Source organism: Parus major, chromosome 12 (assembly GCF_001522545.3).
Source record: "Parus major isolate Abel chromosome 12, Parus_major1.1, whole genome shotgun sequence".
NCBI classification, from domain to species: Eukaryota; Metazoa; Chordata; class Aves; order Passeriformes; family Paridae; genus Parus; species Parus major.
Window position 1 is genome coordinate 11,839,192 of NC_031781.1, and position 144,179 is coordinate 11,983,370.

At 40.4% G+C, this 144,179-nt stretch overlaps 3 protein-coding genes across 6 annotated transcripts in view; all 3 read right to left on the reverse strand.

Annotated features, from left to right (window-relative positions):
- Positions 1 to 22,606, reverse strand: part of FAM107A (family with sequence similarity 107 member A) — a 28,354-nt gene extending 5,748 nt beyond the window's left edge. Inside the window, exons 1-3 of one of the 2 annotated variants that reach the window (XM_015641335.2) lie at positions 22,412 to 22,606; positions 11,484 to 11,547; positions 1,928 to 2,102 (exon numbers count right to left, since the gene is read on the reverse strand). In XM_015641335.2, the coding sequence (XP_015496821.1) occupies positions 1,928 to 2,102; positions 11,484 to 11,547; positions 22,412 to 22,435 (263 nt within the window). In that variant the 5' untranslated portion in view covers positions 22,436 to 22,606. Of the gene's footprint in view, positions 1 to 1,927; positions 2,103 to 10,135; positions 10,700 to 11,483; positions 11,548 to 22,411 lie in introns of those variants that run through there. The other variant, XM_015641336.1, reaches the window with a different exon arrangement.
- Positions 22,607 to 26,126: 3,520 nt separating this feature from the next.
- FAM3D (FAM3 metabolism regulating signaling molecule D) lies at positions 26,127 to 34,605 on the reverse strand. Of its 3 annotated transcripts, none has more exons than XM_015641331.3 (11): positions 34,352 to 34,604; positions 31,314 to 31,371; positions 30,546 to 30,608; positions 29,682 to 29,789; positions 29,358 to 29,378; positions 28,757 to 28,880; positions 28,446 to 28,504; positions 28,125 to 28,175; positions 27,030 to 27,114; positions 26,761 to 26,887; positions 26,127 to 26,559 (listed from the first exon to the last, which is right to left on the reverse strand). In XM_015641331.3, the coding sequence occupies exons 3-11, from the start codon at positions 30,556 to 30,558 to the stop codon at positions 26,470 to 26,472; spliced, it is 678 nt and encodes a 225-aa protein (XP_015496817.1). In that variant the 5' UTR covers positions 30,559 to 30,608; positions 31,314 to 31,371; positions 34,352 to 34,604; the 3' UTR covers positions 26,127 to 26,469. The 3 variants fall into 3 exon arrangements, with proteins under 3 accessions (XP_015496817.1, XP_015496818.1, XP_015496819.1); XM_015641332.2 differs by having other exon boundaries at positions 31,314 to 31,402; XM_015641333.2 differs by lacking the exon at positions 31,314 to 31,371 and having other exon boundaries at positions 34,352 to 34,605.
- Positions 34,606 to 52,711: 18,106 nt separating this feature from the next.
- CFAP20DC (CFAP20 domain containing) lies at positions 52,712 to 103,140 on the reverse strand. Its single transcript, XM_033517542.1, has 13 exons — positions 103,026 to 103,140; positions 101,025 to 101,178; positions 97,333 to 97,491; positions 91,803 to 91,939; positions 90,399 to 90,573; positions 89,722 to 89,868; positions 84,251 to 84,582; positions 82,095 to 82,508; positions 76,582 to 76,785; positions 70,916 to 70,977; positions 58,091 to 58,164; positions 56,627 to 56,645; positions 52,712 to 52,856 (listed from the first exon to the last, which is right to left on the reverse strand). The coding sequence occupies exons 1-13, from the start codon at positions 103,041 to 103,043 to the stop codon at positions 52,712 to 52,714; spliced, it is 2,040 nt and encodes a 679-aa protein (XP_033373433.1). The 5' UTR covers positions 103,044 to 103,140.
- Positions 103,141 to 144,179: the final 41,039 nt, after the last annotated feature.

A 144,179-nucleotide genomic window follows, 5' to 3' on the forward strand; every position in this document is an offset into this window, starting at 1 on the left:
TGCCACTTTTAATGATACTTCCTATTCTAATTTTTTTGCTTATTGACAGGACAGAGTTCGCAGCAACATCAGTGAAGGCACCCATAGCCTTGGTGCCAGAGCTTTCATCATGGTTTTTGAAGCAGGAACAACTTGGATGCTGCAAAATTGCTTTTCCCAAGGCTTGAGAGAAGAAAAACCTGCCTTGGCTTGCTGGAGACACAGCTTGCAATGTTGCCTGTGGATTTGTTACTATTCTTTGATTTAATCAGCCTGTGTTGTTAGTGCCCAGAGGTGTTGAGTAAGATAAGAATTTTGTTACACAAGCTGCTGATTTCAGTTGCTTCTCCCTGCTGCTTGAGGGGGAAAAAACAACCAAAGTAGAGACAGGAGCAAGTCCTAATTCCTTCTCTCTCCCCTTCTCCTCTCTCTTTCTCTGTGGTAATATTTAGCAGGAAGCAAAACTGATCCAGCAAACTGGACAAGAAACCAGCAAGAATGGATTGCTTTTTGCAGCAGGGTTTGTTTCACATATTTTCTGAAAAATACTTGGGAGGTCAGAGCCAAAATAGGTTTAAACTGATGCTTGAGAGGGGCCACATGAGTATGTGGTGCAGGATGTCTGTGGTGGAGCTGCCTCCTGCCAGTGCCTGGTGGCACACATGGATGTGACACAGTGGCAGGCACAGAACTGGAGCACAAAAAGATGTACTTTGTGTTTGCCAGTGTGAAGTGCAGCTCTGGTGCCACAGGGTCTGCACCTCCTTCACTGCCATTCCCCTCTGCTGCTTCCATTGCAGGGGTTTCTTGTTCCTTTATTCCATCATGGTTAGACTGGAATAATGTTTTGTGAGATTCAAGACAGTGCTAGTGGGTGACCCTTTAAACTGAGCTGTATCACTACAGAAGAGATGGCCACTCTCAAGCCAGAGACTTTTAAAAATATCTGGCTGGTATAGTGGCATCTGCCTTGATGCCAGAGAAAGGTCCCTGTAATTCTTCTGATTCTGGGAAAATCAAATCAAACCCAAGCCCAGCCAGTGCCAGTATTGATTAATGCACCCTGCTGGCAGGCTTGATTGTTCACTGAATTAATATACGTGTCTGGTTCTTATGATGACTGCAGTCCTGTAGAACAGAGGCTGTGCTCCTTTTAATTAGGCAGCCAAAGAGCTATTGTGTCGGGGTATTTCAGGGTGTTCAGAAAATGTCAATATAAAGCCAGCAGATTTCTTGCTGTGCTTAAAAGCTTCTGAGCCTCTGAGAAGATGACTTCATTGCACTGATGTTCAGACAGTTGCCACAATGGAATGATGTAGCTGTAGGTTCTTGATCATTGGTATGGTTTTCCTGATTTTGTATCTGTACCCCCAAAAGAGCTAAATTGGGGTGGTGGGATAGGAAGTCAGGAATATGAACTCTAGCCTGTCTTTACCCATTTGATATTTAGGGAGCTGGTGAGTAGCCTTGTACAGATGATCTGACCCCACTGCTACCTCAGCTTTTAATGACTGCATCCAACCTGCACCTCTTCCTGCCTCTGGATTGACCTTCAAGTGCACAGGAATGCTGTACATTGCTAGGGACTTGGCAGATCAGTGATGGAGACAGAAAAACCAGAAAACCTCAAAGGGACACCAAAAAGGGGCTGTAGGCATGCCTTCCATCTTCCAGTGCTTGTGACTAAAAAGTGTCAGCCAATCCTTTGGGATGGCAGTGCAGAGGCTTTCTGTTCTGCTTTATTTTTTTAAAAGAAATGGTCATATCAGAGCAAAGAGGAAAGGATACAGCAAAAGAAGACAGGATACTGTGTTTGTTTGCAAGTGAGGGGATTTATCATGCCATTCCAGTTTGCAGTCTGTCTCTGGCACCTGTGCCTCAGCTGCTGAGCTCTGACAGCTCAGCACCACTTGGACTGCTCCAGTGGCAGGCTGTGACCTCTTCTTACCTTTTGTGGTTCATCAGCAGCTCCCTGTGCAGCTCTTGATGGCTCTTCGAGGCTTTCACAGGATTTAGGAGCTTTTTAGGTTTGATGAGGTCTGGGTTTCCATCTATGTAGTCTGGGTGAGTCAGGATATTCCCACCATCTGGTCGGTCCCGCTGTATTTCCGTATACATTGAGGCTGGAAGAAAAAATGAGGTGTTTGCATGAGAAGTCTCACCCTGCTTGGTGTGAGAACCCTGGGCAAGACAGAGGAGAGAAGCTGGTGTTTGTCCTGGCTGCTCGACACCCATGTCAGTGTCGCAGTGCACTTGCCTTCATGTGCTGGTGTGGGATTTTTAGAGGTTTTAAAAAATACTCCCTTTGCGTTGTTGATGAGACACATATTAATTAGATCACTTAAACTACTTGCCAGCCACTTGCTTCAGTGGCTTCAGAATTTAGTGCCAAGGATTAATTAATGCAAGATAGGTTTAACTAAAACTGGAAGCAGCCATGGATGAAGCTGTTGTTGATATGTCCTATCCCATAGCACAAGGGGATGCTGTGGGATTTAAGGGGCTTCTGAAACACTGGCCTGAGGAAGTCTTGCTGTATCTGAAACCTCTTGTCAAAGAAAGATTTTGCTGATATCCTTCTGACCTATTCATCAGGATTGAGTCCAGTGCCAAGAAAAACATCCTTCGCCCATGCAGTCTGTGATCATGCTGCAATAATTTGTATGTTCTGGATGTAAAAACAAGAGCCCACTGTTTTGGAAGGGATGGCAGCTTGGATTTCAGGCAAACCACAGGGCATGCTCACTGCTGGTGTTTTCCAATTCCTTTACATTTTCTCTTTACAAAAAACTCCTATACAAAGTGAGTGCAAAGCACAAGTTATAAGACAAACTGCATGTGGTGGGCTGTGTCTTTAAATGAGGAACACAGGAGGTCTGCTTCCAATTATTCAGTGTATGGTTTAATCAGGGGCTCAGAAAGAGCAATTTATTCCTGACTATTCACTTGAACAATTTGGAAGTTTACCAGTAAGAACGAAAAAAGTCCCAGGAAAAGGGTGTAGGCAGCTTCATGTCTTTAAGTGTCTCATTATTACAGTATTTTTGAGGCCTACTGTGAAGTTATATGGGTTGATGGACCTGAAGAAAAACAGTTGTTCAGTAATGTTGCCGCTTTCTCTTATTTCAATCTCATGTATAAAAGGAATAAAACCTTTTAAAAAGAGAAATCAATAAAAAAAGCCAAGAGAAAGCAGGCTGGGTCATTCTTTCACAGTCAGTAAGCACTTAAAAATGTGAAGTGGGTTGCAATCAAACAAAATTGTGTAAGGAATAATACTGCTGAAGAAAAGATTCAATATCAAACAACTTCTCATTGAATGTTAATGTGGCCAGTGCCCTACTGCTTTGGGAACAAAGGAAAACAAATCAGAGCCCATTACAGGAGTGTAATTGGGGTGAATAGTTCGGTATGTATTTAAAGGGTGCTTGGAAGCTGGAACCAGTGATTTTTTTGTATTACATTATTTTCCTCTAGGATCACACATCACTGCTGGCAGAAGGGAAGGTGGTGTGGTTTGATGTTTGGTGGCAAGTGCCAGGCTGACTCAGACCCTTGCAGGGCTGGACTGCCCAGGCTGAAACTGGGAGCTCAGCCTTGCCTTCCAGAGAGATGCAGGGACTGAAGAACAGCCAAGGGTTAAGGCAGTGCAATTTCATGGCTAATTTTTGTTAGATGAAAGCCAGGTTTTGAACAATGAGAAAACATATCAGATTTTCACTGGGACAAAATTGCTTTGCTTTTTTCTTGTACTTATTTTGTTTTTTTTTCTTCACAGAAGAGGCAGAGAAAAGACAAGGAAGGAAGGAAGGTACAAAAGCAAAGGTTTGTTTTAGCATGAATGAAATGGTTGAACTCCTATTTCAAATGGAAAAGCTTCATTTTCAAACAAGAAGGTCTCTCCATGAAGTAACTTCAATAAAATGGCAGGTGTTTTTCACAGAAACACTGTTTTTGGAAGCTGTGTTAATAGACTAGGCTCAATGTCACTGTGTCATCCCACTGCCCTTTCCCACTGTTCCTGTTTAGTCCAGAGCTGCCTTCAGTGACACAGATGCCCACACTTGTTTGTGTGTTGGTACCAAATCCTGATGCATGTCAGGAGAAGGACTGGGACATGTCCATCTTGGATTTGTCTATCTTAAATCCACTTGATGTGCTCTGCTATGGGATAATGCAGTGAGTAGTGAGCATGGAAGGATTATGCAGCTAACCAAGGCTGAAGGACCAACCTGAGTGTGTAAGTGGCTGAAACTCAAGTGACTCTGGCATTTTTCTCTGGACCAATTAGCTCTTGGGTCCTGTTGCTAAGCTGTGATAGCTCTTGGGGCACTGGTGCAGCACAGTTATTTATTATATACTGTTTTCCCCTGCCTCCATGATTTATGGTTTTCCTTTTGCAACTCAGGAGTGGGAGTCCCTTCTTCCAAGACCCAGATCCTGGGAGATTTGGTTGGCCAGGCTTTCCGCACATCCACATAGGTCTTACACCCAGCAATGCACACCCATGGAATGGTGTCATCCAGTCCCTCAGTCTGGGCTTGTGGTGTTTCCTCAGACACCCAGGATGATCAGGAAAGGGCCCCCCTTCTGTCTTATGTGGCATTTTGAGGGGCACTGGGGTAAGCTTAGAGGTTTTAGGTGGGCTAATGTGGTTATTTCCAGACTGCAGCAATCTAATGCTGCATGACTGAGGCTTGCAAAGAAACAGCAATTTATCAACCTATTTACTGAAGGCATATGGGGAACTTTTCCCTTAAAGTAGTACAAATTAAGACAAAAACTGGGAGGGAAGGAGTAGGAGGAACTGAAATGGACTGGAAGCTTTTCTGGCCCAGTTCTGTTAAAGCAGCATGTGAAAGCCCTCATGAGGAGTGCAATTTGCCTCAATACACTGAGGGGGCCAGGACACAGCAGGTACCTCTGTGCTTGGTTTTCAGGGCACTTGATGTGCCCAGGGGTGTGCAGAAACCCACTTCGAGGGTTTGGCTTCCTGTGGGTGTCTGTACTGCTGCCCTGGGGACAAAGTGAAAGCCTTGACTGGGGCTGGAAGGAGCCTTGAACCTCTGTACAAGAATAGCACTTTAAACCTTCAGAAGCCTGGAACAATTCAAGGAAAAGTCTTCATTAGCACTGAGCAGAAAAAGAAAAATGGTAATATAAAAATACTGGTGTATCTGCAGCACAGCTTGGGATTATGCTGGGGGTAAGGACGGGACATCTCCTGCAGGCTGGCAAACAGGACCCAGTGCAAAATGTTTGTCGGGGAGTAGATCTATCATCTCCAAGACCTGAGGTAATGCATGTCCATGTACCAGAGACAGAGTGTTATCAGGCTGCTTTTTGTCATTATTTATGGTGCTGGAGGTGTAAATCAAGCCAGGTCTCTGCAGTGGATTTACAGTAGGATGCCTGTTTTTGCATGACTCAGCTGCAGATCAATGAACAAGGCTCTGCTCTGGTACCTCCCTGGCCACCATCATAAATCAGTAAAAGGTGTTGGACATTTTAATTTTGTTCTTTGCAAGACACAAACAAAAAAATACATGTGGATGTTAAATACTGTCTGCTGTACTGAGGAAGACAGTGTGACCTTTTAAATAGGTCTGCTTTGGACTGTTGCTTATAAAAAGTTGTTTGCTTCAACACACTCAGGCTTTTGCTTGCTTTTAGGTATTTTCCCTTTTCTCATTTCTAGAAGCTCGAGGCTTTCTAGGGAATGTGTGTTTCCAGCTGCTTTTCTGTTAGTAAAAAGCAAGACTGCCTGGATAAGGATGCCAGGGCCCATGGCAGGTACTTGGACATCACACATGGAGTTATCTCCTCTCTCAACCATACGGTGAAATGAGCCTCCAGTAGAGCTCTATTAGTTTTCTGGGAGACCACACAGGGAATTTTCAACATCTTGGAGGTGGCCCAGATACCAGACACCCCCTGCTTCAGGGTATGGGACTGACTGGAGGAGAAAAGTGACATTTTAATAACTTGTTCTGTTCTGACCTAAAGCAAAGCCCAAATTCCTGCACAGACCACCTGGAAATACTTATAAATCCCCCAGTTCCTGAGAGAGTTGCAATAAAATCATCACTCTGCAATCCTGGGACAAATCGTTTCCACTTCTGATTATGCTCAGCCACAATCTTTTTGGGAAACAGGTTATCAGACAGTTTAGGTGAAGCACTAAATGATTTTGAAAGCATGAATGCTGCAAATATACATTAAATATGCTCTACTAGGAGTGTAAAACAGGGTGTGCTGCTTGGGGTGCTGAGTGGCTTTTGTGCAGTCCCCCAGAACAAGAAGAAAGGTTTTAGCCTGCTCCTGGAGAGGAGGAGGAAGAGGAGGAGGGGGAGGACTGTCTTACACTCAAGGATATGAGGGTTTGGCTGCAGCTGGAGCCGGGCTATGCTTCCTTTGGCTGCTGCTGCTTTTTGGTTTTCCCTCACACAGAGGAGATGCCCTTCACAGAACATTTATTTAGGATTAAGCAACTTGTCTCCTGGTGGTGATTGCCATGTGAGCCCCTCTGCGTCAGGACTGTGCACTGCTGCTGGCAGCCTGTGCTACCGTCCTGTCGGGATGGAATTAATCCCCAGGAATGTTACAGGGATTAACAGGCCTGGAAAGGGCAGGTAACCTGAGGGATGCATCTCTGCTGACGGCTGCCTACATGGCTACAGCTGTTCTTTACAAGGGAAAAATTAAACAGGTTGGAAATGGAGTTAATCCATAGCTGTTGGATTTAGAAAGCTGTAGAGTGGGGGTCTGGGGTCCTGCCCAGCACCTCTCAACCTGCACCTGTACAGGAGAATGGAGGGAGCAGCAGGACAGCAGCTGCTTTTTGCAGATTTTTATGTGAAATGCCCGACTTGTGTTTTTCCAAGGTCTCCTTGACATCCTTCCCTCTGTGACATCTCATTTTCCCCCTGCACATCCCTCAGCCCTTTCCCATGCTACCTGCATCCTTAAACTGCAAAGCTGTCAATACTGCCTTATGAAGCACAGGTCAGTGTTCAACTTTAGCTGAAATCTAGAAAGCAAATGTAGTTCACAGTGTTTTATTTCTACTGTCTGTGTAATTTGAGAACTGAACTAGAGTATCTCAGAAGAGTTTTGTCAATAGGGCCAGATGATGACCAAACTGCTTTTGTTAAAAATATTTTATTGGCATACATTTTTTGGTCTTTGTGAAATGCCACCCATGTAAAAATAGTCAGAGAGCATTTTTTTGGGAATGGGATCTGTACTCAGATGACACTGCTGTCTGTAACCTTGAGAGACCCTGTTACTTGGTAGAAGGGATAAGACTGGGCAAAACCCTCAGGATGTCCAGCATCAGAGACCTGGATCTGGCTTTGTAAAACCATTGATCCAAGAGACCACTTCCTGAGCAGAAATGATCACTTAAAATTGTGGTAACAGGGGAGAACCTCTGGTTTTCTGGATGCCCTGGATTTATTCATTAATGCATCTTTTTTAAAGAACAAAGAGATTAATGAAGGGCTGCTGACAGAAGCTGGTCATACATGTCCTGCAAGTCAGGCAGCTGCAAAACCAACCAAAGTGTGGGCCAGCAGAGAGAGTTTAAAGCTATTTACACAAGTAACCTGAGCCTGGGGGGTAATGTGGGTTTCTGACAATTTAACTGCAATTGTGGGGGGAAACCATCCCTTTTCGGGCCTTAGACCCCAACAAGATCCAGTCCCTGGGGAGCCCTCATTTCCTCAGGGTGAGAGTACTGTCCCTCACCCTTCTTTGGAAGGCTGAGAGGAGCAGGGCCTGTCCTCAATCCCCACAAGAGTTTGTATGTGCAGGTGGAGATTTTTTGGGATCTTAAAACTGGCTTCTGTTACTTTCAAGCACTTTCATGCTTCTCTCTGTTAACCAGAATGTAACTTTTTTTCCTTTTAGAGGATGAACTTTCTGTCAATGCATTTCCAGTGTCTGAAGTGCAGCTGGAGTTTGACTCTACAGCTTTTCTTGTGAGAGAATAATAGCAGAAAAGGTCATGCTGTATGTTAAGTCCTACAAAGAATGAAGCTGAAAGTTTGTCATTGATGATGTCTTCAATTGATGGCACTTGCTAATTTGCATAGTTTTTCTACAGTTAATTAACTGTATTTTAGAAATACAGAATAGCTGGGGTCGGCAAAATGTGGAAGAATTCCATGTCAGTCTCTGAAAGCCCCAAAGCTTTGTCTGATGACAGCAGCTTTCAGGTGTGCAGCTGCAGGGCAGAGGATCATCTGCTAGTAGGACAGGAGGTTTTGACCTCAAAGTTAGGCCCTTGCTTTAGGAAGCCCCTTTCTGCATGGTGAGGGTTCAGGACAGCCGGAGGAGGCACCCAGCTGTGGGTGCTGCTTGATGGGGAGGCTGGCAGTGTCTGGACACCCTTTGGTGGGTGAGTCCTCACAGCTCAGCCCACAAATTGTGCTTTATCACCCCAGTAATCTGTGTGCTGCTGTTACAACAGCCTGGAACAAAATACCTGTAATTCACATTAGCCTAATGCTGCTGCTGTGGCTTACTGCCCTGGTGATGGATGATGATGACGTTAATAATAATAATCATAATAATAATGTGAGCCCAAAGATTGGCAGATGCTAAACATCACCCTCCCTGGGTGAGATGGCACCAGCTTCCATCCTCACCGTGATTTTCCTCTCCTCTGGATCCAGCTGTGCCAGCAGCTCGGGAGCACCTCATACCGACGGGCCTGGCACGCTCCCCTGTGCTTGTCACCAGGCGACCGTACCTCTGATAAATGATATGTGTGCTCTGGTAAGGAGTCAAAGAGCCTTTGTCTGCTTTTAATCTATAGTTTTAAATAATTAAGCAAGGCTAATTCTGGTATTTATAATGCAATAGGGTGAGTGTAACTCGATGTGGCTGCTGTGGGAAGCAGTTCCCAGCTATCAAGTGGCTGCCTCAGGGCAGCAGGCACTCACAGCCCAGGTCCTCTTGCCTTCACTCAGCCCTGACGGTCAGAAATAAACCCCACGGGGTCACAAGGGCAGAAAGGCAGAGGAAACCCAAATGGAAATGTAAAACAGGGCTGGGGGACATATGTCTGCAGCTCCCAGCACTGCTGCCACGTGTCACCACTGGTCCTGTCACTGTGTCTGCTGAGCACATGCTGGGGATGGGCCTCCCCTCCAGTACAGCCAGTGCTCTCCCACTGGTATAGCCAGTGTCCCCAGTTTGTCCCCAGTCCTGCTCACCCTTGCTGAGCCCCGTGCCAGCAGCTCAGTCCCCAGGGCTGGGACCCCCATTTGCACCAGCACTGCACCTGCCTAGGGGAGCACAAAGCAGGTGCTGGGCTCAGCCTGAGCCATCACCCCAAAGGTAAAGGACTCTGCATGTCCCCATGGCCACCTGCTGGACTTTGCATTCATGGACATGGATTTAGAAGAGAGAAATCCCACCAGGTTTGAGGCTTGCTGAGCTGTCTGGGGTGTAGAAGTCACCAGCTGGAAATGCTTGTATCGTCAGACAGCAGCAAGTGCCTCTCTGCTGGCAGGCAGGACTGGGTGTGCTGGTTAATAATTTCATTTTATTACCTTGGACTGTGATAAGCAAAGATAGCAAGGCTGGGATCTTAGTCTGTTAACAATCACCAAGATGTCCCATGCCTTTTACAGGCAGCATGTGGAGCACTGGTTTAGTTTTGTTAGACAGTAGCAGATGCTTAGCAGTCCTTCTTGACAATCATAAACTTAGTTTTAATATCTCACCAAATATTTGTTCTGCACATTTGCCTGCCAATGACAGAGATGCACATCAATCAGTAATGATTAAAGTTAGTTCAAAGGTATTTTGTTAAATATAGAAAATGTCCTCCCATGTTGGTTTGTAGGGATTGCATTAGCCCCCTATCCAGCCCAGCGCCTCTCCAAGAAGGTCTGAATTGCAGGATGGATATTCTAAGGGAATTTCTTGTGGGATATGGAAAGGCAGAAACAGAAGGGAAGCTTTTCAACCAGCTACTGAAGTATTAAAGTAACACAATATCTCAAATAAAATTAAAACCGGGTCCCAAGTCACCTGTGTATACAGTGCAGAGCAATCCCGCGGGATGAAGGAGCCCGTCCCCGCAAAGGGAGCACCAGAGAGAGCAGCGGGGATCCCCGGGGCAGTGTGGGGACCCTGGGCTTACCTGATTTCCGCAGCGAGGCTCTGGGGAGCCCGGGGGGCAGCTGCTGCCCTGTGCCCCACGACATGGGGCTGTGGGGCTGAGGCTGCCCGCCTGCACTCGCGCCTCGCTGACTTTTGGCCGGTCCAGCGAGGCCGCCCGGCTCCTGCCAGGTCTCCGCGGTGGCAGCAGGGACGGAAGGTCACGGGGAGGTGGCTGCTGCAGCCTCCCTGCTGCTCCTGTCACCCCGCAAGGACCTCGCTGAGGCTGGAGCTCAGCTGGCAGCAACCTTGCCCGCTCTTCAGTGCTGGTCCCTCTGCCGCCCTGAAAACTTCTTCTCTTTGCTCTTTGCTGCCTGATGATGTTTTCCCAGGAGAGATGAGGAAGCTAATGGCTTTTCCTCCCCAGAGCAAACAGCTCTGTGCGTGCCCAGGCACCCGAGCTGCCTGCTCGGCACAGTCACTGCTGCTGGTGGAGAGGTCGTGTCCCTGCTCCACGGAGGACGATTTCTCCTCAACGTGCCTTAACCATGCTCCTGGAGAAATCAGATCGCCCCAGAGGAAGCCGCACGCCCACTCTCTTTAGCAACCACTGCAACAGCCAAGCCGGCACCAGGGCAACCGCTCGAGCTATCGTGATTATTCCCTGGCGTGTTGCAACACCCTGTCATCAACCTACTGCTGCACCCCAGGGTAAGGGCTGCCAGAGGGAGATGCAGCCCCTACACGGGGCCGCGGGTGTCCTGGTGGCATCCAGGGATGCCACAGCATTGCTGACCCAGGTCTTCTGCTGCTGGGATGCAGCCCCTGCCCGAGCTGGGCTTTTTGTCCCCATCATCAGTGTGGCTGGAAGGTGCCGTGTTGGCTGTCCCTGACTTGCCACAGCCTGGGAAACCAAAGGCTGCAAAGGTGGGGGAGACTCCACCAACTCCTTTTGGCTCTTCAGTGGGCTCTAAGGTCCAGTTCTGCCCAGGCTGCCCAGTGTCAGCCTGCAGGTGCTCACTGTCTCAGTCCCAGGAGGGTCAGGGATGAAGCAAAACCATTTCCACACAGAGGAACGCGATAGGGAAAGCTGTGGGGCTTCACACTCTGTGGTACCCAAGGGTGCATGGTCCAGGCCGTGTCCTGGCCTGACACTCCTGGCCCTCTGAAGGCCTGGAGAAAGAAGCCAGGTTGTCATGGACAGAGGGGTGCTCTTTCACTTACTTTCACCTTTCCACAGTTTTCACCTCTCCACATTCCAGCATTTTCCTCCATCCCGACCATGTTTCCCAGCCAAGGCCTCAGCAGCACCAGGCGTGAGCAGAGGCCCCAGTCCCTCCCAGTTTGCCTCCAAAGCTCTTTGAGGGTCAGCATGGGCTGCTGGCACTCACCTGGACTGCCACTCCCTGGCTTCTTGCTTCCATTCGGACCCTTGGACTGAAGGGAATATTCTTTCTGGAAGAAAAGACAAGAGAAATGAGAAAAGACTGTACAGATATTGCTCTATCACAGGAGATGAAACAAAGGAGAAGTTGCCTGTCCTTTGCTACCAGAGACTAAAAAAATTATTGTTATTTTTAACCTGACCAGGAGCTGTTCAGTTTGATTGACATGGGGCCTCAGATGCAGGAGAGGAGAGGCAGGCTGGTCCTTATTCCGATGTGTGTGGTGTGTGTCCGTGTACTTGTGAGTGTGGTCAGCCCGACCTGTCCAGCTGTGGATTTCTCACAGGCAGGGTTTGGAAGACCCTGTACAGCTTTTGCACCTAAACCAAGGCTGTGGCAAAGGAGAGGCTGTTAAGGTTGTGCAGTTTTTCTGCTCAAGCTGTGACCTCACAGCCCATGTGTGCCCCACAAGATTCTTGTGGCCCAGCAGACTCCCCTCACATCATGCATTTTCCCATGGCCTGGCTGCTCATTGTGCACTCCAGAAACACCATTTGGTTCAAGTTGAATGGGAAAGGAAATGGACACACATCTGTGCTATTCCCCTTGGGCCACTGTTGAAAAAGTTTCAGGTCTGTGAGTTCACTGGAGATGTGTCAAAGGGGGAAAAGAGCATCGATCTAAACCTGTTTTGAGCTCCAGGGAAGTGTGGTTATGGCAGGTGGATGTAGGAATGGAAAAGGGCTGTGATCCAATAGCTCCTGCTTTTGACTGAGTAAAATCAGAAAAAGGCCAGCTAAATTTTCTTGATATATTTCTGATGCGTCCTGGTGCCTGACCAGCTGCACATCTGGGCTCCTCTCCTGCAGAGAGGAGGAGGAAGTGGGTTTGTGGGGTCCTGAACCAAGGGATTTTTCATGGCAAAGCTCTTTTACTGGGAGCTCCTTGCAGAACAGTTCTCTTTGCTATCTAAATTAAAAAGCAATCTCCCCCTGTGCTCCTGCGTCTTTGAGATTAACAAAAAGCCTTTGTGTTGCCCCTGTAGCTCCCTGAAGGTTACTTTGTGAGGGAGGTTGATTGCTGGGTGAGATTTATCTGGAGTGGCTCCTGCAGACAAGGAGTTGCGTCATCCCAGCTGCCCTGTGTGTTTTGGGAAGTGGCTTCGTGTCCTAGGAGAGGGTGACATGGGGAGCTCAGTCCAGCATCACCCTTTGCACCTCCTGTACACTGTATGGCCCCATGTTGCCTGGGAATGCTGCAGGGCTTCGCAGTGGGGTCTTCTTTGGAGGTATCACCCCAGAGGAATGAGCCCAGGGTGTCCCTGAGTCAGCAACTGGCAGAAGACCCAGGCAGTTCTGGCATAGCTCTGGGATAGCTGTGGAACAGCTCTGGTACAGCTCTGTGACATGTGTGGCACAGAGGGCTCATCCCTTGGGACTTGGGCTCTGCTGTGATGGGGGAATGATGGTTTTCTCATTCAATGTGCATGTAAAGAGAATATAATGCTTTACTGAATGTGCACCTGGAGTGTCCCTGGCGCGTGCCTGTGTGGTTATTAATGAGTACTGGGAACGGGAAAATAGTTCTGGAGGAGTCCACAGCCAGGTTCTTGTTACCAGAGCTGTTCATTAGATGGATTTTTAGCTACTGAGTTACTGTGTTAGGCTGCTGGCTGTCATCTCTTTAGCCAATTGCTGTGTCACCAAAAGCTTTCTGGTATGGACATGTTTCCTGTGTTCTAAATAACCCCAGATGTGTTAAGTGAGTTCCCAACAGCAACACTGTCTCTGGATGTGCAATGCTGCCCACTGACACAAGTGCAGTGACAGTGAGATAACTCTGTGTGCCCGCCGAGGAACCTGGGTGCAGCTGTGAGTGACAGAGCAGACAGCTCTCCCTGGATCTTTATTAAATCTCCACTCTCAGCACAGGGCTGGGACAGCAGCATCACTGCCAGTCATGCCAGGCTCCCAATCTGCAGGCAAAACTTTGCTGAAGTCACCTGGGGCTGCACTCGAAGGCAGAGGGCGTTTCAGCTCCTGCTGCAGGGCGGTCCTGGAGGCTGGTTAAACATTTGCTCTGCTGAGTTAATGCTTGATGTGGGCTTGTGGTGCTGCTTGTGGTGGTAGGGACTGGTTGTGCAGCCCAGCCTTCCCTCCCACCTGGTGGCACCAGCTTCCAGCACAAACTCTGTGCAATCCCAGTACAACTTCAGAAGTTGTTCTGGTTGCACTGTGGTGGTGACCTTGGTGGTGGTGACCTTGGTGGTGGCAAAGCTGAAGGCAGGGGACATGTAGGCTGGTCAGACCATGCCAGGTCCCTGGTACCGTGTCGCCTCTTGGCACAGGGCAGTTGGTAACACTCCTGCTAATCTCCACTCGAGCCATTAGTGTATTTGCAGAGCAGGACAGCTTCTCCTTGCACCTCCCCAGCTCACTGGGGCAGTTAATGATTGCCCAGGTGATGGAGACTTTTGCCTGCTCCCTGTGGGACAATGCAGGGTCTGGCACTCTGTCTCCAGCCAGCTGAGGGACAGGTATTATAGAAGTCAGAGGGCTTAATTTGTCACAGTGAGGGCTCAGATGGTGCGTTTGTGCTGCAGTAAATGGGCAGAAAATGCCTGCTATTTCCCAAATCCTTCTATTTCCATGTGAAAAGCACTTCTGTATGCAGTGTGACTGCATCTTGCCAGGAGTAAGAAGCAGTAATAAAATCTAGTATCAGATGGTAACACAGTGTCCCTCTGCAGCTGAGCAGGACAGCCCTGGAGACACCGCTGATGGGGGCAGGTGCCACTTCTAACCTGCAGGCAAGCTCCTCCTGCCTGGGATCCCCATCCTGCCTTGACCGTATCAGTGAGGACACCCACTGCTTCAGCAGGAATTAGCCTGGTGATTAAGTGGGTTAAATCCCACAGAGCAACACAAGGCATAAATAACAAGTAGTTCCATGCCTTACGTGCACTGCTCTGCATTACTCCCGAATGTCCTGGGCATCACTATGTTCTGGCAGGACTGTTCCTGGCTGTGACTTGGATGCACAGCAAAGAGCTCCTGCAGCCAATGTCTGGAGGCAGTATCACAGGCATGAACCACCAGCTCTAACCATCCTCCTCCCTGGCTCCCCACTGGGGGGGTGCAATGCTCCTACTGGAGCTTAAAGCCAGCCACCTTGTATAAACCATTAATCAGTGTTATTTGTCCCACATGTGGGTGCTGTAATGTTTATTTGTAGCACAACTGGCAGTAATTTTGGACACTGTGCTCTGAGGAAAGCAGGGAAAAGAGCCATTGGCATGGTCAGAGTATGAGCCATGGAAAAGGTGATGAGAATGGCTTCAGGCAGGTTCAGATCAATACAGGTGCCATTAAGGTGCAGTATCAGAGAGCATCGTGTTGCACTGTAGCCAAAGTCTGAGCTAATGAATTAGGTAAGAAATTGCTGCAATCATATCACGGTGATAAAGAGGTATAAAAGTAGGTAAAATGCCACTCAGGCTCATGTGACACTCCCACAGGTCTGGTTTGGGAGGAGGTGCCATTAGCAGGGTTAGATGTTGCTCAACCTATTGAGGAGTAGATGGACTCAGAAAAAGGTACTTTGTCCCTAAGGTGCTGTAGCAGCTCCTGACATCGTTGTTCAACAAATGACCACATCCATTGATTAAAATAGTCTATTGCTGATCCTAGAGACTTTGAAAGGAGTTGTCATGACCTGGAACAAGGTTCACTGATGGCTGGGATATCAAAGCCAGCATTTCTGTGTGTGATGAAGACACAAAATGTGATTTACAGGTTAACTAAACTGTTCTCTACCATTACTTTTGATTAGCCCCAAAAACCTTTTTCTGTTCTCAGTGCTCTGTATGAAAACATCTTGTATATGCCCCTGGAATATGAGATGCCATCTGAGTTGTTGCCCAAATCTCCTTATTGTTGCTGAATTTTGGTCTATCTGTGCTCATTTGCAGCAGCTGGGACTGATCCAGAGACACCAATGAAATCATCCACTGGAAGGAACTTTGGGGGATTAGTAAGACTTTTTCCCATCTGTGATGTCAATACACAAAAATCTGTCAGCTTGATTGTTTTGCTGCAAAGTCCTGCCATGTGAGGTGTTGAGGCTTATTAGATTCAGCAAGCTGGGGCACATGCTTGCTGGGATGACACTGTGTTTTTGGTAAGGAGAAACACAGAAAAAATCAGCAGCACAACCAAATGCCTCATCCTGCTGCTAATTCCCTGAAGGCATTGGCCAAAGGAAGTGCTGCAGTTTGGATGAATTTCCAAAATTTCTTGAGGGCTAGGAAAGGCAGAGTAACACCCTGCTCCCTCTGGAGCTTACTGGGCTCTGCCTTCCTGGTGGTGGTCATGATGAAGCTGCTCTCATGATTGTTGTGAGAAATTCCATGTTCCTGTCTCTTGTAGAGGCAGAGCAGTGCCGGGTTTGGGAGGGTTACTCCTTGGCAGGGAGCTTGACTGTGCACATTCCTGTGCTCCCAGCTCATTATGGGACACTGCTATATTGGCAGGTTTTGCAATCGGGACTGGCAGGCACCCAGGAGTCGGTGTCCAGGCACATCCCAGCATTCCTGGGCCAGCAACTATAAAATCTGCTGCCACGACACTGCCTTTGTCATGGGAAGGGGTCTTGGAGCCACCACAGCATCCAGTGTGTGCCTCAGCCCAGCCCCAATGCTCCCTGTCCTGTGCTCCAGCTGCTCGGATGCCCGTGTCCAGCCCTCCGTGCACACCTGCCCGGAGGGAGCTGGGCTTTCAAACGGAGCTGAGCTTGTATTACTCCTGGTCCCTGGCCACAACCATAGCTGATTTCACTATCATATTGCAAACGACTCTAAGAAATATCAAGTTATTGGTGTAGGATTTCATTACTGGTCTTTTGACCTCTACAAGTCTGCACCCTTTCTTGGGTTGAAGTGAGCTGAGGGCAGATGCATGAGACCAGCCAGCAGCCTCAAGGATATTTCAACCACAGGATTTTGTAAATTTAGGCTTAAAGAAGGGGAGCAGGCTCTTGGTCTGCCTATGGGGTCAGGCTGACACTCCAGCTCCTGTGCCAGTCTCTGGGAGCACCAGCCAGGTGGCCACTTTGCTGCCTAGTTGAGTAGAAAATTATAAATGCTTCAAATAGTGCTTGGTGTTATTTTATTCATAAAGAACACACAATTTGACACAGATGAATGCTGTTCTGACTCCTGCCTGCCTTTTTCACCAATGTCATTCCCCCTCCCAAATCCCTGTGGCCCCAGAAGGCAAGCACAGCCCTCCTGTGGTGTGAAAGCTGGCAAATCGAGTCTGATTTCACTGTCTGTCAACAAAAAAGGACAAAAACTCCAACTAAAGCAGGGAGGCAGTGGCATGGGGATGGAGGCTTGCTGAAGCTGCCAGCCCTGGAGCAAGGAGCCCTGTGGAACTTCCCACCATGGCTGAGCAAATGCTGCTCCCTGACTGCTCCTGGCACATGGCTGAGAAGGTGGAATGTGACACACCAGACCTCAACAGAAAATTTCCTGCAGATTAATGAGAGCAATCAGTGGCAGGGCTCAGCCCCCCAGCAGCCAGTGCACAAGGCTCATTTGTCAGCATTCAAGCTGACTGTGAAGCCTGACATCCCACTGAGAAGGGCACGAAGAGGCTCTTGGCACAAAGCAGGGCAGCTCACACAGCGATAGACCTGCTGTTCTGCCTTGGCCCCTAAGGAAATCCTCTCTTGCAGTTCAGTGCTTTTTAATCTGGTCCCTTGCAAAGTGCACAGCACACACCATGCCTGGCATACCAGGGCAAAGCCAAATTGTAGCCCTGTTCACTGTTTGAAATACCTGAATCGCCCACCTCAGTGTTGTCAGCAGCAATTAAGTTGTTGCTACAATGGATAAACCAGTTTTTACCTGTCTCAGGAGCTTATTCTTGTCCTGTGCTGGAGATGTGATGCCACTGCTGATATGAAAAGTGCTCCACTATTTCTGGGGATGCTGCTGATTGCACAGGAAGAACATCAGTCACTGGCACAAAAGGGCTCCAACAGCTTTGGAGTGAATTGTTGTCATGCTGCAGCGAGACCATTAAGACACTCTAAAGTGTCTTGAAGAATGTTGTTTTGTGAAAAGTGAGGCTTATGCCACATGATTTATAGGGACAGTGTTTATTTCTGGGACAGTGTCATGCTGTCCTAGAGCTGCCAGGCTGCAGTGGCATCATCACTCCATTTCACAACTAGGAACCATATGTTAGGGGCCAAGGGTAGGGCTGCCATCAGAAATTTGATCTTATGACACCACCTTGTCGGGCTCTTTACCTGCCCAGGGCCACTTGAATTGGTCCTTACCTTGGAAAAATGGAGTTTGTGAGAAGCAAGGGCAGAAATGCCCCAGCAGCCCCAGGCACTGCTGGTAACAAATGGTCAAAGCAGAACGGGGTGGTCTGATCCCTGCACAGCTGGGTCCTGTGCAGAGGAGACCTCAAAGGATGGGGTGAAAGGGAGGAAGTTTGGCTGTTGGCTGGGATGAGATGCCACCTGACAGGCTTCAAATACCACCATGGGCTGCAAATGGAGGAGGCAGTGAAGGGAGACATGAAACATCCCTGTTAATGCAGGGTTCAGGAGGAGGCAGCAGATGCCACTTAAGCCCCCTCAGGAGCAGAGTGAACCAGCGAAGCCTTTAATTACTTTAATCGATTTTTATTTGAGGACTGCTGAGCCATCCCAGAGGCAGCAGCTGCAGCATTTCCCATGCATTGTTGTTCTTGGTCTCTCCATGAGCACATCGTGCACCTCCCTTCAGTCTGAGCCATCTCCATGACTCCCTTGTAACCCCAGTGCTGCAGGCAGCATTAGCCAGTGCTGGATAACCTCTGCCCTTGCCCTGGAGGGGCTGGAAGCACACTCCTCTGTGTCCTGCCCAGCACCCTCAGCCGTGGATCAAACCCTTGTGCCGCTTCATGTCGTGCATGAAGGCAGAATTTCAGCCTGGGCTAGCTGTGTCCAAGCTGGTTCCCTGTCTCATTGAGCCCATTTGAGCAGTCTCAGGACCAGAATGCCAGCCTGTTTGGAAGCAGGGAGTGGGTTATGTTAGGTGTTGGAGCTGGTTTACTGGTGCTGTCTAGGTGCTTGGGATGGAGAAATAAGAAAGAAAGCTGTGATCTCACTCTAGTTGCTAGAGCAGCCTCACTGTAATGAATTTGGCTTCTGAGGGCTGGGATGCTACAGCATGTTATTCACTTTAAAGGCTACAAAAGCCCAGAGCAGTGTCTCTACTTAGAGTCCCCATGTGACACCACCTGTGGGACCTTAAAGGGTTGAAGAAGAAGAAGGCAAGAGGCAGGATAAAGTCACCTTAGAGGGCTTCTGTGGGGGTTTTGGGACTAGCCATGGCTCAGCTCTCCCACTCTGCACTGTGCTGTGTCAGACAGATGAGAGAACTTAGAGATGTTTGCTGTCTCATGATGCAGAGCTGTTATTTTCTGCATGTGTGTTATTTTTGTCCAGAAATGTGCTTTTTATCACTAATGTCCCCACTCCTGAGGCACTTTGGGACTTTTCTGGTGTGCATCTGTAGCTCTCATCCCTGCTCCTCTAAGCAAGGCTTGTTGCAGGCAGCAAATGCAAACCCTTCTCCCCAAGAAGCACAATGCTCAAGGACACTGAAACATTGTAGTTCCTGGTTACCATCTGGTTTTTGGATTTGCTCCCGGGGCCAGTGCCACCAAACAGCCGTTGGCATTCTGTGACTGTCAGAGAGACTTGTTCTGCTCAGGGGCCTTGGCTCCTGCAGCCCCTCTTGCTGACAGTGGAGCAGCCCTGGAGCCCTGGCTGATAAGGGGGGGACAGCCAGGGTTGCAGTGTCAGAGCATGCAGGGTCCCTCGGAGGGATCTTGTGCTGCCCAGGCACAGGGATGCTTTCAAAGAGCTGGCAGGGACACTGGCTACCAGCTTTCTGAAATGCTTGTCAGGGAGAGCCAGGAAAGTCCAGCCTGCTTCTCTGTGGGGCGTGATGGAGCAGAGGTGTCCCAGCTCACTGCCCTGGAGTAATATTTCCTCCCACGTGAGAGGGGCTGCTGGACCATGGGTTTTCCTTGGGGTGTCACAAGGTGCTGGCTGTTTCAGACCTCTTTGTCTTTCTGAAGGCTAAAACACTTCTCTGGCCAGACTGTGGGAGTCTCTCACTAGTGGGACAAGTCGTGCTTGTGGGGAAATCCCACCAGAGGCTCCCAGAAATGCTTGTCCTATCTAGCTCAGATGGAGAAGTTTTAAAAGATGTTCTCAAAGCCCTGTTTTCAGCATGGGTAGCCAGGTACTGTGGTTTGCCTGAACAAGCAGAGCCTCTCTCCCTGGCACTGGCGTGCTGCCTCTTGTTGTTCTAAACCAGCCACAGAGCAAAGCTCCCTGCTCAGCAGCAGGGCTAATCCAGGCTCATCTGACATTAGTGTAAACTGACACTCTTGGGAATTTGGGGACAGAGAACTTTCCCTGGGGAAACAGCTACTATGCAAACTCTGCCTTGAGAAAATGTGGAGAAACGAAGTGGAGAGGTACAGGTGCCTGGGAAAAACCTCCTCCACTGCCAGAGGGTCTGGAGCATCTGCCCTGGCACCCTGGGGATCTGTTCCTGGTGAGGCTGTGCTTGCAGATTATTTGAAGGATGTTTGCTGAGGTTAGAGGGATGTCAGCCACACCAGTGGCAGAGCAGAGGACTCAGCAGGGAATCATCACCAGCTCAGCAGCGTCCATGAACCAGCCTGTGGCAAAGTCCTTGCCTTCCCTTCAAGAGAAGGGCACACCAGCAAAAGTCTGTGTCTTGCTGGAGCCCTGCTGTTGGCTTGGGCCCACAGAACACTGGTGATACGAGAACAGGTTTTTTGGGACTAGATGCAGCCTTTTAAAGTAAAAATGTCCTTGGAGCCACGCTGGCAGCCTTTCCGGTCCCTTTTGTAGTGGAGCTGGGGATTGCCTTGCACTCCACAATCCACTACTGTAATCCCCTTGGAGTGCTGTTCTGGACTAAGCTTAAAAGAGGTGCAGCCGAGACTGCTAATGCAGGCTGTGCTGGCGAGGGGTGCTGAGCCCTGCTCTGTGCTCCCTGTGGCTCCTCTCTGGGCTGATAGATGGGTTCAGGCCTGGCAGGTGCCTGTGCCCTGAGCTGTGCCTCAGGTCCCTGAGCCCTGGTTCTGCAAGGGCTGGGGGAAGGGGATCTTTCCTGCCTGTCACCTGGACTCATCCTGTTCTTCAGGAGAGCTGGATCCTGCTGTTCATGCCCACACTGGAAAGGCAGCAGAAACAGTTGTCTTGTTTTCATCTCCCATCAGCATCAGCCTAAGGGCAAAGCACCCACCCAGGAGCTGCCAGTCTGACATCCCTGCTTGGTGCCAGCTGGGCAGTGGCACAGGCTTTTGTCAGCCCAGGCAGCATTTGGGAGGCTGAAATGGGAGTGACATCTCTGACCTTTTGGTACCCATGAAAGTAAAACTGCCTCAGCTTTTAGGAGCTGCCAGGAAGCTGGAGAGCCCGAGCTCTCGGCAGCATCTCAAAGCCAGGCCATTCAGTACTGGGCTGTGGTGGGATCGTGGTGTTTCAGAGAGAGGGAACAGTGGGGAAATCTGTCCAAAAGCAGTCTGCTCTGGCGGTCAGGAGGCTGGCATGGGCTGCTTTGTATGCAGCAGGGCTTAACTGGGTGGCGCTGAGCCAAGCCTGACCTAACCAGCTTATTTCCCTGCTTCCAGTAATGCCTCTACAAATGTGCAGGGGCCTGAAGGTCAGGGCCACGTGAGCAGGGGCCTGGGGATTAGCTGTGGGCAGAGCATGGCTCCTCCTGGGTGAGTTGTAGCCCTGAGCCACGGGAACAACCACGGCTCCCGTGTGTGCTGGAGCCAGCGTGGCGTCGGTACCTGGGATGGGTCCTGGAGCAGCACTGGGCTGGCTGGGAGCAGCACCTCCTGTGCCTGGCACTTGTCAGAAGACCAGGAAAATAGATAAATGTTTACTAGTCTCACTTCAACTCTGATTTTCCTTCTGGGTGTTGGTCACAATGGCCAGTGGGTTGCTTTTTCACATGTTTGCCCTGCAAGAGTGTGTAGCTCTGGTTTTGGAATAAAGTCCAGCAAGTTTACAAAATTCTGAAAGACACTTGGTGCCCATACCTCTGAAAACCACAGTCATACTCAGCTGAGCAGGAAGGGTACCTGTGGGGCAAAGGGTGACTGCTGTCCCCATTCCAGTGGAAGTTATTGACCTATTGTGGTGCACAAGTGTGTTTCTCTTAGAGCTGGGAGATGAGCTATGGAATCCTTATTCCAGACACGGCATTGTAACCGAGCAGGGATGATGCATCACTAGGCACTGATGTCATCAGCCATGGAAGCAAAATGACATCCAACAATATCCTCAGCACAAGCATCTCCAGGCACCTCTGCAGGGCTCTGACTCTATAAAACTGTCTCTGTTTGACCACTCTCCCCAGGGGATTTGGAGGAGAGGGATACATGTTGGTGCTGTGGGACCTGGCAGAGCTCCTCCCTGTCCTGGGAGGGAGCTGGCACCAGTTCCCAGTTCCCAAGTTCTGGGCTTGCTCTGCGCTGCATCTACAGGAGACATCCCAGAGGCTGCTGGATGCATTCAGAACAAATCTGACATTTCTCCCCAGAGAACCAAACTTTGTCTGTCCTAATGCAATGCTTGCAATGCTCTGATCCCCTCCATGCTGTCCTGAAAGCCCCGGCAGGCCCCAGTGCTGAGCCCATTAGATGGAATTACTTAATCCGGCCCCGATGAATGGCACCCTCACCCAGGAGCGGGTCCCTTCCCTCTAATCCCTCGCCGCCCTCGGCAGCACACACGGGGCAAGACAAGCAGCACGTGAGCAGATGGTGCCTTCTCCACCCCATCTCAGCACCAGAGCCCTGAGGAAACCGCCCCGTTACCTTTTTCCCGTGAGACGCTCCCATGGTCGGATGTGTTGGCTGCTCTCCACTCTCCGGGCTGTGGGACCAGGGCTGTCTGTGTTACTCCAGGGGGGACAGGTGCCCGTGCTGCTCCCGGCCCCTCCGCGGCTGCTGTGGGGAGACGTGGGTGAAATCCAGCCCGTCTGTGGCGGGGTCGGGTGGGAAAGCTTGCTTTTCCTCCCTTCTTCCAGCACGTGGAGAACTCATTTTCTTCATGCACCTAACGGCTGGCTCGCACCCAGGCTCTGCCTGGGCACAAAGGCAGCTTTCATGCTGTGGATGCCCGGTTTCTAAGCCGGGATCCGTATTTTGAGAGGCTGTGGAAGATTACAGTAATTGCACTTGACAGGGCAAGATGTCACAGGATGCGGATTCGCCCAGCTGCGGCCCGGCACCCGCAGGTCCTTGCCTGTGGCATCTTTCCTAGATACTCCTTTGGTGCTTTGCCCAAATGAACCCTAAAAAATAAAGGAAGATTATCCCTCTGCTGCCTGTCTGCATTCTGGCTCTTGGCTCCTGTTGCAGCAGTGGATTTTGCAAACTTTGTTCCCACAAACACCCCAGGCTGCAGCGTTGGTGCCTACTGTGAGCCCATGTTACCTGAAGCCGCATCCTGGGAGTCCAGGAGGGTCAGGCTTGTGTTTGGTGAAGACTCTGGGGATGCAGCACAGTGCAAACCAGCCAGGTAGGTGTCTGTCCCTGCAGTAACACAGCTTTCAAAATGCCACAGCATTGCAAAACCTCATTTGGAGATTACTGTCCCTGCACACCCTGTCCTTTTCAGATCCTTTTAAAGAAATTAGCAAGTTCGATTTGACTCATGAATCCATATTTATTCCCCGCCTCTCATTGTCTGGATATTAAAAAACTCTGATTTATTTATCAGGACACAGTGACTTTGGCAGGAATGGCTTTACAAAACACTGGCTGCTACTGAAGGTCCCTGCACAGGAGTTGCACTTTTAGCTCTCCCTACTTCCTGAAAATAGCGATGTACCTTAGTAACTGCTCTGTGATTGATTCAGAGCTAGTTTTAACTGCCTGTAGCATGCTGAAACATAAATTTCCTTTATTTTGGCTTTAAACCAGATTTCTAATGTGCATTGCGAAGGGGTAGGAAGAGTTTCCTGCAGCTGAATGGGGCTGGTTGTTTTTGGGGCTGTAGTTGATGCTGTGCTCTGGTTTACCCTGTGGAGCCACCTTTACGGCTCTTGGGCTGTTTTCAGTTTGGTTTATGAGTGCTTCTAGATCCTTTGAGGGGCTTAAAATAGTTGGCATATTTATGCTGGCAGTTCAGCAGGGCTGTTGTGTCTGCTCGTTGTGTTATTTCTTGCTGCTGCCACGGCTAGGGATGATTCAGCGCTTGGGATTAACCGCTGTTGTTGCAGCAGATTTAGGGATCGATTTATGGCAGAGGTTTCTCTCAGTGCCATCAGGTGTGTGCTAAGAGCATGGGAGGATAAGCTGGGATAAAATACTACACCTCTTCTGGGATTCCTCTGTGACGGCTGTTTTGGGGTTTTATTTTAGTTCTGCCTTTGGAAGTTCTTACAGGTGTTACACAATTTATGTGGGGATTTTTCCTTGTTTAGGGAAAACCAATTGATTGGTGACATTGAGTTTTGGATCCAGGGTTTCGTCCTTCAGGTGGCCAGCACAGGACAGGCTATGTGCTTTCCTGGCCTTATCCTGCCCATGCTCCTCACTTCACTCCCCTGGGGTGACCTGAGGGCTTGGATAACCCTGTGAACCTCCTGCTGGGAGCTGTGCAGGGGCTGTTGGAAGCAGAGAAGGCTGTGCAGGACAGTCTGTTATTCCGTGCAGCTCCAAATGCTCCAGGACAAACACTCTGTCCCCATGTTCTGCAAAACTGCTGGTCTGCTTCTGAGAATGGGGGAAAAAACAGATAAAATCATCGGAAATTAAAGTCTGTACATGATACAAATTCATCCCTGTCTCTGATGGCTGATAAGCCCAGCCATCACCCGTGCAGCTCATCTGATCCCAGCAGTGCCAGGGCTCAGGGAGGGGTTGGGAACAGACTGTGCTTGGCTGAAGCATCTGGACAGGAGCAGGGGGCAGAGGCTCCCCAGGACCTGCTCGGTGTTGGGCAGAAGGCAGGGACTGCTCTAAGGAGGACTGTGGGGCTTTCCTGTCCCACCTTTGGGCAGGGATCTTTCCTCTCCTGGTGGTGTCAGCTGGTTCCAGGCTGGGGTGCAGCTCCCGGTGTGTGGCTGACCCCCGTGGGTGCCAGCCTGGGAGCATTGTATCGCTCCAGAGTGATGCTGGCTCTTGGCTCTACTGGTAAAAGGCTCCCACCTATTGGTTGTGCTGCACAACTTCAGCTGCCCAAGAAACCTGCACATCCATCCATCCATCCATCCATCCATCCATCCATCCATCCATCCATCCATCCATCCTTCCATCCATCCATCCCTTCCTGAGGGCAAAGCAAGGTTGGCAGATCCCTGGCATTATCCCGACCTTTGACAGGGATGAGGTTGGATTTAACCCAGTGTAAGAACGTGATAGTAAGAGAATGGCTTCAAAAAATGCTCTGTCATTATGTCTGCTTATCAAAATCACTCTTGAACACCTGAAAACTACAGGTAGGATGGATTGTGAGTAGCCCTCCTTGAGAGCCATAAAAAAGAAGGCAAAACTGGTGCAAAATGTGGAGGGGAAAACAAGGGGCAGAATCCCTGACCTTTGCCTTTCCCCTGCTTCCAGCACCATCACCTGCTGTGAGACACCCTGAGGCTCCGGGAGCTGACACTGTCTGCTTGGGGAGAGCCCCCCAATCCTGCACCCCTGGGCTGAAGCCAGAGTGAACTGTGGAACCCCCACCCTGCTCCCGTGAGTGCACCGAGCTCCGGCCGCAGCGATCGGGCACCGCGCCGGCATCTCGGAGGATGGGCTGCCACATCCCAGCCAAACTGCCCAGAGGTCAGGGAAGGCAGGGAAGATGCCTAAACAGCAGAAAAAAAAGGGCAAAACCTGCTCTGCTCCCCCCACCCTGTCTCAACAACAACAAAGGAAGCACAGTGAGGTGGTGACCTATCCTATGCTTTTAAAAGTGACCTTAACATTTTCTAACTTTTCCCTACTTTTCACTTTTTTTCTCTTTGCCTCTCTTATTATTAAATAAAAATATATCAATTTTTTGGCATCAGCATTTAATCTCATTTTGTTTTTATCTCGTTTTTGGAAGTATTTTGAATCTTCAAAGTTCTTTCCATTTTATACACAGAGACTGTGTTTTCTTTGCTCTTCTGGGTTTAAATCAGTTTGTAACATCCAGGAATGATACTTTGGTCTGCAAATATATTAATCTACATTGCTGCATGCTATCCCTGTTAACTTCTGGCCCTATAGATATAATATAAATAGATATATAGATATAATTCTGGCCCTATATATATATAGATATCTATATCTATATCTATATATATATCCCTATGGACTTCTGGCTGTAGGAGACCACAGGACATTGGCAAGAGCTCTAATGGGAAACCACCAAAGTCTGAGCATCCTCAGGGATCACTTTATCCTGTGCCATGTGGGGAGGGGGAGCTCCTGTGTGCAGAGCTGTGGGATGGGTGACGGTGATGCTTGACTGGTGGCAGAGGACCTGGCATGCTGTGCCTGCGGGGGAGAGTGTTGATTATGCTTGAAAATGGAAGGGAGAAGGTAGTGTTTTATAATTAGAAATCTCATTTAAGAAATTTACAAAACCTTCTACAAAGTTTTATAGTTTAAAGATAGAAAAATAAAATACCCCAAATTGACCCATAGATGAGGATGGCTTGGCTCCAGCCTGGCCACGTGTCTGCTCAGGCTCTGCAGGCACTTGTACAGCTCTTCTCCAAGCCCTGAACAGTTCCTGCTGTGAAACAGCGAGTTTCTGTGGGAAAACAGCAGCTGCTGGACTCTGTGGCCTGGCAGTGGAGAGGCTGGAGTCCCCACGATGGGGTTGTCCTGTGGGTGTCCCTGGGTGACTGGTGAAGCTGCCCTCCATGGCAGGCTGGAGTTTGATGCTAGTCCATCTTCCTGGGGGCACAGCCCTCCATCTCCAACAGCTCAGGCCAGCCCTCGTATTTATTTGTCTCTTTATTATTTTTAATGTGCTGCAAGAAAAAAAGAGAGAGAGGAGGTTGGAACAGTGCAAGTTAGCAATGTGGCAAAAGTTACAGCTCGGTTTGGCATGGCGGATAATGCCACTGGTCCTTGTCTTCTGCAGACAGGTGGGTGAGGTGTAGCTCGGGAGGTGCCCTGAAGAGGATGGAGCCTGCAGAGCTCATGGCAGGCTGTACCTTATACCCATGTACCTTTTCAAAGGGGCTCTTGTTCATCAGCCCTTTTGCTCCCAAGAACACCCAGTTGTCTCGGAAGCCCAGCTTGCCCACGTAGTTGCTGCCCAGCTCCGTGAAATAGGCCCTTACTTTGTCATTCATCCTGAAAGAGGGTAAGGAGGTGTCAGTGTGGTGCCAGCTGGGTTTCCCCTCTTTTACCCTCTCTGTTGGTGGCAGCAGCATGTCCAGCTCCCCCAGCTGTGTGTTTCTGGGGAGTCTGGTGTTGTTTCTGTGGGCAAACTCACTTTGTGGCAGCATCATCGTAGCTTGCTGTCAGCACAAGGGTGCCATGCTTGATCTCTTGGAGGAAGGTTTGCAGCTTGGTAATGTCTGGGAGAGAAGAGCATTAGGGAGAGAAAAAAGGGATTTAGCGGGTACTTCTGCATGGTAGCTGAGGGAACCTGTTCTGGGTTGGTGGGAAATAACCTGACAGTGCTGGTGCTAGCCAGGATTTGGGGAATGGTAGGCTCCCAAATGATGCATTCCCCATTCTATGTTCCCACCTGGGCTCTCCTGCAGTGCACAGGACTGATGCCCTTCTTTTGATACAGCTACAGGGCAGAAATTTCTCCTAAACTTTGCTTGCTAACTCTGAAATCTAGCTGTGTGAATTTTTCTTGTGTTCCCAACACAAGAAATGAACCTGCTCGGCCACAGAGCCGCCTTCCCTGCCATCATGCCTCTCTCTGGCTGTATTGGGGGAATTATTCCTCTTCCCGCATCTGCAGGATGCTTGAATCCAATGCCCCATCTAGTGGCACATGAGCTGACTGCCGCCTTCTTCCCAGTGCCTCTCCCACCAAGCATCTTGCTTGTGAACTTGGCTGGAAACATCATTATATTGGTGATTCACCTTAAAACTCCAGAATTATCAAAAGTAGGTTGCACAGGAGTGATTGAGGGGGGCATGTCTCCCTGAGCGCCTTCATTTGTCCCGCTGTGAAAGGCAGGGGAATGAGCTTCTGCTCAGCCACCACCAGTATTCAAAAACTGAGTTACAGGTTGCAAAATATCAGGATCAGTGTAACTTCCTGATCTCAGAGAGTACCTTTCTCAAGTCTCAAGTGCCTTGGTTTATTCAGGTTAGTGAGATCATGTTTTCCAGGCTATTACATGCTTGTAAAAGGAGTGAGAAGCCAATCCTGGATGTGGAAGCATTGTGAGGACGCCAGGCTTGATGGCCTCAGGGAAAGCTGGGATTTTACCACCCAGGCTGGCAAGTCTGGTCAAAGTCCACTTGGCTTTATCATTAAATAGCTGACAGAAGCAGCTGAAGTAGCCAGAAGTGCTGGTGTGAGCCCTGGCTGGGAACCTCCGAGGAGCAGAGTGACTGTGCTTACCTCCAGAGTACATGTCGAAGGAGTTGTATTTCAGGAGCTGCCCAGTTGTTCCTGAAAGGTTAAAATTGAAAACAGAGCACAGTGAGTTTGCACTGGGCTTTGCCTGGCCGTGAGCCTGGGGCTCCCTGCAAAATGCTTTGCTCTTCCCTCAGTGTGTTTTAACTTCTGTGATGGTGACTGTGCTCCCCATGCAACACCAGATGGATGTGTCTCTGGCCCAGCCACAGTGCCTGGGATGGGGTCTCCAGGGACCTGTGCTTTCCTGGGGAAGGGAGGACCCCTGGCAGTGGGGAGAAGGGGGTCAGTGCCTGCCTGACTTACCATTCACCAGTGCAATGTTCAGGCCTCTGCCAATGTTGTTTTTCACGCTGCTCATGAGGCTGGAAAGGAAAGCAGAGAGCACCAGTGAGTGCAGGGATGCCCTGGAGATGCTGATGCCAGTGAAACTGTGGTGGGGTGAAGTGGCTGTAGATGGCAAAATAACCAGAAGTGGTAGCAAAGAAATCTATTTACATTTTTTTTTAACCACAAATACACTGTGATGACCATTGATGTGCTTGGCAGATGCCAAATTTGCCCTCTTGAAGGCCAGGCCAGCCATGGCTGCCTTGTCCCTGCCATATGCTGCTTACACCAAATCTTCAAAGCAGATCGAGGGTCCCACCACATTTGCAGCACCACTGATGATCCTGAAGGCAAAATAATTCTGGGGGCAGCTCTTCTGGTTCCCACACTTGTGCTGGGGCAGCTTCTCACCTGTGAGGGAGGAGTGGAGCTGAGAGTGATGGCTTTGTCCCCATGTGGAGACACCGGCTGTGTCCCTGAGGGGCTGAGCAGGGCTGGCCCTGGGATGCAGTGGCACACTAAGTGGGCAACACCTGGACCAACTTCTGGCATGAAGAAGGTTTGTTCTGGGGCTGGGACCAGCTTCTTGTTTGAGGTTTATGGTGCCAAGGCCAGGTGCTGCTCCAGGTGTGACACCTGGTGTGTGCTGGGAGCATTTGGAGCTGATGTCCAAGGCACCAGCTTGGGGTTTTCCTGCCCAGAGTTTCCCCATTCTTGGCCGAGGCAGGGACCTGTCAAAGACCCTATTGCCGTGTGCAGTAGGAAAATCCCCCATGTTTGGGAGAGGGGGATTTTTGCCTCAGGGAAGGAGCTCTTGAAGGAGATCTCACTCTTCCACCATCCCCCTGAACCCTGGAGTTGTGAGATGAAGTCGAGAGCGATACTCACTGCTGGGCTTGTTCATGGCACCTGTGGGTATCAAACAGGAGGATTAGACACTCTGTAGAGCTGCTGGCTCTTCCCCAAGCCAGGAGCAGCTGCTCAGGCACCAGCTCTCTAAAACTGCCTCCCATGATTGCAGACATCCCTGGACCCAGCAGTGCAGCTTCCCACCACACTGTCCCCTCCCTGCCCTAGTGGTCAGAGCTGGTGGCTAAAGCTTGGCCAGAGACTGCAAATACAAATGGTCAGGGCAAGTCTGTCCAGCCCTGGCTCCAATGGAACCTCTCGCCCCCTCCCTCCGGATCCCTCTGGAGCCCGTTGGTGCCTCACCGAGCCAGCTCCGCAGGCTGACGGCTTTCCAGCTCTGGTGGAAGTAGGTCTGTGTGATGAACCATGTGCCCAGCAGGGTGATGAGCAGCACCATGTACCGGATCACACCTGCAGGCACGGGAGAGGAGCTGGCTGAGAGCGGCAGCTGCAGCATGGGACAGGCACCGGATCATCTCTCTGCTTCCCTGGGATTTGATCCCTGTGTCCCAAGGTTACCAGGCACGGGGTGACAGCCAGCGCTTGTGTGGGTGTGGGAAGGCAGCAAACAATCCCTCACCCTCCAAATGGAGCCTGATCTCTTAATTACCATCTCCAGAGTATGTGGTGATGCCCAGATAGGCATTACTGCTCTGTTGGGAGGCACTATTCATATTTCTCTCTATGTTAAAGTAAACCTGATAATTACTCAGAAAGCTATGTAAATCCAAATATTTCTTATGTTCCCAGTGCTGGGAAGGCTGCTATCCCCCAATTAGTCACTAGCTGCAGCCGAGCAGCTGCTGATACAACTGTGATTGGCATTTGGCTTTAAAGCAGCGCTCATCAGAGCAAAACGTTCCAGTCCTGCATGGAAAGAGAGCAGAAAAATGTACTTTTACTGCAGCTGAATGGCTCTTATGGAACCAGGAATGTCTCAATAGCCATCTCTTCCCAGTCACAGAAGGTTTCACTGGGAAAAATATAACAGGCTGAAATCTACACAAATCTTGTAAAAACCTGATGCATGTACAAAGGCCCTTTCCCACGTCCCTGGCAGGGGAAGGGCAGGGCTGCTGGGCTTGGGAGGCATCATGTAAATGAGAAGGAGGCATAAAGAACCATAGAAAAACAGACAGAGAAAAGTAAATATGTGTCACTGCTTACTTGTTATCCGCATGGTGGTGGGCAGAGAGAGCACAGCTGGGAAGGACTGAGTCACAGGTCACCCTGAGGAAAGAAGGTAATGCCTTAAAGAGTGCCTGTAACCCACCAAAGGCAGGCAGATTCTAGATGAGAAGATAATTGCTATGTTTAGTTATATTTGTAATAGTGAGGATGTCATCAAAGATGTACAAATTCTTATGCAGGTTTGTTTGGTCCCACACTGATTAAGTCCCGGAGCAGGTGGCACTGACTGAGCTCGCTTCCTTCTGGATCCTCAGAACCCTCCCCCAGGTCTGCAGCCCCACGGTTCATGCCCTGCTCTCGGTGGTGGGCCAGCCTTTTCTGTTCTGCTGATAGCAGTGAGGTGGACACTTTCAATCACAGCTGTGCTGCATTTCCTTCTGCCATGATGTAAAGTAGATTTCAAATATTAGGGAAATATTTGCAAAATGCTGTCTGAGGACCGGCTGTGATCTTGCCCAGCCAGGGGAATCTCTGTGAACAAGCTTGTCTTCCTTAAAAATCCAAAGGAGAAGGGAAGATGGGCAGCACCACTGTGCTGAGGACAGCAGCTAGCTTTGTGGACACCTGATTTAAACCCAGAAATATTTCCACCTGCCAAACCCTGGAGCGTCTTTAACCCGTGGAAAGGGTGCGGCTGGAATTTGGAACATGAACTGTTTCCTACCGGGGAGAGTCCATCTGCCGCCCTCTGCCCTGCTGCCACCCCACACACTGGGCTCCCCCAGGGGCTGGGACCACTCCTACCTTTAAAATTCGGGGCTGCAGTCTGGTGAACCTCTGTCCTGGAAGCCCCGCTGGAGCCCTACGGCGAATTGTCACTTGTGAGATGGGTGCTGCGAGTTAATGAGCCTGATGTTAACTACAGCAGCCCATAGTATTTGACAGAAAATTTGTAAACGAGCTGTGCTGAGAGTTGCTTTTCCTGTTTGAAGGGTAAATAAGGAGCAACGGGCTGTAGCAGGGCTGGGCTGAATGTTGATTTCAGGCTGCTGCGTCATGAGGAATGAGAGAAAAGCTTTTCCTCCTGCCCAGCCCTGCTCCGGGTCCCCTCCCAGGGCTCGCTGTGTTACTGACCGTGGAGCAGCCTTGGGGCCCTGGGCTGGCTGGGCCTGTGTCCCCCTCAGTGCCCTGAGGAGATGCTCCCCATGGCTTCCCCTGCACCCCGGGCTGGGTTGCAGCATCACTGTCTGGGGTTTTTAGGCAGCCCCACAGTGATGTTTCAGCTGATACTCCTGGAGCCCGGCACTTCTCCCCATGAGACCCCTCTGCTGTCCCCACAGCTGCTGGGACACTGCAGCAGGGACTCCAGCACAGAGCTGCCAGCTTCCCATGGGAGACTGCGCGTAGGGAAAGCCTTGGGAGGTATTTGTGTCCCCCATGTATAGACACAATGTGTTTTTGACAGTGTGCCAGCTGAGCTCGCTGGCTTCCCAGCAGCATCTCCCCTCTCTGTGCAGCTATTCCTCACAGAGGAAGGTTGGCTGTGAGCAGGAATCTGTCCCCACAGGAGGTAGCTGGGGGGTCTGTGATGCCCTAAGCCCTTCCCCACACCCCAGCCCTCAGCACAGTTACTCTGAAACGGATTTTAAAGCTTTTGTCAGAGCTGGCATGAGCAAGCCCATTTCACTGAGCTGGTATAAGAGACACAGACCTGAAAAAGGAGAGTCTAAAGGTTTTAGAGGACAAATGTTGCCTGTGGCTGGATCTGAAGGGACAGCACAAGGCTCTTCCCTTTTGCTCCTTTCAGCATGAAGTTTATGAACACAGGGACCTTCTTCCCATTTCTGGCTCCCCATCCCAGTGCCTGATCTGATGATGGGGTTGGAAAATGGGGCCACTTCTCACAGTCTCCCTTGGCAAGTTGTGAACACTTCAGAACTGGTATTAGTTTGCTTTGGCAGCTTGTTGTCTTCCCCACAAGTGCCATGAGCAGAGCCTAGACCTGGTGAGGATTCAGACCTGGGGTGTGACTTGAACACAGTGAGCAGGGCAAAACTCCACTGGGTTTGCAAAACCTTCCCTGTCTGCTTCCCAGTGCTACAGTGAACATTGGCCTCACTGGGGTCCATTGCACAGTCCTCCCATTCACCAAAGTTATGTTTTTCCTTTGCATGTATTGATTTCATTGCAAAGGAAGAGAAATTGAAAAATAAACCAGTAAACACCAGTGCTCTGAGTCATAAGCCCATAGATAAAAGGGCTATTTTATCTTCACCTTAATCCCAGATAAAATTTACCAGGTGAAGTCCTTGGGTGGCGAAATTCCTGGAACCTGACTGCATTACAAGAGGGTGGCCCTGTCCTGGGATTTCTATTATATTATTTTTTAATTGTTTGCATTGATAATTTTTTTTTCTTCCTAGGGTTGTGCCAGAATAAAAGGCACCTGTGTCCTGGCATCAGCCAGAGAGCTGCCGGCAGGAGAGTGAGAAAAGAAAGAATTGTGATAGGTGTTGAACAGCTATTTGTCTAATAAACCTGAAACTTGTTTGCTTAACAAAACATTCCAGGAACAAGAAAGTTCTTGGACAAATACTGCTAAAGAGGCTGGTAGTGCTGAAAAGCAAAAGCTCCACCCAAGCCTGCTCTGGCCTGAAGTGCCGCTTGGCGGAGCTGAGTCACTGCTGCTGGGAAGATCAGACTGATCCCTGCCCTCGCAGGGAGGATGCAGCAGGTGGATGTTCCTGTTCTCCTTCAGTGCTGCAGGAAAACTTTACTTCCCTTCCCCACAAACTTCTGCCTTTTTTTCCATTTTTTTTTGCCTCTTTTTGCCCTTTTTTTTCCTGCTTTTGAGTCCCACATGTTTCTGTCTCTCCCAACATACTGTGAACAAAATAATTTTGCTGCAGAATGGGGATGCAACTCCAAAAAGGGTGACTGCCAGATACCCACAGCCACTGAGCCACCCGTCCAAAAGCAGGGTTTTCCTGCATAGTTGAATGCAGGGGTGCAGAGAAGGGACTGGCAGGGTGGGTGCACATCCACCCTGTGTTCAGGGTTTATCACCACAGGAGAATGGAGAATGCTACAGTGCCATTTTCAGTCTCAAAAGGAATCAGTCTGACTAAACTTTGCTGAGTTGTTCAATAGGATGGTGCTGTTTGCTTGAGAGCTTATAAATTTCCTTGCTTATAAAAATGCTTGGCTGTCTTCTGCATCCACCAAATGGCTGGAGAGGGCATCTTACAGCACAACTGGCCCTGGCACAAGCCCACAGTTATCCACGGTGTTGACCAGTGTTTTGCTGCTTTCTACCAGAAAGCACTTGTGTCCTCCTACCCTTCCATCTAGTTTGGCTTCTCAAAACTCTGGACGATGCCATCAGTTTTTTAAAGGAAGAAATTCTGTCCCTGCTGGCGCCTGTGGGCAGCAAGAGCTGGATCCCTACACCAAGTCTTTCAGCAGGGCAAGAGAAAGCAGACATCCTGAGCAGCAGCTTGACCTTGGACTAGCCCCACACATTGCACAGTGAATACCCTGCAAATTCATCCATAGCCATGCTGGTTTGGTCCCCACATCACCGAGCTGACTGCAGCACACCACAGCTCCCCTCTGACACGGGGAGTTCATTCCTTCAGCCCACGGCACCAGCACAGCTGCACCTACGGGAAGGGCGCCTGGAGCTTCCCCTTCCCCTCCAGCCGACCACAAGGAAAAAACCTTCCCCAGACAACTCCCTAACCTGCCAGTAAGTCAAAAGAAAAGTGGTGCAGGAACCCATTATTTCAGTCATGCTCTAGAAAAGGCATTTCCCCGGTCGGGGATGGGACAAGCCCACGTACCGCTCAGTGTCCCGGCCGTGCCGTCCGTCCCCGCGGGCTGTGCCGGCCCATCCCGGGCAGCTCCATGTGCTCGGCAGCGCGGTGGGGCAGCTGCCCAGCCCGGCCAGCCCTCTGTGACTCCTGGCCAGCCCTCTGTGACTCCTGGCCAGCCCTCTGTGACTCGTGGCACCTCCCCAAGCCTTCTCTCCCTGCCCGCTGTGGGGCTGGGCACGGCCCGCGGGGCCGCAGCGCCCGGGAGCAGCTCTCCTGCGGGAGGGAGGAGACACCCATGGCTGCGTTCCCTTCGGAGCTTTTCCTCACTTTGGCCCTTGCCTTTTTGGCACGTCAGAAGAGGGAGACCTCTCCCACGGTGGGCACCAGCCTGACTTTCTGCTCTTTCACCAAGGCAGCGCATTGGGCTGACAGGGGTACTGCAATGGGAACGGACGGGCACGAAGCCAGGACCAGGGTTCCCCAGACTGGGGTAAAACCAGAATAACCTGATCTGTCAGGATTTCCCCCCAGCTGTGCTGCATGTCCGTGGGCTGGCCCCGACTCCTGGGTTCTCTGCCCCTGGGGCCCCGAGTTCTCTGCCTCTCATTTACGGGAAGCTGGAGGTTCCTTTTCCAAATAAGCATTTATTTATCCAGCAACATTCCTGAACTCTAAAGGAGTCCTGGGTTAACTTAAGGTATAGATTTAGGCTGTTTTATTTTTAATAGTTTATCACTGTTATTGTTATGGTTCTAAAGGAAGAAATGACTCCCGAAGTTAGGACTAGCGGCTGTCTATTTTTTCCAAAGTTGAACCTCATTTACCTTGCAGCCAAGAACAAAAGTTTCCATTCCTTCTTCCCTTTTTCTTTTCCATTCTTACCACTTAGAAGAACCAAACGATTTCTCTTGGAGGTTTTAAAGCAATTTTCATCCAAGAAGCAGTGGAGGAGATGTGGGGCTGGCAGTGACAGCGCTGCCTTTGGGACTGCAGCTTGCACAGGGCTGGAGCGAGCCCTGTGGGACCAACACTGCTTCCTGATAATTAATTTAATACCTGAGGGTGATCTCTGTATAAAGCTGTGTGCTGAGCTTTTCTTTGCTTCCCCCCAGCTCTGGTCCTCAATGCTGGGCAAGAGGTGCAGGGGGTGCTGAACACTGGGGGGAATCACAAACCAAAGCCTTCCAGACAGGGAGCAGAAAAGCAAACATGCCTGGCTCTGCATTGGGATAATTATTGCCCTCGGAAGGAAATTTTAGCTGCGGTGAGAGTCTGAGCTTAAACAGCACAGTCTAAATCAAAAACCTTCTTGCTCTCTGGGGAAATATCCTTCCTATTAGTTTGTTTAGCTGCTGGCAATAACCGCCTCGGCTCAATAACAAAGTGCCCCAAGCCCTGGAGTGCCACAGCTCTCGTCCCTGCTGTGTTCCCCTGCTTCCTGCCCCTGCAGGAGCAGGCCCACGGCATGGGGATTGCAACACCCTGGGGAAGGCCTGTTCAATCATGAGTTTTACCTCCTGTTTCAAGGAACCTGAGGCCAAGTCCTCTATGGGGATGGAGGCATTTCTGCTGCTCGCAGAGGAAATGAACAAAAATCATCAGCAGGGCCAGGAGCCTCCAACAATGAAATCTTGTGTGAAATGCTTCTGCTCTCTGGAAGTGAACATTTCATCCCAGATGTTTCCCTGAAACCACAGGAAAGGATGGGGAATTGTGGGCTTTCCTTGTGGCACATGCTGGTGTGGGGAGCCCTCGTGTCCCATCTCTGCATCCTGTGGCAGCCCAGGTTTTGCCCATTCATTGGGGCACACAGGAAAAATGGGCTTTTAAATCCCACCTAACATTAGGGAATGTGCCAAGTGCTGGGAGTGGGGCATCAGCTTAGTTTTGACTCAGCAAATAATTAACTGGTGTAGTGCAATTAAATTGCATCAAATCTTATTTGCAGGCTCCCCCAGGGGGTTCTGCGTGATATGGAAAAAGAGGAATTAAGAAAAAAATAATAGATGTGGTATCAAAAAGCTGCCAGACTGGGGAATGAATAATCAATGGAGCAAACACTGCACTGTGATCAGCACTGTGGCAGATCAGCAGGAGTGAGCTGGTGAGTGAGGAGTGCTCTCCTCCTCCCTCCGTGTGTCAACACTGGGTGCATTGACCCTCAGTGAGTGGTGGGAAGCATTGGGACACTGGTGCCAAGGAAGTGGCTGCAGGACTGTCCCTCCCAGGATATGAAAGTTCAGCACTGGGAGGAGGTTTCCCCCAGAGATCCCTTGTGGGGCTCTGCAGTGCCCGGGAAATGCTCCTTCTCAGGGCTGTGCTCACTGGGATAAGCTGATGATAAATTCTCTCAGGAAAGGTTTGGCTGCTGATAAGCACAATGCGTGTATGGTTTCAGATTGCTCCTGCCGAACTACTGCAGATGTTAAGTGTAGCTCCTCTGAAAGGAAACGATCTGTAACTTCTGTGTTTGTCTTGTGTTAAACACCACCTGCACCTCTCGCACACCACATGCGAGGGGTGAACCAGGGCGAGGGCTGTCCCTGCAGCCCACACCTCCCACCTGTGCTGCTGCGGGGGATTATTCACCCTCCACTAAACAATCCTGTACTCACCTCTCCTCTCCCGCTTTTGCAGAGGTCAGCAATCAGCGCTGTTCCATAGGGCAGAGAGTGAATCGTGCCAGCAAACCGGTGACACATCCCCAAGGTTCCACGGGCCACTGAGCATCCGGGCGAGGCGCCGGCACAGCTACCTTGTGCCGGATGGGAGGAACTGCGTGAGGACAAAGTTTTATAGAGGGCTGATATAACAATATCGGACAGAAAGGTGAGGGAGAGTTCCAGGGAGGAGGCAGGGGGGCCGGGAGGGATTGTGTCCCGGCTGCTGGAGGTGCTGTTGTGTAGCGCATCCTGCGCCCGCCGAGCCCCGCGCAGCGCCGGCTCTGCTGCGGGGACAGAAAAATGAACAAGCGAGGTCACAGCCGCTTTTACTATTAAACGAGAAATTAGCTCGTGCGGTGCTAAGCCCCTGGTCTGCGGGCCCAGCACAGCCAATCTGCTTTTATTGTTTTGCAGGACTCCTCTGCAACCGAACGATGACAAATACCAGGAATTAGCGCAGTGTAATTACTCCATATTAGCTGAATTCACAGTATAGACACAGATCATAAACAGCCATTGATTATTCCTAATTTCACATTTTTACCATTCTGAATTGCAGCAATTATGCCTGTCTGAGGGAATTAGCTTCTCTTTCAACCCTGCAGGTTCCCAGTCACTGCCCTTCCTTTCAGAGACTTTTTCCTTACTGCTGAAAAAAAGGACATTCAACACGAATCCCTCCCTACTTCTGAAATAGAATGTCCTCCCCTTCCCCCCCTCCTCAGTCCCTGAATCGCTCTGACTTCGCAGCCCAGAGGTTGCTCCTTTTGCTGCCAGCTACCTCAAGATGCAGGTGGGTGCTTGGTGTGTTCTGTAACAGCAGGACCGCATCTCATTTCACTCTGGGCTCTTGTAGGGCCATCAGCAGCCCTGGCTCTTGGTGCAGGTGGTGCAAAGATGCCTGTGGGAAGGGGCCTGGGCACACAGAGGCTCAACATCCATCTCCTGCTGCTGCTTGGTCCATGCAAGCAGTGCTCCTGTTTAAGCATTGTCTCCTTTTTTGAAATAGGCCAGGACATGATTTCAAAAAGCTAATTTGAACCCCTGGTGAAATCGTGTTGAAATCTCTCTCTCCAGCTGGGTAACACCTGCACCCTTCCCAGACAAGATCTGTGAGAGAGGCTGGTAGACCTCAGCACTTTCTTGCTACAGACTGCAAGCTGTATTAAAAAAAATGAATGTAGATATAAATTATTAATATTTGCATGGGAAATTTCTAACCCTATTAGTATCATATCATTAAATTTGCTTCTTGTGCACAGGCAGTGATTTCATTACAAAGGGTAGCAGAGCGTAATGCCAGCTCTGCTGTGCTGGCTTGGTCAATTAATGATGAGAGGGGAAAGGATCTGTTGTTGATGGCAAAGCCTTTGGGACTTTTCCTTTTGCTTTTCCCCCAGTATATACTGAGGGATGGTGGGTGACTGCCACTGGGCACATGCTGGACTCACAGATGTGCTGTGGTTTTAAGCTGGAACTGGGGGGCTCAGCCCAGAGGAAAGGATGGTCCTCCTCCTCAGGGAGGTCCTTACTGCTCTCTACAGCTCCCTGAAAGGAGGCTGTTGCCAGGTGGGAGTTGGTCTCCTCTCCCAAGTAAGAAGTGACAGGACATGAAGAAATGAACTCAAGCTGCACCAGGGCAGATTGGATAGATCTAGGTTGGATACTAGGAACAATGTCTTCACCAAAAGGGTTGTCAAGCATTGGAACAGGCTGCCTAGGGAGGTGGATGAGTTGCTGGAGGGATTTAAAATATGTGTAGATGTGGCTCATGGGTTGGTGTTTAGTGGTGAACTGGGCAGTGCTGGAGGAACAGTTGGACTTGATGATCTTAGAGGTTTCCAACCTAAACAGCCCTATGACAATAAAGTTCTGTAAAGGGATGAGGGTCTGAAAAGCCTCTGGTCCAAAGCACTTCCCACTGCTGGCATTGGACAGGGAGTTATTTATTCCAGGCAGTGGCTATGGCCATCAAGCAGCAGCAGCAGTTTTTTATTGCATCCATTCTAGGACACTGAAGAAAGATTATGCATGCTTGCACCATGCCAGCTTTTTATTAGATTGCAGGCAGGGGTTAAACTGATCCTTGTCAGCACAAATATAATGCCCAGGGTGATGGGAGCAGCATAAATTGAGGACAAGAGGTGGCCGCTTTTACCGCGGCTCTCAAGAATGCTCTGCTGTTTTACTGCATCATTTGCTCTTTAATTGGGACATTTCCCTCTGGCCAGGGGATGTCTTTCCTTTTTTTGCCAATGAGGTGCAATAAATAAATGGGCTGAGACACAGACTCTGAGGGGAGGTGAAGTACAGAGGGCATATGAGTGACTGTTCCAGGGCCCTTTGAATGTCCCCAGTTTGCCACAGTGGCACCTATTGTGGTGTGTCTTTCCCAAGCTGGGGACACGGGCAGGGGCTGTCCTGTGGTGGCAGGGAGTCCACAGTAGTGCAAATCACACAGGTGCTTCATCTATTTGTCACCTCCATTTTTTTCAGAGCAGTCATGTCATGAGGTGACAGACCTTAGTGCTGGGTCAGTGGGGTGTTTGTTTGTGGCCAGTTTTGGTACGTCTGTGTCATTGAAAAGGAAATATTTGAAGGAGCACATGACAGTCCAGCACACGGGGCCAGCCAGACCTGCTGGCTGGTTACAGCAGAGCAGGATATGGGGTCTGGCACAAGGCCACCCAGCTTGGGGCTGCAGAACATCTGTGGGGTAAATAAGATCCTCATTCAGTTGCCTTGTTATTATTTACCTGCAGTAGCAGGTTAATTAATGTCTTCCAGCCCTTCTCCCCACCCTCCCTATGCTGCCAGCAGAGGAAATCTTGCTTTTGTGCTGCTAATGGACCTCACAGATCCAGTAAAGCATAACAATGCAGACAAAATGTCTCTTTAAAACTGCAATAGAAATTCAAACTCTCCACTGAGAACAAAGCAAAAGTGGGGCTTTTTGCATCTCCTGTTTTTATTGTATTCTGTAACATTTGTAAAGTAGATCACTTTCATCGAGGGAGTCTATCTCCTCTCCCAAGCTGTAATTCCTAGCCTTCTTAAAGAAGATTTCTGCTCACAAAGGAAATAAAAGATAGAAATATGATGCTTTCTGACATTTGAACACACTACTGAGAATCTGAATTAAAAGGAACAAACTCAGAAAGTATCATTTATACAGCAATCAACTTTAAAAAGTCACCATCTGCTAAGAGTTACCACCCGGTGTAGCTGTGTCTTTACTGCCAGACAAAGAAAAGGAAATAACTCAGGGAACTCTCCTGCACCTGCTGGGTTTTTCCTGGCGCCGTGCACGCTCTGAGCCGTGGTGGCTGGGGAGCTGCAGGGTGCCTATTGCAACTCTGATTCTACTCCAGCTCACCACAGAATATAAATCTGAATACAGGTGCCATTAGCAGGGATGATTTGGGGTTGTTCAAGTTATAGCTTAGTAGCAGCTTTTCAAAATCTCTAAAGGGCAAGAGAAATGACCACAGCTGGAACAAGGGAACTGGATGTGGTTTATATTTAGAAATCTGATTTTTTTACTTGTTTGCTGCTCACCTCCTTGCAGTCCCCCACCCCAATGACATTTCCTAGTTTCTCATAGCCCTTTCTAGTTTTGTCTTCCTATTTCTTCATAATTGATGATAACGACCAAATTCTTTGCCATGTGCAACCTGTCTAGTGCTCACCTTGCAGTATTTTGCCTCCTTTTGGTCTTCCACTGCTTATCATCTTCTAGAAAGGCTGTGAACTTTTTGATGCAAAAATTTCCCTTCAAATTTTATGTCTTCCATCAAGACCACTCCATGTTCAGGCGATTCTTAGCACAATTTAATCCTCTGTGCTGCCACTGCTTAGTGTCATTCACTCTGTCTTGGTAATCGTGATGGTTTCCCTCTGACCTCTCCATGCACAAGACACAACTATGGCAACACAGTTGTATGTACCATTTCAAGCCTTTAGTTTTTTTGGAAGGAGCAGGGAACTGAGCTACATTCATGAAATGTATCAGCTGAGAAAGTGTGGAAAGGCTTGTGCAAGTTATTTCTGCATCGTCTGCCTTGAGTTTTATACAACAGCACCAAATTCTGGGATGTTGCCTTGGCTTTTCCCCACTGTTTTCCCATCACTGTTGGTTCAGACGCAAGGAAACAAGACACAAGAGATGAATTAAGAAAAAAAGTGTTCCAGCAAGTTTCTCTTGCATCTGTGCCATCACTGAACCCCATCACTGCCAGGGCTGCTGAGGGGCATCATCATTATTTGAACTGATGCAACACCACCTATCATGGCAGGCAATTGCATTCCTCTCCCCTTCCAGGACTTTTAAGGCTCTTACCCCATCCCTCAGGAGGCCACTGTGTCCTGTCTCCTTTCCAAGGTCTTGTCTTGTTGCAGAGGTTGAGTAAGGGATTATAGAAAGTCCTGTTAGTTTGTGCCTGGGGAAAGATGCTTTTGTCCTCACCCTCAGTTATCCATTCCTGGGTGTTTGTAGCTTTGTGCTGGCTTTGGGAATGAGAGTGCCTGCAGTCCTTGTTGACTTGCTTTAAGGGTTTTAATTGCATTTAATCACAAAGGTCTAATTAAAGTTTGGAGGCTTTATTTGAGGGCAGTTAACAGATAAATTAGTTAAATTAATTGTGGTTTGCTGTATACAGAGATACCCTTGCTTTGGCAGAAGGGCAGCCAACACATGCTCTGATGACAAATATTTCCAGCCTGGCCTGTGGGTCTGGAGTGCCCAAACCACTGGAAATTGATGGTTGGTGTTATAGGATGTGGGGCTGTGAGTGTCTTCTTCTGGCTTTCCATCATCATCTTCATCATCGCTCCTACAACCTCATTTATCACAAACTTAAATAACTCTTGAAAAGCTGGATAGGAGTGTGCTGTGAAGCACATAAACAAGCTGCACAGGGGAAATTGCCAAGTGCCAAAATGGTCTGTTCAAGGTTAAGTTTTACATTTTAAGCTTCTTTTAGGTGGAAGATAAACCTCAGGAAGATTCAGAAAGCAGGGTGGCACTGCCTTGGAGGACACCAAATAACATCTCTGTTTTTCCCTGTAAATCAGCTGCCTTGGGAGCCCACATCACATTTCATTGCTGACCTGCTTTGGATTTATCACCAGGAAAAATCAACATGCGTTGAATTGTCCATAATCCTTCCTCAGATGGAGGGGGTTGAATGAGCGGGGATTTTGTTGCTTTGTTGAGATGAAATGTAATTATGTTATGGGGCTTTGCATGGTATGTTAAATTCTGCCAGTATTAAAGCGTGATACAAGCTATAGAACTGTGCCGCTTGCTGAGATTTATGGAATAAAAGGTATAATTTCACACTTCACTGCATTTTATTTTGAAGTTGGATGTTGACGTGCTTTTCAGTTGTTTAGATGTGTTTATTTAGCCTTTACTCTTGGTTGAGACAAGTAGGCTGAGGGATTTGATGAGTGAGAGGCTGGAGTTGCCTTCTCACTTTCCAAAGAAGCTTTGAGAGAAGGTGAAAGCCCATGCTGGAGCCCTGACCCAGTGTCCCTCACGGTGACAATGCACCAACAGCTCAAGCATTATGGTTTTAGAGGGTGAAAAGTCTTTCTTCTGCCCACTGTATTTCAATAGTTTATGTTTTCCTTTTCTGTACTCAAGAGGATGTTACAATGCAGTTCACAGCCAGTTTGGCCCCAGAGCAAATGGCTGATGCTACCAAAGGAATTGGTAAAATTTGCAAAAGTGCAAATTCCTCCAGAGCTTTTCAAGCCAGACTGGTTAAACATGAAGGACATTTGTGTAACACACGTCACAGAGATTCCCTCATTCCCTCATTAGTGCATGATGCTGTTATCACAAAAAATGGCACTTCTAGAGCATCCAAAAACTCACCATTGGTGAGAATTCTTGTAGCTGGATTCCTGTGCTTGACTCAAGACAACTGACAACAGAGCTAATGATTCCCTTTAATGAACAGACAGACAGACAGACACACACACACACACACACATGCACACAAACACAAACAGTGTAGCCAAGCCGAGTGAAAACTCCTTGCACTTCTGTCTGTAGTTCCTTGAAAACTGCATGGCTTTAATATCCATCAACTTCTATGTAGGGCAGCACAGAGATCAGTTCATTTCTAGAAATGATTCCACATGGCATTTGGTACCACTGGCTAATTGCCAAAAAAACTCTAAAGAAATATTTTCATGCAGCTCCATAAGAAGAATCCATCTATTTCCCCCTGCTTTTGCTCCAATAGTCACTGAGAATCCATCCAGGAGCTGCATGGAGATTGGTGCAGTTCCTGAGGTGAAGAGTCAGGGTGAAAGCAAGAGTCAAGACTTTTGGGCTCTCCAGGGTCCTTCACCACAGCTCTTCCACCCTTGGAAGGGGAAATTGTTAATCCAGACTAGAGACACTCATATTCAGCCCATGAAACCCAAACTCTTTACGCTGCCTGCACTATGGCGAGCTGCTGCTCTGAACACCTCAGCAATTCCTTCCCAAACAAACTAATTTTAAGAGCCTCCAAGTGGTGCTCAATAGCTGCTGCCCTGGCACACCAGTGATGGCTGCTGGGGAGAGGTGCTGTTTGCCCTGATGCTGCTGGACACACAGCGTGTGGAGCACCAGCTTCAGACCAAACCCAGCTCTCCTCAGCACCTTTGTCCTTCCAGTGACTCTCCCAGATCCCATGCCAAGCTGCTCATCCAGGAGGAACACCTATTTCAGGAAAGACTTTCTTTTTGGACAGGACTGACTAAAAATAGTCCAGATCCAAGCATTTGTTGGTGAGCTTCCAGCGTGCCTCAGCTGTAAAGCTCCAACACGAGGGAGCCGTTCCTGGAAGAGCCGTCTCGTAATGCGGCGCTGGAGGAGAGTTACAGGAAAGGGCCACCCTGTTCCTGGCTCTGTGTCCACAGCAGGTTTAGGTGACAGTAAGCAGCTCCCTGGCCCTGCAAAAGCCTTTGCAGGGAATTTGGGGATTTCTGCTGCCACCTGTCAGCTGCCACCTGGCCACCAACACCTCCGTGGTGCTGCAGATGTGGCCAAGCAGCTCCCAGGGCACCCCAGTGCTCTCACTGCACTCACACACCCCCAGCTGTAGAGACACATCCAGAGAGACTCTCCTGCTAGTAACTACTGGATCTGCTTCACAAAAGAAGACCCTGAGTAAATCCAGCACTGAACTGAAATGCTTTAGAGTCAGGGGAAGGGCTTCTTTGGAACAGGCACCACAGCCGTGGTGAGCCCTAAGCCTCTGTACTCCCTCATTAGGGTGTTTACTGTCTTGTTACAGGTAATAAATGACAATTATTAATATAAATTTCATTTTTTCCTTAATAATTCCCTGAACTCATCAGCCTTTTCTGGTAGTAAAACACCTCCCTTGTGCCCTGTTTCACCTGCTTTAGTATTACTTCATGGGAGTTGTTATCTCCTAGAAAACATTGCAATGCACTGGAAAACTGTGGGATAGAGCTCTGTGGGGTATGTACAAAACACAGCTCACAGCCCCCTCCCAGCCAACCCTCACACAATGTGCTGATGCTGTGCTTCACAGCAGCATCTTGATTTTAACTATTTAATAAAGGCTCAAAACCGCTTTCTTAGAGAGCCTGCATCTATAATTATTTTCTTCATGAAGTAATTTTGGTTTCACAGGTAAACACCAATCTCAGCAATTTCCACTTTTAATACACAATCTTATTTAGGACTAAACATCCTCTGCCTGCTAAGTAGGTATTTATTACAACCAAGCTGGCCTGACACCTTTCCTCACCACCCATGTTTCCCCCTCCCCTCTATACAATAATTATGGTTCTAGGGGGGAAAAATATGTTGCAACACATGCCTGAGGGGGCCTGAGCAGTTTAACAAGGTTTAATTACAACATTAGCAATGTGGGTGAGGCATATAAGTAAACAAGTCATAAATCAGATCATAAAAGGAGCAAATAATTCCCTTCCACCCACACTCTGTGCAGATTGCACTGAACAAATGGTGTCCTGGGTGTTTGGGATGCACAGGAGGTTTTTAGATTTGGGTGCCATTGAGCCACAAACGTCCCCAAGTGCTGGGTGTCACCTCCTGCTCCCCCAGGACTTGTGGGGATGAGGTGCTCCCTTGTCCCACACAAGATTGGAGCTTTTCCCATGAGCTTCTTCCACCAGGATCAAGGGGCTCCTGTCTGCTTGGCTCTGGGCTATTCCACCCATCAACCCATTGCAAATGGTGTCATCTCTCCAGCCTGGTTTCCCTATGGAAACCAGGAATCTGCAACACCTGGATGGGTTTTTCAAGAGGGACTTTGGGAATTTTCATGATGGTTTGTAGCAGGTGTCACCCGGCCCACGAGGGGATTGGCATCAGATGCTCATCCAGAGCCACTGTGGTCAATAAACCATGAATTAAGAAGGATTTACATGACAGTGTGAGAGACCTCTTAAGAACTCTTAGAGTGTGCTCAGTGATCCAGCTACAAAAATGTGCCAATGTGCTTGATAAAAGATTTTAACTGCTTTAAAATATAGTTACAGGCTATTGCATAAAGGAGAAACAGTGTCTTAACCATTCACAGGCATTGAATCAGCTTTCCTTTATCGTGGGTTACAGTGATTTATGCAAGATATAAAAAACAATTGTAAAAAATATGAAAGAAAAATTCAAAGTCAGAAGCACAGCCATTTCTTCTGATAACATCTGGTAATGTGTTAATGCAGGGGAAGAGAAACATCAGTGCTGCAAATGGAAAGGGACCATTCAGCAAACTAAACTCTTCACTGGGAAAAAAAAATCCACAGAATAATAATTATTCATTAGCTTTAAAATAACCTACAAGTTAATAGGTGTTTTCCTAGTATATAACGTGTTTTTTCCAGGGGAAACAAGTCTATCCCTAAGTGAATTTGTATTTCTTATGCTCTTTTATTTCATGTTTGGGTCAAAATAAAACCTTGTTGAAGATAGAAAAAAAAAGGTGCCTTAGAAGAATAAAGGGTTATAATTCAGTCAAGGTTTCATAATGGCACTGCATACCCACTGCAGTGGAAAGAGAGCCTTGAGACTGAATTAGTGCCTGAACATTTTGTGCAAAATCCTTCATTGTTACAGGGTCTTGCCAGTTCATATTTATGTGGTTTATAAGGTGTCACGTAGTTGTACATTTTAATCTCCTGGCTCTGAGTTTATTGCTCAGAGGGCTGCAGAGCTGGAGGTGTCAGAGGACCAGGAAGGAAAAGAAAATTCATGAATTAGCACCCTTATCCTTATCTCAGTGGGTTCTTTATGCAGAGCCCTACAAATGTCTGTTGCCAAGATTTTCTGGGGTGTACATGGGTGGGGTCTGAGCCAGCAGAGTCCAAGGAGGAGAAATCCATGTCCCAGGGGGCAGGGCTGGGCCAGCAGCTCCCCTGGGCCAGCAGCCACCCCAGGGCTGGGTGCAGTTCCCTGCCACAGGCAATGGCAGCAGCACTGAGGTTCAGCACCAGGACTCTGCCTGGCACTCAGTGCTACAACTCCAGCTGTAAATTTGACTACACAAATCTCATTCCCATTTAAACAATGCATCATTAATCTGTAATGGTGGCAAAGAGTTCCCACAATTCCCTTCAATGTGATGAGTGCATAAAATGATATCACGCCCCCTGTTTCACTTGGAGGATGGTATAAATACCTTAAATACATTTTATCTGTGTGTGTGTGTAGCTCTTAGGTGGCTCTGGAGGGGAAGTGGCAGCAGGAGATGGGATGATGGATCCATGTGAGCTGACAGGTTTCTCTTAGGTGTCTCAGAACCTGCTGTGTGTTGGTTTGCTTATGAGCTGGAAGCTAACAGGAGGTATCAGTAAAAGATGAGTCCTTGGAGCACCTTACACACTGACCAGACACTTCCTTCATTGGCATGTGAGGATTTATAGATGGTATTAAATGAGGTATAAGGCACAGCAAGGGCACTGTAAGGTATCAATTGCACAATGAGCTGCCAGGACCTCACCACCCCCAGCTCCGCTGCCCTGCAGACACCCATGGGCTGCATGGATTTGTTTCAGAGATGGAGGATTCTTGTTTTGCACTGGGCTGAGTGTAGAGTCCCAGCCTGGCTCTAAATGTGCAGAGGGGAAGAGTTTCTTGTATGAAACACATCCCTCATAGTAACATCTGTCATTTGCTGCTCAGGACACGATACCCTGGGCTCCTATCTGGGGGTCTCATAGCGAGTGTTTAGCTCTGGCCCCTTGGGTGTCACCCCAGAGGAGGAAACACTGGGACTGGGCACCCTGGGGCCCTTGGTGCATCGGGGAACTGTGTGGCACTGCAGAGGAGCAGCAGTTTGTTGAGGATGGCAGGAGCCCTTCATGGGTCCCAGACTCTCCCACATGGCCCCTGTCCATCCCTGTTTTCCTCTGCTCAATCCCTGCAGTGTGATGGGCAGCCCCATGGTAGGAAGTGCCTGTCCACAGTGGGAATGACCCAGTTTTGCCCTACTAACATTTCAGAGCATTGACACAATGGTATTCCTCCTCAGATGCCCCTCTTAAGCTGCAGTGAGAAAACAGCAGCCTAATGTACAGAAAACTCCTGCATGGGATGTTTCCTGAGCTTTATGTATTTATTAGAAAATTACTCAGTGCTGTAATAAATGCATCCAGAGCTTTGATATTTTGCACATCAGGTGGTAAAACAGTAGCTGTGAATAGATTGCGTGTATGAAGGTTTCTGCCTTGAGTGCTGCAGCAGCAGATGGTCTAATAAATATGCAGTGCTCTAAAACAACGTCAGTAGTTTCTGTGACCTCAGGTTTTTTGGTCTCCCACACAGATAAAATGCACAATCATCCAATAATGAACTTTTTCATTGAAAAACCCCCTAAGCAATCTAATGTAAACATCTTTTGAAGTATACTAGCAGTTTGTACTGGGAGCCTGGCCATGTTTCTTTATGAAAACTATTTTACTGGTGCTCTGTGGGTCAGAGCAGAGGACCCACTCTTGGCATAACCTGAACCTCTTCTCTGGCAGTGGCCTGTGAGGTTTGGGATGAGAACACAGTGTTAGTCCCCAGGAGAACTCCAGCCACAATGCAGAAGTAAAACAGCACTTTATTTAATGGCTCTTGATAGCATTTTTCTTCTGCTGTTTTGTAATCTGTTTCTGTAATCTTTCAAACCTCTCTGTTCTTCAAAACTCCTGGTGAAAGAACACAATAACAAATTAAAACCCCAAGATCTGCTGAAGATGCCACAGCTGCAGGGATGGATCACCAAATGCTCTGGCTTTAGCAGAATGTTCTGCCCCACATGGATGGGAGCCAAAAGCAGCTGTTCAGGTGTTGACATCTCCTTTCTCTTCCAGTGCTGAGGGGATTTCTGTGCAGAGATCTTGAAGGACATCAGTGCAGGGGCTGTGTAAGCAGAGGAACCTATCTGGACCACATTTTGACAGAACTGGAAGAACAACCTTTGTTGCAAGCACAATTCTGGTGCCCTTAGAACAAAAGAAATATGAAACTGCTGCGGAGCTCAGCTGGGACAGCTGGTGTTTGCATTGGCCTTGTACTCACCTCCAGAAATGTCTCTCAGCTCCCCAGCATCCCCAGCCCAAGTGCACTCTCATCTGCCATGCAGACTGGATGGCACATACTTGGAAAGGGATTAAAAGCATCACAAAGCTGTTGATTCACCCCTGATTTACTACAGGAACCTTCATAATCACTCCTACCATGTAGTTTAATGCCCACAGATTATTTGTGCACTTGAAAACTGTCAAGCTTGGAAACAGAACTACTTTTAGAGTGGTGTGATAAGAGCACAATCCTGCTCAGGTCTTTGCATCCTGGGCTGCTGCATGTGAGCCCTTGGGAGCTCACAGCTGTTCCTGGGCTTCATCCAGGACTTCTGCATTTGTGCTGGTGACAATGCCTGCAGCAGGATCCCTGAACATCACAGTCAGAAATGCGTCTACAGCTGCTAATGAGCAAGTTAAACACCAAAAAAGAAGAAATGACAAATATTGTTGTTACATATTCCTATGGGTATCATGAAGCCAAGCTTTCAGTTTATCAGGGAACTCAACTTAAATAGTTTTTTTCAAGGTGCCAAAAAAGGTGGCAGATAAGGATGCCAAGTTTCTATAGTAACCATGAGAAAAGCAGTGATTATCAGCAATATCACATAGGAAAGACAGACTGGATTTTTTTCATTTTACCTGTAGCCCATTGCTTAAAAAAATTCAGCCCTTTTTTGAAAAAGAAGACCATAGAAAAAGAAATTTACTATGAAATGCATTATGCAAAATTGTCTTCAAGGATTTTCCAGCCTGTGTATCCTTGCCTTTTGACTCAGTGTTTAGAGGATGTGCCTCTGAACAGAACACTTTATGGCTGAAGAATATGTGAATAATAATGCATGACTTTTCATATTTTCTCACCTAGTAACCCAGGCAGCAGAGGAGACAAATCAATATTGATTTCTTACTGTAAGCTCCTTAGGACAGAGTGTGTTCTTTGTTTGGCATAATGAGGCTCAGGTACAGACAACACTTGGGTACAGCACTGCAAGACCATGAAGTCTTAGAGCTGCTTGGAGGAGTCCACGTGGTGCCACAAGGTACCAGGTTGTCAGTGATCTGCACCTCAGTGCTGCTGCTCTCCACAGACACCTGAAGGTTGAAACCTGGCAATTTGTCTGGACTTTGGAGAAAAGCCTGGTAGATGGACCTAAGACAAAAAGAATGAGAAATGAGGAGAATCATTTCAGCAACATAGAAACACACTGCTCTGGGCTGTGTTTTAAAACCATAAAATGTGTTTTAAAGTTTTCTTCTGTCTTCTGAACTATCTGAAAGCTGGTTGACTGTTTCTTAGCAAGCAGAAACAAAGCAGAGATATCAGTTACATCTCAAATGTGTAAGGAACATAGAAAGGCCTGAGAGACCAATTGGTTGACTTGTGATCTGCTGACTCCAACACCTCTGCCAAGCTAACTTCAATTCCTTTATTTTTAATGCAGGTCCAAGGAACATTAATGAAGCCTTACTAAAATTTACCACATTTCAAAATTTCTGTTCCCAAAAATCATAACTGATCCCAGGTTTGTAGAATAAATCCCTGCAGTTTCATTAACCTGAAACTTTATGCCCAGACACCTGTTGGAAAGCGTGCTCTAGTGAGAACTGTGTGATTCTCATGGGCTCAAACATTGCACATGACTGCTAAGAGCAAATTCTGTGTTCCTCATCACTTGCCATAAGTGCTGGCTTTGACAAATCGGCTCAACAAAGCACCTGCTGCATGTCAGCAGTGGTTTAGTTTGAGGTTCACAGGATGATGATTAAGAAAAACATTGTGAACAAAACTCAGAGTCCTTGTGAGCCTCTGGTGCTGCTCAAGCCAGAGGTGTTATTCACAGCATCACAGCAATCAATCCCCATGGATGGCGAAGACATAAAGCTGCTAACTAGAACACAAAGGGCAAGGATCCTAAACTGCTGATTTTGAAAAGCAGGTTACAACAGCTTACCTATAAAATACTACTGTGCTAATGACAAGAAAACAGATCCTATTTGTACTTGACTATGAACTGGGAACAACAGACTCACCCTGAACCTACTGTCACTACTCACCTGACTCCTTAGCTCATTAAAGGCAGGGATAAGAGTGTGGATTCTCCAAGGACTCCCTTTTGCCCAAGCTTTGGATGCCTACTGGTGCACTTCTGTGTGTGACAGGTTAGTGACTGCCTGCTGTGAAGCCAGGACAAGCACATCCACCCAGACAGGCGTGGGCAGACAACCCCTCTGACACCAGTTTGCAGCCAGTATTTAGTTGGTTTCTTTACCCCCAAGGGAGTGGCTATCTCAGATGCATCAGGGACCCAGCCTGGACTCACAGTGGTGCCCTGGAGCACCCAACCTCTCCTGTGAGACGTGGCTATGAAAGAGAATTGATAACATATTTTAAATACCCTTGCCACACACAGAGGGAATGTGGTCCTGATCACTAATTGATGCTAAAATGGCCAGATATGCACAGGCATGTAGAAGCCAACATCTGATTTTTGAAAGTCAAAATTATGATTTCATTGAACTTTTGAACTGATTATGGCATTAGCAAGAACAGGTACAAATCTTTCTGTCTAAGGCGGGGTAAGTAAATTATCTCAGTGGAGTATCTGTCTTCCTGTGGATTTCAGTGCTATTCTTCCTCGAATCAATTTGTGATGATATGTTTGTACCTGCCACAGAGCCAAATACACAAGCTGATCTTATGCCAAGCCACTATTAACAACTGTATTTTCAATTGATTCTAGGATATTCATTAACTGGGATCTACAATTACATATAATTTACAGGGATATAATTTTAAATCACTTGCAGTGAGCTTACTAAGCTCGCCTTATGACATTCAAATACATTATTCTTAAAAATTCACTGAGTAGTCAGCTTGAAAATAATTACAGTGGGATAGCAGTGGATATAATCAAGTAGAAACTTAGAATAAAAGTCACCAGAAATGCTATAGATCAGTTTTTCCACGTGACTTTCACATTCCCTTCAGCTGTCTCCAGGAAAGTGTTATGTACTGAACTGGTGGACTCCAAAGCTGTTCCACTGACTCAACTTCATTAAAACAAAACTCCTTGGACTTCTTGTGTCATGGACAGCTCCTAAGCAACACCTTTTTTCCTATATCTGGCAGCTGATGCTTTAATGATTTATTTATCCTTTAGAAAAGTGTCCTGTTGGTTGGGGTTGCTCTTGGCAAGCAGCACTGCACTTGCTCTGGGGCTGGGAATGTTGGGCACAGCTCAGAGCTGAGCAGCAGCCAGAAACATCAGGGTCAGGTTAACTGGATTTTAGATCAAAGTACAGTACACAGTATGCATGAAGACAATAAATAAATCCATGAATAAATAAAACAAAGTACATGCATGGTATTTGATTAATTTTATATAGTGATTTCATTTTCAAATGCTACATATATTCTGCTTTTTATCTGTATTCTTTCTCTGTGATCAGTAGAGTTATTCTACATACCATAAAAGCAAAATGCATGGTGATGCAGGCAATTTAAAACTCCAACTTGGAACTTTAGAACCCTCACTGAAAACTGCACTGAAACCCAATACAGATATGTTAAATGAATTGCATTATTTTATTTCAAAGTGTAATGGAGAAACTCATACAAACATGTTGGACCTGCCCTCTGAGCACAGCTTGCCACATGAATCACATAAACACCTCCTTGCCTTACCTGAAACAAGACTCCAGTTTTGGAGTGTTGGACTAATCCCTCACCACTCTCCAGCCCTGTGTTACAGTGGTAAAGCTGATCGTAGCTGATAGCCTCAGCATCTCACACCAACTAAAAATACACAGTAAACACAGTTTTGTCTTTTTTTTCATTTGAGTAAAACCATGGTTTGCACATAAACACCACCAACCAGCTTCATTTGTTTTCATATGGAACCTGTGAATATTTGAAATAAATTAGACTAGTAAATAACTGTCTTAGACACAAGGAACTTTTATGCTATGTGATCTTCCACTACATTGCAATTTAATACAAAGCTATAAAAATAAGACATTGTTTGCCAAATATATTAATTTGGTTGAAAAACTATTGTTTAATTTGAGTTTTAAGTTACATAATAAATTATATGGCTCAGTCAGATTTTGCAAGAAGTTAGAAGATACTATGAATACAAAATAATATCCTCTGATGTTCTGACTATACCAATTCATAGTAATTCCTGGAATTCAGGTCAAAGTAACAGCTCAGACAGGGATCATACAAAAGAGTCAAAACTTCCTCGTCTTCTTCAGCACTGAGGTGATCTTCACCTGTGTGAAGTTGAGAAAGTAAGAATAAGTCACTCATATTCCCTCAAACATACAACATGGAAATATCTTTCTGTCAGATGTGAGATATTTTCTTTCAAATGTATAATCTTCTGACTTCTGAATTGTTGCCTTCAAGATAACAGCAATTCACTTTTTTATTACACTTCTGAAGACTTGTACTTAGCTGAGGTGAAATGAGTTCAGCTGGAGTTTGCTTAACAACTGGACTTTTCAAAGTCCAGTGGAGCAGTTCATCAAAAGTACCTTTACTAATAGTGAATCAAAGTATTTTTAAATGGTATTTTCCTCTATAACCTTCTTAATAATTTTTTAACTTGAACAAAGACAGTCAGTGCATACTTAATGTCTGTAAGAATGAAAGAATTTGGATATCTGGTATCCAATATGTCACCAAAAAATCCAGCATAGGTAAATCTGTGCAAAAGATCTTTCAATATCAGAGAGGAAAAAAGATTCTTCCAGACAATAAAACATTTAAATCTAACTTGTCTAAAGTTGTATAAAATGCAAGAAAGTTTTCAGGTAACAGAAATGAATCTTTAGTCTAAAATACGCTGATAAAGCTCTACAGGCTTTGCTTACAGATGCTTTATATATTATAGCTTCTTTTCTGAACCTGTGTTTCTTTCATATAAGATAAATTTAAGTCATATGATCTACAGCTTTTTGATAGGAGATAATTCACAGTTGAATACAATCTGTATCTTGAATTTCATCATAAATGTTCATCCTATACTCAGAGTGCTTTGCATGCCCTAAAGCTCCATGATAAGTAATGGCCTGTTATGCAAATGGCAGTGGTTTCACAACTCTCAGAGTCTATTTACAGCCAGGATCACACAGCAATATATAGGTTACATTACCTGGAGACCAGAAAGTAGGCTGGTGCATTTGATGCATACTGAAGTGTGTACTTTGTCCTTTTAGAATAGATTTCAGTTTTGTTTGCTCAGTAGCATGTAATAAATACCATCAGGAAGAAACTGTCTTTCACTCTAACCAAAGATAAGAAGGTAAAGCCAAATTGTTTCCCTCCAAATTGTTTCCCTTCCTGCTGTGGGTGCTTCATCAGGCCTAGGAAACCAAATGAGGTTAACTGGGATATTTTGTTTGGACAGCTCTTGGGAACAGTGACGCAGTGCAGAAAGAAGGTGAAGAACTGCATGTCTTTTTCTCCATTTCAGATCACAGTACACAAGCAAATGGTGTTCACGCCTCACTCCCTCACACAGCCTTACAATTTCACCTGAAACCATGCTGTTCTTTCCACTGCATTCTTCCTTTTATTATTTTGCTTTTCAGTGCCTATGCATCACTTCAAAATTATTCTCTTTTCTCCCCTAAGCTTAATGTCCCTCCCTTTATACCTTGGAACTGGCCACTCAATATACTCCCTGGTTTGAGTTAGGAATAAGAACCCATCAGAGTATACCTCTTCCCCCATGTGCCTTGAATTCATACCAAATCAAAATTATATTGCATCCAGGACTAGCTGGATTTATACCTTTATATCAATAATTCCCTGCATGTATTTTCATGTTACCAAAAGGAGAACTTAGTTTTCTAGGCCTATCTTGTTTTAAAAGTCAGGCTTTTTTCTTTTAGCAGCTCACATGACCCCAAATGTATTATAAGGCATTTTTGGCGTTGCAACAAATTTCCAATGGCAGCATGGGGTATTCAGTTCTGAGCAGACAAATGAAAACTCACTGCTGTTCTTCCTAAATAGAAGTACTACTTAAATTAAGTGATATTTTTCTGAAGGACTCCAATAGTATGTAATGGTTGTGTTAGAAGGTGCCTTTCTTGTTTCAAGTGGTGCAACCTGACCATATATAGGAAAGAAGTGCTTGCAGCCAAATTAACTGATCAACAGGTCACTTTCAAGGGAAATTTCCATCATTGTTCATGTTGCCAGCACCCACAATCTTGGGGTTGAAGGTGCTCAAAATTGCATGAAAACAACTCTTGGCAGTTTAAATTTCATCTCATGGTGAAAGCAAAATCAAAGCTTTTGTTCTTAAGTCACTAAAAAATTAAATGGTATTTTAAGTGAGAAAATAACTTGACTTTAAATGAAAGCTGAGGTCTGTGATATACATTACAGAAGGATGAGTGTTTTTTTGTTGAGCTGAAAGAAGACTGAAGGTAGCTAGTACCTGTAAATACCTGTTATATTAAATGAAATGCTGTCCCACTGAAATCACGAGAGCTATTATTTTTCTGGAAGAAGACTTGATCAAGATGTCTAAACCCAGACAATAAGGGCAGGCATGTGGCAGCTTTTTCTGAACTCAGAAATGAATGTACAAATAACTGTGTTGTTATTTGGATTATGTCAACAGTGTTTACATAGTCACTACAGTCTGGAGAACTAAAATAAATACTTTTCCTTTTCACAGGGGAAATTTTCCTTTTTCACAGAAATGTATTTTTATCATATTCTAGATTTTTAACATTCAAAAACATCTTGTAGCAAATCTCACTTTAAGATACATGGATCTTATTCTGATGCTGATGGAAGTGCACTGGATCAGCTGTCAGCAGATGGTGTGGTGGAAACAGCACTGCTGATATTTTCTCCAAGATGATCCTTGAACGTTGAACTACAGTGCTCAAATCTATCCTGTAATTATGTACTGCAGGGTTACCATATGAGTATTGTCAGCAGCTGTGGCCCCAAAAAAGAAGACTGTGTGGTTCCTAGAGTTTTTATAACCTTATCCCTTGGTCTTAAGACCAAGATACCATAAAGTAAGTTCCAGAGCATTTATAGCTCTGTCACTGTCACTTATGTCAAGATAAACAAATCTATCTATGCCTCAGAAACATCAGTGCCCAATAATGGAAAAATCTATGGAAATTTATCATATTTATGAGTCCAAATTTTCCACTTATTGTAATGGGGAACCTGGTGAATGGTACTTCTCATTGCATCTCACCATTTAACTAATGGATGGTGCAAATATTAAGAAAGGAACTACAGAGTGAAATACTTTCTTAGAAATGAATCACCTTTTCCCCCAAAGTGTCAACTTAAAGATTTTTTTTGAATATAAAAACTGAAAAATATTTATTAATTTACTAATACTATCCTATTTTTCTTTAAGGATACTTTTAGCTAAAATTCCTATCTGGAATACATTATGACTTATTGCAGATTTTCAGTGCTGATTCTATGCTTTTGATCCTGTGATACTTGGAACACTTGAAAACTGCACAGACAGAGAAAATAATCTTGGGACACTTCCCAACATGTGAATTAAGTAATTTTCTAATGTGATAATAAAAAATCAAAAAAAGGTGAGGCTAAGCAGGGCAGCAGAATTTTCTAGAATGGATTTGAGCATTCAGTTTGTTGTTCAGACCTGGTATATAACTGTCAGTAATGAACCAGCTCCTTTGCCACACAAATAACTGACCTCGAGTGAACTGAATAAGGAACAAAAAGTTTTTCCCAAAGTCCTTGAGATATATCACAGGACACAATTTATTTAGCACCACTCTCAAAAATGATACTCCAAACCATCTAGTTGCCATGGTCCATGAGGATATTTTTTAAACCAAGGTATCTAGGAAAATACCCAGATTTTAATGTTTGATGGGGGTGATGTCATCTGACAGGCCTTTACCACACAGCACTGCAGCTTCTCTGCTACTTTCATAGAGATGGGTGTCCAGTAGTTCAGAAAAAATCCAAACTGTCCTATCTTGGGAGGGAAGGTCATGGAATGGCTTTGTCATTCTCTCTTATTTCTTGGAGAAATGATCGCTTCATTACAGAGGGTTTTTCTGAGTATCTGGAGATAGAAAAGTTTCTGTATGAAGTTATCAAAATTACAAACATCCTACATATAGATGAGTCATAATTTGACTGAATGAAGTTACAAAAGTAAAAAGCTAAAATAAACAGCTATGGTAAATAGAAAATTACTCTTCTCCAATATGCAATCACAGGCACATGATGTAAAATATTTCAACTTAAAGGAAAATAAATTTAGGAACAATTCACAAAACAGTTTGGAAATTCTGGTATGGATAACAGGAGAAACACAAATTCCCAGATATACTTATTTTTAAAAGATTTTTAAAGATAATAACACAATTAAAAAATGTACAAAAAAATTATAGGTTTACTGCAACAAGCCTTGGATTTCACAGTACTAATGAAAAACGTTCTCTGGGACCTTTCATGAATCTTTATGCAGTGTGCCTATAGCTCAAGGATGACTATTCAATTCTGTTTGGCTTATTTAGGACCCTTAACACAACATATTACTTGAGTCTTCAAAGCAAGGTCCCTTCCTGACAGAAAAATTGTATTTTGCTGTCACAAACAATTACAAGTGTACGTCTGTGAAAATGTTCCCAATTTGAGTGGCATAATTTATTTTAGACAGTAAATCACTGAGATGTCTTTACCCCTTGGACAGCCAGAATACAGGGGTCAGATTTATGAGAGCTTCCAGTGAATTCCTAAGACCTGAAGAAAAATGTAAATGTCTATCCTGGAAGTGCCCAAGGCCAGGCTGGACCTCGAGCAGCCTGGTTGAGGGGAAGGTGTCCCTGTCCATAGCAGGGGGGTTGGAACTGCATTCCAAGGTCCTTTTCATCCCAAAGCATTTTATGATACTCTATGATGATGATTCTCCTACCTTGTTTCCTAAGACAACTGATAAGAAAAAGGGCATTTGAGGAAAACAAGGTATTTTCTTTATTCTGTTGTTGACTTTCCAGTTTCAGTTAAGGTCTTTACCATTCTCTAAGCAAACACCATTAATAAGAGAAAGCCTGTAATTCTGGTGACAACAGTCCTCAGGAAATCACACTAAGATTTCATTTAAAGCTAAATCTGCAGTTTTTCTTCATAAGAGAAATATCTCTTATGCAAGTATAATCATGCCCCAGAATAAGAATGTTTAGTCTTTGTGTTCTTTCTTACCTAAGTTTGCCATCTCCATTAGCATAAATTCCTCATTTTTAGCAAATAAAATGCATTTTTTATGAGTTAATCTGTATAGAGCCAGAACATCAGGAAACAGCAACTGTGTGTTATTCTAGCAAAGGCAAATAATACTCTATGGAAAGCTCTGCTAACTTGAGCTGAGATATAAACAAAGGAACTTGAAACCAAAAAGTAGTAGGATAGAAAACTATGAGAAGGCAGTACCAGCACTACTACAGAAAGGACATTTATAAGTGTCTTTCTACCCAGGTTCTTTTCACTGTCTTCCTAAATTCCTACCTGAAGTTCTCTGTTTTGTTGAAGATTCAGTGCTTCCAGGAATGATAGGGGGACTAGACTCATTTAACCAATCCCTGAAAAATACAAATCAAAATACCATTTATAAAAACAGAGTTTGTGTTTCATTTTTTTTCTAATTATTTTTATTACTTAAAAAAATAAAAATCAAAAGAAATTGCAGGTTGTCAAGTGTTCTGGAACAAAATCAAGCTGGATTTTATTATTATAAAAAGAAACTTTACAGTTAATATAATTATTAAATGTTAAGGCTTTCTTCCTTCTTTAGCCTTTTCACCTGTTCTGTTCACTTTAAAATCTGTGGTTTGAGTCAGGTTTGCTTTTCAGATTTCAGCTGCTGTGGCTCTCTCACCATAGGGTGTGCAGGAGGTGTGATCTGTAACACACAGAGTTATCCTCTGAAGGACCCACCAGTCCTTTTCTGAAGAATAAAGGCTTGGAATGAACAACCTGTGGAGTCAATTTGATTAAAAATCCTTACCTCCCTCTAAAGAAAGATGCTCAAAGACAATCACAAGAAGTGTTTGGTTGCTACTGACTTGGCAGTGCTTGGTGCCCCTGCAATAGGGTGTCACAGAACATGGTTTAACATTCCCGGTCTGGATGGGTGGTGAGTTAGAGCTGAGATGGGAAATGGGTGCCACCAACAGTTTTCTGAAGAGGAAACTCTGGATTGAGTCTGAATGTTGTTGTTGATATAGGGGGAAAACATTCTTAGGCAAATATAATATAAATAATTTTTTATATCTATTTCCTATTGTTATAAAATCTTGCATGTAATAGAAAAAAATTGTTATTGAACATAACATGATTCTACCTACTGCCAAGACAATATAGAGAACTCTTATCACAGATGTCCTATATCTATTTTACTTCTGTAAAGAAAAAGATTTTGATAGGATCTTCATCACAGAGGACAGAGCACTTTCTTCTATTGATGGACAAATTATGTCTCTCCTGGACACTAGTGTCATAGCTTCTAAAAATTATTTTCATGCTATCATACATTCACACAAAGGTCAATGTTCCTTTCACATACCCCACTTTATGAAGCACTATCTTTGATTTTTACAGCTCAAAGAAAGGAAAACAGAACAGCTGTTTTTATTATTATTATTGTCACAGTTTTTTATTTTAAACTGCAGTGCAGTGACAAAGTCACTATGTACTATATACTATAACTCATGTTATAGTATCTATCAGAGAAAGATAGCCCTGGAAGGACACATGTATGTCACAAAGACTTTCTTTGTTCAGGTGACCATGTCTTGTAATTCTTTTCATGTTTGAAATTAATCTCTGCACACTGTGCATAGCTGGCATTTCCTTAAGAGCCCATCCTCTCCTCTCCAGCAGTGAAGAGCTGTGACACACTAAAGCTTCCATATCATTAACTAGGCTGAAAAACTGCAAGTCAACACTTGAACACAGAATTTGAGGGACCTCATTGAATCATCTCATTTTGATAGAACCAGATCCAACATTTTTGACCAACCCATTTCCCTGCAAGGCAAGAGGTATGGAAGGGGATAAATTCCCATATGTTTGCTTGAAGCTGATGGGAACAGTGCAGCTCTAAAGAGTAAATGAAACTTGGTTTGGGATTAATTCAATTTATGTCTGGCTGTTCTAACAGCTGGCACAAAAGCATTATGCATGTGAATTTGTGCTACAGGCTGGGGAGATTAGCCAGAGCTGTAGAGGTAACTTCAACATCTATGGCTTTGTTTAAAAGGGATACATTTTTCCAAAGCTTGGCAGATGTCTTTACATTCCAGACTGTAATTGTCTCAACTTGCTTGTCCAACACCAAGGAAATAGGTAATACACTTGTATCTTCTGGAAAGCCTTCATGATCTCAGGTACAAGTTACTTCTGTCAGAGAAATCTGGCAAGGCTCAGTCATCTGATGCAATTGCTAAAATATCCTGACTGCTTTTGTGGTTTTTTTTTTAGTTTTTCTGCTACTTTTGGACTTGTTATTGATTCTATATCATCTCCTGTTGGCATGTGTGCATAATCTGGGTTGAATCTGGGGACAACCACCTATCTGTTTGCAGTCAAAATGGAAAAAACTAATTTTCCGCCTCAGGAAACAGAACAGTTGGTGTAGAAATCCAGCAAGTAGTATGGCAGATTTAAAGGAAGAGATATTGAATTTTCCATCATGTCAAAATGTAAAAAACATGCTTTGAAATTTTCTTACAGCATCATATTATTTTTACATATATGGCCAACTTCACAGCCAATCCTCTTCTGCTGTTCAGCTAAGCCAGTGGGAGTTGGTACAACCAATGCACACAGCCATGTGCTTGCCTGGACTTGTCATTATTTCTGTCATTGTCACCATTTCTGCCTTCCCTGAATGCAGCCAAAGGCTCTTTGTCTGCACCAAAGCTTCAGAAGTTTTTAAGAATAACAGTTAAATGCAGGCTGCTACCTGGTAGCATGATATAATATATTTTCTGTTCCTGTCCCTTTCATGTGTGGTTTGATCTGCCTGAGAATCAGCCACCATAATCATGAGAATCTGACCACGCTCAGAGGATGTGGCTGACAGCACAAAGCAGCAGCTGATTCCCTACAATTGCACTGAAACACAAAGTCAGCAAAGGCAAAGGTGATCTCTCAGAGAAACTGCATCAAATTTAGGGAAGGTAAGGAAGTACTGTGAGTGCTAATCCACACCTCTGCTTCCCAAGGTACCTTTCCTTCCACATTCACTACAGCTTTTGCAAAAGGCAGCAGCTTTTGAGAGCCAGAGAAGAACTAGAAAATTTCTGCTGGGACAACTGCTGAAACAGAAGTTCAAGGAGAGAGAGACAGTGCTCACTTCTACAGAGAATTATCTTAGACCAACAAACACAGTTACAAAATATAAAAGCTTTAGAGTACATACGTAGTTCTACCAGTCTGGCATAAACCAGAAGCATTTAAAGATTTGTGTTTATCATATGAAACATATATCAGGGAATTCCTAAAGAAAATAGTACCTGTAAAGCACAGAGGATGTTAGCAAGAAGGGAAGAAAGACAGTAAGGTAATTACCTCCAAGGAAAAGAAAGAGGCAATTCACTTAAAAAAACAATGAGGGAACAAGATAATAATATGTTGTTAAACCAGTATTTGTGCTATATTAATAGGTTTTATTACCCAGGAAACGGATGAATTTTAGTTTGAAGTCTCATATCTGGAAGATCTGCATGAAATATTAAGTCTGAGGAGTCAGAGATGGGATGATTTTTTGAGTAGCTGGGTGATTTTATCTTTGATTTTATCCTTCATTTATTTGAGTCAAGTATTATATAAAACTGTCCAGTTTCACATTTGTACTTATTTTGATGTATCTCAATAAATGAATTATTACTTTTTCTAGGAGGTGCAAGTGTAAGACCTAATGATTTTGATGGCTCTAGAAGGAGGCAAAGAAGTTTTTTTATCAATGACAGAAGCAACAGAGATGTGTTAGAAAGTTTAATATTTCCTATTAAGACAGGCTTGATTCAGTTAATATTTTTTCTCTCAGTGTCCAAGAAAAATAAATAGTTTTGCTCTTCAACCCCCTCCCACCAAGATATGTAATTAAAACATTACAGCATTAGGGTTTCATTGCTGACTTAGGATTACTTTATAGGATAAAACATTTTACACAATATGTATTAAAAACTGGTTTTCTACTTCTGTAAGTTATTTAGCAAAGTCTAAATTAATCTCCTAAAATCTTGACGATAATTTAAAAAAAAATAATCTCATGAGTGCTGAAATCTTCCTGGTTAAATTACACTAGAGATTAAGTGCTGGCAGTTGGTGGATAAACTTCTGAGGAGTGGATTTACAGTGGGAATTCTGACAGATGCTGCAGCTGAGCAGTCACACCAAACTTTCCATAGTAAAATCTGCAGTTGCTTTGAGGAAGCAACTAAAGCATGGGTGTGTATGTGTAGGACAGAGGGTTTCAGTGAATTTTAACAAAGCATCCTGAAAAATGTGTTAGACCTTGACAAAAAGGTCAAGGACTAGCATGGAGGCAACTTGGCAATATTCTGAGAAACACAGGCTGTGATCTGTGCTCCTGTTTATTGTGGTTTTATTCTGAGTGAATAAAGAATATATATTTTTTTTATTAAAGAAGCTAGTTTATCTCATTAAAGCAGAAAAGCTAATCACACATTCTGACTAATTAAAACCACTCTATTTATGCTATCAATGCCTCCAGCTGTAATCAATACAATGAATGTGCAATAAACCATCTAGAGTTTCCTGATAACAGTGTGGAATGCCAAATATTGTATTTTGACATTGTGAGCCGCATTGTAGGAGGGCCCAGAATAGGTTCCACACACACTCAACAGTATCAAGTACCTTTAGGGCTTGCACCAAAATTCTTCATTATTCTGAAAGTTACTCTCCACACCAAAATATAATGCAAATATACTCTTGTTACATTTTTCTTAAAAAAATATTACTTAAAAATTATTTAAAAATACTTGCAGATAATAGTGCTCATATAGTGAAATGTCACATGACAGCTAAATTGTGATGGAAAGCAAAAGAATGCTTTTGACTTATGAACATAATTTTCAGTTTTATGACAGTATGTTAAATTTTGCAGAAAAAAGGCCTCCATCAGCAAAGTCTGTTGAGAAAATTAGTGATGCTTTATTAAGTAGCACTTATCAATGACAATGTATTAAAATTATTACCATCAACAGAAATCCTTAGAATCAGAAGTTTTTCACTGAAATCTTAATGAACACCTTTCATACTTTGATTTTTTCACAGATACTTTTGCAGACTGGGAGACTGAGAAAATGTCAAATCACTTAGAATAAAGATTTTTAATATTGCACCGTCTTGAAATAGCATACTTTATTGCATTTCTTTTGGATTGCATTTAATTTGTATTACTTAAATCAATGTGATCATTTAATCCACTTTATTAAAAAGATTGAAATGCTTCAAAGTTTTAGTATGATTTTGTCCAACAATCTATACCAAAATTAAAAGGAATATTTGCTCAGCCTTGTAGTCTACTGCAGAAGTGCAAGGCAAGGGCTCCATTGTATCAAATCAGGGAATGAAAAACCAGCATTAGTTTTGTGTCATTACGAACACATCAGATTGACAATCTATTCAGCACCTGAAGGGTACAATCACTAAAAGCACAAAAGATTGTATTTAACTGCATCTACTTAGTGAATTTTTATGAACTTGACAGGAGAATGGACTTGTGCCTGGGTGAAGTAAGAGCAGCACATTTGCTGAACTGTGTTTTTACAGTGGATTATTTGACTAACTGTGGATGGCCAGAAAATGTCAATGTATGAATCAACTGTAAAAATATTTTAACAAAAAAAAGGACCAATTCCTGACATCTTGTGTAGCTATCAACTTAAATCTCAGTGCATACTTCTGCTGTATTAGGAATATTTAATATCATGTGAAGCAAATCCTGCTGCAAATGCTAAAAGTGCATAAGTGATATCTTGCCATGGTGCACTAAATGCAGAGTGCCAGCTCCCATCTAAAGCATGATCCAGGTCTGCTAAGACAGAGATTTAATTTCCTCCTGTTTTTAATTTTATCTATTTAAGAAAGTTTAGTAGAGACTATCTCTGTTCTTAGATAAATTACTAAAAAGTCACCTGGCTTTGTAAAACCCCTCATCTATTCCCTGATCCAAACCTCTTTTGGAACATGAGTCGCTGGTTAGGCTCCTCTAGATTAAAAAATGTGAATTTTCAATTATTTCCATATCTCATCAGCTTCAGGCACATGTGTAACTTAAGCCACATTACCTACACACACCTCTTTTGTTTCTGCTTTGTCACATGTTAATCCTGTATGCATGGTGGAAGGTTTGGGGTTATGGGGAAATAAATTCTTCAATAATAGCTTCAGTAGTAAAGCAAGGACTTTTGTAGGCTATTATTAATGAGATTAGTTTGATGTATGTACAAAATGCAATTATTATTTGAAAATATGTTGAAACTAATTTCAGGTCCTGCCACTACATATGACTGTAATAATTATGAAATCACCTGACCTTTAATTTGTCCATTATTGTATCTAAAATGCTTTAAACAATTCAAGTTCTTGAAAATGTGTTTTTCCATAAAAATTCCATAAACTAACATGAATTTACTATTAATTTATACTTCAATAACTGTTCAGTGTTACTCAGGTCCAGGTGGGGAAACCAGCATTTTTTAAATGAAAAACTGAGTGAGCTCACAGAAGCAGAAGATATACTACCAGAAGAATACAGAGTATACTTATCCATAAAAATAAAGTATTTTTGAATGCATATTTTAACAAAAATCTTGAAAAATAACATAAATATATATCTTCCTATGACTTTGCATGAATTGAAAGTTCTATTTTGAATAGTATTTAAGGGCAATCTGGAAATACATTGATGATTTTTTAAGAAAAGGAAGCCATGAGCAAAAATTGTGTTATTTTCCTGGAGTGCTACTGTAATTTCAAGATATCATTAAATCAGCACAAAGCAACACTTATCATTTCCTGCACATTTTTCACAGTGAGCTGCATTCTGACTATGAGTAATCTGTTAATCTGTTCTTTGCCTCACAATCCGTCAAAGTGACAGATTCATTCCATCCCTAATACATAATATCTTCATTTACTGTATGCCTTACAGGAACTTTCTTTTTTTCCTAGCACTAAGATTGAGAAAATCACAAGCATGTTTAGAAAATGCCTTTTCCCTTCCTCCAAACCACTTCAGCAAGTCCATTTTGCCAATCACTGCACTTCAAATGGAGGCAGAGACCTCCTTAAAAGCTAAATAATTTAATTGTCTATGAGATCATAAAAAGTACAAGTGCAACTGTGCAGGGAACACTTGAATCTGCTCTTAAAGTCTTAAATCTCTAAATGAACTACCTTAGGGGTGCTAGACTGGATTCAAGGATAACAAAGGAGATGTGAATTCTACTTAACAAAAAAGATATTTAGATAAGGTCAGGTGCTACTACAGGGACATTCACTGTAATCATGGTGTTTGCTGAAAATCTGACCTGTTAATGCTTTCCAGTTATCCTTTCATTATCAAAGTTGAAATGATACCTTTGTGAAGGTTATTAAAACCATACATAGTCATCTACATCTAAAAATATGAATGACCTGAATTTGGAGGTTTAACAGCTTAGTAATTAATATATTTTGCTATTTAGTTGGTTTTGTAGTTAAATATATGAAATTGTTATCATATCTTCTGTTAAATGGAAGGAACATTTAATTTTACTTAAAGACAGAACCTTTAGATCATCACTATGTTAGCTTGCTGGCTAGATTATAGTCTTGATATTCACTAGCAATATAAATGGCACAAGGAGAGAAAACCAGTGTTTTAACACCTGATGTAAGTCAAGTACTAGCTCTTTCTTCCTTGAAAGTTGTCATTCATTTATCAGAAGATCAGCTGTATACATTGGAAGTAATGAATTTGCAAAGGTGTGTCAAAATTCCTTTGTGTTAATCTAAACCGAGCAAGTAAATTCTAGTAACCACATTAGATAGTCACTGATCAGTGAATCAAATGGATTTGCACATTTAATGAAGTGTCTGTTAGGTAGGATAGACTTATTTTTTGGTATATTTTTAACAATTAAATAATTTTTTAAAAAGAAATTATATTTTACTGTTCTACCAGTTCAGGAAGCACCTGCATCTAATGGCTAAGAAGTCATGTTGCAATCAAAGTAATTCCTTTTTCCATAATCAGCAACCAACAGCATCTGACTGTTCTGTGCAGTTCCCAAGGCTCTCAGAGTTTTCAGAAGATGGACTAAGACCTTTGGTGCTGGCTTGTGGCTGGACCAAAGCAACCTGTCACCCACAAACACTGGAGATACCCTGGAAAAAGCCACAGGGGTAAAGGGCTGTAGCAACAGCTCAGCTGAGCATGGAAAGAGAGATGGCAACAGTCTGGGAATGGGGATCTTGTCCTTTCAATCTGACATATCTGAGAGGCAAAATCTTTTACTGCCTATTCTCCATCTTTACATATAAGCATGGCCTTTGTTTGAATGGCCCAGGAATATCCAAAAAAAGTGTGCAACCAATAAAATTATTCTCAGTAAGTCCTGAAGCTAAAAAACAAAAAGAAAAAAACAGAGAGTTGTTCTTGGATTGCTAGCCTTGTGGTCCTCCAGAACCTTTCTGCAACTTAGCTTTTTAGCATCATGATTAAAAAATCATGTAACCTCTTCAATTAGATGGTTCCTGTGTCACTTGCTTCTTTTGTCATGTTCTTTTTCATGCACATTATTGCCTGAGAAATGCAGCAGAACTTCGCTAATTCAGATTAACAACTGGGAGATCTACTGCAGATTACTCTATTTTGTGGGTAAGTAACTTTATTTTATTTAACAAGTAAAATAAAAACTGAAGTACATTTTGTGATACATAGTTCTTGTTCACTTGTTTTGACAACTCTTGTGTAATTTTATATTACTTCATAATGCAATATTGTCTGCTTTGCAGAAGTAATGGTATTGTATGATCTTATAATGAATCATAAGAATAAATATGTGCTTTGTTTGAAAAACTCAGTCTTTAAATGTGCTTCTTAACTAGGTTATTCTGCTATTCAAACCTTTGCATGGAAATACAAAGGCCTCTTGTGCCTGAATTTCACACCCTGCATGAGGGAGAAGTTCTGTTGTAGTGCAAATAAATGTTATAGCTACAATCCCTCTTTTACTGCACCATTTCCTAGGTGAGTTTAATTTTACAGAATCTCTCAATGGTATAATAACACATGCACCAGCTATTGGAATGTTTAGTTTTCATCTGGGATGGATTAGAGCACTTGAATGGTAGTCTCACGGCTGAAGATACTTTTAATATTTGAAAGTTTAGAGCTGATGTGTTTTTATGCTGGAATCACTGATATTATGGAAATTATGCAAATTTCAAATACCATGATAATGGTAATATATATGGTAACGATAGGTTCTAAAAAAAAACTTCTCTAGAAGAAAATTTCAAAGAAAGAGAAAGAAATAATTTATTCCCTAAAACCAACAGAGTGGTTAGAGGGGTTCATTATATTTACATATAATTTATAAGTAACATACCTAAATTTTACCAGTCATCAAGTTTGAATCTAATTAAAAGATAGTTTTAGTTAAAGGTACATGTTTATGCATTTCATGATTCATTACCTGAAGTGCTATGCATGCATATCTTTACAAAAATAAGAAAATCACATTGTTGAGTAAAGGAGCAACTGAGGATTTGGGTTCTGTTCTTTTCCTTAAGGTAAAAAAAACAATTTCTTAAAAAAGTTATTGTCTTCTGAAACACACCACTCTCCATATCATTGAAACATTTTGTGGTGACAAATATCAGATCTATAACATTTACCATAAAAGGGATGAAAATATTATTTACTTTTCTTTGGGTTGATTGTGTTTAGTTTTTTTTGATTGTAGCAGAAAGAATAATGATGACATCCCAATCAACCTGACGTAACAAATGTAGGTTACAATGACAAGACAACCTGCTTCAGTCAGCTCATAGCAAGCCCACATGAAGGGAGGTGTTTCTTAATCATTTGTCAGAGGCTGTGGGCCTTATCAGCTAATTTTAGATAGAAGAAACTGAAAAAGAAACATCTGGGTAAAACCTAATTCAAAATTTGTTTTTTGCCATTCTCATTTGACAAGAAGTTATTTAAGTAAAATATACTTTTTGTGAAAGGATACTCAATTAAATGTTGAAATATTTGTGCTCTACTTTAGTGCAGTTTCTGGGGAACAGCTGCTTGAACAAGAGGAACAAATTTTATTTGGTAGTTTGGGAAGAGTTGAGTAGGATGCCAAGACAGGATCTAGTGAGACAATGTTTATAAAGATAGGGGTTTCCTAATAAGTTGAAATCTTTCCCTAAGGCAGAAAAAGAATCTTTTATCAGAAATAAATTTTCTGGAGACCATCTTTAGAAATTTATAGAAGTCTATTAATGAATTAGATTCAAGAGATCTTTTACAGAGAGCAATTCTGCATATCACAGTTCAGTATGGCTGAAATTCTAGAACACTTACTATCTTCCAGGATTTCCTTTAGTGAACCTTCTATGATGCACAAATAGTTTGGAGGACAAAATCTTACTAAGCAGATGCTGGTTATATAGCAAAACATAGTCCTTGCAGTGGAGGAAGAGGCAACACAGATAGTTACAGCTCCCTATTTGCAGAGAAGAAAGCAATTCCCGAGTTCTGGCAGCAGCACATCAGTTGTGGGAATTGCATGGCCAGGGCCAGAGCACTGCACATCACCTCATGCTCCTGGCTCTGTAGCCTCTGCACTCAGCTGTCTCCTTTCATTAACTGGTTCTCTGCCTTGCAGAGCAGCACCAGGTGGGGTGATTTGTATGGCAGGAGCAATATTCTTGGCAGACTTATGACCTTTATCCAGAGGAACCAATGGACAATGAGTTGAGCTGAGTCTTTTTATTGACGGAATTTCCATTACCTTCACAGGCTTTCTTTCCTGGCTTGTCCTTTTATCTTATTATGGACAGAACCTACATTTACTGGACAATAGCTTCCACATTGGTCCCCTTTAATTTCCCAGAAAATATCACTAGTACACTTAAAAAAATTACTCAAGACCTGTTCTTTACCTCTCTTTACAACAAACTATTTATTCATTCAGCAAATGCACGGTGTAACACTTTATACCATAGCATTTACACCCACACACCTAAAGGGGCTGTATTTCAAATATTCCATGTGTTCCCTACAAAGCTATAGTAGGCTTACAAAGTTTTAGATATTTTCTAGTTGCTTATACAGGATTTGTTAAAATTGCCTTTAACAACAGTTAAGGAACTAAGTTATGGAATTACCATTAATTTTATTTTCACATTGTCTGTGAAAAACATTACAGTTTTCCATTATAAATGAAAGGTAATGATGTGAATAATGGTATTCGAGTCACATCATCTCCAGTTTTTATATCATGATGCAAACTGACCTCATAATTTTGTCATCTTCTGTATTTACAGCCCAATAATGCTTTTCTGGCAGCTCACAAGGGTTACTGAATTTATGAGGCACTTGCAAGTCAGGTATTTTATGAATACCACCTGCATTTCTCGAAAATTATTTCTAGTAATGTAATGTAAGTCTACTGTGTGTACTGGATTAAAATAGCATAAGAACTAAGTAATAAATTATACTATTTTGTTTTAAATTTTATTACATGGAAATACAAGTTTTCATTGTTGATCATATTAACTTGTTATGATCAAACACTTTCTTTTTACAGATAATGGTATTTATTTGTTTTTTCAGTATATAAAATGTACCAAGTACCAAATTGCTTTAGCACATGCATAAAAATAACTTAATAAAATCTGACTTAACCAATATATGGGCAAAAAGAAGACAAACAATGTAGCTTGCACTAAAATATAGGCAATTATAATGACATCAGAACTATAAAACCAATTTTGGAATCAAGAGTTCAAAGTTCTGTCTCAAGGAATCTCCTGTTTTACTCTATGACTTAAGTTAATTATCTCTGTCCACTTGATCCATTCAACAACTTGTAAGGAGATGGTTCTTTAGACAACCATCACCCAAGGCAGAGAGGTCTTCTAAACAAACTACTTTGATTTACATGTGAAAGGGAACAGGAATCCAGGATTAGTCTTTAACTCCAGTAATATATTGGAAATATATGGCTGTGTCTTGCAATAACTGATGCATCTGGGTGAACTGGCACAGAAAGTTTCAGACTGTTCACTTCATAAAATTTAATCAGAAGATTTTGAGTCAATAAAAATATGGATAGCAAGTGAGACAAATGGCTGAAAACATCTGTGTGAAGAGAAACACATACTGCACAACTGTCTGACAGTGAGCTCTCATAAAAAATTTCAGACTGTTGGTAAAATAAAAAGAAATTGTAACTGAAATGTCCTTTCCTCCTATCCTTGCCCTGCAACACACATACATCATCCAGTTAAAACTTGGACAAGCAAAATCCACATTAATGACACCAAGTGAAAGTGAAATAGGACTGCTTTTAAAAATTAGTACACCTCTTGTTCAGGCAGTTAAAAAATTGACAAAGTGATGTTAAGGTTTCACAGTTACAAAGCAGGTCTGAAACTGGATAATTAATCTTGATTGTCCCAATAGTTTCAATGTGATTAATTTTCCTTAGCCACCTTCTCCCCTTGTCATCTCATCTTACATTAAAGTCACAGGGATTTTGTTGCTGATTCCAAACAAAACAGATCAAGCTAAAAACCTGACAGATAAAAGATTCTGTAGACAGGATCCCTTTGCTCTATCCCAGAGTGTTGTAAGCCCCTCTCCTAACTGGGCTATCTATTGAAAAAAAACCCCTTTCTTAAAAAGTAGCATTAAAATCTTTTGGAACAAATTGATTCCCTGACACCTACAGTCGCATACAGAATTCTAGTTCTAAGCCTTCAAAGTAAAGAGGGAGAAAGAAATAGATGAGAGTGTATGTATGTGAGATGAGGACGATTTGCTGAATCACACATCAAAGCAGATGTAGGAGCAAGGCCTGTGTCAGATACTTTAAATACACAGTGGTACATCCAAAACATGCAGAATTCAGTTCTGTGTTCCCGGACAGCTCAGACATACTGTAGACAATGACTAAAACGAGCAATAAAGCCCTCTGAGAGGAGGTTGCAATTGAAAAGAGATTGAAGATTAAATCAAAGAGTGTCACATTTAATATTCAGAACACTCTAACTGAATCCTTACTGCCTGGGCTATAAATGGAATCTTACCGTGGGCTGGAATGAGAAAGTGGGCTCATTTCTTTCTGATAGTGATGCTCCTGACTGACGGGCTGTGGAAAACAAAAATAATAGATTGTTTAAAAGTATGTCAGAGATCTGGTATGAGCACATACATTTGAAGCTTCTGATAATAGAATTTTACAGTCTTTTTTCTTATCTGTGAAATTAAAAATGGATATTCTGGTCCTAACTGTACAAAAGTGCAACTTTAAAGATGATTCTTGTCTGGGTGGAAATACATATGAATTAAGAAGTCGATCACACAGTTATTTCTCTGCTGCCTGTGAGAGCATTGGGACAGTCAGGGAACTGCAGAGATGGAGGGTGGTAAAGTCTTGTCTGACAGAAGAGTCTGGACTGAACATGTGTACAAAGCATGAGGAAGGAACTCTTGGTAGGACCCGTGCAGAATGAACCATTTTTAAGAGTAGAAAACACCAAGGGAGAGGTGTGAGAGGGCTGGCAGAGCAGGTTAGAAGCAGCAATGACAGTAATTTTAGCAGTCCCAAATGAAGGTTACTGAAGCACATATGATTCTCCATGGCATTGCAGCTTTGAAGCCTGGATTAAGCTGTTCATGAATAGCTAACAGTGGACTATTATGAATATTAATACAAAATATGATAATTTTCCAGTCAAATCTTACCTACCCATTGTAAGTACATGCCCCAAAAGTTTCAAACTACATTTGGTTTATGACATTAAAAAGAGTTATTTGCAAGAAAGATCAATATTCATAAACTGATGTAAAAATTCAAGAATTCTAAAATCCACAAATACATTTTCTCCCAGAATATATGTAGTTCTATCAGAAGAGACTCCTTGCCATGATCACACACCTCAAAAGCAGTTCTAAACAAATCATTGAAGGAAATGCAAAAGTGAAAATGTAAGCATACATGAATACTTGTACAATTTAGTACATTAAATCTTAAAATGATAAAATGTGTTATGAAATTAATTTTTAAAACAAAAATTAATATACAAATGAGTATGTCCTTATGGTTTCAGAAAATGAAAAGGGATGTTGTAAAATATATGTTCAGGATGAATGACATCCTAGTTACTACCAAATATGACTCACTGCCTGGTGGTGGATAGTGCAATTCCCAGATGATAGCTAGTGGAAGATAAGGACAAGACAGAGAGTGAATAAGTCAGTCTATGAACCAGAATGTCTGTCTAAATAATTTTTAGTCTCATTTCATAGTAAAGAATACTCTGCCTCAGTTTTTCAATTTGACTTGATGTGAACAGATCCCTCCAGGGGTTGTCAAACTGAGCTCACAGTTGGCATAATTGTGGGTTTAAATAACACTCCTCTTGTCTGTCAGACTTCAGTTCTGCCAGACCATTTTTGTGTTAAGTGGCTTTCTTTTCATGAAAAATTAACAAAGGAGGCCAGAAGACCATCCACAAATTAGATATGAACCTGGAAGTAGTCTTTTAAATATTTTTCAGACAAGACTTATGTGACTGAATTTATGTTTAGGAAATTGCTTGTGGAACAAGTAAACTTCTCTGTGAGTACTCCTTACTTGAAAGACATGTCTTAGTGGTGGGCATAATTTGGATTCTGCTAATGCAACATTATATCACTATTATACCACTACAAGCTTCCAGGATGTAACAGTGAGCATTTAGGAGACTCTTCCTTCTCCTTTGTATTTCTGACTGAGAAACAGACACCATATGCAGTCAGATATTGTATGATCCTTGTATAGATGATCCTTCTCCAGAATGTTTGTGTTGTATCTAAATTAGTGTCTGAAGTGTGGAAACAACTATCCAAGAAGCTGTATGGGCCAATTCTCTGACAGGGCAAGAAAGTTTTACAGGATCTCTAGAATAAAGCAAGGCATTTAAAAAGAAATGTTTTGTAAGCTTTGCAAATTTTCTTGGATAATGTATATATGTGTGGGTGTAAACTTCACATTAAATTCTGCAATATATAGAACTGTGTCTTTCATAGTGTTGCAAATCCAGCATGGATTTTCATAGGTCTTCAGATTTAAGAAAACATTTAGGTAAGACATGGTAACATAAAATATTTTAAAATATTTAGCTCTACATACACATATTATTGAACTGAAACTGTGTCCCACACACATTTTACAAGGGTTTACAATTCTCCTTCAAAGTAAACCCATTTTAAAGTAGAAGTTTTTCATATTTATAACTGTGGCTGTGCTGGGTAATGTATAATATTCGAAGTGATTTTATTCCTGTTTGGCTGTCATAGTTTACAGCAGCAGCTAAACCACTTACATTTCAACATTTTCTCCTGACAGCATATATTCAGTTCTTGGTAAACTATCATAGGATATAAACCCACAATTTTAGTATCTCTGTTCTGTAGTTGTTTAAGGACATCTGTTCTAACTGCAGCTCATCAATATGATTGATCTATGTGCCTTTACATTCACAAGGGCTTCTCAGATTCATTAAAGTCAGTAACATGACACTTTTCAATGACTTTTGCTAAAAATGGTAAAGTGATGAAAAAAATTAATCTCATTTAGAATGTGTTTTTTATATAGAATATTACTTTGATACATAAATTCACTATCTAACATGATTATACCCTGCCCTGCCTTGCAAAACATCAAAGGTATTTCCAAATTAAAGATACACAAAAAGCTGCCTTCTGGTGGTGCTGTTGCCATAGATTCCACCTAAAGGACACAAATGTATAAAATGAAGAAAAATTTGTAAGAAAATACTCCTTATTTATCTTTGAAAAACATAAGAGAAAGCAATTGAAACTACTAATTTAAAGAATCAGAAAGATACAACCTGGAAACACATGTAGGCATGAAAATTTAATCATGACAAGAATTTCAAGCTGTCCTTAAATTCTCAAATTCCAATATGAAGGTTATTTCTATTTATTTTCTATATACTGCACTGCTAAAATAATTTAGCTATGCAGCTAGAAGATGGCTACAGATCTATATCTATAAACTTTTCTGCAGTCTGTACATCTTATTTTGGAAGGACTGAGCATTTGAAAATTCTCTTAACTCAAAGTATGGTGGTACTAAAGATCAGGGAATAAAAAGAAATCTGCTTTTATTCTACATGTTTTTTTTTTTACATAATAAATATATATAAGGAATAAACATATGTAAGAAACACTTCTTTATAAAAACTGGAAGCTGAAGAAATGTTGAGTTAACTAGTACTGAGGGATGAAGAAATTGAGAGCAGCCCTGTGGAGAAGGAGTACTGGGGGATGACGAGCTAGACATGATCTGCCAGACCAGAATGCCAGTAGAATCCTGGACTGCATCCAAACAAGGCATTGGCAGCAGGTTCAGGGAGGGAATTCTGCCCCTTTGCCCCCATGAGACCTCACCTGGGGCACTGTGTCCAGCTCTGGGGTCCTCAGTACAGGAAAGACATGGACCTGCTGGAGTGAGTCCAGAACAAGGCTGCAAAATTTATCAGAGGAGTGGAAGAGCTATCCTATGGAGCCAGGCTGAGAGGATTGGGGCATTCAGCATGGAGAAAAGAAGGTTCTGGGAAGGTCTTATTAAGTAAGTGGGGTGATTAAATAATCACCTCCACCAACAAATGTTGTTAGCAGCCTTCTTAGATACCAAAGGTCTACAAAGTGAATTAACACTCTCACATAGACACTCCACATTTTTCCAAATGTTTGAACAGAATTACATCAAGTAAAATGTCAAACACACAAGTCCAGGCCCAAAAAACTTCCATCATATCTGTGAAGAGCTGGTGCTCTGGCTGGTGTCTCAGCAAGGAAAATAAGAAATGAAACAGGAGATTCTGGGGACTGACTGACACTGTACTGGTACAGTGTTGTTCTCCATAAAGGCTGAGGTAAATGGGTATGGAAGACCTGGAAAGCTGAATTTCTTTGGTTTTGTGTTGGACTAAGCTGTTAGTCTTTATCTGAGAAAGATTAGGTTTCTTTCCTAAGTTATCCCTCTTGATAACCTTGAAATTAGGTTCTTGCCATTTAATCTTAAACCCTCAATGTCCACTTTGCAGAATGCAGAGGAGAAATCTGGCAAGGCTGAATGTGTAAGGCACACCAAACTCTTCAGTTAGCTGAATGAAATGTGAAGAACTCTCTCCAAGACAAAATCTGGCCTTTTATGCTTGAATTATGTGGAGGAAGATGGCCATGAAGGTCTGTTACGAACAACTACAACTATATTAAATTGCAATTTTTACTGCTAACATATTATATCTAAACACAATTTTAGCTACAGAAGTTGACCAAGACAGTAAGATCACAGAACAATCTTTGCAGTCACATTGTACTTCACTGAATACTATAGCAGTACGTTTTCCTTTAAAAGTTCATTTTGTTTCAGTCATATGATTTGTATTAACCAAATCTGATGTGTCTAAATATTCTTATTAATTTCCATATAATTAAACTACTGAAAAAATAACAAAACTGCTATTCTCTATATTTAATTGAGTTTGAGTTCCATTTGTCTGGTCTTGCAGTTTTGTACCATGTTTGAGCCTATTTAATGAGCATGGAGAAAACACATTGGAAATATTAAATTAACAAAATGTGTAATGAAGATGTACATCAAATAGTTAATGCCAACTAATGTGTCTCTGATATCCTGCAAAATATTACTCTGTAAGTCAAGTTCTTATTTGTACAATTACTCACTTATCAACACACCTCATCTGAAGCCTTCATTTAACAGGTACTCCAAAGTTCCAGCACTGTGTTGATCATTAACTCTGGGAAGTTGCTGCTACAGGCCTCTACTTGGACCCTGTAGAACCTTGAAAGTAATTTGCACCTAACATTTTAGAGCATTAACTCTGCAATAGTTTATATTGGGGCAACACAGCTGTGTTTACTCTTCTAACGCTGGATTTGCCTCAAAGTTGTACTGTGTGCTTTACTTAAGCCACATTCATTGTTTATTACTGCTTCAACTGTAATAAAATAACAGCTATATTGCTGATATATAAATGGAGTATGAGGTTATCTGGTTTTACAGCAACTCCTGCTAGTACCTTTATAGAGTTCCTGAAATGTTATTCTGTGCTTTCATACATTCAATACTTTTTTGGTGGACTGCAACAAATACTCTGCTTCTTATAGTAGTACTGTCACATAGTGCAGCTGTGTGTGATTCTGTACCACTTTGTACCAGGACAAATAATGATCCAAGGTGTAAAATACATAATGATCACATACTAAGTGCTCAGAACTACTGCAGCTTTTTGCTGCTTTCTCCTGCTTCAGTTCTTTAAACATTTAGCTTTTCAGTAATGAGACTTTATCATTGTAAGAAGCAATTATTTTCCATTACTCACACTATAATGCAGCTGCTGACTGGTATATCTGGGTTTCATTCATTTTGGAACTATTCTTAAGTACTATATCACACACCTGCAGGTTGTCAGCCACTATTGTGATGAACTGTACAGCCTACACTATTATTCAGGATTCTAGGAAGGAATATATATAATAGATTTGCTCTTTATCCATGGTGGTACTAGAGAACGTGCTGGAAATACATGTGTCTTGGTTAAATGTTTTACTTGATAAATTCTAAGAGCCTTTGGTAATGATACCTTAAATTTCAATTCTACTCAAAGAAAATTTAGTATTCAAGACCCCTGAGAAAATACTGTGGGTTTATACTTACTGAAGGGAAACAAGAGTTCCAGGTTGCTGTATCATCATCACTGCTTATACTTATGTTGACATTGCAGCAATTGCTCTTTGAGGCGTTCAGCCCATGGGAGATTCCAGCATCCCATAATTCTTTTTGTTGGTTCTTCATGCTGGCCAGCATCTGTAGTTCAGATGAACTCAGTCTATTTGACTGGTACTTTTTCCTGTCATACTCCTGTGAAATCAAATAGAAAACTCAACAATATAGACAGGATCATGGAACAGAACAGATGAATGAAACAGAGAGAGACCTTGGAGAATTTCTCAGAATCTTCAAGAAGCTTCAATAGTGAAAGAGAAACAAAATGTTTACTAGAAAAAATTAGTTAAGAGATTTCAGTTATGAAGCATATTTACACACAATTACAGAAAGGAAGAACACCACAAGCACTGTAATGAATGGCAGTCTTGATCCATGGTGTTTAGTGAAGTTGCTGTTCCACTGCAATTAAAAACAGAAGATAAAGGCAGGCTTTAAGAAGTTCAAAAATCCATAGCTATTAAATGCAAATCTTGAATTAAAGCAAATCCCACAGTTATCACAGTATCATCAACATCATCAATGTAACATTTGGTTACATTGGTCAAGCACAGCATAAAATTTCTCTGGAAAGCCATATCAACACTAAATTTCAAAGGTTATTCTGGCAGCCTGCTAGTGCATACATTTTCAAGTAAACTTTGATGTCTTTTTGCTTTTCTTCAAATCCACTGGTGGAATTGTTAATGTAACCTTAATTACATTGTTATATCAGACTTGATCCACAGGCCAAAAGCTACAAACTCATACTAACCATTTTGCAGCTGGTACTTAAGCCTCTCTCAAAACCTTAAGATAAGATAGTTTAAAGTCACCCAACCTGCTGTTTGCACTATCTTTGTTTAAATAACTCCTTCTTTAAGGAAAGCCTTCCTGTTTTTAAAGGGTCCATATATATTGCTCTTTCACAAAGTAACAAGTCTAATACTTAAGACATTTAGTTTTGCTTCTAAATCTAAATACAAAACATTTCTGCTTGAAAAGTGATTCCAGGCAGTGACCAGGACTTGAATGGATTTAGATCACTGGAATTTGGGCCAGGGGGCTGAGACACTATATAACAGTATCCCAAAGAGGGACAGAGCTTTGATTCTAGTGAAGAGAATGGAGCTTTTTGACCAGGAATGTATCATATTCCTGGCAGAAGGGAGGATCTCTCAGTCTCTTTTGCTGTGAGAAGGCACTGGGTCACTGAAGACCTCAAGAATCACAAGTCAGCAGTACAAGTGATATGAACATTGACTTTTCCCTCTATGAAATGCAGTGTGTAATGTTTTAGTGTGCCTTTGAGGGGTACAGAAGTCACCTTACTACCAAAATTCATAATGAAATTATAACTCCTTTGCTTTCTTCCTATGCATATAAGATACAGGGTACCAGAAGACAACAGAATATACAAAGCGTAAGATGACAGAAGCAGTTTCCACAGGTACCATTCCTTTTTTACCCCTGGCTAATAAGATTAATTTCTGAATTCTGTGATTACTACTACTATTTTTAATCCTAAAATAATATGAGATGTTTTCAGACCGTTTCTGAATGCCTTTTAGTAGCTCAGTGACTATTAGTCATTTGTTCACCTCACCCAAAACTCTCTTTGTTATGCTTGGGGAGTCTGATGCATCAGTATTCGACCAGATCTGCAGCTGCTGTAACTTTTATTGATCAGTAAGAACTGATCATGCTGATTTCCTGTTAATTTTCCTATATATAAACCTTCTGCAGTTATTTGAATATTATAGGAGAAGCTTTGGCTTATCTTTCTTCCTTCATATAATTTGTATGCAGTCATTAAACTGACAGAATGAACTGGTGCTCTGCAGAATAAAAGTGCTAACTACTGAAAGAACTTTTTTGTCTTTCTCTTTTTAATAAAAGCATAAAAATTTGCCCAAACTTGCTTGTCTTTTCCTTTACATCTATGAAGAAAGATACATAGATTTTTGGAATTATTACAACATGATTCTAAACATCTGCTGTTCCCCCACCCCCTCCCCAGCTTATTTCAAATTGTCATTCTGTTTTCTTTTCCTGTAAATGTCTCACTCTGAAAATACCACAGTCAGGAAGAAGAGATGCTATGACTATTTTCTGTGTTAAAGCTCCCCTACAATAAACTAACGAAGGAGAAATAGTTTGGAATTCTTCAAGTTCAGATGACTACTACCAAAAAGACTTTTCAAAAATTTTATATTGTCTTCGCTGGTTTTCAAAGAGAGAGAATTTGAAAACTGAATTTGAAATTAAGTTAACTTTGTAATTTAGGACAATCTTTTGATGTAAGAAGTAATTTTTCAATACTCTTAAATTTGCCTAAAATTAATATTTCATTTAGTAATTAAAAGCTTATCTTGTCTATTTGCATATCCTTCCCTTACAATAAAGTATTTTTATTAAGCACTTAAAACTTTTGCTAGATTGATAAAACCTGTTGTTTAAAGGATTTTTTTTTTCATATATAATGACATTTGCATTCTTCTAGGTTCAAATGATTTATTCAGAATTGTTTGAATGTAGTTATACGTGTGGAAAACTTTAATTACCAGCTATCTACATGCTTGCAATATTACCCAGAGGGCTATACTTCTTTCTTAATTAAAAATATTTGAACTTAATAATAGAGAACTCTATTAAAACATGAATAAAACATTGCAAGAAACCAGGTCCTTAAAGCATATTAAGCAGCAGGCAAATCAATTGCAGAAGACTTGGTTAAGCACTTTTTTTCCCTCTACTAGTCCTCTGTATGAGCACAAAAAGAAGTGTCAAAAAACTTCAAGGAAGGGCTTCCATAAAGTTTTAAGACTTGATCAAATCAAGCATAAGACCTAGATCTGCCAGATACTTTAATCTTATATTTTGTAGCAATAAAACAAAGTCTGTAGCTAATGAATTTCTATACATTAATAATAGGATTTGTTCTTGAAAAAAAATACTTACAAACAACAAATGACACGTGCAATACATTTACAGCTACAAGTGCAGTATGGTAATAACCTTATTGTCTAAATTAGTAATTAACTATTGCAATCCACCTTGAGAATCTACATTTAGCTGTGCTCTAAAGGACAAAGTTGATGGCTGCATTAAACTGATGATACTTTCAAGAAAGTAATACATGTATAATTATTATGGACAAATAGGTTACAGTTATGAAAAGTAATAAACATATTTGAATTGTAAGTGAAACAATTTTCTAAAACCTGAAAGTATCAGGAAAAAAAGAATACATTTAATCACATAATCCCAGAATCCCAGAATCACTAGGTTGGAAGAGACCTTCAAGATCATTGAGTCCAACCCATGCCCTAACACCTCAACTAAACCATGGTATCCAATGTTTTTTTAAACACATCCAGGGATGGTGACTCCACCACCTCCCTGGGCAGACCATTCCAGTACTTTATCACCCTTTCTGTAAAAAACATTTTCCTGATGTCTAACGTGTATTTTCCTCGGTGCAGTTTAAGACTGTGTCCTTAGAAACAGTCTAATTATCTTCCTAAGAAAAAGAGAATCAGTTTATTGGTATCAACTGGGGCTTTTCCTATCACTGAAAATTACAGAAACATTATCTTCTTTCCAAATAGAAATGAACCCATGCATTGCTTTCTTCCACATTTTCTACATCACTAGTGGCAATTCTAATGTCTTTTCCAGATCATAAATAGATAGAACATATGCTGCTATAAATAGGATTTTCCTTTGCTTTTTAATTTTTTTGCTTTTCATAGTCTTTCAGATCACCAGCCACTGATATTTCTCATGATAATAAAGTCTCAGCACTACTTCTGATTTTCTCTTGCACTATTGTGTTTCATTCCCCCTGCTTTCCCCCATCCACTTCCTTCCCAAAGGAAACCAGTCTCCACAACTTTCACGGAAACAGATGTTCTGTTTCATCAGGAAAATCACAGGGCCTTCACCAATCCAATCAACTACTTACAGGACACAGGAAGAGATTTCCAGAACCCCCAGTCTGAGAGACAACCTCACAGCACTGAGAGACGTAAAACCCAGCCACTGCCCCAGTACTAAATGACCCATTTCACAAAAAGCACTGAAGCATCCCTGGCAGGGCAGGATGAGTATTTCTCCATCAAGGCCACACATTAAAGCTGAACACATGCTTTCCTAGACACAATTCTTTAATCTGGAGTTCAGATTGATCCTCCCAGCTCTGTGCCTGGACTTCCAAACCCAGAGTTTACTGCAGGGCTGCCCATCCTCAGCAGACCCCGCAGCCCCAGGCAGGCAGGTAGAACCTTTCAGTGGGATGGCCCTGCCCCAGCAGCAGCAACCATGTCCCATGGAAGTCATCACTCCTGCTTCCCTTTTCACAGAGGCTGTCAAATCAGGTAACTAAAATGAACTGTATCAACAGGTCACAAAAATGCTACAGACCAAAATTCCCTCAGCAGAATCATAGCACACTCCCCTTCCTACAGCAGATGAGACAAACTACAGGGACACAAAAATTATACATGTCCATTTCCTTCATGTAAATGAGGTACAGATCATATTCCAAGACATTAAAGCAGGAAAATGTTTAGAAACAATGCATAACTACTTCATAGAGCCCCTCAAAAAGAGGGGTCTATTCTTTTGGTTCCTAGAGGTGAGCAATACCTGGGTCCAGCGATACGATAAGAAATTCAAGATATATCCAAGATTCTAGAAAACAAACCCCATGCTTACAATAATGATCATGCAGTAGTTCTATTCAACATCCCTGGGTAAAATGATCCAAAAAAATTTACAGAACAGCAATTCTGGGACCATAGAACTCCTAGACCTATAAAAGAGACGCCTGCAGGGGAATATGATACATAGCCATGAAGTAGGAAGTGGCACAGGTAAGAAAATGAATTAAAAAAAAATTCATTGTTTTTTATAATGAACCGAATAGGAAAGCACCAGGAATGAGAAAATGCATTAAAAAATTAAGATACATATTTTTTCCCACAAATAGCAGTTTAAGTTTGAAATTCACCTGGACAGAAGCTGCCTCACTGCTGGCTCTCCATCACATAATTTATCATTGCTCAGGGCTGACACAGAGAGACCATGAAGCACCCAAATTAACACTCCTTCTGTGGTCATTCGGTAATACAGCAATTTAAAATCTGCCAATTTTCCTCAGCAATCTTTCAGTCCCAAACTATTTTCTAACTCATGTATTTCCAAAATGTGAGTTGCTCAATGACACATCCTTTTATCTACAAACCTTTGTGATTTCTGTTATATTTGGAGTATTATTTTGTGTGCCACAAACCCCTGCAAAATCAACTTTCAACAGACTGAGCACAGTAAATGCTGTTATGATGAAGCCAGAATATATCTGAATGAAAGATGTACTATTAATCACTTCATGCAAATGGGTATATCTAATATAGCTTCTCTATACAATCTAGTAATTTCATTTCAAAGTAAAAATCACTTACACAAGTCTGTGCTGTCAGACATGAATTTCCTTTAGAGACTTTCTTGAGAGATGTTTTACTGACAGATCTTTCTAATTGATCTGAAACTCCTTCATATCTTTCAGTTTCTTCAGATAAATTTCTAATTACTCTAAAGGATTTGGATCTACTTTGAATTGGAGAAAGAGAAAGGATAGGCTTTAAACTTCTCTGAAAGCTGATAGATTCTGTTTTTCCCATAGTGGAACTCTGTGGTTTTGATAAGATGTCCTCTTTGAAGTTATATTTGCCGTGTTCCTTATTCTTCCAGTATTCATTTCTCTGTGACATCTTATTTAATGGGATGTCTTTTAAAACTGCTGAATCAGATGTTCCTTGTCTACTGTGGATGTTCTCAATGTTCTCAGTACCCTGGATGAGTTCACTGTTGTCATCCTAAATTTAGGAAACAATGCAAGAGTGGTTGGTTCCCTCTCATCATTACACAATTCAGTTTTACATAACCTTAACACATCAAAACCTCTCTTTAATCTCTTCTTCCTGTTTCTAAATTTACAAGGATTCTGAAAAACAGCTGCTTTTCCTGGCAAATACATTGACTATACCATAAACATATTCTTACATCTGAAGCTGATTACTCTTTTCAAAAAGTCAGGCCAGATTTTGAACGCTGGTAACCTCCGAAACCAGTATAGGTTTGTCTCTTACCTGACAATCATAATTTCAATAGAATTTATTACACTGTAAACAAAAACTGAGCAATGAGTCCATGACAATGATGTCTTTCCATTGAATTATTAATACTCAATATTTTCACATTGCATCTTCAACTTAAATGTAGAAGAAATAACTCCTGCTGAGATCACTTTGTACTGCTCTGGTAATCATATGGTACTGGATATCATATTCATTGCCATTTGAATACAATTTAAGAATTTCAGAGGTTAGTTTATTAAGCTTATATCCATGTTTCTAACAATGTCTCTGAAAAATATCCCATGAATCAAGTGTATAATGTTCACTCATACCCTATCTCAACAACAATCAGCAGGACTGAACTGATAGAAAGAAATAATGCAGGAGTGCATCTAGTGTTTGTCTCAATGTTCTTATTCTCAAGAAAGAAAGGAGAGAGCAGCCTCATCTTCATCTTGTGATGCTGCTCCTCTGGCATATGTTCCTACACAGGATGTGAGGCAGTATCACCTCTCACAGCTGAGGTGCAATCCTGCTGCACATGAATGTGATCCAAGATTGTTACTGACTTCAGTGAGTCCAGGATTGCACAGCATGCAACATACATTTAAAAAGATAATCCCTGAGTTTTATTAATGGTACACATTTGCGAAATTTATAGTTTATTCCCTCAGTTATTTTGTAAAACAGTTAAATTCAGTCCATCTTGCTATTATACAACTCAGTTACATTGTATTTCTCTGTTGTGAGCATCAGCTTCAGATGCTAAGAAATAGATTTTATAGCTGAAAGTGAAATACACTGGAATGCTCATAAAGGTAGGAACTTTAGCAGTTACTGTAATGACACTATGAAATTATCACATACATTGACAATTCAACAAATTTCTATATAGTAACAGATGATATTAGATAGATATACTAAAATATTGTTTGTTTTCTTTCATTAATTTCATTGCTGGAAGATTTCTGCATTGCAAAAGAATTAAAGCTGGTGATGCTCAGACAAGATATGCAGCAGATATGCCAATAATCAAGTGACATTCAAAACCTGGGATTTTGTAATTCACTTTCAACAATGCCAATGAGCAAAACCAGTTCCATTTGCAGTTTTAAAAGATACAATGAAGTCTTATTACTGAAGTCTTGAGCAACCATAAAGGACTTGGATCTCACTCAAATCTATGATGCAGGCTTTCCTAACCCTTTTTGTAGTAATGATGCACAGTTCTGGCATCTCTCTGTTAGCATAGGGGCTGACAGAGTTAGGTTTCTTTTGTCAGCTTGTTACACAGGGTACACCTGCATTGAGTCCTGCATCCTGTTAGACACAAACCCCTGACAGAGACAAAATTTACACGTTGGTATATGGGGAAAAGATGATTTATCCTCTCTGTCTGGCTTGAAGAGAGAATCTCATCCTAGGAGTTTTATGAGGATGAGGACTGCTCTATCAAAAGTCACATGTACAAAGTGGCCTACCTCCTCACTGCTGTCAGTTCCTTCAAAGCTGTTTTCAGTTTCAGTATTCTCATATTCTCCTTTACTGTCTGGCTCCAATTTCAAAGGGAAAACATAACTTTCTGGTGATATATTTGGAGACTTTCCGTAAGGAGCTGATCGAGGTTTTGATGAAAATGTGAAAACCTCTTTTTTACTCCTGTGATGATCAGCTGTTTCCCTGCTGTGTTGTTCAACAGAGGCATTCTGGGCTGAGGGTAAATTAGAGCAGGCTGAACTTCCAGTAGCTCCAAAGTGCTCCTCCCTATCCAACTGGATACTCTCAGTAAACCTCTCTGGAAAGACCCATTTATCTGAAACATACAATTTCAATGCTAAATATGTAAATTGTGAGCTACTCTGATCATTCTCTTTATCTCAGAAAGTTGTACAGCAAAGTAAGTTTTTCTAATACAGAAATATTTTGCCTATCAAAGGCAAAGAGTGATGAGTGCTAAGATTGATGAGGACATAATGAAAAAGATCATGTTGCTTTCAAAGTGCAGCCAAGGAAATAAAAAAAAATTTAAACAGCTCAAAAAAAAATACAGGCTTTGGTACAGGACATGCAAGCCTGCCATTTTCAAACCTGAAACTGTTTAGCCATCAAGATTTGAAACCCACAACTGAATTTTATTCTAGGAAAGCATGATTTTATTTAATATGGCCATTGATCTTTTTCTTTAGGCATTTTTTGCATCTGACATTTAAAAAATAATCACACATTGGTGGAAAGTTCATAATATTGCAATCTGCTCCTTCTTTATTGCTGAAATTCCACACTTTTACATTCAGAACTTATGGTTTAAATCTCAATTTCAAACTATTGTTCTGATAAAAAAGTGTGACATGAAAAATGTATAAAGATATCTGTTTCACCAGGTTTCCCTGAATATAGCCACAACTAATCTGACAATTTTAAAACAAACAATAAACTACAGAAATGGATTTAAAGATTGAGTGCACCAGATACACATGAAAAGACCATTTTTATATTCTTATTGTTAGCTTATATTTTACTGTTTGGAATGATGGTATAGAAAAAAAATGTCAATTTGATTGATTACAACCAATCTCAAATAGCATCTAAGAAAAGGAGAATTGCTCAAGTATGCAATACTCCCTTATCTTCATTAAAGGTAGTGTGGTGTGGATTATTCACTAGATATTGAAACTTTCCAGCTCCATAAAACAAAGTTACCATCAACCATATTAAAAACTCAATGAAAAACTACTAAAAACATAATAATAAAGTAGCATTGCAATAATAAAATGCTTGCCACCACAGAAGATAGTAAGTTCAGTGTGGTATTTTGTGCTTTATGTGATATTTTACTTTTAGTTTTGTTAGAATTACCACTTCAGGCACATTCAGCAGCTTTGGGGAAGGAGAGGTGGGAGGAAGTCTGAATCACCATAAATGAAGGCAAAAGAAAGAAGAATGAGATCCCAGGAGAAACAGTGGTCTTCTTACTGGGTTGCTGTGATTTTTCCAGTTTCCTGAAGACAGCTAATAAATCTACCAAACTCTGGTTAATATCCAGGAACCAGTGAAAATTCGGGACCTGACATATCTTGTATGATCATGGCTTGCATCTTCTTGTTCCAGAAAAGACCATTTCTCAATCTCTTCATGAAGACCTTTCTTAGTAAGAACCCCCAAGGCTTTTCAAGTAAACTTTTGTTAAATCAGAAAATCATTCTGATTTAAAACAATGTAGTAGTGTATGCTTTTAATTATTATAAGCCTTGAAAGCTGAACATGCAAGTGATTCCATTTATTTAATAAAAATTTTGGACTCGTTTTTCCAGGAGCATCAAGAAATGAGACTTTTCAAAACCTTTAGGAAATACCCTTCATTGAGTAAACCAAATGACTTTTAATTCTGATCTCTAACTCCAGGTTCTTCAAAGGAGGATATTGGAGCAGAATTATCCAGGCTACTATCATTCAAGATTGTGTCACACTCCTTTGATAACATATTTTTTATAGGCAATTGGAATTACATGTGAAGGGTTGTACACAAATAAAACAACTGAAATTATAAGAGAAAATACAGTCATGAACATTTCACAGATTTCATGCTTTCGTTATACTTTACTATCTATATAAGCTACCTTTATTAAGCCACCATTTCCCCTATAAAAATGAAATGAGAAGAGGGACCTTTTCATGTTCTTTTTCAAGCGAGTCTGAGCACAGTATTTGGATGTTCAAGAACAAAGACTTAGGAACTGTTTTTTTCCCAACTGATTCTGTGACCTAACGTGATTTAAAAACTCTGTCAAAGTAAATCAGTATTTTCAATTATTCAATTATTTATCCTGTAGGAATCTGCCCACCAAGACTGAGATTGTTTTGAAAGTCTTTGGCCCTGGAGATGCTGCCTTGTTCACAACTCCAGAAGGTGCTATGAAGAAATGCCACAAAAATATTACTTATCCCCAGACTTCAATTGGACAGTTCTTCTGGATGTAAAGAATCTTTTTCCCAGCTATTTTGGTTGCTAAGTCTAAAATGCTGTTTACCCTTTTTCCTAAGGCAAAGATATTAAAATTTTTACTTGATGCATTTTTCAAAACAATCAGAGAAAAAAAAATAATCTTCAGAAGTTACCTAGCTAAGAAACTTTTTGTAGTTTTTCTTTCCAGTCTGGCACCCACTCTTGTTTAATCTAGAAACATTTTATTAGGTTTCCCTGTTAGTGTCTTGACAAACACCAAAATACATAACATACTCCTTCAGTATTCAGAGGGTCATTTCCCCATCATAAAATTAGATTTGACACGTTTCATGCTGCCTTACAAATATGCACTAAAAGCTCAGACCACTGTAAAGAGCCCTCGAGGGTATGATTATACACTTAGTGTACAAACCACTTCAGGAGAATTCACTAATTCTTAGGCACATAGAACTGTGAAAGAGTAGAGAGGAGTGGCTTATTTTTTTTATCTACTGATTTAGTAACAATCCACTTCCCACACTGCAATCTCACCTGTTCTATTCTCATTCTAGAATAACTTTCAATGCAGTTGTTGCTGTTTAATTTGTGGAGGGCATTACAGATAAAATTGTGTAATGAATTCTGAAGGAAACAATGTGATAAACCACTTGGTTTTTAAGATTTTAAGTCAATTTTGAATGAAGTAACAAAACATGGAAAATAAATCTTAGAGTAATAGCTTTTGTCAGGTGTTTGGAGAACAAGAGGCAATTAGAGCCTTAAACTCCTGCCTTTTAGCTCTGCCTCAGACATCCAAAAACTTCTTACACTTTAGTCACCATTATAAAGTCTCACCCTGACCAAAAGAAGTTCAGGAATATAAAGAACTACTTTAAAATAATTACTATCTATGTAATATTAACCTGAATATTCTGCCTTTTTGGTCTAAGCCACCTTTATAGTATATATATATTTTAGTTATTTCTGTAAAGAACTCCATTAATTTCCAGAGTTGTTGAAATATACTTGAGTTAGGAATCAGTCAAACCCAAACATCAATTTGCGCAGCACAGTACTTATTCTTAATGAAATACCCAGGGGGAAAACAGAAAAGTGTGTATGATTTGAAGATGATATTTTATGCTGGCTACAGAGTCCATCAACTTCTGTAACCTGTAGTCAGTGTAGCACTTTCTCAATAGTCCACAACTGAAAGATACAGGGAGTTTTGGACCTAACAAAATCCCATTACCTCTCCAACAAAAACTATACAAGAATTTAATTCATTATTTCCATGTAAATTGTAATGAATAATTTGGAGTACCTTCTGAGTAAAATATGCAAACTACTAAGTAATCACAACATTGCAGCAAACAACATAAATGCAAGAATGATCACCTTAACATCTAATTACCTCTTCTACACAGTCAGACTTATGCTAAAGCTTCTAATTGCAGGATAACATTATAATAAAAGTTTCAGCATTGAGTAAATAAGATTGGCATAAACAATGTTCACTCATTTTATTTCTTCTCTCAGGTCAAGTTTATCCCACTTTGGAAGAAGTCCAGTACAAAGCCTAGAAGAGGACTTTCCTGATGAAGAAGTTGCTTATAGAAAGTTCTTCAGGAAAAATAAATCCACTACTAATGGATAAAAAAAATCATTAAGTCATCTACATAAAATTAGGTAACTTCATATATTGAAAAGAAACTGAAATCTGCAGACTGAGAGTGACAACAGCGACAAGCAATGGAAATCTGGGGAAAAAAGTTTGTAGAATATTCCTTACAAACTTACATAATGCATTTATCTGCATGTACACATAATTAAGATTATAAAGAAACAGTTTTCTTTCTTTCAAAAGCAAACAGCAAAAGAACAAGAGTTTACACGTATCTTTCTTCCTTAGTTCTCTGCCTCTGAATTTATGAGAGGGTATTTAGACAGGCCAGTCAACTGCCCTAAGGCTGTCTTTTCATATCACCTATATTTTCATAAAATAACAAGTATTGATTAATTTTCTAAAAATTCTGGCACTAGATAGAGGTCCTGGTGTTCTTGATGAAAAAAAAGTTGACAGTGATTCCTGCCATAGAGTTCTCAAAATTCAGATAAATAGAAAAAGACTTAAAAAATTCTCTGCAAGAATTCTCTATTTGCCTGAATATCTTGCATCTCTTTGATCTTCAGTCAAATTATGGAACCCATAATAGCAATTATGGATTACTGAAACTGCCAGAGTATATAATCACTTCTAAATATCCCCAAAGTATAAACACAATGGAAATCACTCATAATATGAAGGAAAATCTTGAACAATTTTGAACATTTGAGCACTTTTCAAATTGGTGCCTATGCCTTCTAATAAAAAGTAACACTACTTTTTCATAGAGACAAGGGATACTTGTGCCACAATAATGCAATTCCCAGACCCATGGAAAGGAAGGTGATGGATGCTGTATGATAAAAAAAATCCACACTTTTTGGCAGACAGGTCAGAAAGGGAAAAAACACAATACATAAACTGAGCTGTCTTCCTGTGAATAAGAAAATAAATAAATCACCAGTGAACTCTATAAACAAAATAACCCTTTCTCCCTCCTTTCACCCCTCCCTTCCCAATATTACACAGATACTGTAGTTAATATTCTAAACTCTTATCTAAGACAAGTAAAATTTCTTGTACATTTCATTTTTGGAGTCTTCAGTGTTAAATTTATTAGGGATTTAAAGAATAAATTATTTTTAGTACTTTTCCTTTAATCATGAGAGCAAGGAATTTTTATTTTGATATTCATTCACTGCTCTGGTACTCTGCTTAATCCTGCAAATCTTTATCAATGCTCAAAAGCAATTCTGTTGCAGGGTGCTTGATTTCCATAATCCCCCACAACACAAACATTTATTTTTTTATGTGAATTGCTTTTTGGTCCTTTGAAATTTACAAAAGATAGTCCTTTACACCATATAGAACTGAAATGTAAAATAATAAGATGAGTACTGTACCACTGGTTATCTTCCATGTAGGTTTGGCTTCATCTTTTAGAGATAATATTCTATGAATGTTTTTGTCTGGTGATGGTATTTGTGGTGCGGTGAGCTGAAAATCTGCTTCTTCACTCACAGATATTTTCTGAGTCTGAATTTCAGGGTCTGAAATGCAATGCAGAAAGGAAATGCCATGAAGACTCATATTGTGTGAATATGGGGCATTTTACTGGGATGCAAACCTCTTCTAAACAGCATGGGGATCTTGCAGGGCAGCAGGAAAAGGGCAGCCACAAGGAAGGAAAAATTTAACACTAGATATGGAAAAAGGGAAAACCATAGTAATTATAAAAAACAGGCTTGCAAAAGTCTGTAAAACAATCAAGAACTACTGCAGCAGCTCAGTTATTTTCACAGCATGAGAAAAGAGGAGCATGTGTATAAATTGTGGTTACTGCCAGCAGGCGATGATCCCTGGCTCAATCACTCACAATACAAATAGCTGCAGAGAGAATGAGCGTTTATTCACCCTCATACGGGAGAATAAGTCATGATTTAATGAATATGTCTTCAGTAATTAATTAAGTAGATAAAGGATTAGAAAAACAAAGAATTAAGTCCTAGATTCAAAGGCACAATCATGCAAAAATTTGTCAGTTTGAGAAGTCTACATATTCTTTGTTTTACACTCTTACCATTTTGGTATTCATTTTCAGTTGTTTGGAGAGTATTTCTTTTGCCTCCTTGATCTAAAGTATCACTGCACGGCCGGAGTGGTAGCTCCAGTTTCTCAGTATCTGGTATGGATTCAGTTGGCATTCCTGAATTTTGAAGCTGGCATGATGTTTTGCTACCCAATGTCTTTGTTACCTTGAAAGACATTATTTCTTGATGAAAGACAAAAATATAACAGCTTTCAAAATACTCAAAGGTAAATCACACATTATGAATTACACTTATTTTTCAAATATATATTCCCAAATATTTTTTTAAACACTATCTTCTCAGAAAACTTCATGGTAGACTCTATTCAGTGTGGTATCTTCAGTCCTTACAGTCAAGGAGCAGGCAGAAGGTTTTCTTTTCATTAAGTGAATGGAACAATGCAAAGAAAAGGGAAAAAAATTAGAATTCCTTATCAGAATAAAAAGACTAAAACTTGTAGTTATTCTAGACCTCAGGAGTCTTTTCATCTTCAGAGAAAGGAATATAATTTTACATCTTGACTTTCAAGTGACTTCCTACATAACAGTTGTCTGGATCCCTTATTCTTGGTGTTAAACTGAAAACTGTATTCCTGATCAGATTCCAAATTCCTCCATATTTGTTGCTGGCAGAGTGGGTTCAGGTGTTTTCCCTGGCATTGTAAATGACAGCATCACATGAGCTGTAAGGCTGACATGTAAAGTTTACATATAAGGCTGACTATCAGAGCATCCTGAAATGTAATTTCTGCTCTGCATTATAGCTCTTGTCATAAGGAAAAATGTTTGCACACACACACATGCACGTGCACACACAAAAACACACACACGTGCACAAACACAGAGAAATTTCAGCAGTCTAGAACAAAAAATTCAGTAAAGTAAGAATGATAAAAAATCACAGAGTAATTTCAGTAGAAAGAGGCATCTTTGGCTGATGCTGAAATTAGATTAGCCTGTTTCATTCAAGTTTTGATGTCTTCAGAAGTTCTGAAATTCTCCAAACTCTTGTGACTGTCGCAACCACATCTTTATTATATTTAGTCAGAGTCTCCCTGTAATTAAGGCCCACTGCTCTTGGCCTTTCAGGGCACCTCTTAGAAGAGGCCTGGATTCTCTACAGCCTTGCATTCATTGAAAATAGCAACCAGACTTCCCCTTAGACTTCTCTCCTGTGGGCTCAATAAACCCATGCCCTGTGCTGGAGCCAACCATGCATTTTCTTTGCCCTCCTCTGGATGTTACAGGATCTCTGGCACTGGAGGTCCATGACCTATCACAGTTCTCTGGAGGAAGCCTTTGAAATAAACCTTTAGTTTAACTCTGCTTATCAATATCTTCCTTTGCAAAAGTGCCTATGGTGTTGTTGGAATTTGGGAATTTAGCCCTTCTTACCTTTACAGGTACCTTTGCTTTGGTTCTTCTGTTTGAAGATGGAGGTGGCCCAAGGATCTTTGACCCAAATGCAATGTGTGATACATCCTGAGTTTTACTGTTGCATATGTTGCTTTGGGCTCTATTACCCAAGATACCTAAGTTAAGAAAATTAAGAGTTTAAAAAAAAAATACAGTACTTACAAACAATGAAATGTAGTAATTTTTTTAGAATAAACTAAAATAAAAGAATTATGAATACAAAACATATATAAAAGTTATGTTCCTTTAAAGTGCACTCCCTAGAAATATAAGAATAGCAAATTAACATTTTATAAAAGTGTGTCAACATATCAGCAAGAAACTTTTGGTCTATTACAGAGACATATTTATAATCTTCTTGCTTTAAAGATTTCTTTAAAAGTGGGTTATTTATAAACAAAAAAAATGGTTTGCAGGATTTGTTTAGAACTTCAATGAAAACCCAACTTCTGACAGGAAGAAAAAAGAACTCTAATTAATAAATAACAGAATAAATAAATAATAACAAAAAAAATGGAGAAAAGACTGTCAAGGTATCAGTCACAGCTCAGAGAACTATTTACATGTACCCTGCTTTTTGAAATTACTGAATCTACTGTATTGCCAGGCCTGAGTCCTAATATTGCAAATGCAGTCTATTGCTGCTAAAATATTCTACTCTTTTCACTATTTATTTTTTTTTTATTGCTTAAACTGTAGATTTATTTTTATAAGTCTTTTAAAGCATGGAAATTGCCAACTAGTCTTCAAGACAAAAAGTAAACATGGAATGCAGGTGAATGTTCTCAAAAATGCTTAAAAAGGAAGGGCAGTAAAATGGTTACACATTAATTTTACCATTGGGGTTATACAGCTGCATGTAATATTTATTTTCCTCTTTTATAATTCTCCAAGATTGTCAGTGAATTCTCTTTTCCAGAGCTGATAAAAATGGTATCTTCACATTAATTTATATTTAATATTTACAATGTCCAGATATATTTTCTTGCTACAACTTGTATTAAATTGCTATCTCACTTTAGAGATTTGACACCTTCATAAGGCAATAAAGTAGAAACAAAATATTTTCCCGATTCCCCTGAGCATTTTTCATAACCTTATTCAAGATGAGCTTTATTTATCATCATGGAAATGAAAAACAGATCATACATTAGCCACCAATATCATCATTTACTGTACCAATAAGCACAGAAGCAGCTACTTACTGCCATTGCCTGACTCCTTTTTTCCTGATGTGACATTTGGTTGCTGTTAAGAGATGCCATTTCACAAGATCAGATGACCTGTCTTGGTTTAACATAAATTTCTTTTTTGCTGGCTACCTTGGGATGTTGTTAGCTCCAATTAGAAAAGCTGATTTGCATTAAAATCTCTCTTAATGACCACATTAATTGACTGCAATTAATTACCTACATCTACACATAACAGTATGTTGATGACATAATGAAATAATATGTGTAATTAAAAGTGGATGATACTAAAAATAATTTGGGCTTTTGATTTTCAATTAAATAAGAAGTTTAGTGGATTAAAAGAACATTTTCCAATTAAAATGTACCTAAACATACCAAAGCTTCCAATTTCAAGTAGGCCAGCTTCTGAAATTTTAAAAATGTGTCTGGTAGGACACATGCTACGTTCATAAGATGAGATTAAAAAAAAAGATTAAATCTTAAACTGAAGATATTTCATCTTCATGCAGGTGAGGGATGTTGTCATTAATTATTTTACCATATATTCCTATGGGCTATGTATCTTTGTAGTCCAGATGGTAAAATCTGAGTCTTGTTTTAAATGAACATTAATTTTTCCTGCTTAAGATGCATCATTCATGCTATTGTACTCATGTAAATTTTACAGTCCCTCATATTTTGACAATACAGCCAAGTTTTTTTTAAAAATACAGCCACTAAGAAACTGGATTACAGTTTCCTCTGCTATTCCAAAGACAAATGTGTAATCCAACTTTACAACAGAACTCTGGCTTGACTACTTGTAGGGCAGTAATAGTCTCAAAGTATTGTTTTCCCTTTAATATAAAAATGGTACTTGCTTGTAAAAAAAATAAAAAAGTTGACCATAATTTAAATAAGTAAATATATGAAGAGTCTTACTCAAAGCAAAAATTCAAAACCCCCATTATTCATTTTACCTGCTGTAGGACAAAGATTGCCTTTGCTAAGGAGGTATATTGAGAGATAGCAAAAGCTAACAACTGGAAAAAGCACCAGCATAGGCAGCTCAGTGCAGCGATGAAATTTTTATGAGTTGGTTTTTTCATATTGTAAAAGCAGAAGAACAGAAGTTTAAAACGTAGTTTTTAAAAACTTTTGATATTATCAAGCTTCTCAGAGTTTATTTTTCTTTAGAGCTTCATGAGATGAATATAGTCTTAAACTTAACCAGTAGTTGTCATTCTCTGTAACCTTATTCCCTTGGTCAATACTTTGCACATATTTTTTCAGAGCATTTTAACAGAAATGGTGGAAAGAATTATTCATTTAAAATACTAAGGATGAGAATCTGCAAGGCTGAGAAAGCCAGTGGAATAAAAATCTATCTTCTTTACTGACAGCACCAATTCTAAAATTGCCTACGCTGATGAAGATCTGATGGAAATGGGTTCTTTATCTGATTTGCTTGCTCAGACCCACTTTGCAGCTACTTCAGCCTTCCTTCCTTCCCAGATGTTCTAGCACCCTGTTGTAGTATGATCATATGGCCCATAAAAGGGGGTACAGAGAAAGGGGGAAATTAAATGCTTTAGGAAGACATTGCAACTCTTACATGGGTTAAACCAAAGCTTCAGCTTCGTGCCTTATTCAGAAGCCAATAACAACATAACAAAAGAGCAGAGGAAGAAGGTGCCTACACAGAGATTTCACCTGTGCATTTTTGTAAGTTCCAGCAATAAGAAGTTTATGTACGTCTCCAGATTAAGAAGAAAAGAAACAAAAATCAAAACATTTTAAGAAGACTGAAATTATCTGTTCTTCATGAAGGACACGAATTAGAATACCTCATTTAAAATCTATTATAACTCTCATTTTTAAGAAGGGCTGGCACATATTCCAGGATATTTAGTGTTGTTACTGTTCTGGATCTACAGAAGAACTTTTGTTTTTAAAAAAAGAATACAGATCAGTTAAGTGTACATGCAACTGAATTTACAAATCCAGTAAAATCCTGGGCATAAGGAAATTACATTTTTGATATGTTTACAATTCTAATCAATTAATTTTGTCACATATTAGTGAAAATTATCTCTTTTTTCTACATTGATTTATTTCCTTATCGGAATTGTAGCTGATGTCTTCAAAAAACTGATTAAAGCTCCCATATTTTCTTCAACTACAAAGAAACTTGTCAAGAGCTGAAAATTTTATTTCATTCTTTTCATAGTTCCATGAAGACCACTACCTCTTATGAATAATTTTACAACTCCAGATTTCCAATAATGAGAATAAATAATCTATGTTTCTCTCTACTGCTGTTCTTTAATAATGATGTATCTCTTTACAAAATTGTTTTAAAGAGATAGTCAGTACTTTGAATCAAGACAATAAGGACCGTAAATGTATTTGCCTTGGTGAAATTCTGCTGTTGACTTTACTGGAGGTAGGAAGCAATGCACAGTTTTAATGCAAAATAGCAGCTTTACTAAAAAGCTCTCAATTGTCTGACCCAAATGTATTTAGGCAATTTCACATCGTAGCATTTGTATCTACAATTCAGTTTCTACTGATTCCTGGCTTACAGATCTTAGTCAAGCAGACATGCCAACTTAAACATAAAAACACAGGAAATCCTAGACTAGAACAGGCCAATAATCTCTCTAACATTCAGTTTCAAAGGCCAAACCTAACGCTTCAGAAATAGCACAAGATAATTCAGTATGACTTTTTGAAATTATCTGCCTTCAATACAGTTCTTAGAGTAAGGCTGGAAAAACTTGGAAGTACAGAATTGAATTTTCTCTTCACATTTTTACTGCAGCTAAATAAAACATTATTGTTACCCATATAAATTGCCAACTGACTTTGGAATCATACCAATTTCTTTACCAGCCTCTTTTAGCAGTAGATTCCATACTTTAATCGTATTCTATGTATCTGGCATTTTCTTTTATGAGTCTTTAATTTTCAACTGCATCATCACATCAAATGATGTTTTTTGCCATAAGATAAGCAAAGCAGCTTTTACCGAGCATCCTTTGTATCAATGGTTACTTTATAAATGCCCTTATGTAAATTTTTAATGTTTATGTGAGAGATTTTCATTCATGCTGCTTCTCCCTGAATCACTTCCTGATCTGTAAGGTATTTTCTGAGATGGTTTAACTGATAATGTATAAAGTACTTCACATAATAATGCAAAAATAATTTAAAGGTTTGATACCTTTTTCATTTCCTATGAATTTGAATTTCCTGCTACTTAGTTTTTTAAAATATATTAAAATCTGAAAGTTCCACTGAGCTGTATCTATGGTGATGATAACCTGCCTGCCTTGATTAATTTAATTTTGATCCTTTAAAGCTTAACTGTAGTTATCATTCCTTCCCAATGTACAATCCTTTGCATTTAGCAAAGCTGGATTTTATGTGATATCATGTTCCACATTTAGCCTGTCCAGTGGTCCCTAGACCATAATTTTTCAACACAGTGGCAACAAGACATAAGACCAGTAAACTGAAAACCTTATTTTGAAAACTGTGGTATTTCCTGCATGTTATCTGCTCTCTTTTACAAGGAAAAGTAAATATGGGATTGCCCATCTCACAAACTTAAATTTTTCTCAAGTCCTACTCTTTATTAAAACCTGTATCACAAAAAAAATTTGCTTCCCTTTATTCACTTCTCTGTTGAGATTATTCGTAACTATAATAAACAATACAGAGACTAGAACAAAAACTTTTAAGGTCTCCTGGTTTTAGCCTTCAGCTGTAACAATAATTTTAAATTTAAGCCTCTCTTTACTTTCTCTTAGCTTTTATCCAAGTCAATAGCTTGTATTGTAGCACACGGCTGTCCAGCTTCTTTAATAAATCTCTTCTATGCAATGCTGCCAAAGTCTAAATTATATGGTTTATTATTTTGTAGCTTAAAGAAAATATTCAAATAACTCCAAGACACCAGTAAGACAAGATTTCCCTTTTCAGAGTATAAACTGAGGACACTGCATGGTCATATTGCCAGGAAAGCTTCATTGATGTGAACATCAATAAGAAGTGTAACAACTTCACTGTACAATGCTTCAATGTACATTCATATGACATCTCAAATATTGTTATGAATCACATGCTTGAATTAGAATTGTCCAGGCTCCATAAAGATTTCAAACTATAGAACAGACATGTGTCTATGTGCTTGTAGTACTAAAGGTGTGCAGGAGTTGTCATGATTCATTTTAAGACATTGGAATGCTTAACATGGACATTTACAAAACAATCAATTGTTTGTACACATACTGTACCATCTGTATTCACAGTATTTTAACACAACAGAATACCTGTTTCTTGCACTGCATTTTCCCTACATTTTATTTCTGGCTTGAGAATTTCATTTATATTCAGCACTTGTGTAACTTGTGGGACATCAGAATTGAGCTGGCAGGTTGGAGGAATATCATCTGAAGCCTCATATGGCCCAGGTGAAACAATGCATGTACCTAGAATCAAAAAACATGGGCTTTACTTCATGACACTATGGAATTCAATTTCACTTATATTATTTGGTAGATTACATATACTTTAGTTCACATGGCTAGAAGAACTGAATAGATTATGGTAATTTGAAAATTTGCTGTAATCAATCACTTTTTATTGCAAATTTTACAATTATATTGTGTATACCTTTAGGCAAAAATTTTGAATACAGTTAAAGGAATACATGCTAATGTCTGGAATAGCCATAGAAAATCAACTTCTTTGATTTGTCAAGAAAGCAAACAAAACAATCACAAAATAAATTTTGTTAATTTATATTACAACTCAGCTTTAATTTTAACACTGATACAGTGATTTTCAGATAAAATGAACAGCTAAATATGGTATTCATATCTGTGGGAATGAAGAAGCAAAGAAGTCCCATATATGCAAAGCTTTCATTCCAAACTCTGGACACCATTATGCTTTCATGACAAACTAAAAGCTGTCAATCTATGCATTCTTGTGACACCAGGCACTAGGTAGGATGTGAGCTGATTTCCTCTGTTTTCCCTTTGATTACCAATATAGACTGAGTTTATGAAAGCTGTTCACTACAAAGAAAGGAATTCATGCCAGAACCACACCTGATATTACAATGTAAATTCATTCCAAATTTTAGAAGACTTGAGTATAGTAAGCTAATGAATTACCCTATTTTCCAAGGAAAAGAAGAGGAAAACACAACCTGAAACCCAAACATGAATACGGGATCAAATACTGAGATTTGAATGAAAAAATTCAAATGTCTCATGTATTTCAGTACAGGACATATTTTTTCAACCATTTTTTTTGCCAAGCCAGCACATTATTTATCACTGTTGGGCAATACTTAGTGATAAAAACCCATACATAAGTTCTGCATCACTATGGAAACAAGAAACTAGGTATAGTCTAAGCTTGTATGCTTCAGTGTCATGAGGCAGAAAAGATGCATTATTTCCTGTTCTATCTCAATGATCTCATACAGAAATAATTTCTTTGTATATGAGGTTTCTCCTTTGCATTTACTGTCATTTTAAAAATTCAAAATACTGTATACTTGCTACTTGAAAAGAGTAACACACTCATTGCACCTTGAAATCAGTACTCTGACCACACCAAGGACTTTGAAACAAAGAACTGGGCCCTTGTCCTGGTTTCTGCTGGGAAATATTTAATTTTCTTCCCAGTAGCTGGTAGAGGGTTGTGTTTTGGATGTGGCACGTGACCATTGCTGATAACATATTGATGTGTCATTTGCTGTTCAGCTTCCTGAGCTGTCCCATCAGTGAGCAGATGGTGGGGGGCACAAGAAGCTGGGAGGGGACACAGCCAGGACAGCTGACCCCAGGGACATTCCAGAACACATGGCAGTGTGCTCAGCATATCAACTATGCTGAGTGGGGGGTGCTGCTGGTGGTAAACAAATCATGCAAATAAAAAACAATTGTCCTTCTTGGGTTTTATTTATCTTTCTTTGACTTTTTTCCTTGTCATTAAGTATAGTATTATTAAGGTGTCTTTATCTCAACCCATACATTTTCTTACTTCCACCCTTCTTATTCTTTCCCCCATCCCACTGTGGGGAGTGGCTGTGTGGTGCTTAGTTGCTGGCCGAGGTTAAAGCATGACAACTCTCAATACAAGCTGAAATGTCACTGCATTCATTGGAGCTCAACTAAGTGGTTTAGTCATTCTGAGAGGGAGAAAACTTTATCAGAGAGTAATTGTTATCTTAATTAGTAATAACATAAAACCCCTTACTATTGTTTTTCTTTAATTGGATAGGAAGTATAGAATCATTTTAATTCAGCCAGACCTTCAGCTGGAATGAAAATTTAAGATGGGTCTAGAGTACAAGTTTAGAGGAGTAGTTGAGGGAACATGGGCTGTTCAGCCTGGAGAAAAGGAGGCTGAAGGGAGACTGTGTGCAGAGGTTGGTGTCTTCTGCCAGGTAACAAGCAGCAAGACAAGAGGAAATAGCCCCAAGTTGTGCCAGAGGACATTTAGATTGGATACTAGGAACACTTTATTCATCAAAAGGGTTGTCAAGCCCTGGAACAGGCTTCCCAGGGTAGTGGTGGAGTCACCATTCCTGGTGGTATTTAAAAGCCATTTAAAAGTGTGGGTGGGGTTCCTAGGGACATGGGTTAGTGGTGGCCTTGGCAGTGCTGGCTTAACAGTTGGACTCAAAAGACCTTAAAGATCTTTTCCAACCTAAACATTCTGATTCTATGAATTGCCTAGATAAGGAAATTCAAAAGCATACAGAAAGTACTAATGCCCACCAGCTGTGTAATAATCATAGAATTGATAATGAAGTAATTAAAAGTGTAATATTTTACTGTGCATACAGTGTATTAAAGCTGTTGACTCATTATATTAACTGCATTTTAGAATTTTGGAACTCATTTAGAATATTTAAGCACATTTCAGAAGCTGTTTAGAATGGAAGGAAAAAAACAATACACCAATGGAATTAAATTAGATGAATGCCAGTGAGAGCTTGAACTGCAGTTTCCTGCTGAGAATTTACCATATTCTCTCTGCAGACATTTTCTAATTAATATTTTTTCCAATTTTACCAACAAAAAATCAGAGGAATAATCACAAGGTTTGCCTACTCTTCCCTATTGGTTTAGTGTTTCCAAAAGGAAGATACATTTTGCTACACTTACAATACTGTTAACTACCTCTCCTTCTGAAACCAGAAGTTATTTCAGGTATGTTCCTTAAAAGACACAAAATGAAAATTTGAATTAAATAGAAGCTGAGCTATTCCTAGGGGTGCCTTTAAAATAAGAATGTGCCAGCTGTGCTTTTGAAATTTCTCCTCTATTATTGCAAATACCAGTGAGGAATGAAGTTCTCTCCTTGGAAAATGATGATTCAGGATTATGACATGAGTCTGGAGACTGGTAAATTTTGACCAAATATCCTGATCTACTACAAAAAACCTATAATTTTTCAGCTCACCACCAATATTACTTTCCCAATAAACAAGGCCACATTAGGATAACTGGACCTGATCTGAGGTGTTTATTATAGTTTCATAGCTCTGTTTCATATAATATTTTGTTACAATTTTGTCTGCATTATTTCAAAAAGAAATCTTTCATCAGCTACTAGTATCAAAATCAAGAAAACAAACAGCAAGTGCTGCTGTTTTCAGTGCTTCTCTTTCTGCTCAGATACTCTTTTCTTCGCCAATACCTGATTTCTATCAGCATAAAATACCCTCATTAAAACAAGCTCTCTACTTGGTAAATCTTGCCAGAACTTCTTCAATAAAATATTTGTAAGGAATTCAGTGTTTCAAACACAGGATATTTAACACACATATTTAATTAGTTGCCTTCAGTCCAACACTAGCAGACTTAATATGCTGTGCTATCACTTTAATTTTTATGAAATCATGTAATTCTTCAAATAGCCCATCTGATGAATAAGAAGCTTTTGATTTTGTAACACGAACAGTTATGATTAAGACTAGATAGTAATTAAAGCACACCACCTTCTCCAGTTGTATCATGCGGCTTGAATTTTAAAGTGAAGATCTTTCTTAGCTTACAGTTAGCTGAAATAATAATTCCATCCAAAGACCGGAAGAGAGCTCCTCTGAATATTTCATAGGTAAATGTTACCAAGTCAATACACATATTACACCACTAGAAAAGAGAAAGAATACTCTTTAGTAAAACCCACCTGTGAGCTGAAGCTAACACACCTTCTATACAAATAAACATGATGGCCTTGAGGAGAAATGCAGCAATTTTTATTCAACTTGCAGAATTGTAATGTATTTTATATGATGACTCATGTAAAATTTAGATTAATGATTGAAATTTTAAGGGAAAAAAAAAGTAAAAACATAATGATTGTACATGCCCAATCTCCTTATAAAGTCAAGGTAGAAATATTCATTTCTAATTGCCAAATGAAAACATTTTTGAGAAAAAATTTAGGTGCATACATTACTGTTCAGGTCTTAAATCTGAAATTTTGGAAGGAAAGTAATACTTGTTTTGAAAACACCAAGCAATGGACTGAAAAATTCTGTATTTAATTGTAACTAATACTTCTAGTGATGAGGTTGAAAGATGGAATTATTTGTAGTAATACAATATAGGAAGCTAGCATGTGAAAATACGAACTATGTTCTGCTGATGGAACAATCAACTTATTATATAGCCTGACTTACAACCCCTCATGCTGATAATAGCAATCAGCTTGTGTATATAGTAAGCTGAGCTATCAGAGCCATGTAAAAGATCTATCTAATCACTGAAAGCAGCATGCTCCCTCCTTTAAGCAAAAGCAATGATAAAAAGGCAGATAACCATTTAAGGGAGACAGGTATGTATCAGATACACTAAGAAATATAGATCTACTCTTTAAGGTTGGTCAAGCATTGAGGTTATTAAAACATTTTGTCATTATAAATGATCAGAGCATCTAGACATATCTGATTCATGCTTTATTATCTAAATTAAAATACATAACTGAAGTTCATCTTCTGCTTGAATTTACCTTGGTGTACATTAATGCACACGTTAATCCTGAAATACCTGTACTAGTCTGACACTAATTGAAATTACACTGAAGAAAAATAATTCCATTGTATTTTGAATTAACAGCAACTTCAGGGGTATGATCTAGCACATATTCATTAAAAAAAAAATCCAACTATTTCTTCCCAAAAAGCAGAATACTCTTCCATTTTAAGTTACCACAGTTGCTTTCACTTAACCTATCTCAAAAAAACTTATAAAATTCAGAGTTTTATTGTAAAATATTCTCTCTCATGTCTGGCCTTAAATTTACAACATAATGCTTAGTATACTGTTATCTAGTTCTCTTCATGCAAATATATATTTAAAAATATTTGAAATCTAACTATTCTCATATCAAGTTTATTTTCTAAGCAGTATTTGAGACTCAGTCCTTACATTGTTATACAGTAACCATCAGGCTTTGTATCCTATCAACTATTACCATACATTGTGGCTGGGCATGTGTGAGGGGAACCAGGAGATAATGGTTATTTTGTTTTCATCAGTTTGACACATAGATTGTTCTCTATATGCCAGAATTTGGAAGAACCTGAAGAATGTGAAAACAGCCATCAGCTACAGCCTACCTGCAGCTCCAGTGATTGTCATCAAAGGTCACTACAGGAGAAGGGACATGTGAGCAGTAGCACTATCATTAAGAAGTATCAGGGACACAGAGAATTTTATAGAGGCTGGATCAACAGGAGAGGTGAAGAAACACCAAAAACAGCAGTAATTTTGTAAAATGAGAATGAATTCCTAATATAAGAAGGATAGAAGAGGCGCAGCATTAGGCGGTTCTGCTGCCATCTGGTAAAGGGGACATACAAAAATATCTTCAATCAGTGTGAACTGAGTTCTAAAACAAGCAATAAGTTCAAAAAGTTCACAATATACACAAAAAAATTCTGATTAGGAAACATGCTCAACCTCAGTCCAGGGAATATTCCCGAGGTACCTACTATTTTGCGCTTGATCATAAAGAGAGGAATCTTTGCATGCAGAGGGGTTACAGACAACACCTTGTGGACCGTTGACAAATACAATCTTCTTTTAATATTGTCAAAATCAGTTATCCTATAAAAGAAAAGTCAGGAGAGAATGGAACAGATCTTTGTCAATTCAATAATCCAGTATCTTTGGGAAATCACAAAAAACTTGTTCATGTGCAGAACCTTTATGTCAGTGACAGCAAATATGGAATTTAAAAATTCTTTTACAAGATGAGTAATGAGATTTCTTTCCAATTCAACCTTTGTGGCTATATCCCTGCATATATAAAATCACTTTACATGCTAATTTCATTTCAACAGTCTATACTCTTTGCTAGATTTCCACAGCGTATTCAGAGTATGAAAGAATTCAATTTGTATGAACTGAGGACCCAGTAGCCTTTAATAATAACATGTGTTTTGCCCCCTTAAGCTTGTGTTATCTTGGGGCCTGCTAACTAGAAAAAAAGTATTTGCTTTCTTTTCTTATAAATGCCTCTGTCACTGCATATAGATTCTTTTCAGCTTAAAGGTAAACACAATACATTGTCTGTCTGTTTTACTTCATGAGGACATATCTTCAAAGGTGAATTATAATGCAGAAGTTTATTTCTCACTATTCAGGTCATCTCACAATGATACCAAAGACACTGAATTTCAACATTTCTAATAAATTCAGACCACAGCCATGGACACACATACACACACACACACACAAAAAAAAAATAGGTTTCCTTTAAACTGATAAAGAGGGTCATTTTTCTGATCTGTTCCCTTCAAGTGTTGTTAGCAGCTGCACTGGTTTTGGCTGGGACCTAGTTAAATTTCTTCAGAGTAGCTTGGAGAGTGCTATGCTTTGGGTTTGTTCTGAGAGCAGTGTTGGTATCTCAGGGACGTTTTCATTGCTGCTGGGCACTTCTTACACAGAGCCAAGGCCTTTTCTGCTCCTCACCTCATCTCACCAGCCAGAAGGCTGGGGATGTACAAGGAGCTGGGAGGGGACACAGGACAGCTGATGCCTACTGACCCCAGGGATGTTTCAGACAACACAGTGCCATGCTCAGCAGTAAGAACTGTGGGGAAGAAGCAATGGGGAAAGCTCAGAGCTACATTGTTCTCTCACAAAGCCATTGCACAGGATGAAGCCCTGAGCTCCTGGAGATGGCTGAACATCTGCAAGTCCATGGGAAGGAGCTAATGCCTTCTTTAGATTTTGGCTGCATGTGCAGCTTTTGCTCTTCCTATAAAACTGTCTTTGTCTCAATGCACAAATTTTTGCACTTTTACCCCTGTGTATTCTCTTCCCCAGGAGAGAGAGGAACTGCTGTGGCTCAGCTGCTTCCTGGGGTTAAACCACAACAGCAGCACAACCTTGACATTCTCCAACAGTCCTTCCTTACCACTCCAGAGTATAGACATTACTTTAAAGGCTGCAATCTGGAGAATATGCTTAATGTATGGGGAAACAAAGATTAATTTACCTATTATTTTTGAACAAGCCTACATCTAACAGATGGATATTTCTTTGTAATTAACAGCCCTCTGAGAAGATGAGAAATAATTATAACAAACAACTTTTTGTCACTACTTACTGTTGCTAAAAGTAATTACTCATAATCATTCAAAAGCTGGGTTCTACTTTAAAATAGTAAGACTGCCATGTAGACTTGTGTGGTTTTTTGGTTTTTTTTTAAATTTATTACTGAAAACACTTTTTCATTAGCTAGGGACTACCTCTCCTATACCTGTAGCTTAAATAATGGCAGCACCCAAAATTTGCAGAATAACACCCTAAAACCTTAATTCATGGGTTTCCTTAGATCAGCTTAGGAGGACATTAACTCAGGGGAAATGACATTAGTTATTTTTTCCTGTTTGAGATTTTAAGCAAACACATTACAAAATATACTGCAAGTATGTAAATATCAAAAGGTTGTACAAGTACAGGCAATAAGAATACATAAGCACCTTCTTGTTCCCCCATAGTCATTAAGACCATCATCCAAAGCAAACTGTTCACCAGCTTTCCAGAACTTGCTGATTCTTTCCTCTCCCTTGCAGATAACCTGATGTTTAACCTATTCATCTTCATAACATGGGTGGGCAAATAAAAACAAAGTGGAAGACTCTACTATCTGTTTCATTTTGAAAGACTAGCACTTCATCTTATAAATCACATGCACTTGTAAAGCAGAAATCACACTACCATGCCTAGAAAAAAACATTATATACTCACTATTGCTATCGTTTGACATGAGAGATTCCAGAATTCTCTGGACATATTTTTATGAACTGACTAATTATACCAAGTCCTTGAAAAGTGACTTCATCAGAAAACCTCCAAGCGTCTTACAGTGCTGGTACCTGGGCATGATCTTACTTTTGAAGAAGTTTAAGCAAGATGTGAAATAATTCCCTTAAGATCACCAGCAAATGAGCCACATAGCTAAGCCTTTGTCCCAGATTAAGGCATAGTTCCACCCATCACTTTACTTCCCATATAGCCTTTGGTGAAAAACCTATGAATCTAGTTTCCAGAAACTCTTCACTCTAAATCTTGGGTGTTCAGAAGTACTAAAAAATTGGTGCACCAAAGAAGTCCAAAGTATTGGAGCAATGGTTGCTTGAAGCTGCCTGGATTTCCTGGCTGTGTGTAGAGCTGAGCAATTGTGCTGAGAAACCAGGCAGTTGCAATAACCTGAGTACTGAGACCCAAAAATACTATCCCTGATGAACCTCAAACTGCATAATTCTCAGTAGAGAATGCTGCTTTAAATGAGGCTATAACAGAGCAGTAGGAGCCCAGAATTAAGTCATGCATACCTCCAAACAACTGGCAATAAAACCTAAGTTTGCACTATACTATCAGTTCAATATGTTTAAATTTTATTATTTATTTCTTATATGAATGGGTTTATCTCTCTCCTTCATGAAAAAAACAAGTACCTTGGTAATAGAAAGGCTATTGGTAAATGTGCAGCTCAGTTACATTCCAAAATGTAGCACTGAACACATCAAAAGACATACATTTATATCAGACTCTGTAATGTAAGTCTAAAATAAGACTTTTTATGATGATAGATGTGCCATAAGGAAGGGACAAACCTGAGATGCATAGATATAATCACTTCTAAAGAAGTGTAATTTTTTTTGTAAGTACAGTTAAAACAATAAAAATACTTATATTCCACAGGCAAAAGTAGGTGAAAAATTCAAAAAGGCAAATTAAAAAAAAAAGAAGATGGCCTTAAAATTACATAAAATAATTTATTTCCCAGGAGAAGGAAGATAATTATTTAAGAGGTAGTGTAACTTTCAGACTCTTGAATTACATTGCTTATTGGAAAATGAAAATAAAAATTGGTCTGGAGAAACTCTTTTCTGAAATAAATCAAACAATGGGAGCTAGAAAATCAGATCCCTCAATTGCACAGTGACTCCAGAGTACTTGTGGTGAAACTCAAATTTTTTTCCTGCTATCCAAAAGCAGAACTTATGTTCAACCTACAATAGCAAGAAACATCAGCAGCACACATCTTGATTTTCAAAGATGAATTAAAAAAATCTATATGGAAGTTAATGTATTTTTATTATGTCTGTGCTTGAGTATTTATATCTAAGGGTCAAACATGATAGAAAAGTAATGAGACCATGCTCAGAAAAATGAGGTAGTCAACAAGAAAATCAACCTCATTTATAATAATATTCCTATGATCAGCAGGTGCATAACTCTTCCAGCAATGGTCATTAACTGCATTCATTGCACACTTAACATCTACATTTGCAAACCATTTGAAAGTAAAATTACCTTCCAATTCAATTTTCAATTTTATTTTACATCTTCAAATTTGACTGACTATTTTCCTCACAATGGTAACTATAGTGAGATTGCAAGTGAATGGTAGCAACTACCCAAGAGCACAGATAGATTCATCTGCTCAGATTGCCTATTCACTTTGCTTCTGTATGGATAATAATTTATAACCATTTCTTAATGTTCAATTCAAGGCTAAAAATGAACTTAGAAAAAACAATACTGAACAGTTGAAGGGATGCTTCATTTGTCAGGATCACTTGGTCTTCAAATGAAAGTGTTTTTATAAATGATGTAACCTGGAAATTTGCCAGACACAAAAGCAGGTATTTCATCGATGTTGCTATGCTAAGAATGACTCCCATGCAACTTAACAGTAACAGAAGTTTCTTTGTATCCTGGTCAAAATCCAGTGAGAATTCTCTGCTAATGCTTCACTATTAGTACATTGGTATATTAGCACTTAGCAACCCTAGTGCCACTTTCTCCAATAAAAGGCACTGCTTCCTAAACATTGGATAGTAGCATCATTATTATCATCATCATCCTCATCATCACCTCCATTTTAAAGACAGAAAACAAAGGAATAGCAATTGTCAGCTGATTTGCTATGCTTTCAGATTCTCAAGATTTCCTTATTCAGGAGCACCCTGTACTTCACTTTTATGTGCTACTTGTAAATTTGTCTTGTAGGAGATGTTACATTACTGAAGTGGCTGCCTGCTGATCTGCAATCCAGACAGAGCAGTGCATCCTGTCCTCATAAGAATAGATGTAGTGATGTTGAAAATCAATCAAATCTCTACAAAATAAGAGATCTGGAAGACAGATATGTCACCCAAACCCAGAGAACAAGTTGTGTTGTGTACTGGAATTTCCTGTTGATAGTTTTTTTTTCTGGAGACCATTAAAGAAAAAAAATCCCACAAAATGCCCTTAAGCAGTATCCACAAAGAGGGAGTAACACAAGTGGCAGGCATCAAACAAGAATCATCAAATCTGGTGGTTGGAATGGAAATCTTTCAAAAGATGGGAAGATATGAAGAAATGGTGACTCCTGACCTCTCCCTACAGGATACTGACATATTTGCCATTGATTCTCCAAATAGAGAAATGGCCTTGTATTTTTTGCTGACCAAGAATAACTTAGTGTGAAAGCTTAATTACTCTTACAACTCCACATGTTTCACAAATCATTCTGGAAGTGCTCACTAATATTCACAACATATATTTTAGAAACTTCTATCAATATTTTAATATCCTTGATTTTGAAATAAGCTCATCTTTCTCTGATTTTCAAGTATTTAGTAAGTGCCATTTTATGTTATGTTCCTCTGCAGCATGGCTAACTTTGCCAAATCATTTAGAAAACTGTAATTTTAGAAAATAGCTTTTAATTTTTCAATACAAAGTACTCTAATGAGTATTAATACATAGAAAGTTTAGTGCTGACTTCTTTTTCAGAATCCAAAGTACCTCTATAATGCAGTTATTTATGCCTGCTACAAGTTATATTGGCTTTTTAGTTCATTGGTTGTTATTTTTTCTGCTTTGTTATTCTTTCCATGAATTTTCTGTTCTAAAGAGATGACCCATCCTTTCATCCTTTTGAGACAAAGGAAAAGATGTTTGCATCTGCTAATGTAATAGTTCTCTTAAATATAGCCATATTTCTCAAATTTAAACCATTTATTCTAATTACTAAGAATTACTATGAAGTCTTGCCTTTAAAAAGACAAAATTAACTGTCTTGCTAAGATAATTTACTTTATCTGGTGTATGAAAATCCTGATTAACAAACCCTACCAACCAAATGCAAACAGGATGCAGTTTACCTCATGCTACTTACATTGATCAACCAACCAAAATAGAAATAATTAGTACTTTGTTTCCATCTAAAGTTCTAGAAGATGCCATGACTGGAAGAGTTATTAAAATTTTTTTACTTTCAAATATATGAGTTAAAAACTGCTTTGTAAATTATGAAATTGAAATTTAACATACCCTAATACTTCAAAGAATGTTTCTCCTGCTTCACAAAAAAATCAAGGAACATGTCTCATGCTGCTAAATAACAGAATTTCAAATAATCTCTCAGATAAATCTATTCAATAAAGTTTGTCTTCAGTCTCTATCTAAAACCTTACAGCAATTTCAGATGTACTTGACAGAATTAGCATCTATGTCCTGCTTTGAATTTTAAGAGGTTGGCCTAAGTTTTGCAAGACTAACCAAGATTCATATTGTTCTGTATCTGAAAACATGCTGGGTGTTTAGGTTAACATGAATAATTTATGATATCTCTGTCAGAAAAGCTAAAATGATGACTGATTATTAGATAGCATCTGATTCACATAAATTCAACTGTTATGGAATCTGTGAATAAATTAGCTATGCCTGTAAAACCTACTATGTTGTGGTTAATAAAAATCTCATAGTAATAAGCTTGTATTTATAGAAACAACTTCTTGAAAACAGGAAATATAGTACCAAAATATATACATTCTACCGTACTTTTCACAGGCCTTGTAATAATATTTCTTATCAGCAAGCACAACTACTTCAGGAATAAAGAAATTTTAACCCCTTTTTCCCTACAGATTCCTTCATACGTAACTTGGTTCAACATAAAACTTATCAGGTATGTTCCAGAGTTTGAAAAATCTCACAGAGTTTGCATTAATTCAGAATATAACAAGAGCTGATGCCTTCTGGAGCTGGTGAAGGCTAGTGGCAAGCAAAGATAATTTGACTATGAACAGTGGGATAGAAACTGAGCAAACCAGTTGATTCCCAGCTAAGCAAAGATTGAAAGGTGGAGGCAGGAAGAATTAAGAAATTAAGAGACATAGATATCATTAGAGTGAATAAGCAATCATGTGATCCTCAGCTCATTCCAGCTGGAAAGATGATCCATAAGGTGCTGTGTGATTCTAGGAAGTGACAACACAGCAGAGCCCCATGGCACACGAATACTGAACACCAAGTCTGGACTTGGGGCAGCAGCAGTTTTCACTGACAATGGACAAATTTGCTCTGCAGCTTTTCATGTCAGAGCTATAAGCTGTGCCACACGTGATTTACAGATGTTTACCATGCAAAGATTTAAACAAGCTTGAAGCAGCATGAATTAGCCATCACTGAGTGAGGCAGAGTGACTTTGGAGCTGCAGCAATGGGTAAGTACCATGCCTGAACTGAGAAAAAAAGTTTGAACAATACACAGGAAATCATACAAGACCACAAAATATTTCAGTACATAACCAGGAACTGAGTATCTCATCCTTGCTCTTACACCAGACCAGCCTACTATTTTTGTTTTTTGTGGGTGGTGGTTTTTTTTGTTGGTTTTTTTAGGGTTTTTTTGATGCTATGGTACAATTTCAAGGTCTGTTTCCTCACATCAATTGCTCTACTCATTTGCTGTAAAACTTTTCATTACAAGATGTGCTAATTTCATGTGATACCCAACACTGAGAAAAACCATATCTGAAACAAAGTATGACTATGACTGGCATTACAGTAAGAATAAATGTTTGAGTGCTTGTCAAAATGCCAAACAGAAGTATTAACACCCACATGTCCATGTATTGGGAACTAAAGCAGAAATGACAACGCAGGCCAGATGCTGTTTTCTCTCACATGAGAATATTTTTTCAAACATTGAGTTACCGTTGCTTTTCCAGCAAAGCAGCAAAATCCATAACTCTGAAGATTTAACAACTGGCTACTGCATTTGCAGCAGACAGCTATATTCAGCATTACTAATAGCTTTGCTATTATTTGCTTCAAAGAAGCTGCATAAATTACATGCTCTCTACCTTAGTTGTGATTTTATTATGCTTCATCAAATTTTTCATCCGCAATCTATTTTACACATTTTTATGCAGATCAATACATTGACTGTTAATGTGGTGGTATTTATCTAATCATGCCACATAAAAAAGTATCTAAAATTCTATACAGATTTCCTCTGAAGAAAAGATAAACCAGCTAATATAGAGAGTATTTTGCACATTTCAGTATTTATGGCAGGAATCTTGCATGACTGGATGACAGCAGCAAGTTAGGAAGTTTAGCTCAGCTGATGCCAGCAGTGATGGATGGTCTTGAAGAAATTCTTGTTTGCTGACCAAATCAATCACTGAACAGAATGCAAAAGAAGATGAGGCTCCAACTAAATTCCTGTTTCTATCTCTCTGCAGAATGGGAGAGCGAGAAATGTAACAGAAAGCTTCATGCACAGCTATTACAAAACTTGTCAGTGATTTTTACATAAAGCAAATTTCATAGCTTGGCATGCTATCAATTTTCACTTGAAGCTGCTCAAAGATTCGTCACTAAGTAGTCAGTTTGTGTAAGAAACCATCTTTGAACATTAAATTTCAGGAAGAAACAACACCATCAACATTCTGTCTGCAAACAAACAAGAGATTTCTTTCAAAACATCTGAAAAGATGGGAACTGAAGAGCAGTCACATGAAGCAAGAAGGACTTGTCTTTATTATTTACTGGATTATCTTAAGTCTGCTAGGATAAAACAATGCATTGTCTATTCTGCAAGCCTTGAAGGACTTTATGGGTACAAGTAAGTATAGTTGATTTCAAACACAAAACTCAGTATTAAAACTATTTTAAAAGTTGTTTTATTAACTTTTTCATGCAGTTGCACTAAGTGGGGAACAACTGATATTGTACTTTTAAGAGATAAACACATTCATTCAAAGTAATTGGAGCTACAGACAAAATCTGTAGTTAATATAGTTTGTATTATATGCATTATATAACAGTATAATATATGTTACATAAAATACATATATAGCACATACAAAATACATGTATTTAAATCTATACAACTACCTAGGAATATTATAAAGACATATATCTGCTTTTACAAGAGGGACATAGTAAAGATGGGAACAGGAAGTAAAAAGAAAAGATGAAGAAGATGTAAAGTCTAAATATAAGCTGTAAAGAGAAAAGGCAAATAAGTGTGGGAGAGGTGATAGAAAATGTTTTTATTAAAAAAAAAAAAAAAAAGCAAGCAATGAGAAAAATAAAATTAGTAGAAGTAGAAAAGAGGTTCTTGTTAAGAAAGTGGCAAATACCCAAAATAATCAAACTGACCATGACACTACAGAAAAATCTGAATTCCTGCACCTGTCATTAAATCATTATATCTTGCTCCTGCCTACAGAACCCATGAGAAGCAAATCTTGGTTTTGCTATGGTACTTGTTGTTTGGTCTATGTGTGCTGCATGACATATCGTGGGTTTTTTTTTGTCCCTTTGTCCCCTTTAATGCAAACCCACAGAAAGTCAAAAATAAAATCCTTCTTTCAATTTACATGATTTCATTGCTAATTTAACTGGTATCATTCAACCCATCTTTTCTTGCAGGGCTTCTAACGGCCTAATATTTCTTTTGTCAATCCACTTTCAGATATTCTATGGGCTACAAAGTTGTGCTGTTTATATATAAACAGATGGTGTCACTAGGGGAGAAATGCTGTCCAAAGCCTGTCAACTACCCAAGTTTAAAACTCTATTAAATCATCTCATAACTAACTAATAAAAAAATCTATTTCTGCTGTATCTTTCTTTCTTCACAGTGTGGAAATAATTATACCAATCGAGCACACATTTATTTTTCTAGCTTTTTAGCATTTGTTTGGTTGTGTTTTTCTCCCCTAATTATAATATGTATTTCTTTTTACTCTGGACCAAAGGGTCCTCTCTTATGACTTATGAATAAATCTCTTATGAATTTTCAGGCAGTCCTCATGTGCCACTATTTTCATATGTTTGATAAATTTGTGTCCCATTTCTTCAGATTTTTCTTCATCTTCATTCAGGATTTTTTTGAGTTTGTTCTGTCTTCAAAGGAATGCCAGCATTTAAAACCTCTAAGAAATAATGATCTCATTAGCTTAATTACTTTTTATTGCCTTGACAAGTCACCGTGCTTTAATGCAAAATATGCCACCACAATTAATGACTTAAATCAAGAATTCACTTTAAGTATTCAAGAAAATTTTATGCATCTTACAGTAACTCAGTGGAGAAGTCTTTTCCCAATGGCACAAAAATCTGAAGTGTCAGAAATTGCTGCACCAGTCCCACTAGAAACAGGGAAAAAAAAAAAAGGGCTGTGTGCATGCAGATGCATGTTTCACTATCCAGCATTTCAAGTTTTTACCATATGCTATGCTCCTACAACACTATTTCCCAAGGTTCACACAACATATGAACATGAGAAAAACCTGAAGAAATCCAATTTAAACTGCAATAAAAGTATTGTTTTTAAAGTCCCATCTGTGGCTTTGGTAGAATTCTCATGAAAGCAAAAGGAACCTTTTTTTAAGCTTACAATTTTTGTGCTCCAAGAGCATGAATACAACAAATATCCCATAAGAACTATAAAATGAAGTAATATTTTCCTATCAAGATTATCTTATAATCATGTTAAACTTGCATTCATGTTGGTGACAAAGTACACCTTGCTAACTAACTTCAAAAAAACTCTGGGGTAAGAATACAAATCAGATCATGACAACACTGCTCAGTGGAGGCTTCTGATTTTTAGAATAATAGCAAAGCAGTTTGATTGAGGGAACAAACAAAAAAATTCAGGTAGCTTCCTATCAAGGGAAAACAGTACAAAGCTGTCTGAATTGAACCATATGTTGTTTTCTTAGATATTCCATCAGGGACAGTACACGCTGCTTTTCACTGACTTCACAAGCCTGAGCAGCAACATTGGCTCCTCTTCTAAAGAATGGCCCTTTTTTGAGGGCCAAATGACACCTTAAAACTTCAAATTAGATTTCATATACTGAAATTTCTTCTTTTATTTTGGAAGGGTATACAAAGTTCCAGTGCAACTGGGAGACCGTATGCACACTTGATTAATTAAATACTTGAGGTACACACACCTCAAGAGGGGAAAAGACCAAGCCAGAAGGAAAAGAATGGTAACAGATGGAAACCTGACTATAGTATTGCAGCATTAGCTAAAGTAAATTTAAAACCAAACTATTTTTAGCAGTAATTACCCACACAATTAATCCTTAATCCTCATTTTAGTGTTTAGCAACAGTTAGCAATTTTTTTCTTTTAATTGTTTACTGTTATTTGCTATAGTAATTTATTGTACCATTGAAAATAAATCAGTTTTGTTTCTCAAAAAAACACATTGCATTAATATTTATTTTAATGAAGATAACAGCCAATTTCTTTTATGAAAATCAGACTAAAGTTAATTTTTTTGTGTGCTTATTGGAAAAAACTTATGTCTTACTGTATACCCTGCATGAGAAGTATACTAGAATATTCCCATTCAATTTGTTTAAAATCACCATCTCAATTTTTTTCAAAAGCAAGCAGTTAATTCTAAACCAGCTCAATTCACTCCTACAAGCCTTATAAGGTACAGCACCCCATCATGGAGTTTAAGGCATATGATGATTGCTGTTTTGCAGACTGCTTGGATTCTGGTTTATTGTGGTGCAAAAGACATGCTGGGAAAATATTCCATACTACTCTTAAACACTGATTACATAAACACAGTGGAAATTTGTTGTACCACACGCGCTGATTTGATACAAAAGTAAAAATTCTTTAAAAAGTAAAATGAGAAAGGGGACAGGAACCTAGCTCATATTCTTTAATGTCAGTAGAATTACTGACTTTAGTAAGTGCTGAATGGAGTCAGAGGTTATTTATCAGACATTGGTCCATAGCAGGATCAGGCATACCAGTGAATTTGGCAGCACCAGAACATGCTGGATCTCCCCTACAGCACTTAGTCTAATCTGGCATTTTTGCAAGTTTTACTTATTTGTAACTGACCTACTAAAAAGTTAATGAAAAAACACTTTTCCTATGCTGAATTATGCCCAAACTAAGGGAGAATAATGTAAGTTTTGCATTCCAATATAAGATTGATGTAATAATCAGAACATCATCACAGACATTTAATTCTTTGATACTCACAAGTTTGCTTGGTTTCCCTTGGTAGCTTCATTTTGTTGATTAGACTATTTCCTTCAAGTACAAAAACAAAGCCTTTTAGTTCTCTGTCGTATTCCTACAAAAAGGAACAACAAAATAAGCACCCTGATAGAATTCTCCTCCTGACAACCAGCCATGCTACTAACATGCAAAACCTATTTTTTTTTTTAAATCAGAAAATGCAGATGGCACTGCAAGTATGATTGGTTCACATGTGAGGGCAAAAATATAATCCACAAAAATATGGATGGCAAATATATAATCCATACAAGTTCTTTATTTGTGTGTTTTATGAACAAATAATGCTGACAAACAGGACTCATGATTCAGTGAGCAAAGCTCAATTCACTGGTTACTAGAGTACCAAAATTACTTTCTAAATATTTAAACTGTAAAATTACACTGTGACAAACTCAGTCTGCAAGCAGGCATATAAAAGTAATTTAAGTAGTCATTTAGTCTGCCATAATGACAGAACTGCAAGTGACAACTCCACTGTCAGGTCAAAGCCCTCATTACCTTCTAATTTTAAGCTTCATTCACATTTTTCTGGTATATACTCTAAGTTTTAAAGATTTCTTCAAAAACTTACTTTCGATATAGCTGATGGGTTGCCAAAAATCTTCCATTTTGTTCCTGGGTTCTTGCCTTGAGCACTGAGTATTTCAACAAACGGCCCCCCCTATAACAAAATGGTTTAAGGATATATCATCCAGTCAAATGCTCAGCACTAAATTATCAACAGTCAAGATGAGAACCTAAGAATCCCTCTGTATCATGCTGCTACTACAGTCAGCATTACTGATCAGTCAGACAGCAGAATATCAATAATAACTTCTAGACTACTATAACAATCAATTCATGTAGTCAATACTTGGCTTTATTAGAGGATCAGAAGATAAAATTGAAGGAATACCATGGAGTGTTTGAAATTATTTTATCTGTAATGTCATTCTCTAGAATTATTGCAAATATTCTAAAATTATGCAAGAGATGACTAATTTCTATTTGGGTAAGATCGATTTCTATATTTTACCAAATTAAGTGAGTTTTAAAACACACTGCTAAAAAATAAAAGGTGCTGTAGATTGGATGTTTTGTCTGATTTCCAATGGAAATGAAGTTTGCACCATTTGTCAACATATGTGACTGGCTCTGCCTACATATTTTGCAGTAACTTTTCTACTAGTTACCAAATTCCAGCCTGATTTTACCAAACAAAAATTTACTAACTGTCCTGGGCCAACCTAAGGGGCCTGGTAGTAGATTTGTTCCAGTCAGTATCACCATGAAAAGGGTATGGGCTACATCCTTCATGAAGCAACAGAAGATTATTATGGATGTCCCTGTCAGGTGAAAACTCCTGACATGGAGCATGTGCCCTATTGGACATCAGGGAATCTAAACACAGGCTCTTGGGGCCGTTGGCTTTATCACCTCTGATTAGGGAATTACTTGCTTCTAGATTTTTGCCATTTGATGTCACATTTTTTGTGACATCTGATGCCCTCAGCCTACAGTTTGCTAAGCATTTTTCAGCAGCATGGTTGACCTAATCAATCATTACAACTCTGCCATTCCCTTCTCATTTCTAGTTGCCTGCACTCCCCAATTCTCTTTATGCTCAGCTGCCCAAGCAATTGCCTGCAAGTCAGAATGAGCAAGAGGGGCAAGCAAAAGAAATGCTCCTCAGATTAGTTTTTCAGAGAACATCAACTCTGCACTGTATATGAATTAGGCAATTTCCTCTGCCCACACACACCTGGCAGCTCCAGCCATATGCCTGATCCCAGTGACTGGACTTAGTAAATTCTAAGGAAATCCAAAATGGCATTCCATAAACTGCACTCAAAATATTTTTTAAACTTACAGTGGATGATATGGTATACTATAAATTTCCAAGTTACCTGATTTATTTAAGGACTGCAGAATCAAGCTCTCAAAAAGTAAAAAAAGATTTTTAACTGCCAAGCTGTGCGTGCTTGCAGCAAATCTTAAACAAGTGGCTTTTTCTTCCATCTTTATAAATGCATTTTTTTAATAGCACAGCCCTGGAATTGGCCCTGATTTAAGTTAAACTGAACAGGACATGGAAAATACCAGACATGACATGAGGAAATGTCAAACAGTGATGGAAGAAGCTGACAAAAGTTACTTGGTGCTGTATAGGATGGTTGGGTCTCACCGAGGGCCCCAGTGAAGTTTGGCAAGAAACTTCCAAACTCCACAATCAACTCAAGGGGAGTATGTGGCATCTTTGGGGAGCACAATCCTGCAAAGCCAGAGGCAGCTTGGCATCAGAAATTCCATGAAAACGTGAGACAGCCTAGGGAACAGCATCAGTTTTGAGTACAGAAGTTGCACATCTGGGACCAGTGCACATCTGGGACCGGTGGAGAAAATGCATTTGGGGTGGGTTGTTTTCTCAGGATGGGACCGGTGCGGAGAAAGGGAGGCAAAGTGTGGTGGGAAAGAGAGGCCAGGAAGAAGTAAAAGGGATATTGAAGTTCCAAATAATGTCACTGCTGTTGTCACAAGCTTGTGCTGGACCAAAGGAATAAGCCAACCCCCTTTTCTGACTACACATTAGGAGCTGTGATTCGTTCCATGACTGCGTGGAAGCAGATGTGCCTTCCCTGGCCCATAAGGATAAAGAACAAAAGCCACTGGCAAACCCACATTGTGCCCATTCTAGACCTGACATCATCAGCAGCTACCCAGTATTTCTAACACTTCTATAAAAAACATTCCTGTAGCTGCACTTTTTGCCTCTCAGGATAATCTATTTTAATTTAGCTCTCTCAGAGATGAAATGAAAATGGGTAAAAATTAGAATTATTTTGTTTTACCTGATAGTTGTTTCTGAACATTTTTCCAGCTTTCAAAGGTAGAAAATAATTTTAGCTTCTCAATCAGTAAAGACACTTGCAAGCTATGCTGGAAAACAAACAAACAACTTTATAGAGGATTTGACATGAAAAAAATCCTATAATGACACTTCAGGCCATATTTTAAAATATGTGAATATTATTGCAAAGTACTTTTTTGAGTAGAAATGTATATCAACTGCATCAGAGTGCTACTGCAAAAGAATTAACACCAAAATAATATTAATATTGATACTGTATTGGAAAACATTCTCTTTGTGCATCAAGTATTCAGGGCTGTCTTTTCTTATATTCCAAGTAAAAATTGGAATTTTATGTCAGTCCTTATTTTTAATCAACAAAGACTTTCTCTTTCCTTAAAAATGCTTAAAAATAATCTTTAACGGATTTTTTTTATTGTTCTTTGTTCTCAAGTGCCCACTGGAAAACATTAGAATCCATTAAAGAGGAGCTTAACATTCAATACGGAAAAGTAGAAACATGGAACAGCTGCAACAGAAATCTCTCAGTCTAGAGGTATTTGGCAGAGACTTCTGAGACAAGTTATCTTCTTTTACATTCAGAATTCTTTGAGGATGATTACTGTAAGACTCAAACCAAGCACTTCAGTTATCTGAGGGCTGCTCAAGTCACTGTCAATTAAGAGATGTCTGCAGTTATAGAACTGGAACAGTGGAAAGGGAAGGGACTGACACTGGAAGCCTCCCACATTCTTCTTTGATCTCGCTGAGTGTCTGGGGGCTCACCTGGCATCAACAGAAAGTGAAGACACCCTGAACATAAAAGGAAGCTGTCACTCTCCATAGACAGGGAAAATCCGCCACAAGAGACAACAAGCACCTTCACTGAGAACTGAAAGTGCTCCTCAACTTACAGAAGAATCTTTTCACAAGATTCTGCCTCAATTTTACTTGATCTACTTTGTCCTGTTCATGTTCAGTTTGGGTAAAACAACTTAAGAATTAAGTATTTTTAATTACTAGATATTTTTCAGACCGCAACCACATTTTTAACAGAAACAATAAGTTGACCAGGTGATTCTAAATACAGCTTCTCATAATGAACAGTTCAGCTGTCACAACCAAAGAATAACAAAGTTTAAAAAAAATTAAGAAAATATCTATGACTACAAATGAGCTAGAAATTCAGTGACAATATGCATGAATTCATGAAGAATGAATCCAACTAAAGGATTAGGGCAACATTCTATTTGAAAAAGTAAATAATCATTCATTTATGAAAAGGTGATGAAATCTATTGATATTTATCCACATTTATTTTAATCAGCAACAATTAAATCTTAAAGTTGTCTGTAAATAAAATAAAAATGGAAAAACAATTAGATATTGTAAATTTATCCCATGCTGTTGCCAGAAATATTAGTTCATTCACAATTTTTTGATTATAAGGAGAATGAAATTTAAAAACACAGCATTTGTAACAGGCCTATCAAAACTTGTAATTAGTATTTTGATCAAATTTAACTAATATTTTCACTGCACTTCTAAAACACCAGTTGCATTATTCTATGTTTTATACCGTTTTCTACACAGATTTTCCGCCTGTTGGTATTTTTTTAAATTACTTCATTAATAGTTATATTGAGCTACTTAATTATGAACTAGACATTTTAGAAATACCTTTTAAAGAATGCACTTCTAAAGCAAGTGTATTAGACTTCTCCTTCTCTCTAAATACTCACTTAATATAAAGATCACTTATTTCTGAAATCACTGTTCAGTTTTCTGTCTGCAGCCCTATCTTTGTTATTATCTACAGCCTTTAAACAAGCTTGAACTATTCAAAATTGTGTGATTCATATCTTAGTGAGAAGTAGTGGCACCATGAAACTAATATCAATGACCTACTGTTCTGACTCCCTTTGCCAGAGCAGAATGTGAAGGACCTCTAGTGAATGAGGGAGCCCAGCCCTCCTGCAGGACACATTTATGATGGGTGTATCCCTGTAACTCACACTTTGAGGACTGAGGATTTCACCATCTCCCAGTTTTTCTTTATTATTAATTTTATGTGAAAGAGATGTAAAAGATGTAAAGATTTAAAAATCAGTTTCAGACTTTCCAAGCATCATGCACCTAGCACAGCCCTCACATATTTTGCAGCTCTGTTACATCTCAGAAAAAAATATTAGGACTAAAGAAACGTAAGGAATTCTGATCTAAAAGTTACTGTATAAAAGGTTTTATGTTCAGAGACTGAAAAAATAACTCACCTCTTTCAAGGACTACTGCCAGTATTCTGGCTTAAAATTCGTTATCAATGCAGCTGTGTTTTAAACTGATATTCATATGGACAAGGTAGCTTATCTGCTAATTCTAAGAACATATTTTATGCAGACTCAGAAAACTGATGACTGTTGTAGGTACCAAATTCATGACCAGGTGTCTCTTCCTAATTTCAGTGGAAGGTAAACTAGACCCAGAGTTTATAAGCATTTGTGTTTGGATACATAATTTAGCTACAAAGCTGTAGCTGTCATTGTCAACACCTCCGTGAAATCAGCGAAATGTCTCAATGTTTTTCATTAAAGAAGGAAAAATACTGCAAGTGACACTGCAATATATCTTTGCTTAATTATAACTTACCAAATTTCATTACTACAAGTGAAGACTAGAAATTACCTTTGCTATTAAGATTGGTAGCCACTAAAACCGTTAAGTGAACTATATATTTGTCATGTAATTACTGAGGTAATGTTAAAAAGTACTTTCATTATGTATCAAGTACTACTGTTTTTAATTATAGTAAGCTATTCTTAAAGGAGAGAATGGTCTGGAAAATTGATAGTTGCAATATTTTTCCTCTTTTTGCCTTTCCTCTTCCCAGTCCCTCCAGAAAGTCTAAAAATCAAGAGCGCTTAAAATCCAGAGGGACTATATTAAAAAAGAATCAACAGCAATTTGAAATTCAAGTCCTCATTTTTTTGCATAGTTATCAAATAAACAGATATTTTATGACATCTGTGTAGAATGCCATAAACTAGTAGCTTTCTCATTTTTTAGTCACAGATCAAACTTAGTATTTTCTTGCCCTGAACCACGTACTTTAGTATGTCTGTCCAACTGGAAATACAGGCCAAAAGTACCAGTCAATGGCAAATAATCAAGAATGTAATTTATAAAGTTAAGCAACAATGAAAGATATTTATCTTTGAATAAATTCCTATCCAAATTTACCTTGTGATGTCTTGGTTTGTGCAGTGACTCTGATCATTAGCTTCACCATCCTTCTTATGCAAACAATAAAGTAGCAGTATCCAAAAGGCCCCTTATTCCTTCCATTCACACAAACCACTTAGGATTCCATAAAACTATCTCCATTCTATGACAGCTTCTTACATATATTTCAATAATATTTGGTGTTTATGTAGTCCCAGATTCCAACAATTGGTCCTTTGAAATTAACAAGAAAAAGAGTATTTCAGGAACAGCAAATGTAAATGGACCTTCTGCTTTCTTAATCTAATTAGTACTAAGCACCAATCTAAATCCAGGAGAGAGAGGGATGGACAGACTCACACAGACCTAAAACCTTTCATAGTCATGGTTAGTCCCCTGTCTTAAAAGGTACTATTTACATAAGTATATGAATACAAGTTTCTGATCAACATCCCAACGTTGGAAAAGCTATGTTTATTTAAGATTTTTTATTCCAAAGTCATATCTGTGAAGCAAAATAAAGTGAATTTGCACATACTACTAATTTGCATTGAAAAATGACACGAATAGACTATTTTTGGCAGGGCACACAGGCTTAGACCCAAGACTGTTCATACATATAACTCAGCATCATGGGCCCAAAGCCAGAGCTGATTTATGGTGGCTGGGACACGCCAGGGAAAGCAGTTCATCACTGATGAAGGGTTTTAGTATCTCTCAGACAAATGAATTCCACATATTAAATATTTAAAGCTGAGTTTGTAACACCACTATATATTTTCTCAAAATACAAGTTAGCATAATAAATGGGCAGAAAGGCCATTAATAAGCTATTGCAAGCCTACTGGTGCTCCAACGGGCGAAGCAGCGCAGCTTTTATGCACAACCTGCAGAATTAAGGGGAAAAATAACTTAAAATCGAAGCTTTTGCTTTATAAAAATTGGACTGCAAAACGCTTTGACACAAGACCCACGACCACCTGCGGCCCCCGCTTCCCTGCGCAGCTACAGCGGCACGGCCGCGGCACCCCCGCCCTCCGCTGGAGCCGGGGCCGGGGTCAGTGTTAGGGCCAGGGCCGGAGTCAGGGTCAGGGTCAGGGTCAGGGTCAGTCTCAGGCTCAGGGCCAGGGTCAGGGTCAGGGTCAGGGTCAGGGTCAGGGTCAGGGTCAGGGTCAGGGTCAGGGCCAGGGCCAGGGTCAGGCTCAGGGCCAGGGTCAGGGTCAGGCTCAGGCCCGGGGAGGTCCATCCCCGCCGGGTCTCACCTGTGTGCGGCCGGCGGGGCCGTTGCAGGCGGCGGCTCGGGGCGGCCCCTGAGGCCCGGTACCAGCTCGGGGTCGCCGGCGGCGGCCCCTCAGGGCTGGGCGGCCCCTCGGGGCTGGGCGACGGTGGTCTGCGGTCCCCGGCTCCGCACCAAGTCATCCACAAATGGCAGAGCCTCTGCTGGCCCCTCACAGGTGCCTCAAGCGTGTGTGAAATGGCGCCGTGTCACCCAGTGCCCGTGCGGGTTCAAGTGCAAATGTCGTTGGTATGTCAACTCAGTCAACTCATGAAATATATTTGCCCTTTCTCCTTTAAGGCTACATTCTCTACATTCTCTAAAATGTGTTGTTGTTGTTTTTTGGTTTTTGGTTTTGGTGTTTTTTTTGGTTTTTTTTTGTGAGAGGGATGAGGGGTGAGCTACAGCATCCACATCACAGTTCTTGGTTTTTAAGGAACTACACTGCCCTTGGAGATCTGGCATTTTTCCCTATGAGAAGGAAGCGAGAAGGACGGCCCCATTACTTTAACATAACTGGAAAGTACAAGCAAGCACCTCCCGATGGCTTCAAAAACCTCTGGGAGCAAGGTTATGGGGCACCAATTTGATCTGGGGTTTTATAATGAAGTATTAGTCAAAGCAGTTCTTCCCTTGAAGTGACTGCTTTTTTGATCACAACATTTCTTCATTAAGCTTTTTAGCCTTTTCACAGAAAAGTACTGGAATACCATTTTCTTTGTCAAAGTGTGTCTTAATGTTTCGACGAAGAGCAATTATTAATAACCTTGTAACCCATTATGGCATAATGAAATACATGAGCTGTAAGGGCTGAGCCCCCAGTGAATGAGACCTGCTGTGCTCGCCTTCCTTGCTTTTCCTCCTGGAGGTACCATCCTGATTTTCCCAAGGAAGGGAAAGAATTAAATCAGTTTTAAAATGTATTTAGCTTTCTCATATTACTTCAGGATTTTCAAAGAAATCCAGTGTTGTTTTATCATATACTGGATTACACTCTTTAGAATTCTTAGGTATTGGAGATAAGGAAAACAATAATACTAAAGAAGAGCTACAGGTTATTAAATAAAAAGAGTTAATAGAACAAGGACAGAAGACAGACAATGATAGGAAAAAGGTTAAAAAATTATTGTGGAATTCTGTAGGCAACAGAAATGACATAGTTCATTACATATACTTTAACTCAAAGTCGTTTTGAAATTAAAAAAAATACTGTATCTAAGAACACTGCACCCCTTCTGACAGGAGTTACGTTAAGGCCTGAGTAGTTTAGAAATTCCAGTTAAAAACTGAGATTCAGGCTGAAGAAGCTAAAGTTGAAATGTGTTTGAAGGAGTCATTTGTGAGTGTAAGGTATAAGGAGCTATCTGCCTGCTGGGGGCAAAACCGGGTTGCCCAAGTACCCTTTGCCAGCTCCTGCTGGAAACAGGTTTTTGACATACTGTGAGGGAATTCTTTTTTTCCTTGTTTCTTTCCAGTTTTACAGAAGAAATTTTATATCTTATGACCCAAAAATTGCAGGTAATGTAAGATTGGCAAGGAATCTTGTGCCATTAAATTTGGTCCATCCATAGCCTGAGCACATCATACTTTCATAGTTTGCAATATATATACATGCTTGCAACATACTTCCATGTTTTGGAATTATGAAGATGTGGGAATTACTGTGAAACCAGTAATGAGACAATCAGGGTGTTTGTTATGATGAATTCTTTGAGATTGCACCTGTAGTTTGGCTGCAGTTGGTGCCTGAGCTGCTGGGTTATGCAGTTTTGTTTGGCTAAATATTTGAAGCCTCTGAGCAGTGTACATCTACTAAAGCCCTGGAAAGGCAGAGGGTTCAGCAAGTACTTGGGTAATAATTTGGGAAAAACTGTGAGAATTCATATACAGTTATCTTCATCCCTTACATGTTAGAACATATTTCAGTGAAGAGATTTCTATTGTGTCTTAGACTAGGAAAATGGAACACATGAACATCCTTTCTTCTTATAAATAACCTAAGCATAAGGTGTGGTTAGGTCTTGAATTAAAATACTGAGAAGTTAGGAGCATCACGCTGGGAAATGAATTGATTTGATTTAGGAGAGTATTCAATGTGCACTAGATATCTGATGTGTGATATTAAACCCAGCCATTTTTAAAGGACCCCCACTGACATAGCTTGGGTTTATATCCATAGGAATAGTTCTGTAATTTCCTTCATCCTTGCCTGACTTAGCCTTATTACATATCATTGCTCACACTTGGAGCAGTCTCCCATCCCTCTGTGTAAAGCTCATTTCAGCTCTAATGACCATTTGCCAGTCTCTTCTGTACAGTATTCTGAATATTGGTTTGGTTTGTGTTTTTTGAGACTGTCAGTTCATGTAGTCTGGACATCTCTTGTCGTTCTAGTTCATACTTTATTTTGTAAAATGCTATGTTTTGTCTTGAGATATATATATTATAAATGCTAGTCAAGCTAAGAAAGATGACCCCCCAGGCATTGTATGATTTTTTTTGTAACTCCTTCTTGCCATTCTCAATGTGCAAGGAAGGGAGACATGATCTGAGCTCCTGCCTACTTAGCCTTTGCTTGGTAACAGCTGCCACAGAGCCAAGGCATACTTGCCCCTGTGCCGGGCCACTCTGCATTTCCTCTGAACATTCCTGCTCAGCCAGTGACCTTCCTAGGAGTATGTTTGCCAAGATTACATCATGCAGCATAATTTAACTGCATAGTCACCATTGTATCCACTAGTATTTGTGGATCTTGGAACAATTTCTAGCAGAATGATTACTTCTTCTTCAGTCATGTACATGAGCTCTGAATTTTTTCTCATTTTTATTTATACCTTAGTCTTTTGATAGAAATACTGTTCAAATAAATTAAAAAGTGAAATTCATTGATTAGCATGACTGTCTGTTTGATCTTCTAGAAGATAATAAATTCTGTGAGAGATGTATATAATCTTTCCATCATCTTAAGGCTTTGCTTTTAGAAGGGTGAAGTAACACCTGTGATTCAGAAAACAGCAGTTTGCAGAAGACTCTTCTTGGGTAAATATGTTAAAATTGAGAATTAATTCACAACCTATTTTCCAAAGCCCCACAAATATGCAGTCATGGACATTCAGTAAGAATCCTTATTTGAGGGTTGCGGGTTGTTATGGAAAAACACAGTTGGGCCAATTTCTGTGGTATGTACTTCCAAGATTAGACTTTCATGAAGTTTCCTCTCACTGATGTGTAGTCCTGATACTCAAACACAGAAGGGGACTCCTGAAGGGTCATGGTCAAAGGGACTGCCAAGGGGATAGACACAGCTGCAGCAGGGATGGAATAGTTGTGGAGACATTCCCTCTGTGTCTCTCTGTTCTTTACACCACACTGGACAGTGGTGAGTTCAGAGCAAAGACAACTCTCCATCACCAGAATAATTCTGTTGACAAAGCATGGAAAAAATCATTGTAGTTCTGTAAAATAAATGTGTTGCACATTCTCCAAAAACCACTGAGTCCTCAGATGGTAATACCTGAAACTGGCTGCTTATGTCTTGTCAGGCCTTATAAGAATCCACCCATGCCACCAGCTGGCCACATTTCAGTTCAGTGCATGCATTTAAACCCTTAAATCATAAAGATATGTTTAATGAGGATGCCTAACTAGTTAGCCAGCATTCATGGATGTAGAAAGACAACCAGCATGGTGCTAAAAAGATTATTAATCTTTTCCTCTTTTTTGATTTGTTTGGTTTATTTTGAGGCAACTGGTATCTGTTTACAGATTAAAAAATGTGGTATCATCTGAAGAAAGGTGGTGAATTTCTGTAACTGAAAGATCCATCAGCATTATGCAGTGTATGTGCTAATGCCCTTCTTTCCTTCAGGATAGTTCATTAAAGCTATGTAATAACAAGGAAAGCATAGAGAAAAAATAAAAACCTGCCATGGTTTGCCTTAGTATTGAAGTAACCTGTGCTTAAGTTTGGCAAATTATGTTAGAGTTAAAAACATTTGCAGGTTCTCTTTGCACCTGCTACTGTGCTTTACAGGAGTTACAGTCTTCACACACCCCAAACTATACCAATCTATTGGTTGTTTCATTTCAGCTTTGCAGTGTAGAAGACTATTTTTTGTAATGCCTTTTGTAGTTTGGTCATGCTTCTTTGATTCAGAGAATTTTTGAATAGGATTAGAGAAAAACAGCCTCTGGATGACTGGTGGAACTTTAAATAGCATAGCCACTCTTCTCCGTCCAGTAAATCCATTAAATGATAAACTATTGATTTTTATAACACAATTAAGGTGCCAATGATTTCTTAAGAAATCATTGTACATTTTTTATATTATACACTCAGCACATTATCTATTGTAAATTGGAGGAGAGCGTTCTCAGTCTGGAATGAAACCATCCCCACACCAGTCCCGTGCTGCAGAGAGTTTTGCCTCTGAAATGTACCAATGGTCTTTATCCCATTGCTTGTAATGTGTATATACAAAAAAAAAATAACCACTGTAATTTACTACTATTTATATTATTTATTATATTATACTTCCTAAGGCACATAGTTTATAGTACCTAAAAAGTTTTAGTAACTTGCCAGACAAGAATAAAAATTGGAATTTCAGAAGCAGCCTCATGATCCAGTGTTAAAATGGATGGCTGTCTGGACTCACAGAGGAATTTCTTCATCTCTCCATCACATAGTTTGTACAAAGAACGAAAATGCCACAGAGTATTTCCTTTGAAGCAGCATAAAATATTAGAAAGAAAGATACTGGTTGCAATGGGTCAAAATGGACTCTTCTATTCTGACATTTCCCTGTGTTCTTTTGTGCTGAGATGGGATAAACACGGCCTTTATTTGTTCTGATAACTGTGAGGCTTATTTTCCTTTCTCTCCACCTTTGATTTTACTTCTACTGACAAGATAAAAAAGTAAGTCAATATATAGTTGGATGATGCTCATCCAACTTGTCAGATTTTTGTTTAGTGTTTTGATACTGCTTTTTCATTCAATTATTGTTCACATTGTTAGGGTTTAAGGTTTCTCACAGTATGCAGTGCATATAAATGCCTCTGTTATCTTTAAAATTAATCTTTTAAAATTAATGTTGTTTTTTCAGAAATACAAGCACTTTCAAATAAAATTCTTTGCACATTTGGAATATAAATAAACATACAAACATGAATACAAATTTTGAGAGATAAAGAACATCTGCTGTTTGCAATGAATTCCTTTGGACTCCGTTAGTGGATTCCACGCAGCATTCTTCATTTTGGCTCTTACAAAATTGTTCTCTGAAAGAAAGTCTTCACAAAGACAGATATCACGCAGATTTGTGTCCTGAGTTCCTTCTGTCTAACATCCTCAACTTTCTCTGTCTCTCATGATTCCCTTAAAACAGCATTCCCACTTGTCTTTCCTTTTTCTTCTATAATATTTTCCCATTTCTATATCCCCGGTCATTTATCTTGTATCTTGACCAGTTTCTGCTTTCCTAAAACTCTTCCTGCAGTTCAGAGTTCCCAGATGTCCAAACTCCTTTCTGTGTTTTTTTCTGCAGCCAGAAAACAAAGTCTGTGCTGTGGTGTGTCCAAGAGTAGCTGTGCTGAGTGGACAGCCAGGGAGTGCATGTCAGCCTGCCTGCTGCCAGAGCAAATGAGTAGTGACTTAATTTCTTCCCACCTTTCACTAATGGCAGCATCAATAACATCTGTTCTGCATCCTGCTGTTGATTCTCATAAACCTTGCAGGAGCTTAATGTCTTAGGATATTCCATATGAAGTAAGACTAAAAAATGTCACCAATTTTGTGAGGAAGATGCGGAGTACTTTATCTAATGTTTTACATTTCTGTGTAATACAGTGTATTCTGAAAGTTGACTCTCTTTGATCTTTTGTTCCTATCTTTTATCTGAAATATAAATCAATATTTATTGTGTTATGACTGGGTTGCTGGTTGTCAAAACTCCAATGCTGGTAGAGCTAAAAGTTCCTCTTTCAGATACAGTCAGCTTTTATTTTCTGTAAGTCAGTAAGCAGACTGAAAAGGAGGGGAGCCATGTCTTAGATAATTTCTTACTAGGTTCATTTTAAACAAATTAAAACAAATGTTTCTGTATATTTCTTACAAGGAGCTGACAAATTCTTCTGTCATGAGGAGAGCATGAACAACTTTAAACATACCAAAATGAATGTATATTCCTTTTATACATTTATATGCTTGCTTGCAAATACTTTGTAGTGGGCAATGTGACATAAATACATTGCTCCCTTCCAAAGTATGAATTCTGTATGACTTTAACTGATTCCTCTTAAAGGATAAAATCTGAATTACTATGACTTTCATTTTAAATTAAAGAACCAAGTTCTGGGGGCTGTCTGTGGAGCAACAGAGGATAGTTTGTGGAGCGGTATATTTATTTTTTAGCAGGACGTATTGGTAAGGTGAAAGCACACGGCGCTTTTTGTGCGCACTGATGGGCTGAGCTTTCACAGAATTCTGCTAATATAGTTTGAATGCTTTCATAATTAGGTCCTATGAAAAAAGCCAGATGTAAAGTAGGTGTTGACTAATAGGCTTTAGAGAGTTGCTAAAATAGAAAACATATTTTAATCTCTTCAGCTTCTGTCATGTTACCCCTCACTTCTGGGGAAGTTTGAGATGCAAATCAAACTGGCTTAATTCAGGAAGTCCTGCACACCAGTGCCATCATAATGATGTAAAACTGTGTTTATTGGCTCAGTTTTTTGTGAATGTCATGAGTGTCATGAATCTGGGAGAAGAGATCACATTTTTGTCTTGTCCCTTCCCTGATGGAACTTTCTGTTCTTTTTGGAGCTTACTGCTAGAGGTGTAACTTTTTACCACAGGCTACCATAAACTATGCTGCACCTTGATACAGCATGAATCTCAAGACAGGGAAGATAGGCAGGTTCTGTACCCCGGGATGGCTGCTGAGATAAATAGAGATACTCAGGTCCCAGTGATGATGGAATTTGGTTCAGCTGTGCAGGGGCAAATATTGGCACTGGTGTCACATTAGCCACTAATAGAGGTTTGGATTATGAGCAATGAAGGTGAACTGTGCTAGATAAAATATACAGCACCTGGCACTTTTGCAAGCAATCTTTCGGTAACTTTTTCTTTTGGCCACTGCTCAGCGCTGATTTGATGGAATACATTGAGGATAAATCTGTAGGGACCTCGTTGATAAGATAACTCATTTTCTTTACAGGAAAATGCAATTGGACTTCCCTAGCTGGACTGTGGTTGTGTTTGTGATCTGGCATCTCCTAAGGAAATTAGGGATAATGCTCATCAGAAAGAAAGCTGCAAAGCAAGTAAAGCATTGTGTGGGGGTTTGAGAACTACAGGAGACACTAGAAAATTTTAATTGAAGGACTAGGCTACAGTACAAGTTTTAAGGACTGGACTTCTGACTAATTTTTTGGTATTTTTATTTACATCATTTTCCCAAAAAGGAGAGGTGGATGTGTGAAATATACAGATGAAAGAACTCTGATTAGGAGCAGTCTGTTAGTTAGGAAGAAGTGGATGAACTTAAGGCCTGGAGGAGTGAAAATCAGATGAATTTCACTGCTGTGTAGTACAAGGTCATGCATTTGGGGACTAATAAGTTGCAAGCTTGTGAATGGGAAATGACTGAGGAAGCAAAAGTGCTGAAGCTAAAGAGCAGTATTGGCAAAAGCACAAATGAGCATGAAGCAATCATAAATACAATTAAATTTAGAAACTAGAAAGACATTTTTAGTTGTCAATGAAGTAAAATTCTGGAACAGTTTTCCCATGGGAAGTGTAGAGACAAAGAAAAATTAAATTAAAAGAGGGGAGATTTAGATAAGATGTTATGAATAAGCTCTTAATTAAGAAGGTGGTGAGAAACTGGATCAGGTTACCCAGAGAAATTGTGGATACCCCATCCCTGGAAGTGTTCAAGACCAAGTCAGATGGAGACCTGAGCAACCTGATTTGGTGAAAGGTGTCTCTGGCCCCATGGCAGTGGAGTTGGAACAAGAAGATTTTTAAGGTCCCTTCCAATCCAACCCATCCCATGGTTCTGTGATACCAAGTCCTGCTTATTCCTCAAACCTTACACGTAGCTTCTTCTGCTAATTTTTTATTTAATATAAGTAAAACAAACTAAACAACTTTTTTCACAAAGGCACCCTGAGACATGCAGTGACAAGTTTGTGGGACATCTGTTTGGTCTGAGGAGGAGCTGGATATTTGAGAGTAATTGATTAATGGATTCACAGTGTTTCTTGTAGTTGTGCCACCACTGCAAAATGAGAGTGAAGGAGCAAAAAATGCTTTGCATCTGTCAAGGCCAGCGTGCCAATGTGTGGAGATCACAGCAGGGAGAACAGGACTAGCCAGTACAAAATGCTTCTTTGTTCTTGTATCCCTTTAAAAGATTCATTTCATGTTTTAATCCCGTGCAAAGAGCCAGACCCTCATTTGTAGCTACATATGAAGGTGACTTAAAGTCTGTCTTTTATGCCACAAGTAGCCTGAAGCTATCCAGCTTCTTCTGCACCTCCTGGTGAAAGCTCACCTCCCCTCATTTCTCTGCCAGTGTCTGTAGAGGCTGTGCTGACAGCTTGGGGCTGCAGATCATTCGGGGTGCTGTGGAAATGTCCCATTTCTTTCCAGTGAGTGGTTAATGGGCTTTAGGGCTGCTTGAAGCCATTAGAACAATGAATGACATCTGGCAAGCAAAGTGGGATCAGGCTCAGTGGGGGAGAGGGATTCCTTCCTGGGTGATTGAGAGGAGAATGAGGCCTCTGTCTCCTGTGGCTGCTGTACAAGGTTCTGCAAACCCTGACAGCATTTTCCCATAAAGATGAGTAGGAATGCCTTGGGGGAATATTCTGAGGTTCAGGCACCAAAGTCAACAGTCTTTCAGACCATTTGTTGGTTGTGTGGGGACATTGGCAGTGACCTGAAATGTTAAAGAGGTCCTTGTAAAGAGCTACAGAAATGAAGCATTTTGCACTGGCTTTTCCTGCTGTAATCCCTATATTCTAGGACTCCAGCCATTGCAGATGCCTGGCACTTTTCTTCCTTCATTTTCACTTGGTGGCTGTGGTAGCCACTGCATCAGACACTGGGTACCTATTATGCACACTATCAAATCCACTCAGCTCTTTCTCTCAGTAAATATGTTGTACAGATTCTGGCTTCTTTGGGATATGTTTTTGTTTCTTGGTATAAAAATTTATATTCAGGATATATACCTTTTAATTGTTTAAATTACTGACAAGCTAATCCACAACTTTACACGCTACTTTTATCCACTTCTGTACCAACATGTTATATGTTCCATGGTGTCCCCTGCAATCAGCTCACAGAGACTTTATCAGAGATCTGTGACCTTCTGGATGTGTTTCTGGGGAGGATCCTTCACACTCTGGTCCACAATAGAGAACTCAAAGTAAATGGGAGTTTGTAGAGGTCTGCCTATGTTCTGTGTCACTAGCTCCTGATTTACTCATTGTATTTCCCAAATCCTGCTCTCAGCAACACTTACAAGCTACATCATAATTTCAATATATGCTCCTACTATTCTCCTAGAGTTCCTGCCGTAATTATATTCATTGTATATAGGTGTGTTTATCTTGTAGAGTCCAAAACAACTAATTATTTTCCTACTTATACATAATGATTTTAAACAAACAAACAAACACAAACTTACAAAACACCAAATCAACTTATCTTCTTTTCTAACTATAATTTCCATTTTTGAATCTTAAGTTGCAAAGGCAACAGGTAGATGCAGTGAAAATTTGGTACTTAAACTCCCCCCCGCCATACTCAACCTTTAGAGGATTGTCGCTGTCACTTGTTTTGCAGATGTATGCTGATGATTTGCAGAAGCTTCTCTTTTCATGGCTGCTACATCTGACTGGCTATCAGTACATGAATTATACATTTGATGTAGTGGTGATGTATTAATTTCACACTAGAATCTGTAAATATATTATATTTACAGATAAAGCATAATTTCTCACGCTTCCAGAAATGAACATTAATTCTTTTCACTTCAGAAAGAATCTGAAAGGACTTGTTGCATTTCATAGGAGGAAATACAAATCTGGCTCCTATATTGAAGACTTTGTCCATTAACATACCAGTGTAGTTTTACAAATGTTTTTAATGATTATAATAATATAGAACTCTGCAATGTGAATGTGGATTTTTTCTCTACAGAAATACAGGATGTATTTACTTAAGGAAATCCTGTCCCAGATCTCTCTGCTGCTTCACATCATCTCTTTAGATTGTGTTCTTCCAGGTGATAATTGCATAAATGTAAAATATTCTGATATTTTATAATTTGTATCAAGTTGAGGATGAACTGTAATTCATCCTGTTTGATGAGAAGACTTACGAGAAGGATGCATTTACATAAATATGCCATTGCCATTTTACTACATCCCACTAGGTTTTTCCTGTTCTTAGACAATGAGCTGAAGTGACAAAAGTGATATACATATTGAATAGCGTTCCATGATAGCACATGACACATTTCTGACACTTGAATCCTTTCTTATAAGGCACTCATTATATAACCTGAGTATATGACTGAATACTGGTCAAATGACTTCCCCAGTGCTCTGCCTCTTTAAATCTTTGAGATTTTGATTCCTACTTTTAGGCAGCCCTTCTCTCCAGTGTAATAAGTAGCATTCATTGCCCTGTTTAGCTGGTATGGCTAATCAACTATTAACAAGAGTGGTTTTAAGTTATTTTGGTACAGTAGAAGCTTTGAGTTTGATTTATATTAATTTTTTGGGGCATAAAATTCCCAGTGTGTGCTCTCTGAACAGCTGCCAGAAGTCTCTGAATCTTCACCTTATATTGCTAATCCAAAAATATTAATTTAAGTACAAATTGAAAGTATCCAAATGTTCCGAATGGACTTGGTGGTTTGCTGTTTATCACTTTCTAGTTTGAACAATCTGTTTAGGGATCAGAATAGCAGTGAAACCTTATGATTAAAGTGGTCAGTGACCCTCAGCAGATATCCAGTAAAGGATTTTTGGAGTGGGCAAGTTGCAGTGATCTAGACAAAAAATAGATTTTTTTTTTTTGTAAACTTGTAACTATGGTAATGGGGGTTGGTTTGTCAAAGAAAAGACTTTGTGCTCATGGGCAAATTTACTTGTAAAAATATCTCCCTTGCAAACAGATAAATTATTCTCTGTCCTGGCTGGTTGTGATACTCCATTGCAGAAAGCATCCATCATATCTTTGCTACATCCAGCAGTGTGTGCTTCTTTGAATGGTAGACTAAGCCCATTAGACTTTTATACTTTTTCTTTGGCTAATTTACCCAGCAAATTTCATTATCAAATATACATTGCAGTAATACCTCCTGGAAACTATTACCTCCTTGTCACTTGTTGACACATTTATAAGTGCATAAAGACCTTTCAGTAAGTCAGAATCTTTTCAGGGAAATGGAATTTACTTAATGTGATGGTTATACGAGCATGGAGATAGAGAGCTCCATGTATTAATCAGTTCATTGCTGCTGTTGCTTCAAAAATAATTAATCTGTCAGAATGTTTTCTACTCATGAAATCAAATGCTTCTTTTTTTTTTCCCTGATGTATCTGTCCATAGTATAAACATAGATATCATTTTCTACAATACTTGACGAGGCAACCTTCATTCTGTTCATGAACATCTGATATAATACTTATTAGATATTTGCACTTGCTTTTTGATTTAACAAAGTCATACTCCTTAAACTTCATTTCTCTCAGCAAAAGCTTTAAGATAAAGGTCTGTTCTATACACATCTCTTACAAAGATGTTGCACTTTGTGCAGAAAGCTGTTTCAAATACAGAACAATTTTTTTGGCCTTGCTGATTTTAATGTAGTAGTCATTTCATAGTGTGTCATTCCATACCAGAAAAGCTGTCTGTATGGATTTCCAGAAGCTCTAGTGGTGATTCTAAATTAGGGTCTGCTCTTGAGTTTAAATGAAGACTTCAGCATTTATCTTATACAGAAAATATACTAAATCTTCTAGTGTGATAACTTATCTGGATACCCATTAAAATAAATCTATCATTATTTTGGGAATTAACATTTAATTTTTAAATAATTTTTAATAACATTTAGTGCCTAGTTTCAGACTTTTTTTTTTTTTTCCAGACAGAATACTCTGAACTTCTCAAGCTGCATAAAGTTAATGATTTTATATATCTTGGATACATTTAAATTTTTGTTTAGAATAAATTATGATTTTCCGCTAGTTGAAAAATTATTTGACTTGTGCTTGTTGAAATGTAAAGATGTTGATATTATTCTTTAATACCCTCTTCTACAAAGAAGGTCCATCTTTCCTCATTGCTGGTGACCTACTGCTCTTGTTGGTACTAAAGTAGGAGGTGGCTCTCAGCTGGTGTTTTGGAGAAGGAAGAGTCTACATGAAGAGTGGTGATTGGATGACAGGTGAATAAGGCATGGTTGTCCCTTAAATATAAAGATAAAAATCCAGATAAAATAGTTTGTCTTTTGTAGACGTGGTTTGGAGACCCTGGAGAAGTTGAGTAAAGCTTCTCCAAAGAAGAGGAAAACAGTTGAAAAAGAATTCAACAATCTGTTAATTGAGTAGGTATTAAATACAGGACTAAGCAGATCTTTCTTCTCATAGTTTCATATTTCTAATGATGCAGAGACAGAGTGATCCGCTGGAGGTCTCTCACAGTAAGAAAAACATGCATTAGTCTCCATCAGAAAAGGTAGTGCCTGAGTGAAGATATGCAGGTACAGAAGTAGGTTAAGGAAATGAAACTTCTGTCTGCTGTTACGGATTTTCATTTTCACTGGAGGGATTTAACACTGGGATATTGTATGAATCATTCTCTATGTATGTGTCTAACTTGTGTAGATAAAAAATCACTTACATGAAATAAAACAAAAAGAAACTACATTTTTTTATGTCAACAAATTTTCTCTGATCATGTACTTTAAAAACACCTATGACCTACAGCATATTTAATATTCAATCCTGTTCTAATACTCACTGGCATTAATAATTCTATCACTACTTTGTGTAAAATAATGTTAGGGTTCTCATTTAATTTATATTAATAACATTAATTGTACTAGTATAAATGTATACATTAAAATGATTCATGAGTCTATGTTGAGATGAGCAGGTTTTTGTTGGATTAAGTTAAAAAAGGCTATAGAATTAATTTCATTGGAGTAAGGTCATGGCACTGTCATTATAAAACTGCTTAGGAAAACTAATTGCTGGGTGATACCTTGGTGAAGTTATGAACAGTTTTGAGAAAAATAGTGCCCTGGAAATCTCACTGAGGGTCCACAGTATTTACAGAACATATGCCCTGTGAAAGGACAGTGCCTCTGGTGGTGGGCAAAGCTTTGTTCACATTTTAGACTGATAAATTACACATGTATTAATCCAGTCCCCCCAGCTCAGGAATGCTGCTGTACACAGTGCACATGCAGTTCTCTGTGGGCCTTTCTTCCCTGCACAAAACACTGTCCCTCTGGGGGAGTCTTTCCTCAACACATCTTGATTTTAACTCACAACAGCTGTTTTATGTAGCTAAAAATCTGGTTCCAGATATCATTTATTCAGCTGCCTTGGCTTACTAGCCTGTTTTCCTTTCTTGAGTATTTAAAATGATTTTATAGCTTTTGAGAGGAAGAGGAGGGAACCCAACATACCTGGCAGCTTTGCTGGCTGTGTGTGATAGGAGTGGCAGTTGCCTATGTCTGTGCCAATCCTCCCTGGCATCAGCTCTTTGGTCACTGCATTCTTGTGGCTCTTTGTGGGCACTTAGTCAAGCAGAACTCTGAGCAATTACTAAAATGAACAATGCAATTGTTCTCTGTAATTCGGTATCCAGTCTTGCTTCCATAACTATCAGTGGGAAATTTCCTACTGGAATAAGTATAGCTGATTGTATGTAAAACATTTTCTGTACTCTGGAAATGCTGAGCTTTAATGAGAATTATTTTTATAAATAATGGGCGCTTTTTTTCTATTGATTTCTAAATGTAGAAAATAGATATTTTTGCTTTACATAGTCCAAAGAGTATGAGAGTGTGTAGAAATATTAAAAAACACACTTTTCACCACTTTTATATATCACTACTAGGGCTTTGTAAAGGGATGTAATTTTACATTTTTATTAAAAATGTTTTTAATCTATATTTTTAAAAATCTCAAAGTGCATCCATAAATTAATCAGCTCCTGTAATCCATTCATGTGTGACTGCTATGTTCAGTCACAAAAGTGGAATGTTCAGTGGCAAAAATGAATAATTTTATTAAACATTCAATTCTACATTAGATATTAGTAATTCTAGAATATTTCACTCCTTTAAATTACCCTCTTTGTCATTCTCACTCTTTTTGTGGTGTCACCAAAGCATGCACATCTACAATCCCATATTTGAAAATAATAGATGACATAAAACATGTAAAGGATTGTTTCTTTCAGTCATTATTTTTGCACATTGTGTTGCCTGTAATGGTTTGCAGAAGAACTTCATGATTCTTCTATAATTTTGCTTTTTGAGCAATCTAACATAGAATCTCCCTCTTACATGTGATCATTTGCAGATTGCTTTATCAGCAATCTTTCTGCCTGCTCCACTGCCTCTCAGCTGATCCTTAAGTTGTTCCAGGCCTTTCTCTCTGAAAGATGGAAAGCTGAAGCGAGTACAAGTGGGTCTGGCAGGAAGTCATATCACATCTTGCTGGGGCAGGGCAAGTCTCATAAGAAAAAATTTGCATTTGGATGTTGGCTAATTGACACATGGTACAGCTGCAGAGCTGTGGGGTCTACCTGGCTGTCAGGGAGAAGAAGAGAGCAGCTGACACCTCTAGAGCTTTATTCAAGCTGTCCACATATGCTGACAGGCAGCAGTGACAGACACTTTTTTGCTGTCAAAATTCAGGCTTAGCTGTACAATTATAATGCTAAAAAATATCTATTATTTTTTACTCAGGTTCTGGATGCCAATTCTATCGTTCAGTGTGGCGAATGTGAGGTGGAGATCAATAAGAGTTTGACTTTTGTTTATTGTCATTTCCATAGTAGAAAGTGATTTATTTAAATGTCAGAAACTCAAATTTACGTATGTCTTTAGAGATGAAAAATGGAATCAAACTACATGTCCTCTTTGCTCTACTAGAAATTGATGAAATAAAATTGCAAAATAGCCCTCATCACCAGCAGAGAAATTATTAATAACTGGTTAGGCCAAGAGCAGAGATGTGATTGGATGGCATGGAGTTCAAATTTTGTTCTCAGACTCCAGAGTTAGCATTAATTCATTAAGGCTGCATATTTTTACTGAAATTTTGGAGTTCTGACACTGCTAATGGTTTGAATAGTTTTTTACTCATTTCTACTGTAATTTTAATATACTTTCATTAATTGAATTGCTAAATGCAATGGTACTAATTCCTCATGACACCTGTTCTGCAGAAACTGAAATTAAAGTTAACATCAGAAAAGTGTGAGTAGGTTTAATTCTTATTAAAGTACCAGCCATAGAAATAGAAATAGAAATAGGGATGGATGGGGCTGAAATAAGGGGGTGTAGAGCTGGAAAAAAAGGACAGTAGCACAAGATGACATTCTTAGCTGCTGTGGGGAGCAAATGGTTCTGGATGAAGACTTTCAAAAAGGGCATAAAGATATTTCTGCCACCCAAACCTCAGTGCTTATTCCAGCAGGCAACTGCTGGCACTCTAAAGCAGCTAAGAAAATCTTACTGCACTGAAACCTTTTCTGCCTTTCTCTAGTCACAAGATCTGTGGTTACAATACAGAGACAAAATTGCTGCATTTTCTCCTATTTATTAACTAGGGTGGCCTTCTAGGGAACTTTACATACCCTGTGGTAGCTGTAATCAGGAGGCATTACAGCAGGACAGGCTGCTCTAGTACTTCTTTTTCATAATAATAATTTTTGTGATTGTTAATGACAATGAATTCATAGCAATGTAACTGCTTTTGTGAGCCTGCACAACGCAGGTTGAGTGCTGTGAATAAAAGCTGAATTGCTGTATAATGACCATTTATCCTGCTTTGGTGTCCCACCACAGGAAAAGTCAACAGTCTGCTTGCAATTCAGCACATACCCTGTGTGGTTTACCACACCTTCTGGGGAGGATTTCTAGAGAAGAGAGAGCAGTAATTGGCTATTCACAATTTTTGACATTAGACTTTCCCATTTTGTTTTTCCACACTAACCTGGATAGCTGCTTAACTTCCTCGGTACGACATCCAGGAGGCTCTTTGTAATTTTGTACTATGTGGTGTTGAGGAATACATTCCATGCAGGTAGCTCAGTGTGCAGCTACAGGTTGAGCTCTGGGTGACAGGAGCCCCAGGCAAGAGGCTGGGGACTGTGACCTGACACTCGGAGACATGACTGGAGCTGATGACCCCAGACTTTCATGTGCTTAGACTGTAAGAGTATAAAATCCATGGCTTCCTTTGTTCAGGGTCCCTCTTTGGAGGCACCCAGCTTGAGATCAAGTTGCTATTTTGTTGTTGCACCACGATTAAATTATGTTAAAGACTGAGATATCTGAGGCCCTGCTATGGGAAACCTTGTGTTGAGCAGGAATGGAAAACTTGTCTGACTATTTGACTGTAGGGTTTGTAGCTCTGAAGGGGCTTCAGTCCCAGCTCAGGTGGTGTGAATGTTGCTGCCAGAGTGGCTCCTAGACTGGCAGACAGGGAAGTTTCCTTCACAGTGGTTGACCACCTGTCAGTCAGAAGTACATATTGATTCAAACCCTTCCAGTGCTCAGCGATCTACCTGCCAGTCTCTCATAGACAAAGTTGTAGATGCATGCAAGAAAACTTGAACTTAGTTACTGAGACATGGCTCTGATGATTTTTAATTTCATGCCTGATACACAGAGCAAAAAGCAAATTGTTTTGGCTGAAAATCACTTCTGTGTCTGCTTTCTGTGCAAGGTCAGAGTGTTGTTCCATCTCATGTGTGCATTTACATCTCTCAGACTGAGAATGTCAGAATTGGGGAATATGTAGGAAATGTTGGTTGACAATGGGTCAGATGGTGATATAATTCTTGTCTTTTGGTTTGCCTCACAGATCTGCACCTATATAACATAAAACAATGGTAGCCACAAAAAGTGGGCTTGAAATAACTCAAACAGAGATAAAGATAAAGGAATGTGTGTACATAATGCAAGAAGTAATTCATTGTGGTGAAATGGAAGTACTGTGTTGACTACAATTAAACTAGCACCTACACACATGCATACTGTATATATCTATATTTGCATATGTGTATGTCTATATATAGTCATAGAAGGAGAAAAATATTGTGGAGTTTGCAAGTGAGTAAATGGATGTATGCATGATTTCAGCTTTTGGGTTTTAGGAAATTACAAAGAACACCTGCTAACGCAGTAGTGGGAAAATATATATATACTTAGTACCACTTATAAAATTTGTGATTTTCTGGCTAGTTCTTTGTTCTCTTCCCTCTTTGGAATTTGGCAGAAGGTGCAACCGTCATTTGTGTCCCTGAAGACCATGCGTTTCAGTCAAAACTGCTTGATCTGCAAAGGCAGCCTTGGCAATAACACGTTCCTTGGCCAAGCCCTTTGGCCTTTGCTGGGTTGACCCTACACCAAGATCACACGGCTGTTTTCCTCAGCCAGCTGAGTTTCATTCTTTAGTGCTACAGGGAAGCAGACCCTTCTCTGCTCCTGGCATTTCTCTGCTTTGGGTAGCTGGTGGTGATATAGTAGTATTTGGATATTTGTGAGTAGCAAAAAATATTGAGAGGAGAGGAGTTAAAAGTAGCAACAGTGCTCAACTCTAAAACCTCCTTTTGCTGTCGTTAAGAGGTAACTATGGTAACTTTTTGCTACAATGCCTCCGTCTGGGTGATAAAGATAGACAAATTTTGGGCACATCATTCCATTTTAGAGATTATTTGCAGAATCCAATGCAGAACCACTGAGTCCTTAAAAAATCCTTGAGAGGGTGTTCTAGTTTTGCATCAGCAGTGGGCTTTCAGGCTGTAACATTCAAGCTTGTCACTCTAGCTTCTAGAGCCGTTACTGATTGATCCCTGTATCGTTTCTCCCTGGAGTTTCTGATTCACTTTTTAGTTACAGAGGAGATTTTATTAAAGGCTGTTTTTCTTGCTGAGGAGTTTTTATTAAAGGTTGTTTTTCTTGCTCCCTCTAAAGGAAAGTCCTTCCAAAGACAGGATTGTTGGCACATATGAATTGTCTAATGCTGAACTGATAGATGAGCTGTCATCAGGGTACAAACCTGTGACTGTTAGAACAAAGGCTGGCAAATTCAAATGGGAAATAAAGTCATTTTTTTAAAAAAGCAAGGGAAATTAATAATTGAAACAACTCACCTATGGATCCAGTCAGGAACAGATGTCTTCCTAAAAGGTGTGCCCCAGTTCAACAAGATGTTATTGAGCTCCATGCAGGAATCCACTGGTGAAATTCTCTGGGCTACATTTGGCAGAGGTCAAGAGCAGAGGATTCAATGGTATCTGCTGAATCAATAAAGCAAAACAAAACTGTCTCTGAAGGAGCAGCAGACAGCTTTTCTCTGTAGATCAGGTGTTAAAACAGAGAAATGTAGCATTTTACAAGTATGCTGTATATAGTAATTAAATTGCTTCTATGCTTATTTACAACATTCTACTTTCTCAAGTGCATTTTTTATCCTATATTTTCTCCCTTCATTTTCTCTCCTCTTTTATCACTTTCTATTCCAGACCCTTCAAACTGGAGCTGAACTTTTGAACCATACAGGGAGTTTGTTTATCTTTAATCACCAACACACACTGTAGTGCTCCACCACATGACAATTTTAGAGCAGTATTCTAAAATTGCAATATATGGAGGGAATGGACAACCTTTAGAATGAAAATGGTTTAAAATATCTTAGAAAAAGAAATGATGGCAACAAATCATAATGATTTAACTCATTTACTGGTGGCAGCCAAGGGCATGTGCTAGCAATTGCAGCATTTGTATGAAAGGAAGGTGGGCTGACTTTGAACTGCTGGCAGCAGTTCAGATGAATTTCACTTTATGAGAGAGGTCCTCTCTTCCTGCAGGCAATGGGAACTGTTCTTCTGCTGGAGCCTTGGCTGACCAAAACACAATTCAGCCTGTACAAGTGTAGACTAAGGCAGGTGCTCAAGCAGTGGGACCTCAATTACATGTTGCTATTTTCTGGTGTGAACGTAGCAACAAACTTGGGGGGTCTCTGCAGGGCATTTTGCTATGAGCTTTATGCATTGCCAGTGTGTGTTTTCTCCTGCTAGTTTGTATCCATTCTTCTGTTGTCTCATATGACAAACCAGTCTGTAAGCTGCTCACAGTAGGTACTGTCTTTCTGTTCTCTTTTTAATATACAGGACTTGTAATGCCTGACTGCGAGTCCTAAGTGTTGTGATGGTAATTTCAATAACACTTCAGTAACTTTGGCAGTGATTAACTGTGCCAGGCTATTGATACCAAGTTAACAACATTTGTATCCTGAGTCTTTCAAACACCAAGTTGCAGCTTAATGGCCTGAAATTTCCTTATCTGAAAAGAATTATCAGTATTAACTGTATTTTTTAATTAAATGTGGTAATCTTCCAGTCACTCAAAAGATTTCCAACCACCAGGTATAAACCTTGCTGCTCTGTTTTTATGTATATCATAATAATTTATGAGATATTATTTATAATAGCTTTATTTATTTTTTATAGGAGAGCACCATGGATCCCAACTTACTGCACAGCCCTTATTCAACTGGCATGAGAATGTGTGTAGCTCTCAGATGGAAACAGCCATTGCTGTCATCTAATCTGAGGCAATTACAAGTAACTTCTGTCCTTGAATTTATCTCCAAATCCCTCCCATACTGTCTCACTTACTACACCCGCCTTCCCACATCTACACACCAGTAACACATTCCTTAGTCATTCTAAGAGGAATTAACAGCTTGTTTGTTGGTAGCATTCACATTCTTGTAGGATTTACCTCTGGTCATCTGGCCCATTGCTAAGCACTGTTTTGCCTGCCTACATTGAAGTCTCCGATGTTAAACATTGTTTCATGGATAAATTCTTTTTCCATAATACCTGAGTTCCTCGAAATATTAGAAATCTCTGTCTGGCTCCTAATGCTCTGGTAGCATCATCTCTTCCACCTGTATGCTCCCAAGACTCACAGTGGAAATGTCAGTGCTTACCTGCAGCTCCACAAGAGCTGCTGCTAAGTTGGTGCTGGTCACAATTCAGCAAAATCATGTAGGTACCTAACTCTGACATTAGCCTCGAGATGCAGTTGGTGGGTGTAAGTGCTTTCTAAATGAAGTATTCTTGGTATGGATGAGCAAGAGTCTCATAATCTGGCCAATGGCCAGGACCCAGAGACCAGGGAGCCAGAGGAGTTTGCCTCCAACATCTGTTTCCAATGCATCTGCCTAAATCTCAATTTATCAACCCTTCACATTGTCAAGTTAAAAAAATGCATAAAATAATTGGATTATGTAGTAAGACTCTCAAGAGTTGCTTATTGACCTTCTTCTACTCCAGTGAATTTAGCTGTGAAAAATTGGGTAAAAAGCAGGGCCTTGCTGAAAGCAAGATATTGCATCTGAGCAGTGCACTCTTGGATAAGCAGAAATTACTGTGTAAATAACAAAATGTGAAGAAATAAGATCCAAATTGAAGTGTGGAAATTGTGGAGTGTAGAAGTGATTGCTTTTATAAATACTTTTAAAAGCGTATTTGCACTCTGAATTTCACTATAAATTGTAATGAAGTACCTTTAAGTTCAGATGTGAATAAGGCCAAATGTTATTTGAGGGGGAAAAAGACCAAACCCTTTGAAAAAGCAATCTTCCAAGTGAAAATAACTGTGTTTTACCTCCCTAAACATAGCAGGTTTGGTTCTGAATATCACAGATATCACAGCCATCTGATTCTTGTGCTAAACATTTGCTTTAAACTTTTGGACCTTCCTTGTCATTCATGCTTGATATAAACTAAAGCTACACAAAAATAGTGGATTTTAAAAATCTCATACATTCTGTCTGTAATTATCCTGGTGGCATGGTGTGACCTGCTGATTCAATTCCTATTGAGATGAATATGAGCTGTTAGTAGACCAAGGTTCAGTGAATACATTAAATCTTGAGGCCTCAATCAATTACCTGCTTCCTCATGGCAGTGTCTAGGATATCTGGAAAATAATAAGTATCAGAGATGATTAGAAAATACCTCCTTGGATGTAAAATGTCTCTGAAAAGTTGAATATCGATTTTAGAAGCACTTTTCCTGGTGACTTATGAAGTTTGACTTGTTTTTCTTTATTACAAGAGAAAGCAGAATGTTGCACATTTTTCCATTGTCAGTGTGCTGAGGAGGGACTGGCTAAGCTGTGACACGGATATAACCTGCTTTGTTGGCTGTACTGGGTTACCAGCACACAGCAGCCTTGTCCAAATAAGAGCAGAACACCTCCTTCTTTTCCTGCCAGAATCCACTTTGTAAGTGGGGCCCAGGATGAGGGTGAGGAAGCTGTCACTTCTCAGCAAGCAGCTTCAGAATAGAGAGCCAGAAAAGGAACAGCAGTCACTTTGGTCAAAATATAAAAGGCAATGCTTTAATCTTCCACAGAATTGGTCAAGTGGCTCTTGTGCTATTTCCTGTCTCAGCAGTCTGACCCAATGGTAGAAAGGGATTTTTAAGTATGTAAATATGTTCCCACCATGTACACAGCAATGATCATCATGATTGATCCTTTTATGGAGCAGAGGGGCACACAGCAACCTATGGAGTGGTTCTACTTTTATTCTCCTTGTCTTATTTCAGTCATTTGGCTCATTTTTTTTCACATCAGCATTTTCGTGTGTACTTTTCTGCGTA

Bases quoted from the DNA above. Each gene is read 5' to 3' on its own strand.
- CFAP20DC (XM_033517542.1), bottom strand. The intron at 91,940-97,332 runs GTATTCTGTTGT...TTCTTAACTTAG, and splicing joins AAATGCAGTGCAAGAAACAG to GTATCTTGGGTAATAGAGCC. The intron at 82,509-84,250 runs GTAGGCCACTTT...TCCTAAATTTAG, and splicing joins GAACTGACAGCAGTGAGGAG to GATGACAACAGTGAACTCAT.
- FAM3D (XM_015641333.2), bottom strand. The intron at 28,881-29,357 runs GTGAGTATCGCT...CCTCCCTCACAG, and splicing joins TGCCATGAACAAGCCCAGCA to GTGAGAAGCTGCCCCAGCAC. The intron at 26,888-27,029 runs GTGAGTTTGCCC...ACCCTCTTTCAG, and splicing joins TACGATGATGCTGCCACAAA to GATGAATGACAAAGTAAGGG.